The sequence below is a fragment of the Nymphaea colorata genome, chromosome 6 (assembly GCF_008831285.2).
Source record: "Nymphaea colorata isolate Beijing-Zhang1983 chromosome 6, ASM883128v2, whole genome shotgun sequence".
Classification (NCBI taxonomy): domain Eukaryota; kingdom Viridiplantae; phylum Streptophyta; class Magnoliopsida; order Nymphaeales; family Nymphaeaceae; genus Nymphaea; species Nymphaea colorata.
In genome coordinates, this window is record NC_045143.1 from 9,968,168 (window position 1) to 10,112,346 (window position 144,179).

Consider the following 144,179-nt stretch of genomic DNA (forward strand, 5'->3'; position numbering starts at 1 on the left):
ACGAGGTTAGACAAGCAATTACTAATATGGTGTGTAGCTCTGATATCGATTATCCATACTTGAGAGGAAGCTAAACAGGCAATAGGTGATTCTAACATACCCGAATGTATTTTCGATTGTACACTATGAATGATTTACAACGTATTTATAGAGTCAATGGATAAGGAACAACAACGTATGTATCCCTGATTTCTTGCTATATCATTATCATTCCTGATTTGTTGCGATCTTCCAATCTGCAACGTCTACCACAGAATCCCCTTGATTTGGTGATTGTTGCGATGATTTGGTGATTGTTGCGATCTTCCACCGTTACATATCATAACGTTCAACAGAGCAGCTAAGTACTGATAATTAGGGAAGCAGCAAGTAGCTGCGGCTCGAACATGGCGAGCAGATTGGGCTCGGTAGAGAGCAGCAAAGAAGATTGCTGCTGAGTTTACTCGTCAACAGCAGAAGTTAGTCTTTGCTGGGATAGAAGAGGATCAGCAGGGGTGACCTGCCGTTGCTAATTGGAAGCAGCAAGAAAACTTGCTGTTGAGCTTGGCCGAGCTGTCTGGTGAACAACCGGCAACTAGGAGAAGCGAGGCTACGGTTAGAGAATAACACGCAGCATAAGCTCCAAGTTCGAAGACCTTATGTATCTGCAAAGATCTCCATTCCCAATCAAGGGAATGAAAGCAACTTTTACTGTCAATAAATCTCCAAAAACAGATTTTTCAATCGTAGATCAACGACAAATTTAAGTTACGGCACTCGTAAAGGCATTGAAGGGACTCAGAGACTCTTGACATTGTCCATCATTGCTTGTATTTTGAGCCAAACATTTTCTGTCCGAGTAAATCCTGAAACAATTCCATTTATCTCCAAGCTTGGCCTCCAGGCAGTTGGACATAGTATTCCTTTCCTCACCGTTGTTGAACCACTTTTTGCAATGTCATATAATCTAAAAGAATGCCAAATTTTTTACTATCTCATCAAGAATCTTGTGCTGGGTGCACTTTCACTCATATTTGGCTTCACCAAAAGGTACAGGGTAATCGTATTCTGCGCTCATGCATGCACCTCTTGAAAAAAGAACGTTTTCCAAATGATAAGCTGGTATTGCAGATATGCTTAGCAGCTTATGCATATAAACAGTTGCGTTTCTGGTGGTCCTGATCATCCACAATCTGTGAGAGGATCCCAGTCAGGCTCATCTAGATTTAAAAAGTTCCACAAGGAACACGAATGGTAAAAAGAGAAAAAAAGAATATGCAAGTCTCTTTCAGGACTCTTTTCTTCTTCCTCAGATTGTTAGTAACTTCGTTTAGCAGATCAATGGCAAGCCAAAGAAAACTTCACCACTTCGTGAGTTATGACCGTGAGACTTTTACCCATATGTCCAAAGAGTTGCTCCTGTATCACACCATTATTTCTCTGAACTCTGAAGAATATGAATTTGCTTAACCAAACTACGGACTTCTACATCAATAATAGTTGTGGCGATTCTTGCAATCTTTGTTCACATAAAACGAGACGGAGTCATGTATAATTCAGGCGGAAATTTTAAATCAGGAAAGAAGGCACTTCTGTCTTTAGGTTCACGTGCATATTAGGGGCTGTCATCTATCTACATCACTCTTCAACTGAACTTGTTTCTGGTGTTAATGAAGACTTTGTAGATGACGCCAACAACGAAATTGGTAAATGAAAAGTACATTTCACTTCTAAAATGATTGTTCCCCCTATTCTCAAGGATTTCCGTGTCTGAAATGAAAGAAAAAATGCTATTCAGTATGTTCTTGCTGCTGTGTCACATGGATACTTCATCTTGACCCTCATGTTCTATCATTTCACATCGAAAAAGATACTGGAAACTTCGCAAAAATGGCCATATCCCGCTAATTAGTACCTATACGAAGTATCAACACGCACTTGCGGAATCTGTAGACATAATGATGGCTTCGAGTTTCTAGCCACGCAGCCATATATGTCTGCAGAGTAACCCCCATGATCGGATGTAGAACAGCTCACTGTAGCGAAGATCCTTTAGTAAGTTCGTCTAAAATGAATTTGAATTGGGAAGGACACCCGATCCAAATCTTAAGCATGAAACAAGCCTCGGATTCAGATTACACCCAAGCTTTGTATTTTCTATGGATCTGTTCATGCTGCGTTACAAGCATGCTTCCCCTTCCATTTTACTTGCCAATGGATCGGGCATAATTCACATTTAGATACACATCCCGTGGAAGTACTGATCCGCGAATCCCGAGTTGGAAATGTGTTTAAATTACCTACATTAAGAATAATGTTTGTTCAATCTATCCCAATGTACTTCAAAAGCTAAGAACTAATCATATATTTTTCGAATATAAAAACAAACTTTCGGGACATATCATAAGTCTTAGGCACACGTGACGATCCCCTAATTCTCCACTTTAAATTCAAATATATAACTATGAGCAAGCATCCTGCGAGATCAGATCGGCAAGAAAAACTTACACCTCTTTTCCATGCAAACCAGCTCAAAAGCAGAGAAACTCAACAAGAGAAGAATGCAATTACGAAGCAAATTGAGAATCAATTTACAAAGTGTTGAAGCCAAAAGGATTACACCTCAATTTCACTAGACAACAGCCCAGATACATTATTTGGAAGGGGCTGCAGCCGAAACAAGATTGCGAGCAACTAAACAGCTTTCAGCGACCGCTGGGTGGCTTGAATGCAACATACCCATTAAGCCCATTGCCATGACCCAAGTTGGCATAGTCTGAAATGGGCAACTGAAACATCTCAGAGTTTCTTAACAATGAATTATCGGCAGAATCTGCAGACCACTGACGCTGCCCCTGTTGGTTAATGCTCAAGAAGCTATCTGGTTGTTCGGTCTGCTGCAACACGTATGGAGACGTTACCATGTCATACACCTCTCTTCGTGCATCATAAGGAGCAACTCTTGAACCATATGTATGCTGGAGACTGTCCTCAGGATACCCCACTGAGCTCTCAAATCGGCAGCCACTTGAAGAACTAACCGTGCCCATCATTCCCATTTCACTTCCACGACCGACACTCTGCATTCCAGGAAATGTAAATTGCCTACTGAAAACGTGACCTGGGTTGTGCAGCATGGCACTAGCTGTTGTCGTTTTACCAATGACATGTTCCTCATCAAGCAGGTAATTTATAATATCAAGATGGGGAAATTCATCTTGAGAGTCAAGCAGAGGAACATGTCTTCTGTTACGAGAGGCATAAACATCCAAGCTCGGCCTGTCCTTCTGGAAATATGGCTCACAGAAGAGACTGTTTCCACCTTCGTGTAGTGCACGTCCATCTACCCATGCAAATGAATTAGGCTCCTCTTCAAGTAACCCTGATTGATAAGGCTTCTGTAATATCTCTGGCGTCACGGTACCAAATGTAAAACCTGGACATCCACTAGTTTCCACAGAGTTTCCAGACTCCCTTGCAAAAGCACTATGAGATAGCAATGAAGCAGTAGCAGTGGATGGTGATGATGTTGCTGCTGTTGATGAAGATGGTGATGTTAATGGTAAGGCTGAAGAGAGTAATGGTGAATAAGGAGCTGCATTTGCAATGGAATAAGAGGAGGAGGTATAACTGGGAATGCCTGAACTTTTCCCTTTATTGATGTTCATCATAGCATTTCTATATGATTGATAAGCAACGCCAGATGAAGTGGATGGCAGTTGATCGGAACTGGTGGTTAACCTTCCTGCTGCACTGGCTGAGCGAGCAAGTGATGGTGAAGATTGAGCGATGGCTAATCCCGGAGTAGTTGGTCTTGGACCAGCAACTATATGGGTACTAGATGGCCTTGACAATGTGTTTTGTGCATCAGTTGTGGTTGATTCTGTTGGGGTGTCATGGTGACTTGGGAACTTTATGGTGCGAATGGATTTTTGAGCATCAGGTTGGGATATTGATGGGAATGAATGAGGGGATCTGGTTAGGAGTAGCACAGATTTCTCCACCGGGCTATTTGCAGATGAACTCCTAATGGGACCTGGTTCAACCAAAGTTAGGCTACTTAATTCCCTAGCTGAAGTTGAAATACTCTTTGTAACAGGTGAACTGGCAGATGAGGAAGGGACTTCATCGGCTGGCTCACATGATTGTTTTGAAGGTCTGTCAAGAACAATATCGTCTTGGCCACTCATTCTCCCCTGTGATGAAACTACTTCCTGAAATGTTGCCAATAAGAAAAAGAGAAAAAGGTTATCATAACTGATATTCAAGATCTGCTAATAAAAAAGATAAATGCTTGCAAGTCCCAAGATAGTGAGGCATCAAAGCATGCTTGCAGTAACCGGTTGCATTAAGCACCGAAGATTCATATGCAGAACGCAAAGCTATCCACAAGAGAAGTTGATCTAGACAGCACAAGGAGTCACCTCAAGGAAAACACATTTCGGGCTAGAAACAAAAAAACTTGATTCTCCTACTAAGAGATTTGCAAAACCTGAATATCTTTGACATCCACAATGCATGTATGAGTTCATGAATAGATACAAACAAGACTGAGCTTAACCTTCTCAACTACGTGATTCTCTGGCCACTGAATCCGATCCTTCAGGGACAGGATGGAATCTGGTTCAGGTCCAGTGCTATCACAAGTGCTACCAGAATCGCACACCAGCACAGAATCTGGGGCAGAGTCCAAAGACTGACTATCAGTGTCATGGGTCCAAGCACTCTGATCATTGTTTCCTCTGTTCTGCTGGTTCTTTCCTCTGTAAAAGGAAATAAAAGTGAAAGGAAATAAGCTTGACGAAGAATATATGTCATATATGGCTGAATAACAATCAGTACATTCTGCATTTATTCAGAACCTGATTGATGTTGTTTGACTGCAGTTCCCAGGCAAGGCATGTCCTTTGTGCGGGCCATTCACAAGAGGGGGAACAGAATCAGTAGAACAGGTTGAAGAGCTGTCATCCATTGATGTCCTCTTGGCTTTTCCATTTTCTACAGGGTGAGTGCTCGTTGCTGAGCTACTAGCTTCTGTTGGTGGATGTATTTCTGATGCATCCGTGTCCCAATTAACAGGACTAGAATCTCTGTCTTCCAGATCTGGTTGGCAAGCTTCAATAGTATCTTCCCCTGTGTCTGACACACCAGACACCTCCCCTTCCTGTAGATCACATTTATCAAGGAGAGACTGCTCCTTCAGAGAGAAATCCTCAAGGGCCCTTTCCTCTAAGAGTCCATCTCTCTGGTGCTTATCATGAAGCGAGGTACTAGACTTCTCATCCTTGGCTTTATCCTTTTTGCGATTTCCCCGCTTTTGTTTAGCCTAAAGCAAGAAAACGAGTTAAGACTTGAGAAAAAGCTAAATATGATGACCTAATTACTACAGAATATATAGGCATATTTTGTTTAGATCTACTTTATCCTTTTCCCAATAAAAATATTTCTACTCACCAGGAATTTTGCCATCCAATTACTATATAGAACAGTTGCAATAAGGAGCAATATCCACAGAGCTATTAATTTTATTATTTTGAGATGTCAAAAGCTAACAAGCTTTCTCAACATGAGTTTAACACAAGTCATTTCAAAGGCCCCCAAATCTCCTTCCTACAATTCTTGGTTCTGTGAATGTTCACCGCAAAGAATAGTACCACAATTGCAGTGACATCAGAAATCTGCCTCAATGTTTTGCGACATAATAAAAACAAATCACTTATTCAAAAAAAACCTGTCCTGTGTCCATCAATGGACATGAACTATTCCAGGAGTTCTAACACATTCTCATGAATTTTGCTGTTCCACTTCCAGGAGTTCCATCACATTCTGCTTGTGGCATCACATTCCGATGAACTCTACTGTTAGCTACACCTGTAAGCAAGGACTTCTTAACGTGTGTTTCTGTGTTATGGGACACTAAATTTCAACTATGTTCAAAGGATTTCAATGTTAAAAAGAAACTGCATGATTCCTCATAATAACAGCGACTCTTGCAATCCACCAGAACAATTCTTACGAGTAGAAAAGTAAGGATGTTAGTTTTCTCCCAATCTTTGAAGATTCAATCATGGAATGAACCGGAATGTTTTCATTGCAGTCCTTACAATGATACAAACTAAACTGCAGAGGCTAAATTTCAACGAAGAATCAAACTTTCCTAGGTGTCAAATGAATACTTGTATGTTAAACAACTTAGAATCCACTACCAATCATGCAACCTGCTTTTTCTTAGCTCGTTTTTCTTTGTCAGCAGCTCCACGCTTTGACTTGAGATTGTTTCCAGCTTGCCATGCTGCCTCCTCCTCACGGATAAGTTCCTCTTGCCTCTTCAAAGCAACAGCCTCCTGATAAGCAACTTCAATCTTATTGCTGCAAAATAAGATGAATAGTACGCAAGAAAAACAATCAAAACAAGAAAGGATAAATAAAAAGTCTTTGGGTACCTAAAGTTTGAAACAAAAATCATTTAAAAGATGTACCAACCACCACATATAATCGTGGTACTTTAATATTGTAGAATTAAATGTCCAACGCAAAACATACATATGAAAAACGAGAAGTGCATGATACCATGGAACTCGAGGCACAAGAGATACAATATCCAGATCACAAAAGCTTAACTCTCACAACCTTCAGTGTTTTCTTTTGATCGACATGTTAGAGATCTCTCTGCCAAGTCTGGCAACATCAAGAGAAATGCAATAGAAAAGTTGCCTTTTTTTATTTCCTATCTCTCACCCTCAAACTAGGAATTAACATTTAGATCGTCCAAATATGGATTAAGCATGTTTCTGAGTAGAAGTTGTGGATAAAGATGGATCCAGATCCATGTCTTGTTTCATTTCTGTTGAGATTATAAACTTATATGTAATATCTATTATTTTAGGGGTAAAATTATCCCCTAGTTTTTTTATATTAAACAGAGTATATATTGCTGAAAATTAGGTCACCTACTTCTTGTTGGACGGTGATTGATTGCTGCTGCCCCTCCATCTCCATCAACTTCTTTCTTTCTTGAAGCATCTAACTCTGGTTTGATAGATTTAGCATGGTATCAAATAATCAGTTAAATGAAGACTTGTGATTGTCATCAAACAGAATGTCCAAAGAGTCCACCGGAGCACTTGATTTGTCGTTGAGAAAGGCACGGGTTCCACCGAAAAGATGAACACATTGCATATCACTTTTTAATAGAACGAAACGCTCGAAATCCAGTAAAGAAGGGCAGGAATCGCTCACTTATGGAATGTTTGGTTCCAGCCAGGTGCTCAGGTGCCGATCCAACGCCAAACGACGTCAGAAAGTCCTTAAACCATGCCGGCATTCATTGGGTTCGCCTGAAAAGATGGGCGACACTTCTTTGGATTGAAGCGGGCTCATCTGAGATCGGACAGAGTTGGGTAATGGCTCGTTCGATTTAGGAAGACCTCGGGAATCTTTGCGCACCGCTTGACCGTCGATCCAACAGCCGATGTCGCTGGAAATCGGCCAGGAATAGAGCTCGATCAGCGGAAAAGGAATAGAAACATCAACAGGGATTTTAGAAGATAAACGACAATAGAAATCACCTTCAAACGACTAAATCCACATCGTGAATCATTGGGAATCCTTCCTTCAATGGCAGAACCACAGACAGTGAAGAACTGACCACTAACGGCTGATCGAAATCGGCTAGAACAATTGCATATGGATCTCTCCAAGCACAACTTCGTGTTGACAGAAAACAACGCCTTCAACACGTCTGAATCTCCTTGTAAAGCTGGAGAACCACGCCAACAACACTAGATGTTTCAGCTCTACACTACTCTACGCTAAAAGTGATGTCATTCAACGAAAAACTTTTCATTGATCAACATAAAAAATAACAAGAGAGTTTAGCAACTATATATAGCTGCTCATAGTGGCAAAACAATAAATTAACTAAAACATAAATAAATAAAAGGCCAAAAGAAGGGTGCCTAGTGCACCGGGTCCTCCAAAAGGGCACGCTCGGGTACTGTCTGGTCTCTCAGGTATACCTGATCTCTTCTTGCATCACTAGATTAGGTGACAAAGCTCGACTAAAGCATAGCGTCCAAAGGGCACAGGTGATGCACATGGCCAAAGTCAGCCTCGGCCACGCACTGATGCGCAGCCGAGAGCTGTAGTTGCTGAGAATGCTCTCGACCAAGACGGCTCTAGTGCAGGTGTAGGCTCGCCGGCTGTGTTACCTCTCTTTAAGCAGTCTGTAGTATAGCTTGGTCATTCACGATCAAGAAGTTGAGTACCCAACATGCAGAGTAAGCCGAATTGCCTAGCCGGGGTGCTCCAACCAAGGAAATGCGGTGGTCTGCGGCTCTCGACAGGCTGGTCCATGTCACCCGTTCGATGGGGAGGTCGTGGTAAGCCAAGTTCGGCACCTTGGCCTGACAAGTGGGAGGCTACAAAGGTCGGGCCTAGGAGGTACATATCAAATCCTCCCCCCTTAAGTCAGACTGGCCCCCAAGTCTGTACGCTACGAGCTCGAAGGATGAGGCTTTATTGTCGCGCTGCTAGCACTAGCACAGTCTGATCATCCAAAAGACCTCCACTGTCTTTGAGCTGACCATGAGTAATATCAAACAGTGATGTTCCATAGGTGCTAAAAACATCAAGTGTTTGTGTCGGGACAAGCAATACATCATCTAGTGGTTTGCCAAGTTAGTTGATCACCTAATCAAACCCGATATAGTCCTGGAATTTGTGAGTTGCCTCAATTCAATCGAGCCATCCCCCGTCGAAGGGCACCTATGGGGTGGCTCGAGCCGATCATCATACGAGTCAAGGCGCAACAGGGGTATTCGCTTCAGCCAACTCTATGGCTTCTATCGCCATCAACCAAGGAGGTCCATGAAAAGCAGGGTATCCCATCAAAAATAGCTCATCACCTCCACTCCTCTGAAAAGAGCAACCCCGTCCCGAAAGGAACCAATATGAGCTCTCGAAGGGCCCTCATCACCAAGTTAGGGTTCTCATGGCATGAGCGCCACTTGATGGGCTCTACGAGTGAGATGACCAAGTCATGAGGCCATGCTGGAGTATCGGCAATCTCCTCAAGGGGTTGGCCAAGGAGTCAATCATCCATACAATACTCTATGTAGGCACCCATGCAAACGGCCAATAAGCTATGGCAACTGTTGAAGAAAGGGGCTCACTAACCTCTCCATGCTTAGGCATCTCATGTAGCACCGTCACATGTTGGGCACACACCGGAAGGGCTAATGGCCAAGAATGGATGTCATGTGGATATGCAGCACCATATCTACCCCTTTGGAAGTCAAAACATCCATGTCACTCGTGGAGGTACATATCGGATTGTCATCTCAGCACCAAGGCTCGAAGAAGGGAATACGAGCATTGGTCCCTCACACCACATCACTCCAAGGGAAAGATACTCCTGGACCTTGCACTCAACCTCGAGTGTCACAGAAGCACCAATAAATCATGTAATGACTCGGCCATGTCATTCAACTTACTTTGCATGTTGGTACCCAACTACTCGATCGAGAATGGTCAGGCCAAACCACAACCACAAGCTGCTAAAAAAGAGATGTAGCGTGTGCGACAAACCTGGACCTGCATTAGAGCCATCCTAGTCAGGAGCCCTCGGCTAGCCTTCTTAACAACTACAGCCATCAGTCGTGGCCAAGGCTCACTTCGGCCATGGGCATCACCTATGCCCCTTGCACACCATGTGTCAATCGAGCTTTGTCATTGAGCCCAGTGATGCAAAGAAGAAATCAGGCACACGCAAGAGATCAGACCACACTCCGAGCATGATCCTTTGGATGACCCAACGCACTAGGCTCTTTATTTTGCTCTTTTACTTGTTTATGTTTTGTTATTTATTGTTTTCCAAATATGACCAGTTATATATAGTTGCTAACTTTTGTTATTTTTCATGTCGATCAATGAAGAGATTTCCGTTGAATGGCATCACCCTATAGCATAGACTAGTGTAGATTTGAAGATTCTAACATTGCTGGCGTGGTTCTCCAGCTTCACAAGGATATTCAAATGTGTTGTAGCCGTAGGTTGTGTTCTCCAACAACACGAAGCTGCATTTGGAGATTCATACACAAGCATTCCAGCCGATTTTGATCATTCGTTGGAAGTCTATTCTTCATTGTCCATGGTTTTGTCAATAAGAGAATGATTCCCAATGATTCACAGCGTAGATTCAATCGTTTCGTAGTGATTTCAATCACTTTTTATCCTCTAAAATCTCTGTCGCAGTTCTTATTCCTTTCCACCGACCGCGCTATATTCCCAACTGACTTTTGGCATCACCGGCGATCGGATCGACGATCAGACGGTGGGAAAGATTCCTACGGTCTTTATGAATCTAAGAGTTATTACGCAACTCCATCCGACCTTAGACGAGTCACTTCGATCCAGCAAATCTCGGTGTGGTTTAAGGACTTTCCGATGTTGTCCAGCATTGGGTCTAAGCACCCATTGGGACCAATCATCCCACAGGTATGCAATTCCTAACCATCTTTAATGGATTTCGTGTGCGTTGATCGGTTAATAAATTATCTGGGTTGTGTTCATCTTTTTCGGCGTAACCCATGCTTTTTTCGGCAACAAATCATGTGCTTTGGTAGACAAAATGTGTGGATGAGTGGGGCATCAGATTGCTAACGTACAAAACTTTTCATCTAGTATAAATATGCGTCAAATGGGCATGTAAATTGCCAGATTCAAGCACCCAAAGACAATTGCTCTGTTTCAACGAGTTTCCGACAAAATCCAGCCAATTTTCGACGATATTGCGACGCATTCGACCGTCGGATACTCCATCAAACGTGCCAACAGGTTCTTGGTTGGATTCCGTGCAAATCAAGAGTTTACACGCCGATATCCAACAAAAATCGAAGGAGATATGGCATTTGAAGTTTCGGCAGAAATTTACTGCATTTTCCAACAAAATTCTCTTTTTCTAGTGAAACGTGATTTTCCGACAGGCATATTCCGACAATTCATCTTGTTTGATGGCAGCTCGATGTGTCCTGCCCTTGTCACCTCTGACATTGTCATGTCCTGCACGAGTGTGTCCTCTAAAGTCGTGTTCCATGCCGAATCCCGTTGCACCCCCCCCCCCACCCAGTGTGTCCCACCTCATGTCGGTGTGTCTCGTTGCCTTTTTCAGCATGTCTCACCCTCTTGCCCAGTCTTCTAAAGCCGCTCGGCCACACGGCCACACCTTGCCAGCCTTCCATGCATCTGCACGACCACCACCAACAGCAGCTCGGCCAAACCTTCGGCCACGCGGCCAAGCTCTAATCACTCTGGTCAGGGAATTCCATTATTTGTCTACGCATCAATCTATTGCCTACTCCAGCTAATTCCATGTCAATCCCTCCTTTCTTAAATTCCTTTGTCTCTTCTACATTATTTGCCTTTTTCTCTTAAATTCATTGTGCATCAATCTTCCTCCACAGTTCTCTACATGAATCTTCAGTCACTTAAATCCTATTTCCCGGAATCAGATCATAAAACCCTGAATCTGATTTTTTTTCAATCAAAATCTAAATCAACCCTTCCTTGACTATTTGTGTGAATCTGATTACCCAAGTCAAAGGTTGTGAAATCAGATTTCTTCTTTGCCCTTGTCGAGCTTACTGGCAAAACAGCAACTGATATTTTCCATTGTTTTTCTTCACATGTGATTTGTCGTTCTTGTCATGCCATCTTGCCTCCATTCTTTTGGTCTACAACCAAATGACCAGCATATATCATCAGAAAAAGGGACCAGAACAGCTGGTACTTAATGGTGATAATAAAAAATGGATCAATCTGCTATTTTGAACTGGTTTTTGCAGCTCCTCAAAAAAAAAAAAAATCTGCAATAGGAAGGATCTGAGCATTCTTTGCACTAGGGTTACGCATTCTTTTATGTTGGACTGCTTTGGTTGATAGTCCTCTTCTGTTCTGTGCCCTTCAAATTCATCATATCACTCATCACAATGGATCTACGTCACATGGGTGCGGGGTGCCGGAGAGGGTGCCAGCATGGCACATCCCAAAAGACTTGGGTGCAGGGGTACGGCGAGGGTACATATATTTTACTTTTCTTCATGTAAATAAAGAAAGAGAGGGAGAGAGAGAAGAAAAAGAAAGGGGAAAACAAATTGAAAGTAAATAAGAGAGGGTGTGGTTGGGGTGGGTGCTGCCTCTTTTTTGAATACTGACATAGAAATCGGGTTATTTCTTATCTCAGTGGCCTTTCGTTAATTTTTTTTCAATCAACTTGCTTGAAAAACTTGATAATTCTAACTTTTTGACCAAGAAGAGGCAGATAATCCATTATGGACCAAAACCTTTCTAGACATCTGGATGGAACAATCGAGTTCCATCAAATGTTGTCTCCTGAGCAAAGGAGGATGACAAAGGGGTTGCTACCATCAAAAACTGTCTGGGATCCTGATTTCATACTTTGGATAAAAAGATATCAAGCTATTGTTGCTTTTTCCTTCTACACTTTCTCAAGAGGTGTTAGAAAAAAATTCAAATGATTGTATGGGAGCGGAGATGTGGACCAATCTAGTCTGGATTCCGAACCTATGCTCAGATATCTGAAGCAAGGATTTTGTACCCTACATGTGAGTTTTAGTTATTGAAGAAGAGTTCACATCAACTATGGAATATCTAAAAGGATGAAAAATATCACTAATAAGTAATCAGCTAGCTAGCTATTAAGGGATGTTTAGTGCATGAAACAAAGTGCAGTAAGCTCTCATTTGGGTCCAGGATATCATGTTTTTGCTACATCCTTGCCTTGTCTATATTGCCTACATTTGAGGACCTATGTGTAAAGTTGTTGCAACATGGGACGACAATTAAAGGATTTTCTAAGGATATGCATACCGACAAGCACAAAACATGTCATTTTTACTGTGACAGCTTATGAGTATGGAAGAGGAGTAACTAGTTTTCAGGGAGGCCGTGACCAAACAAGAGGTGGCTTAGGTGGTTGAGGGAATATTCCTATACCTAACATGCCACCTAACTTTAATGCAAAAAAATCAAAAATCTGAAGTTCATCTCCACTTGTTTCTTTTGTAACAGGAGAGGTTGCATCAAAGCAAACTATAAATAAAGCAAAATTATAAAAACTAACTATGAGGAATTAAACACATCAAAAACAGTCTGATGTGAAGCAACTTCTGTTACAAAAATATAACACCTTTGCGTGACTGAATGCAAAACAAAATATTCTCTGGGACAGCAATCCATATGGGACATGATGTTGGTAAGTTGTCTAACTTTGTTCCTTACTTAGGTAAAAGTAATACAATTGTCGGAGATAGATTTTCTCATTCAATTTTTCATATTGGAAATGCAACTATTCCTCTGTCCAACTCATCAATTACTTTAACGAATACCCTTCATGCACCTAATATCAAAAGAACGTAGTTTTTTTATCTGAACATGCTGATGGGTGTGAATTCCTCTGCTCATTGCTGTATTTATTCCCTCTTTTGTGCATGTCAAGGACCTAACAGGGGAGATGTTCACTGAAGGAAAACAACATAAAAACATGCACATCTTCAAGGAAGATCCTTCTGCACATGCGCTGTTCATGCCCATCTTCACTTGAGGCTCTCATCATTGTCATCATATTTATATGACCAAATGTCTAAGGACGTCCCCTTATTCCCTCTCATTATGGAACTTATTATTAACTTATCTTCAACAATAGTTACTTCCATTATACTTGGATTATGGTACTTTATGAAACATAAAGCTGAAGTTTTTGAGTTGTTTCATAATTTTCAAGCTTTTGACAAGAAACATGTATCTGAGAGTGCATTGTGTTGTATTTCAATGTGATGGAGTGGGAATTTTTTTCTCCAAAGACTCCATTACTTTTCCCCAAAATTATGGAATATATCATTACATATTTTTGCCCACGTTCAACTTAAGAGAATGGAATTGCTGAATATCGCCATGCTGTTGAAAGTGCAATAAGTATGATCTATGATAGCAATATACCTACCAATTTGTGGACATAAATTTTTCATTCAGCAGTGGCCATAAGTTTTTCATTCAGCAGTTTATATTGACAGATCAGCTGCCTACAGCAATTCTGAGAAATAGGTCATCTTATTTCGCTCTTTTTGATGTTTGTTCTGAATCTTCTGATTATAGCTATTTTTGTACCTTTAAACATGTTCGTTATGTACATATGACCGGCTTTTGAGAAATTACCCAAGACAAAGTTGTAAGTGAAGGCCTGTTAGATATATAACAAAAAATACTATTGCTATGAACCTTTCAGTGAGAAAATCAAGACCTCAAGAATCGTTGCTTATGATGAGTTGAATTTTGATTATCAGAATGTTCTCAAATTACTGACCTCCACCATTGAAGTTCATTTATAAATGGTTGGTACAGAATTTTTTGCAAGCACAGGAAAAATTTGTTCCCCAGCTTGTAGTTAGAGGGAAACAGCTCCTTAGCTAGGCAAGAACAATCATGAAAAAGTGCCTAACCATCCATCCTTAGAAGGCGATAGATTCAAGGGCACTACTTACAGCAAACCAAGGATCCTTTCCTTATTCCAGATGCAGAAACAAATACTCCCTCTAACAATCCATCAGATGTCAGGAACCTAATCAGACACTACTTACAGCAAACCAGGGATCCTTTCATTATTCCAGATGCAGAAACAAATACTCCCTCTAACAATCCATCAGATGTCATGAACCTAATCAGATTTGACATCCAGTGGAGAGGTGGGTCAGTTATGAGAGTTTCACAATGAAATTGTACTTGTTTTTCCAAATCTACACAAAGAAGCATGGGCGTGGCACCCAGAAAGCTGTCCTGGAAATTCATGGGGTCAAAAATGTGTACACAAAATCAAATATAGACCACATGAGATTATCAAAAGATACAAAGTCAAACTTCTTGCAATGGGGTTCAAACAACATGGACAGGACTGAGATAGAGATTCAGTCCCATAATCAAAACAGAGAGAATTCAAATCATACCATCCTTGGCTGCAGAGCATCGATGAACATTAAGTCAAGTTGATAATATAAAGTATCTTTTCAGTCACAAATTCATGGACTATTCGCTGCCTACTGCCAACTGCACATCTTCCTACGAATAAACTAGATTCTAACAGCTTCACTCTGCTGTAAGTTGAGACAGTTGAAATTTTAGTATTCCCATTAAAATAATATATTGTACTTCAAAGTTACCTGTATATTTGGGTCACCACAAATATTTCTATGGTCCTTCGTCCAAGTTCTGTAAGGCGTCTTTCATCACGTTCAATTGAGTCTTTGTTGAAGTCCTCTCCAGAATTTCCTTCCTAAGAAGCATAGACAACCATAAAATCTATGTCAAGCAGGAGGGAAAAGCACCCCCCAGAAAATGAACCAACAAACCGCAAAGAGAAAGACAACCACCAATCAGAAAGCAAAGGACAATAAGCAAATTTTGACAAGCATATGCCAAGGTTAGTTAGGATCAAGACTCGTTGATACAGTGGCCAGTCCCTGATACTTAACAAATTGAGCTTAAAATTAGAGTTAAAAAGGTCCAAGTTAAGTATCCAAATGTAGGACAAGATTGTTTATTTGATAAGAAAGCTTCCCCAAGAATTGCCTTGTTCAACAAACTGAACAACTGAACACATTTCCTCCTCACCTTAAAAAGGCCCAGTTCCATCAGGCCATTATGTTAATAAATCCCTTTTGGCATAACAGAGACTTTTTTAAAGTTTCATGTTTTCCCTTTCAAAAATCATTGGATGGTAAAGCACTTCCTTTAATTCCCTTCCAGGAATCCAGAGTCTTTTGCCAAGGAAAAGGTGTTAACTTAATGTGAAAGCAAACAGGAACACCAGCACAAACTCTTGTTGGCAATGTATCTGACATTTCTAAAATTGTGTAATAACAGATTGACAATCCAAGTTCACCTTTGTTCGATTTTGAGGACCTTTGTCATCCTTCAGTGGAGGTAAAGATTCTGCTGCAGCCCTCTCAAGCAACTCCAACACATCATCAGCCAACACAAACATATCCTTTTCAACACGAACAATTGGAGGAGATGATTCCTCCAGTTCTATCAATTTTACTCTCAACTTTTGGTTTGAACTTTGGCTTTCAAGAGCCTTCAGACCACTGTAGAGAGAATCCATGACCAGTGTTGAGGTGACTTCCTTCTCTATGAAGAATTGTTTAACAACATGCTTCAAGATGGTATCATTTTTCTCTCTGGACATTCGACGTCTAGCATTATGGTCCATTCCTAACCAAAACGCACAGAAGCTGCGAAAAGTTCAATAACATTCAGTTCATAAAAACATGTGACAGACCCATGAAGAAAATCTAATAAACTAACATTACACATGTCTTGCAGCTATAACCTCTAAAGCTATAAGCTTCAAAATTCAAATCTAAAGAATTAAGAAATACCTTGACCATCTAGGTTGGTCTTCAATCAGTTTCCCAAGTTTAGTCCTCCTCTCTTCAACAAACCGACGGCAAATTCCCTCAACATTTGTCAGATATACTCGCACAAGTTCCCGTCTATATTGACAGTCAAGACAGCGGAAAGGACGATCTGACTTCTCTCTGATAAAAAAATAAGCTTGAAAGATTAGATGCCAATAAACGAAAAAATTTATAAGATTCAGTAATGACAACAATATATGGCACTTGAATGCTAGTAAATCCAAAGAAAGCCACTCAATCTACAATTTCCAGGATTGTAATCACTGCTTGCTTGGCGAAGTAAAAAAAAAAAAGAAAAAAAAAAAGGAAACCAAATCAGGAAAAGGACAATAAGCAACTATACAGTATGCAGAAGAGAAAGACTTAGGAAAATGCATATTGACCTACAATATGCTCCTGTTTCTGCTTGATGTATTTTGAGGCCACAACATTTCAAAAATCATTAGACACAAGATAGTGAGTATAAATTAGCTCAAAGGCAATGAAAAGCATTAAGAAAAGTGTCTTGGGGAAACAACAAGGATAACTCAGGAATTCCAGGATGAAGACAAAGGACAAAGCAACTTAATTTAGCTAAATCCTGCTGTTCGCCAGGCTTATCAAAGACAACACATCTTGGCAGGTTCAATACTGTAAAGCAACCATAGCCTTGATGCATCATCAACGCACATCCAAATAGGTAGCTTAGCAGTATAAAGGAAAGCAAAGAAGAGGAAGATATACAGAACAATAAAAGCTGGTGATAGTCAATGGTCAAGCATTGTCACAAGTAAAATATTCTCAGGTTTTTGATGGTGAGATTATTTTTGGCAAAGTTGTTTTCCAGGGAAATTCTCAGAAAAATGAAAAAAATAATCCAAAAATTAGGTAAAAAAAAAACTGGGAAATTAATAAGAAATTAAAAATTAAGATAAAATGAAAAAGTAAATGTTTTAAAGATGGTAAACAACCTCATTTAAGTTTAAAATTTGGATCCATGATGATTTTGATTTTAAAAATGAGAAAAACAGAAAACAGGAAAAAGCTTGATAAAAATGCAATAATTTTTTTTCACATGTTTTTTCAAAAAAAAAAAGTTTTTTCGTGCTCTCATATTTTTTAAAATATTGTGATACCTGTGATGATGTAGTCAAGTCATACAAATTACGTTCTGATTCTCCGAAGCCTGGACAAGGTTACTAGACAAAAAGAAGTATGTACAAATCATCAATGTCATAAGAAAGATAATTCAGTTCAGCACAGACATGTTCTGAAAAAAAGGTTCACCAAATGTAGAAGATAACACCAGATCATTTGGTAAAATGTTTGTATTCTAAAGAAAGATGGAACTGTCATTCTGAGTGGCCCTACGAAGATCATAAAGGTCACTGTGCACCTCCCAATCAATCTTACAACTCATAATGTTCGGCACGTAATCACTCAGGATATAAAACAATACCCTCGGGTATAATCCATCATGTCTTCCCATCTACATGGGAACATCCTCTACCTCATCATGGACCAAACAACACTCACTAAACTCTCACTGAAGCATTGGAAACCTAAACCATGATGGTTTACATACCCTCTAAAAACAAGATCTTTAGTCAGGTCACCTCATATATCAAATCCATAAAATAGTAATCATGTTAAGAGCGACTTCATTTGGTAGGTCCAAAAAAGAAAGAGTTGAAGAAAGATGCTGAACTACCAAAATGAACCATGGGCAGGAAGCTCCATGCTGTCAATCATAAAATGATCTCAAGACAAATTTTGCTCATTTTCTTTGCCAGTTCAAACAAAAATGAGCAGGATTGGCACCCTAGCGTAGTTGTCAAAATGAGAAGTCAGCCAAAGGATGTTCACGACCCTATAAGGACTAGTCGGTCAAAGACTTCAAAGTTGATTGGCTAAAACTAAATAAACAAATATATACATGCCCCAGAAAATATGAAGACAACAAAGACTAATTATGAGTCACCATATCAATTTAATTGGATGATTTACAATTGCGTGTAAAACAACTAGCCGAAGTACAAGATGATCTCCACCTTTTTTAGAAGTTACTTTACATGGGGCATTAGCTACCTTATCATCTAGATAAGATGGCTTGCTCAAAGTCTTGTAATTGCTAAAGCACATATCTATGAGCCCTATGCACATGCACGCATCTAAAGATTCTCCACAGACACATGCACATGTGCACGCACACACATAGATGTGTACATCCGGAAAACTACCTTCATCAAAGTTAAGTCTATAGGATTAGCAGGTATGAGAGAAAAACTACCTTAATCTAACATATCTGCTCTACTACATGTAGCAGACCATGAATCCATGATATTTACCCAGACTGTGCAGGACACACTATATTATTTTATGGGGGTCTATATATATATATATATATATATACACACACACGACTAAGTACATAATAGACTAAAAAACACATCTAAACATACATGTTTGTATGTGCACAGTTTAGCTGCCCAAGAATGCAGTCCAGCATAATAACATTCTATCCTGTGCAAATGGGTCAGGCATTTGGACCAACCTTTCAAGGATAGAATGAAATTGTGCAAGACCTTCTCCTTATTCAAGTTCATCATTCTTGATAACTTTTTGTCACTTTGCATCTTCCGGCTTTTACAAGAAGTTTATGGTTATTTAAGTCGAAAAAACGATAAAATATTATTACAAAAACAACCTGAGAAGTGGTTGTAACAAATATGAAAAAGTACTTGATCCTTGACATGCATATCATGTCCCAAAGGAGGTCTGAGAATGCCAAATAGTTTTAAACCCCACATCAGGTATAGTTCATGATGAAGATGGGGCACAAGCAGCAATTGGAATTGCTTTTACCATAGGAAGCAATACATTTCTGAGAAAAATTGATGCTACAGACACGTAGTTACACAGGTTTTGTTGCTATTTAGCATAGAAAAAAAGATCGTCAGATACAAGCCTGAGAATACCTAATAACTTGAACCTGTGCCTTTATTACAAGTGTATCACCCACAATGAACCCATCAAACACTTTTGATAACTCCATGAACTTTTTCCAGCCCCAGTCATGTTCTTTCTTCCAAAACCGGTGCAGAGTATCTGCATGTGTTTCCCTTTTGGAAATCAGAAAAAGACATGGAAAAATGCATAGTGCATGAGAATGAACTATGGACTTCAAATCGATAAACAAATGTTTATTACACACCGGAATACTTAGACTTCTTTGGATCTTTATTCACAACAGCTATTGTAAACTGTGCAAAGTGACTCCATCCTGTGAAATACAAGAAGAATAAGGTCACCAACCCAAAGGGAAAGAATTAAGAACGTATCATAATAAACTATGTCAGTCATATAACACATCACCTGGAAGAAGTTTGTCATGATTAGCAACACAAAGGAATAAAGAGAGATGGTTACACACATCACAACCCTGAGGGTAAACTAAGATATACCTGCAAAATATGTGTACAAACAATAATGACAGGATATTAAAACCCAAACTATATGTAAATAGAACAGCAACATGAAACAAGAGAAAAAGCATGAATTAGATGTAGGGGTCCTTACCATTTATATCCACCAACCTCAAACGCATTACTTCGGAGCTCTCTTTTGTTTATTTGTGAAAAATTTTCAATCTTCCAGGTAAATTTCCCATATAACTCAGATGGTTTTGGCCCTAAACCACAAAAGATCAACCTCCAATAACACATGGAATGATTTATGTTGTATGATCAACATGAGGAAAAATAAACAGAATCAAAATCTAACAGACTATTATAAGTTCTTTTTTTTAAGTTCCATTGCTCAAGCAGCCTGTGAGGTGCACGCAAATCTTCCAGATTCCAGTTAGACGATCAGTGTTGAAAAAGCAAGCTAAAATAAAAGAAAAAAAATTCAACATAGTTAAGTGTGGAAAAACATATGGATTAAATGGCACATTCAATACAGAGGAAACAATCTATAAAGCTAATCTCGAGTGATTTCTCATACCTCGATTATCCAAGATACCACCCATGGAGTTAATGTAAACTAGATATTCAACAATACAAAACCAGTTTCCTAAATTCGTTCTGCACCTTTGTAAAATACTGTTTAGCTAGTCTCGCTTTCTTTTTCTCTTAGTTTCATAACCTGGTCCCAACTTGTGATAATGTTTTACTATTTTTTGACACTAAAGCTCGAAAGGAACTAAAATTTGAATAATTCTTGACCCAATGAGGTACAATATTAGCATCACACCCGCTACCAATCCAAATGGTGTAACTGTGTAAGTAAAAAAGGATTAAGCTAGTGAAATACAGACCTTACACCAAGAAGCAGCTGACAGATAAAAAACCAAATGTGGCATAAAGTGATAGAAATAATTAATAGTCACAAAATTTGCAATGCCAATCAGAGGAAAAATAATGTTTGCAACCCCCCCACGAGCATGTGAATAACAGCAGGAAAGGAAGAAGTATTGTGACCGTTCACCATAAACAAGCTACAGAAAAATGGACATATGGTGCATCACAAAAAGTCATAAAGATGAGCAATTGGCTATAACGCTATAGTAATAAGTGTGTTCACATCCCAAAAATAATAATAATAAAATACGGTTCCACAAAAAAGTAAGAGTCAAACCAGAGGGCCACTTCCCTTCAAACAAGGCAACTACAACATGCAAAAATTAAGGGCACAAATCACATGCCGAAAGATCCAAGAAGTAGCACATTGATGAAACGAGTATTAGTCTTGGAAATTTGAATAGGAAAAGGAAAGTATAGGAGAGAGGGGTCAGAGAATACAAAGCAAAATGGTACTAAATATTGCGAGAAAATTTTCTTTGTTTCTTTCTACACTTCAAAGAGTTCACGATAGAAAAGTGGCTGGTTTAAGAAAATTTTAATAGCAGAATTTTTCTCCCAATGATGACACTTTTTTTTTTCCAACCCAACCTTTTCCTCTCATTCTCCCACTTAAAAACATGTCAGGAGCATGAGCTTCAAATAAAACAAGAGGAAAGGCATCAAACAAAATGGACATTAATCACGTTGTTGTCGTTCACATTGTTAATTGTTTAACAAGCAGATTTATCATTTATCCAGAATTCCTTAACATACACTTGATTGACAGAAAAATTTTCTCCGCCTACAGATGAACGGCAGCAAGCTCATGATCAAAACAAAAGCAACATCGAACAAAGTGATGAAACCTATCCGCTGATGTAGTTCATATGCTTTACGAAACAAAAATGCTACCTATCCCGAATGCAACATAGACAACACCCCTTGGCAAAATAACCATAAAAAATGTGATGTCCTTAAAAGAGTATCTATGCAACAAATATAGAGATGCTCAATTACGGTAAGTAAGAAAGAGATTACGTTGAGAAGAAAAATAAAACGGTTCACAAAGATGTGGGAAAAATTAAAATACCGCAATCATCGTCGTCATCTGTGTCCCAATACGGCGGAGAGGTAGACGGGGTCCCGTTCTCCACCTGCTCACACGATCTCCATTCCGAGAGGGAGTCACCAGACGGGCATCTCTGGCCGCCTGAGATCATATCCGAAGATCTCCCTCCTCCATTCTCCTCGCTAACAGACCCAGCCATTGCTCTCCACCTCAAAAACCCCTCTACCTTCACCTCCAAAACGCAAAACATCCAGAACACTAACATCAGAATCCTCATTTCTCGACGACCCAATTCCAGAAATCCCAAAAATCATACACCCAGCCAAGAAACCAATTTTCCCATCAAGAATTCAAGCGACCCAATAAATTAGACCACAGAAAAAACCAGAAAACCTGAAATTTGACCCCGAAGAAACAGATTAATGAAGAAGAGAAGGATGAATTGGATGAGCCACATACCTAGTAGAAGATACAACAGCCGCCTCGCCGTTATATTTTTTGTCTTCTCTCGTTGGCAGCGAGAGAGAAATGGAAGGACGGGAGAGCAAAGCAAATACAGATGTGGAGAACGAGGCTTCGCCCTCTCCTCCCCCTCTCTCTCTGTTTTCCTTGTCTCTTCCCTTTTTCTTCCTCTCTCTCTCTAAAAAATTGGAAAGAAAAAAAAAAAAAAACTGCATCAAATTTAAGGCTAATGTACATATGGCACGGTGCCAAGAGTCCCCATGATCGATTTTTTCAAAAAAATAAACTATTCCAATAATAATAACAGAAAAAAGGTTTACCAACTTATAAATATATACACATGTAAGATATATATATATATATATATATATATATATATATATATAATTTTTATAATTTTCTATAGTATAATAATGTGTCATTTAGGAAGAGCTGACGTCAAAAGACGTTTGACTTGTCATATCAGGCATATGTAAAAGGTTTTTTACGGTTGGGTCCCACTCTGAAGTTATCGACGAACTTAAATTTCAGACTAGTGTTTTTGTTGTAACGAGGGCATCGGACCTGGATCAGATCCAATATGGCGATCGAATGCCTTGAATAAACTTATTGAGATATTTTGCAGAGGGACTTGATGAGCCAATTCAACTAGATCTCATTAACTTAGACTCCTATAGTATAATAGTATGGATCCTGTCTGGCCCGGTTACTGATCCAAAATGTAGGCAGTTGCTCAACATGTAAAGAAAGGACCTGATTTTGTAAGGAAATAGAGAATGTGATGCACAATAGAATACGAATTCAATGTACATTGGATCTCGGGGTGACTGTTCAGTTTATTTGGAATTCAGACTGATGTTTTGGATCTTGTATTGTTGTTTTCTTCTGTTGGACCCTAATATTGTATCCAAAATATTAAATTAAGATCTATATTGGTGCAACTAGATCCAAGTAGGTTCAGAGTACCACTCTTGCTATGCTTCAACTTATGCATTTGACACTCGCAGCCTCTACCCCAAACCATTAGGCCAACCCCCTTTAAAAAAATATACCATTTTCTCTAGTTAAAGAAACATATATAGCTCATTTATGAAAGGGTTATGAAATTTCGACATAGAGCAATCAAATGTTACACTGTGACGAAGAAGAGAAAGGATGCTAAATGACATTTAGCCAATTATATGCAATCCTTTTCTTTTCTTTAATCGCTTTCCTTACTAAAAACTTGTCTAACGACTTTTCACTTAAGGTATCACAATTTCCATATAATTAATTTAAAAGTGCCTTAAATTTTCATTTTCTTTGTAACCTCAGCTTCATCGGACATCGGAGCTAGTTGTATGTCATGAGGCAGGCAGGGGTCCCTCTACTTTTATTATTATCTTTTAATTATAATTAATACACAATCAACTAAGAGAAAGAAATTTCAATGAAATGAAAGAGGGCTTCGCTTTTGCTCCAGCGATGGAATTAATCCTCCTATTCACTCGAAAAAAAAAACATTTTTTTTCACTTAATAATTTTATTATGTAATGATCCGTAGGTTAACCTATTGGCGAGCAAAAATGGAGAGCAGTTTATATGTTAAATCGTAAAAGGAGTGGGTGTTTTATGTCGCCCCTTATATACATGTGCCCTAATAACACACAAATCGGGCTCGCAAAAAATGAGGCCCAGCTCAGAAAATTAAAGAAGGTGCACCTTTATTTGAAATTACAAAAAAGGCAGCCCCTTAAATAAAATTTCATCTCTTTTTGTATAAAGCAGTTTTGCAGCGCTTAATACGTGTGAGCTCCCACTCAAGGGGCAATATTTGAACCATTTCTTTTTGTTCACACTTAAAAAGTTGGATCCGTAATCAGTCGGGTTTCTTAGCTTAATATGGCAAAATTCTCCCACATAATCTAAGAAAAATGGATAATCAAGTTAATTATAACAAAATTCTCCCCTCAATTTAATTTTAAATTTACATGTAAATTTTACAAAATTTTATTTATTTTAAATATGTTCTAGTTAAAATTTTGAAACTACAATTCAACCCTCTTCATAAAAAGAATTATAGCTTCGCCCTGGTCGTATCTAATATCTATTCTATTGCAACTCCTTTATAAGTCTTATTAGTTTACTTTGAAAAATACGTCCGCATGTGACAACATTCATGCAGATCCCGAAGATGGATCCGCCTACTCTGGATGTATTAAGAAAAGTTATGAACTGACCAATCTTCATAATGAAATTTCATGGCATAAATTCAAGTGTCCATTCCAGAAAAGTTGGTGCACTTGTAATATGAGAAAATAGAGATCATCTTTTACGATTTTTGTTTTGATGCATGTGCAGATCTTTTGCCTACACTAAAACAAAAGCGGCTTCTGATTTGGTCGCCCCTTTTTCTTGCCCATTTCTTGGATCCAGTCGGGGAAAATGACCTTAGAAAATGACTCATGATTCATTGCTAAGATGTCAATCTCATCCTTCTTGTCTTCATAGAAATATGAGACATTGAGTCTTATACTGCACCACCATGTCTGATAACCAGATCTGGGTTTGTTGTACTGGATCTGGGTCCATCTAGAACCGGTCTATTGAGATCCATATCAGACTGAATAGAAAGGTAACCAGATCTGCAGAAAAGAAAAAAAAAATCTTTCTAACAAAGATTAATTATGCCCATATATATATATATATATATATATATATATATATATATAGATGCCAGTGTATCATTTATGAAGATAGCATAGTGTTATCTTAAATATAAAAGCGACATGATAAACCTAAGAGAAAGAAATCTCCAAATTTTAGGTTTGTTATTGCTTGATAGATACAAAGAAAAGATAAATCGATTGTCTCTTAATGTATCAGTCAGAAAATTATCGGAGGAACATGTATAATATTAAAGAAATCATATATCCACCACCTTTATAGATCAGGTAATAAACATCAATGTAATGAGTTGAATTTTCCTGCATCTAATATCTAGACGATCAACATATCATAATGCGGTTTGGATTTAGATATGATTTTATGAGTTTGCTTATTAACTTAAATGTCATATTTGGGTTCGATTCAGATTTCAAATTTATAAGTCAATTTAGACATTGTATAGACCTTTCTTCATGCACATTTGAATCCAAATATGTGAGGAATATTTCTGACTTGAATCCAATGCTTGACATATCTTTCTCAAACAGATACAAACGCATGCATACACACAAATTCAAGTTGTTTAATTTATTGGCCACTATTTTTTATCCAAACGACAAGACATTAAGAAAGTTATGCCTTTAGTAAATTTAAATGCCCTTAATAGGACAATACGAATTGAAACTATAAAATGACTTGAAGAAATCTTTTAAAGAAAAAAAAATAGAGGCTTGAAAAAAGAATTTCATTTAACATCATAAACCGTATACCAAATTAATTATACAATTCAATAATGTTTTGATCATCCAAGAAAAATTAATTGGCTAAAAATATCAAATTATAACATGGCTATTTTATTATCTTACAAACATTTTTCATTAGGCACAGAGAAAAAGAGAGTGAGAGAACCATTGACCTCACCAAACAAATATTATTTCCACATTGGCATCTTCATGGAATCATGAAGATAATCTAAAGAAAGTAGAATTCAAAAGTTTCTGTTGCTCTATTGTTATGGACAAAAAAATAAAAATTCTCCACATCACATGGAAGATTTGCCTGAGCTGTCTTGATGGTGAAGTATAAGGAATCTCGATGATGGGCGCCCCTGAATAAACAAGCTGATCCATTTAAAGTCCTCACAATGTTCAAGACATCCATGTGAACATGAAGGAATTTGCAAAAGCATAAAAAATTGGCATATTTTTTTTATTACAAATCATGTTTTGGTTTCTGAAATATAATTATGACTTTTTGTCGAAGCATTCTGATCTATTATGATATGATGATTTTCCATGATTTTGATTTTATTTATTACCTACATTTTCAAAGCAAAAAATTCTAAATACGCTGTGTAAATTACATCCGATCGGTTATTTTTGATAGCTTGATCACTATATATGTATATTGGATGATTTAACTGTTGCTAAAAAACAGTCGCTACTCACTACATTGGTATTAAAGGCGGTTTATGGTGTGGTGACAATTTATAATGCCTTTAGCAATAAATTGTGGTCTTCTTAACTACAAGTTCCTAAATTTTATCCATTAGGTAAATATTGACTATACACACATATATATATCTATATCTATATCTATATCTCTCTCTCTCTCTCTATATATATATATATATATATATATATATATATATATATATATATATATATATATATATATATATATATATATATATTTATCATGTTGTAAGTATTGGATTCTATCTCGCGTCAGAGTCCTTAAAAAAGTTGTATCTCGTACCAATCAAATCATGCTGGCTAAAAAAGATTATCCTATTATTGTATGGTGAAATGCAAGATGTATCAAGATCAAGATATATCTAGATCGTATGGTCAGATGCAAAAGATTATCCTTTTCGCATCATTTTGTTGCCGTTGTGCAAAACTTATATGAATGACATGCAGATATATCAAAAAAGGCTACATATATTCATCGTGGTCTTTAATCTAATTTGTTGGAAACAAACTCGCGAATCAACTTTTAACAAAACAAAAAAGAAAGTGGATTTCTAAGACTTAAGGATACATAAAATTGTAAAGCATTGTTTTTTAAAGTTCTTTAAATGTCAACTTATCTGTCATAATTAGACGACCAATATTTTATTTTAATAGACAAATTATTTACATCATGTCTATATACATGTCCAGATATAAAAAAGAAGCCCAAAAAAGGAAAACACTGCAAAACTAAACTCTCTTTATTAGTTCTCCGTGTAGGTTTTCATGAAAAAATCTTCCGGCCTCTCATAGCACACTCTTGTTACAATGGGCGGTATGTTTAATTACATCCGGCAAACGCTACATTTGGCAGCCGTGATTTTACCAAGCTCAAAATAGTCGGAGGAATATATATATATATATATATATATATATATATATATATATATTATACCCATGAAAAGCCTTGGTTGCCTCAATGTTAAGCTGGCATTTAAATGCGTGCATTACAATAACTGGCATTAAATGCCTGCCCAGGTATCCAAATTACACCTATTTTAGAACAACTATTTCAATAAAAGAAGAATTAAAATATATGAGAAATAACGATAAAAGATCTGACGGGATGCTTCCTTTGTCTAATGTTTCACATTTCACTTAGCTAAAGCATCACATCTTGCCAAAAACACTTTTTGTGGACGGCAAATAAAAATCACGGTCGGCAGACAGCGGCAGAGCCAAAAACATTCTCCCTAAGCGGCACTAGTTACGTAATTTTAAATTTTAAATAGCATTTGCATGTAAATGAGAAAAATTGGCATGAAGTTTCAATATGAAAATAAACACTTTTTGTGGACCCATAAAGGCAATTGCTCACAATGCTCACAGCTACTTGTAAAAAAACAAATCTTCAAGACCTTGAATGAAATTCTTAACAATGTAATCTAGATATAATTAAAAAAAAAAGTATGACATCATAAAGAACGTTCACATCCATTGTTCTACTGCCTATGGTTGTATGAAAGATGACTTCATGAAAGAAGAAAAGTTCCACATGTTGTTCTCCATCAGATGACAAGAGAACAAGAGAATGACACACGTAAAGCTAAATCTACTTTGCGGGGGGCGGAGCCACATGTCGGCATGTGTGGGCAAATGCTTACACAGTCCAATAAAATCCCCTTATATACATATTGATTGATCCTATTTTTTTGCATATTTATACATAAAAAGGTGCCTCTCAAAAACATGGTGAGTGCCCCTCAGTTGAGTAGGAAGAAAGGTCAAGTTACATGCAGAAATAGGTTGATTGTTGATCGTACAACCACAATATTTAATAAGCATTAGGGAAGTACATCAGAAAAAAGGAAAGTTCAAAATTCTCCAGTCAACACATCTTGACAATAAACAAGTGGTCACCAAAAGCAGGTTTGTCATTTTCTCTTTTTACTGGTAAACTAGCTATAATGTCTTATGAAGACAAAAATGAATTAGTTCTCTAAGAATTGACGTAGATAACTAGATAAACAACATAAAAAGTTAAGAAAGTAACCGCAAAAATCTTTCAGTCGAGGCCATAGAAGTGTTCGATTTTCTTGAGACCAATAATCTATACTCCCCATCCAAGAAGAACTCACAATACTTGCATGATTTAAATTGCTTCCATAATTTGAAGACCAATCAAACACTTACTAAACTTACAACATTTCATAATTTGAGTTAGGAAAATTTAAACTCAAAGTTAATTAAAGAATAAAGGAAAAAATTTATTAAAGGATCCTTGTCTAAAAGATCACCAATATCCAGGGAAAACCAACAAACAAAAGTCCAATAATTGTAGAACCTTTTCATAGATTCTTGGACTCCCCTGAATTACATCAATTCTCAATCAATCAAAGGTAGTTATAATGCATTATCCTCTCTTTTTTTTTTCTTTTTTAGCTAAAGGACACAAAGTATAGACTAATTAAACTACAAAATTTTATGAACTTTTGAGAATCACCTGTAAAGAAGGAAGGAGCACTAGAAACCTTGAAGAAAATGAATAGGTGAGAGATCAAAATAAAAATAAATGAACAAGGTCAAAACATTGTATATGCATGTCTTCTGTAAAGAGAAGATGACATAGAATGAAAATGAATACTCTTGCTTCTTCAATAAATTGCAATAGAGGAAGAAACTGTGTAACAATCAATATAGCTGTATATGGAAATATACAACAAACTTAAAGATAAGTTATAACAGATTTTGCTGACATTTATCTTCACAAAATTACTCAATGTTATCTTTGTTGTAACTAGTCCTTTATCTCCTTGTGGCTTGATGCTATTTCTTTAACACACTACCTCAAGTTGAGCATGGCTGGAAGCATGCTAAGTTTGTCCATGAACTCTTCAAATAGAGCTGTTCTATAGCCCTAGTGATTCCATCAGCTAATTGTTCAGATGACTTAATGAACTTTATAGAAATATGACCTTTAGAAACATTTTATAGAATTATGTGAGCATGAAATACTAGATTTGTGGCAAGATATAAGGCTCATATATTATTGTACCATAACATAGGTGCTTCATCACGTGATCGACCCAATTCCAATAACAAAGCCTTGGCTATAACAATTTGGTTGTTGCACATGCTAGCAACTTGTATTCCGCTTAGGTATTTGAGTGTAGTATTGTTCGTTGTTTTTTTGAAGCCCATGATACAATATTGTCACCAAGAAATGTAGCAAAGCCTTCAGTAGGCTTCTGGTCTTCAACATTATAGGCCTAGTCTACATCAATATATGCACTTAGGAGTAAATGATCGGGGCAGAGAATGCATAATCCATAATTGCATGTACCCTTTAAGTAATGAAAAATACATTTTACTAGAACCCAGTGTTGCTTTGTCAGTTGTCACATGAACTAACACACTCACTTGATGGTGAAAGTGACTTTTGGTCTAGTTACAATGATATATTGAAGTGTGCCCAACCGACCCTGATAGAGAGTAGGATTCAACAATAAAGTGTCAGAAGGTGTAGACTGGTTGCTGGACATAGGCATAGTGATTGATTTTGCATTTATCATTTTGGCTTCGACCAAAATATGATGTACATATGTTTGTTGTTTTACACTTATGGAATGAAATCAACGATCTATTTTTTTTTTCAAGAAAAAATGTAAGTGATGGCAAATGAATTGCAGAGTTGATTAAGGATCTAGTCAATAATTCAAACAGATATGCCGGTGACAATCACATCATTGACATATACCAACATATAGAGCTGCTCTTTTCCTTTATCAAGAAACAAAGAAGTATCAAACTGGGATACATGAAAACTAATATAATGTAGGAAATACTTAGTTGATGGTACCACGCCCACAGAGCCATTTGAGACCACATAGAGCTTTATTCAATTTGCATACATATGTTGGAAAGCAAGTGTCTACAAATCCATTGGGTGGAGCAAAATATATCATTGAGGTAGCCATTGAGAAACGTGTTATCAAAATCAAGTAAAGCGGCACGTTGTGTGGCAAGAGTGAAAATCACCTGCTTGATCGGTTTGAATATGATACTAAATGTCTTAAGTTATTGATGTAGTCAATTATGTTGCATTGGCAAGAGCGAGAATCACTCGAATAATAGTCGGCTTGATGGTGAGACTAAATGTCTCACCATAATCTATACTTGCCTCTTGGGGAAAGCCTCAGGCAACCAATCTTGCGTTGTTTCAAGCTATGGACCCATCAACATAACGTTTTATTTTGAAAATCCATCTTGTGCCAGTGACATTAAACTATAGATCTGGAGGAACCAAACATCATTCTTGGTTTTGGTGCAGAGCATCCACTTCTTATTTCATGACTATGAGCCAAGGAGGAGACAAATTTCTTTCTTTGAATGACATAGGTTCATTGTTGGGATGAATGAAACATTCTCTCATTGACCTGAAAACACCTTCAATTTAAGAGATCCTATCATTAAACTAGTTAGCATGTGATGTGTACAAGATGTTTGTGTTTGAATCTCAACGGAAGTTGATAGAGAAGTTAGAGTAGGCTCTTATAAAATGATTGTGGGTGAAATAAAACCAACCTCTGGTAAACCAAGAGTAACATCAGGTTATTGAGAAGACAAAATTCCATGATGATGGTAGTTCAAGAGGTTATGTTTCTCAACCTCTCTTTCATGAGCAAAAAAGGTACAAAGTCATCATTATTTTCTTATCTATCATGATGGGGGTCAAAGAGCCATGATTATGAGCCGATATATAATATTGAGAAATCCACTTATTAAAACCAGTAGGTTGAAATGGCATATCTAATGATAACCATTGATAATACTCATCAAATATGATGTGCCTTGAGATGATGGCTCGGTTAGATTTTGGCTCCAGGCATAGATAGCCTTTGTAGCGTCTAGTACCCAAATTAACATGTATGCAGCTGTCATGGGTTAAACTTGTTAGTATTATGGTCAAGAAGGGTAACACCTAAAATACCAAAAACACATGAAAGAATAATCACGAACCATATTAAATAACATTTGAAATGGTAATTTCTTTGTTGAGTTTGAGTTTGCGGAACCAATTATAATATATATTGTAGTCCTAGCCTCCACCCAAAAGTCATGGTGCTATTGTGCATTGTTAATCATGCTTAATCGAGTTTCAACAATGTGCTAATTATTTCTTTCAATAATGCCATTTTGTTCAGAAGTGTATGGGCGTGAGAACCAACACATTATGCCATGAGATTCCAGTTCCATCTCAAAAATTTTGTTACAAATTCCATTCCATTGTCAGATTGAACCATTTTGATATGTGTTCACAATTGCTTGTCAACTGCAGTTTTGAAATTCGCAAGGCATTGATAGACTTCAAACTTGCACTTTAGAAGAAATAGCCATGTGAATTGAGAGAAGTTGTTAAGGATCAACAAAAAGTACATATACCTATCTCGAGATGAAGTAGTGTCAGACCCCATACATTCATATGAATCTACTCAAGAGCCTTGGTCGCATGAAAATTTGATGAAATAAATGAAAGTTTATGTGATTTTCCAATCAAGCAATGTCTATACTCTTTTTTTTTTTTAATAGAGGAGTTTACTGAAATGACCAAGTGACTTCAATAGAGTAACTAACTATCTTCCTAGTAGCATGCCTAAGCCTTCTATGCATTCTTCGTATGACCCACAAACATCATTTGAACGTTGAGCAAAAGTCTCTATCTTCTTTTCTTGATTTCTAGCTGGCTTTACTCGAACGTGGTAGAATTTGTCTCTAGTTTTTGGCCCATGAAGAAGCTCCCTACCTGTCAAATTATCCTTAATTACAAAATTAAATTTAGTAAATTCACTAAAACACCCATTATCCAAAGTAAATTTCCCCATCAAAATCAAATTATTTTTCATTTGAGAGACATGAAGACTATTTTTTAAAATCAATGAAGTGCCTTAGATCTTAACCAGCACTTTCTCTAGAAGCTTTATAGGTAAAAATTTACCATTGCCAACTGTTATAGTGTCCAAGCCTTTCTTGTTTTGCATGGTTTCATCATTGTTAGTGGCCTCAATGTCAAGGTACATATGTTCATCTCTAGCATCTTGAAGTGTCATTATAAAGTAGGCATGTGGGATGTCTCAGATTGTCTTTGCAGTGTCATCCCTTTTGGCCACATGACAGACAACACTTTCCTTATGCTTCATTATTAGAGGATTGAGACTGATTATTTCCATATTGATTCTGGCTTCGACCTCCTTGTCCTTGATAAGAGCCACATCAATGACCGCGGCCTCGCCTATGCAGGCCTGTTGAAGATAGCATTTTTAAACAGATAGCATTTTCTAACTTGTTTGGCTGCACAAGCACATTGGGCTTTAATATTTGCAATATTTTCTCTTGATTAAAAAGAATATCATAGAGATAAGAAAATGTCAACACCTTTGACACAAACGTGACAAGCGAGGTCATGAGACTTTCATATTCACTTGAAAGTTCATTTGTAAATATTTGAATGCTGCAAGAAAGTCCACCAATATCTTACTCTTCTCCAAATACTCTACAATCCTCATGTTTCCTTTCTTCATAAATATGAGAGCTTTCTTCATCTACATGACATGAAAGGGAGACTAGGATCCATATACCTTTTTCAATGTGGTCCAATCTTCATGAGCTCAGCGAGATCTAATGATTTGCCTATATCTACCTCTGATACAATGGCCTTTATCCAACTTAATGCCCACTGATCATATTTTCTCCATGATACAAAGTATTGGTTGCTTTCTTCTTTTTCATTTGACATAATTTTTTAAATTACGGGTTTAAAAATGGAAGCATTGACATATTTTAATATCTATTGAGATATCATGACTAACTCAAGTTGGCTCTTCCACAACTTGTAGTTGTCCATGTTCAACTTTACATAGACTAGCCTAGCAATGGCAATCCATTGGGCAGTAGACAAGAAAGTCATTGGGCTGTGAAGCGCTAGCTTTGATACCATAAAGAGAAGACAACATACATAAAATGAAAATGAATACTCTTGGTTTTTCAATAAATTGCAAAAGCTCACATGACTTTTATATAATAATCTTATACAACTAAGAAAGATCATGCTTAACGGTCTATACCATAGTATACAATAAACTTAAAGATAAGATTGTGACATGGAGGAGATAAAGGACTGGTTACAGCGATGATAACATCGAGTATTTTTGTAAAGAGAATTGTTTCTTTAACATTTGTATATCATACAAAGTTGTATTTTGCTAAACACAACTAAACCTTCATGCACAAGCATGCGTTAAATTAGAACTTGATCACAAGAACATGAACAAGAGCAGTAACTAATGTGCACATAACCACAAGCCCCAATCCAGCAAATCGATTTTCAAAGTCAGCAAAGCATGAACTTGGAGTGAGAGAAATGATGACAAACAACAACAACAAGCAAGAACCGACCCCTAGCCTACTTCAACATAACATAAAAGGGGTTGGGTAATGCAAAATGCAAATGAACTAGTATAACAGGTTTAACGAGCAAGATGTGGGAAATAAACAAGATAGAAATTAACATGATGCATTGTTGGATCAAGAGCAGATCTGTGAGGAAACCTAATGTCACCTAACATTCTCTACAACAATATATATATATATATATATATATATATATATATATATATATAGAGAGAGAGAGAGAGAGAGGATGAGCTATTCTTGTTGCAAAGAGCATGAGACCACATTGCCATGAGTAGCAAACAAAAGACAACGATGCAATGGAGCAATGAAAATGCTCATGCTACTGATGGTCCACCATAGTGCAACAGCGGTTGCGGTGGCGAATGTAAGGGATTATAAAAGAATGTGATTCCGTGATAGAGAGAAGAGAATTCCTAATAGGCAGAAAAAAGCATGAGACTTTAGTCACATCTATCAGATTGGGAGAAAAGGCACAAGGCTTTAATTCCATATTAGCACTAGAAACCAACTCCTTCCTCTGCATTTGTTACAATGTAATTTTTTGTTAAGTTTGAATTTTAGTTCTACATTTGCAATGAAATTCTATGTTTTAAACATTACCTAAATGAAATTCAAATTTTGATTGTGATGGAAGTAAATGATAGAAAATCAACTATTGCATTCGTCACGTAAAAGAACAAGAAGTAAAATGTAATTACTTTATCTAGTGCAGATGTAGAACACACGATGTTGACATCAACTACTAGTAACCTAAAGTGAGTTAGATCAATTATGAATGAGATGAACATCCATACTACTACATCTGTGACAATAAAATTGTTGCGAACCGGTTGTGTCTGACCTCGGCCAAGCAAATGGTATGAGTCACTCATGTGGCCAGCCTAGGCATTGCTGGGTAAAGAAGTGAGATCAATGAGTCAAATAGAAAGCAATGCACTTAGGGTATACAATATAGTAGTGTGAAAATGAAGTGCATCAATGCAACATGATCAGCAATTCCTTCAAAGATGCAATCCCATCAGTAAGTTCGCATGCATAGCATTAGGCTGCATACATGGGTACACAAGGGTTTAGGACTAATTCTCTAAGTGGATGCATAGGCAGTGTCCTTAAAGAGTGAATGAATGCTCGGCCCTGAGTAAAACAATGGTCTGCAGCGTTGCTTAGTCACATTAATTAGTTGGCAATTGGCTTTAGCTGACTTCCTTCCAAGGAAGTCTTCCTCCTACCTAGATTTCATATAGAAATAGATAGAGGCGCTTGGAGGAATGACGTGTTATAATAAGGCCTCATGCCTATGGTTTGTTGATAGTTTATTGTGAGATAAATCTATGATGATGCCCATGATTTGCCAAGTGCCTAAAACTCATTATCTGGTCTATGGTATGAAAAAATGAAAAATTCTTCCACTGCCTTAAAGGAAAGGTAGGCTGGCCGAAGGCTTCTAAAAACCTTCAACACTGCATGGGCTGAAGTAGCTCAAAACTTTGGCCTATAACAAGTTAAGTAGGCGACAAAGATAGATGACATGCCGAGTTTAGGATTGTAAACTAAGTCCTCATGAAGTTGTATTTTGACTACACATTCATCTTTTTTAGGTAACAGTATTGTGCTTTGGGTTATTCAACTTGATTAGGAAGATCGATAAGTTAATGTACAAGTTAGATCTGGCACCAAAATTCAAGATGCGTCCAATGTTTCATGTATGCAACATGAAGCACGAGTATTACCTCATCTCTTTAAAAAATAACATAGTCTATTTCGACTTAATTACCATTATGTGATCTCTTTAAAAGCATAACATAGTCTATTTCGACTAAATATGGTACATGAGCGCCTGGCAGCTTCTGGTTTGTTTACATATACGTATATATATTTATTTATTGCATCCTATTAAAAGGTTTCTTTTTCTACACTTAAAATAAGAGAATGAGAAGGCGTATAGAAGATAGAGTCAATACCTGTCGCCTATTAAAAAGGAAAAAGGGAAAAAGTGAATGAGAAAACTAGTTTTGTCGGTTGTATACATAAATAAATGAAAAATATCTTTAATTGGAGACCTACCCTCTAACTGTAATTCTAATTGGTCCTCAAAGCTTCAATTTTTACACACAGGCCATACTTTTCTGACGACTGCCAAAAGAAGGCCTCCATTCACTGTTGTCCTACAATTCTAGTTACAGAATCAACCAATTTAAATCAATTGACAGTTATGCCTTCTGTATTACATAAGAGCAAAAGAACATTTGCCAACTTAAAAGGCAAAACGTTCAAAAGCATAAAGTTTCATGCCCTTCAACGTGCCAAACGTGCCAAGGTTTAAAGTCTTGGAGGCTGCCAACAAAAACGAGGCCGTGCCCAAATGAATCAGAAAGATAGAAACTGTTTTGGAAAAACAAGCACTAGTCTCCTGAATGAGAATTTCTCAAAATATGAACGGCTAAATTTTCATCAAACGCCCGGACAAACTTTAAAGTTATCATCAGCATGTGGGAGGACTTTTGGCATAGGACAGATCACATATCAAAGCTGGTATGCCTCTTATGGAGCCTCTTGTTTTCTGAAAACCAAGGGCGAATACAGTATGCGGGCCATGGCAGGAAACCCAAAAAAGCGCAGAATATGCCAATTTTGAGGGGTCGTCCAGAGAGTCCCATCATCCATTACGAAGCCATCCAGCTATGGTTTCTGTAGTTTTAATTGACAATTGGGTAGGAGGGCTAAAGGGCTAAGAAGGAGAGATAGACTCTTTGGATGAAGAACAGAGGGTTTAGTTAAGATAAGGATCAAAACCCACGAGCAGGAACTCAATCCCATTCCACATGATGATGAGTGCAGCCCTCAACGACGCTTTGTGGCTCAAAGAAATAAGTCCGTCCACATCTCTTCCCACCAAAAAAGTATGTGACGTGTAGCTCTATCCAGAGCCACTGTATTCTCGACCGTTACTCCACCCGGTTTAAAACTCCATTCGACCACATCCTCTCCTTCTAAAATTCCATATAGCGAGAAGAACTCTTTCTCTTTCTCTCATGGCTAATGAGCATTCCGTTTTTGCCAATGAAGATAGCTTTTCTGATCGTGATGATGATTATGATGATGAACCAGAGACATTCGATATGAGCTCCCTGAGGAACCACCTTCCTGGAAAGTAAGAAGCTGGCTGCCCATTAATTGTTTGTTTTCCTTTCTTCGTTTCTTGGTGGTCTTGAAACTGCTGATCATGATTTTGTTGTTGGTGTTCATGAATTTGGACGCCTGATGTGAGGCTGATTGTGGGTGTTTGTGGTTTTGTGCAGAAGAGGGTTGTCGAGGTTTTTCTCAGGGAAATCGCAGTCTTTTAAGCGGATTTCGGACGTGAAGAGCGTTGAGGATCTGGAGAAGCCTGAGCAACCTTGCGTGAAGAAGAGGAAGAAGTGCAGCAAAAAGCATGGGCCATTCATGCCTCCTGCTTCTTGTAGGCCTGTGTTGAGAACTCCTTGCAGGCCCTGTGTCGGGGTGTAGTTTGATCTGAGCTGAGGTCCTGTTTGTTGCACTCGTAAGATTGCTTTGGCTCGATCACCGGGTGGTGGATGTCTGGCTGCCTATGATATTTTAGAGATTCCGAGTTTATGGAAGCCAGAGTGATGGGAAATCAGACGGGGATAGAACATGTGTATAAACAATGGAGTACAAGGAAAAGTTCTCGGTAATTAGGATTGTTCATAGCTGACCACTTGTTTTTTTTCTTCTTCTTCTTCTTATCCGATGTTGACATATGGCCATTGAAGTTGCTGCTCTTCATGATAAACACGGTTTCAGTTATTTCATTGTTTGATCCATGAAATGCAGCCATTTCGCCCAAATATGTGCATGGACTTACATCTTCGAGCAGCCACAGTAGGTACCACAAATTATGCATGCATGAACTACTGGTTGTGGATGCAAGAGCTGCAGAAAATCTTCACCCGTTAAGGGAAACCATCATCCCTTTCATGGATTGTTAAAGGGAAATTTGCAAGCCTATGATTGGTCAATTCTTGGGGTCCCTTTATCTGCTAGCTCTGCGCAGCCGTGTCGTCGCAGCAAGGATGCCCACTTGCAATGTTCTGCCACAGGCAAATGGGCTTATATTCATGTGTCTGGGGGATTGCGAACTTCTATTTTGATAAGTTACATGTTAACACAGTTCGTACTAGTGATTGTGATCGGATGCAAGACCATAATGAAACCTTCTTTTTCATTGCAGACCATAATGAAACCTTCAACAACTGGTTGTTGTCTTCTCTCACGGCTTTCGAAGCATGACAAATCCTGAAATCAATGGTTTTCTTGTGCACTTTTCAAAAGCAGAATGAAGAAAGGCTGCCCGGAAATGATCCCAGGCCCAAGGCATAAAGATCTTATGTAGAATGTTACCAAAGTAAAGTTTGGAAAAAATTGGTACCAAGTCCAAAAGAACATACTGATGGCACAAAATTGTACAGCAGGCAGCAGGCTGCAAGCAACACAAGCCACAGGACCCAATTTCTACAGGCATCTTAAACTGCATCGACTTCAGAAAAGTCCCCCACCTATTCTAGAGAACCATTTGTTCTGCCTTTCAACTTGGGAGGTGTCAGAAGTTACATGCAGATGCTCACAAAAAAAGAAACAAAGTTACGGTGACCATTCAAAATTACATTAGATTCTTAAAAAGGAAAAGCAAAGAAAAAACTCATTCTAGATTGTGAGTCCTTCAAATGGCATTTAGTACGATCATATGTGCCAAAGTCCCTACTTGTTCAACATGGCTGAGGCTCCCTAGAGATGTTTTTCATAATACGCGGAAGCCAAAATGGATTGAGCAAAATAAGAATAACAATCTTAAAGCAAATTCGGCAACTAACTTCAGCATCTGATACTAACTGATCACATGCATGTTTATATATATATATATATATATATATATATATATATATATATATATAGAGAGAGAGAGAGAGAGACGGAGAAAGACAGAGAGAGAGAAAGACAGAGACAGAGGCAAAGAGAGAGGAGTTAAAATCCTATGGCCATCCGGATCTCCATTTAGTCACAACCACTCGATACATTGAAACAGGCGGTGTTGTATAAGAGGTCGAAGGATTTCTCCATCCAAACCTAAAACCTAAACCCATATGAAAAAATCCACACATTCTCTCTCCCTCTCACTCTCTCTCTACCAATATATATATATATATATATAAATATATATATATAAATATATATATATATATATATATATATATATATATATATATATATATATATATATATAGTGTGTGTGTGAGTGAAAGAGAGAGAGAAAGAGCCGATAAAATGGAAATATATAACAAAATTTGGGGACAAGAGGTCCCCTAGGTACAAAAACAATCCGTGAATGAAACGGATTAGTGAAAGAGAGAGAGAGAGAACAGTTGTCATTGTACAGATTAGTGATCTATCTTGTTCTTCGCTATGCAAATAGGTAGATTTGCGGTTAATTAGTTCATACATCGGTCTTCGGCTGCATTTACGCACTACGATGTATAGTCGGCCGAAACTGAATGAAACTTTTGTGTTCCCTAAAACCAGTTCTATATATGTATTATGTAATTGGGTTCAGATTTGGCTTAAGTGATATCTGGATTCAAGTGAAACAAATAGTGCAAGTTGATGCTTATACTAGGCCCGGACTGGGGTTGACAATTAAAGTTATAAGCAAGGATGGTATATTACAATTTGAACAAGTGACTGCAATCAGGCTTCTCTGACGTTCACATTATACTTGTAAAATAAGGGAAAAGGGAAATGTTGTCGAGTATGCGTAGAAAAGGGTTCGTCATTTACAATAAGCGGAGATGCCAATCATGGTTCGTAATCTTGTTGAAAAACCTTTTTATAATGAACTAGAAAATATTTTGACTTGAGTTGACCTGACTGAAGCAAACCGCGCACCTTTTTTGTGTACAAATTATTTTCTTTTCAATAAGAAATTAGAATGTACTATGCAGCAGTATTGTGAAAAGAAGAAACTGTGTTATATCGGCAGGCCGCTAATTCAGTGAAACGGCTAATTCTGGAACAAGTAATTAATTATAAGTAAACAGACATTATTATTATTATTTAAATTTAAATGAGAAAAAACATACAAAAGAAGTGAAAAAAATAAAATTTTTCTATATAAAAACAATACAATAGTTAATTGGTATACGAAACAACTGGTACCTGTGTACTGGTTATGAATCAAATTGATTTGCCCCTAGTTGACTTTGAATCAGCTCATTGAAGCCAACTTTTCCAATACTGCACACTTCATGTTACTCTTTGAGTTGCATCACAGGCCATAGAATTTTGTTTAGTCCATCCTTTGAAAGATTAAACCTGAAAAAAAATGTTCATTATTTTATGGTTGAAACTACGATCGAAACTTAATCTATGAAAGTTGCTTCAATTTTCAATTTTACATCAAAACCAAATCTTAAATATGATTTTTAGTATATCTAGGATGCTGCCCAAAATGGAAAAGTTCATTAGTTAGTAGCCAGACTGGTCAATATGACCCGAACCCAAATTCTCTCAGTTTCAATCGGACCCAAAATCCAAAATATGGGTCCTCTAGATCTCTATGCGAGAAAAGTTTCCGTTGGCCTTGGATAAGAACCGCCTGTTTGATGTGGCAGTTTATCAAATCATATGCGTCTTTACTCTCTCACAGACGAGGAGACCAAGCATCACTCGCTCTGCTGGTAAAGGCAGCAGATTCTCTGCCACCATGAGCCTTCTTCGCCTCTGGTGTGCCTCCCCGACTGCCTCATTGCCGCTTTCGGCGGGTACCCATCAACGGAAGCTCGACAGCCACCGCTTTGATCTTGTTTTCTTTCCTCCTGGAAAAACCTCCTTCCGCATCAGAACCTCCAGAAGCTTGGATTTTCCTCAGACGGTAGAGAACGAAGATAGGCAGGACGCTGGTGAGAGTCCTAAGGATGGGTTGGATGTGGAACATCGGGAAACTAATGGCGGAGTTCGTGCAGACGGTGTTGTTGGTGGGGAAGAGGCCGATTTGGCTCGTAGCAATTTGGGGACGCCTGAGAGAGCTCGGAAGAAGGTAGTGGAAGTCGACGAATCCGATAGATTCACGCTTCGAAACGGACGGGAGGTGGGATTTTGGTTCGTTATTTTCTTCGTTTGCACCATCTGTTGTTCTCTTTGGCCTTTGTATCGTTTATTGATGGCTTGTCTTGAGCTTTCATGTGGTAATTGCCAAGAGAAGTTCGGAGAAGTTACGATTTTTTGATTGGACCGAATGCGATGAAGGTAGAGGTTGATCACTAGTGGTCCCTCTGATTTTTCTTTGTAGCGTTAAAGTTCAATTGTGAATTAAACTTTTTGGTGTCTCACTCAGTGATGTTATTTCCTTAAAAGTATGACCCGTGGTGACTGATGTACACTATTTTCTCCTGGTGATTGACATATGAGGATATGCCTTAATTTCTAAGAGAATAGGCTAAGCATCATCAATAGTTGATTAATGACTCAAATTGTGAAATGAATTTTCTTTTCTTTTTTCTTTATCAGTGAACCATATAATCGTCTAGTTCTTTTTTCTGTACCGAAGTCAGAAAGTCAGCAAATAGAATTGGAAGTCTATAAGTAATTTTTTTGGCAAATTAATCTCATAATTATTTATAATGGACCAAGTAAATCTACATGATTGATGCTTCATATAGTTTATCTTTGTTACTTTGTTTGTTTGCCAGGTTTTTGAGGAAAAAGCTTACTTGGTTGGCGTTGAACATAAAAGAGGAAAAGATGATTTATTTGTTATCGAAGAATCATTAGAGGAACTTGCTCAGCTGGCAGACACTGCTGGATTGAGGGTAGTTGGATCTACATATCAAAAGTACGGTTTACGATATCTTAAAGCAAGAATAGATGAAGATATATCATGTCTGTGTGTAACAGAGAAGCATTTGATCACATACTTTTGATTCTGCTGTTTAATGTCTGTAGACTGTACATAATAAATCCACTTATGGCTGTGCTATTCTAATATCAAGCTAAGAGATTGTTTCTTTGTGTACTATCACTCAGTAATGGTCATGTACATCTGCATATTATTATCATCTTTCTGTGGTGGAGTTTATGTTTTATCAGCATGCGTGAACCTAATGAAAACTTGTGCTTGTTGTACTTCTGTTGCAGGCTTGGGAATCCCAACCCAAGAACATACATAGGATCTGGCAAGGTTGCAGAAATCCGAACTGCAATTCATGCTCTGGACGTTGAGACCGTAATTTTTGATGACGAGCTATCACCAGGGTAATGATCATGTAACATGGACAGTGTACAAGATTAATCAATAGGTGGTCTTTCATCTTGTGTTTCTCAAATCATTGTTGAGTTGAGTGATATCATACTTGTCATAGAAGAATGTGAATGGCTGATTCTTCTGCTCCAATATGGATAGTACGAATTTGTTTCTCTATATCAATTTGTTTATGGAAAATAAACTCGGTTCTTACTTCTCAGTAGGCATCTACTAGAAACAAATAAGATCTCAGACTGGGAGCCGACGTATTGAAGAAGACATGAAAATGCCTAATCTAGACTCTAGAGAAGCACCATTAGATCAAAACTCATCATAGGCTTTGGGTTTCTTCGAAACCAAGTTTCAAATGGCCTTAAATGGATATCATGAAGCCAGGTGTACACTGTACCCAGTTGGAAAACTTGAGGACAGGAGATGCAGTTGGTCTAACTTAGAGTAATCCCTTGTCTATGCTGCAAAGATATTTTGATTCACTCCAATGTTGTCTGGTAGTCTTGGTAGGAAACTATGCTAGAATAGCATGTCTGACACCATTTTATTGCAGCCCATGTGACATAAAGTGTGTAATGTATGGCTTGCAAAGATTAAACTTAGGTTACTTCTTTTAGAACGCTCCTCGAGATATAGGGAAATAACTGCCTATAAAGTTAAGTTTTTTGGGATTGCCATAGGATTTATAAGATTCCTTTATGTTAATCTTATGCTATACTATGTGTGAAAGTTTCTCAGCGCAAACTCTATGCACAATTTCATTTCTGGCATTAATTTTGCTGAAACTTACAGACAACTTCGCAACCTTGAAAAGGCCTTTGGAGGAGATGTACGAGTTTGTGACCGCACAGCCCTTATTTTGGACATTTTTGATCAGCGTGCTGCAACTCGTGAAGCATCTTTGCAGGCAATTGCTTTAACTGTACCATGCCTAAAATTTGAATTATCTATCAAAAATTGGGTCTTCTAAGGTGTTTCACTGAGGAACCTATGGGGAGTTTTTGATTGTCATTTCTCACTACACCAACAAAGTAGATGTCAGTAGGTTCCCAAGTGCTTGACTGTTAAAATGCCATGGACATATGAGACCTGTTATGGAATGAAGGTTTAAAGGTTTTTTAAATTGAAATGCGAAAATGGCTATTAGAATGCTTTATGCTTGTCTATTAAAATGCCAAAATGACTAGGTTATGTAAACATGAATTTTCATTGAAACTAAGATGGTCTCATGCATCATCAAGTTGTCTTCACATTCTATGTAGAATAAAAAATTCAAAAAATGATCCTTGAGAAATAGAACAGTAGTTCATTATTGTTCTTCCTACCCTTTCATGTTTATCTAAATGGAATAACAGTCTCCTATTTATGTCTTCGATATTGATGCTTTTTTTTTTATGGGAGTCTTTTTACTTTTAATAAATGGTTTTCCATGGTGTACACTTCCATCTTTTTTCCAAGGGCTTGAAATTAAGGTTTTGTCTTTTAATGATGAAGCTGAAACATTTATTTGGGAATAGTAATGAAGTACTGATATTTAGTTCCTGCTGAGTAACCACTTGATTTCTGATGGCTGATGGGATTACTGAGATGGTCAATAGGCCTCTTGTAAAATATGTGTTTTGTGTCTTAAATGTGATGGATACTTAAACCGGAAACTTGAAATCACATGGAGCACTTTTCACCTGCTAGGTTTCATTGGCTCAAATGGAATATCAATTACCACGGCTAACAAGAATGTGGACGCACCTTGAACGACAAGCTGGAGGGCAAGTGAAGGGAATGGGAGAGAAGCAGATAGAAGTGGACAAGCGTATCTTGCGAACTCAAGTAAGTGGCTTTTTTTTGTCTATTTGAAGATGCTGGCTGCCTACATTTTGTGCTGGATTTTCCTATTTACCAAATAATTTTACTGCATTAAGTCAATCAAAATGTTGGGGATGTACTTCAAATAAACCTTGGAAAACTTAAGCCAGATTATGGAATGCAGGAATGGGGAGGGTCGGAGGCCTAGGATGTAGAGGATTGTAGTGTGAATGATTCAGCTTATTCAAATTTTCTGTTATTCTTGGACTTTGCATTACCTATTTTGTCTTGGCAATGGTTAGCAAGTACAGTGAATAAGTTTGTGACTCGCCCAAGTTGACCTGGACTGAACCCTATTAAGAAAAAAAAAAAAAGACTAATACTGCTTTCTCAGGACCAAACTTCGCCTAGCCAGCCAAGACATATAGCTTTCAAAATTTTTTTCTGTAAATTATATCATTATGTTTTATATTGTTAGCTTTTGATGTGTAGTATACTGTTATATTTTATGCATATAGGTTAAATGCACGTGGTTTGTTCTATGCATAATTGTTCTTTTTGTATGGTAAAACATGTACATGTTAATTTTCAAGTTTTCTCACTATAGAACTCTACAATTGTCATTTATTCTAGTAAACTAAATACAAAACAATGTTACGAATGTCAACAGGTCAGGTATACAGTTACCTCACCCGTCTGAGAAAATAAGGATCCAATTAATAATCAGTTCCTGGTTTCTTTTACAGTTTTCTCTCCAACTTTGAATCTGAGTAGGAGAACCCAACAACATCATGACCCATTTACTCTTTTTTACCTGTAAAACTGGTTACCTTAAGCTAATTGGAGCAGGCTTGGTTTAAAGAATTCAAATTCAACTGTGGATGTGTTTAGGTCAGACCTGATTAAGTCAGACTTGAGGAAGCCTGTGTAGAACCAAATCCAACCCCTTCACATCCCTAGACACACAGAGTTACTTGAGTTGATTGTAGCAGATCTGATATCTTGACCTGAGGTTGCAGACCAAGGCCTGCAGTGCTTCAAATGCTGAATTGATTATCGAGAACTATATTAAGATAGTTTCTTCAGTGCAATAAGTATAGTTTCTTCAGTGCAATAAGTGTACTTCTAGGATCCTATTCATATGGTGGATGGAGTAACAGGCTTTCTTAAAAAGCAAAGGAGGGAAGAGAGCCACTTTTGATATCAATTGTGAACAAAAGTTCAGAACTTCACTTGTGGATGAGTGTTCTTAAAGTTCCCAAGACCCTTTTAGGATTGAAAGATAATTTTAGCCTATGTCATAGATTTTGTTGGAATTTTGAATAGTTTCTTTGAGGAGAAACCACAAAATAATTTGAGCATTAGTATCTAATAATCATAAAGACTTTGTGAACAAGAAGCAAACTCAAATCACCTAATTCTTGATTTATATGGTTTAGGAATAATGCAGTTAGTGGTAGGCAAGTCTGATTGTTTTTTACAATGGAGAAAAGTTAAAATTGATGATGCCAAACTAGCAGAAAGATCCACAAGATTGCATATCTAATTCCTGATTCTAACTGATATTTCTTGCAACTATTGCTTGGAATGATTCAATTCTAGGCTTCTTCAAAGCTCTCTTCATCTTTTTCCATGCAGTTCAGGGTATAATCGTGAAGGATAGTATTATTTTCTGTTGCTTCCTTTTCTTCTCAATATATAAATACTGCTGATATCAACTTTATTTGATTTTGGCAACTACACCTACGTAGAAATATGTTCACCTTGTGGCATGCTCAGTTTTGTGTTTTGTCAGATAGGTGTTCTGAGGAAGGAGTTGGAATCTGTTAGACAGCATAGAAAGCAATACCGAAATCGACGTTTGTCTGTACCTGTACCTGTGGTTTCTCTTGTAAGTGCAAGCAAACTGGTCTTGTCACTCGATTTATGTACCCTTCTTCAATTTTGAACTCTTCTCCATTTATTTCTTCTGAATTGACTTCTCAGGTGGGTTATACAAATGCTGGGAAAAGTACACTTTTAAACAGACTATGTGGGTCAGATGTTCTTGCAGAAGATCGCTTGTTTGCAACATTGGATCCAACTACAAGAAGGGTGAAGGTTTGCCAGCTTCTTTTGCCTAACCTTTCTTTTGAAAGCTTCATTCGTTTCCATTTTCTTTCTCTCTTATTTTCTTCTTATTTTTTGCAAATGGATAAGCTGGGATTAGTATCTAATCTGAGGCCCCTCCTTATTAGGTCTGGCCACATTGCTTTCTATCAACAACACCATGATATTTTGGGTATTCATTATTGAAAGGTCCCGAAAATGAATTTTGTGATGTGCAGAAGCCTCTGGTTTCCATTGAACAACAGTTCACCCTCTTGCTTGCAAATAGTGGTTAGTTTATGTTTCAGGCTTCATGGATGTGCTAGGATGTCTTATCTACCAGAAACACATGAAGGAACTGGCAAGCTTGAACATAGCAAGGATGGTGATATAGGGGCCAGAATGGGTGTCCTAAGATTTTGGGATGTACTTAGTGGCATATGGCTTGGGATGGCTTTATTCTTGTTCTGCTTCATCCTTCTTTTTCTCATAACAGGATCCCTGTTGATAAACCTGATATGTGATAAAATTTTCTATTTGTCTATTTTTTGCAGATGGGAAATGGGAGAGACTTCCTTTTAACGGACACTGTTGGATTTATCCAGAAACTGCCAACTACTCTTGTAAGCTATTTCTGACTATGGTTTCCCCTATTCTCTCCTCTTTTTGATTTCCCTTATTCTATCCTTTTTGTTGACAATTTTGTTTATTATTCTCGTCAGTGTGTGTGCTTTCTCATACTCTATTGGATAATGAACGTGCTGTCTTTTCTTGTCGTCATATACAAACGAGAAATATATTGATATAAATATTTACGTGTACATGCTGATCTAGGTTGCAGCTTTCCGGGCAACACTCGAAGAAATCTCAGAATCCTCACTGCTGGTGCATGTTGTGGACATAAGGTATAGTTTCTTCTTAATCTTTTCTATGTTTGGGGTCCATACGTTTCTTCTTTTTCATTCACTATCTTAGCTGGTTAACTTATTATCTCTGCAAAATGAAGCCCAGCCACCCCCTTGCACAGCAGCAAACAGATGCAGTTAGCCAGATACTGAAAGAATTAGATGTGACCTCCATTCCCAAGCTAACGGTCTGGAACAAGGCATGTATATGTTAGTGGAATTTTTAAATTTATTTTGATTTTTGCTTGCTTCTGGATAAGGGGATTTTTTTTTTTTGCATATATAAGTTGACACCTTTGTCCACCGACCTGGCATTTTTTGTTTTTGAGAGATGTATATTATTCGTTGGTGCTACGAAAAACAGTGAAATTTAGTAGAATTACTAGAAAATTAGAAATAATGGGATTTGTGGCTCTTGTTTCAGTTTTAAGCCACATTCTCATCCAGCTGACTAATCCTCCAGACTCAGTAAGCTTAGAGAGGAAAAAAAAGGCTGTGAGACCCAAGATTCCACCCACGCTCCTGCTCTGAAGAGTCCAAATAAGTCAGTCAATATAAAGCTTTGATGGGAGCACATCCAAGCCTAGTGTTTGGACTAAAAGTTGACACCGAAGAAGTGAAAACCAGAGGAAGGAAATATGTCGGTTCCAATCAAAGCCATGCTGGTATCTGACTAATATTCTCAATGCCTCATGGAAGAGTTTATTTTTTTCCCATTTTTTCAGGTTGATATGGTGAACGATCATGAAGAAATTAAGCTACAAGCAGCTGAGAGTGGTGATGTTATATGCATATCAGCTCTGACGGGTGAGGGACTGCAGGAGTTCTGTGATGCAATTCAAACAAAATTGAAGGTAAGGTTGCAGTCTCTGAGAAGCTTCTTTTCTTTTGTGTCAATTGATATGTAGAGGCTGCTTCTCTATTTGGGTTAAGCAGATGATATGAAACTAACACGTTTGATGTTTAAGGACTCAATGGTATGGATAGAAGCACTTGTACCTTATGACAAAGGGGAGCTTCTCAATACTATACATGAAGTTGGAATGGTGGAGAAAATGGTAAGTGTGTCGCTCCAGTAAATACTGGGGATCTGTATGAATATGGCCTTTACAGAATATTAGCACTTTTGCATCTTTTTTTGTTTAACAAATTTCGGAAAGTCAGTCAACTTATCGCGTTGCTCATCACCTTTAAATGTTGTGTAACTGGAAAGGTGTATTTAAAAGATCGATTAATCTTCCTTCAGGTAAGCAGAAACCACCCGAAGAAGGGTGGCGAAGAAGGGTGGAGTTCTCCTGACCCCAGGGGTCTAGGGCTGCTTTGGGATTTGGGTAGACCAGTAGTTCATTCATTTGTCAACTAGAGTGTCGCACTGTTACCATTTCCAATTTAGAGAAGTAACACTTATGAGAATCAAACTAATGACTGGACTCTCGCAAGTCTTGCAAGCCCGACCAGCTACGCTATGCTCCTCGGGGCAATCTGAAAGAGCATTTTTCAAGCACAGAATTTCTTGGATGTGTCAGACCTGCCAAGTTGGTTGCGCATGTTTTCCAAGTCCTACTTCTATTGTCCATTGTAAAACCTAAGCCCTTAGGTGCTTCTCCTTGACCGACCAAGAAAATCTCCCTATAGCTCGAGTCTTCTAATTAGGCACACCTTAAGTATTGAACTTCTATACCTGCTTCGACTTGGAGACTTTAAGATAGCCCTCCTGTTCAGGTTTACAGAGCCTTTTTGCATGAATAGTTTTACTGATATGGTTGAAGGCCAGATCCAAAACTTTATTGCTCGTACAGTTTTCCTCAATAAGATCTACTGATGATGTATGCAGTGCCTCTATGTTCTTGACACCTTCCTGTTCTTTTTGTCAATGTTCAGGATTACAAGGAGGAAGGTACATTCGTTAGAGCATATGTTCCTCTTCCGCTTGCAAGATCATTAACTCCCATGAGGCAGTTCTGTGCTTCATAAATAAATGGTGTTACCAATGGATTCGGAAGCCCTTATTTCCAGAACTAGGTTCAGATCATAGAGCAACTGTACCTTCTGCAGGAGATGAGGTATCGGTGGCTACTGGCTGCATTGCTTGTACATAAACCGCACGGATGAGACCATAATGGAATGAAAGAAATGATTTTTTGTTGTAAATCTGCCGACTTATTTTGCTGCGTGTCAACAGGGGGAGTCCCTCCTCATGCTCTTTCACTGGCGAGCATAAAAACAAACGGTCATCCTTTCGAAGTAGCTACCATTAACCGCTTAATATTTGAGAGATTACAAATATTTGCCTGAGCTTATATGCTTCATGAATGAAAATGTTAAGATATACTTAAAAAATTTATTTTACCCTTAAAAATATAGTTTCTTTTCAAAAATTTATAAATTGTACTTTTTAAGTTGATTTTTCGGTAATTCACATCACATTTCCGCCCCCTCCTTCGTCGTTTTCTCTTTTATGAAGGGTAAAGTGACTTTCAAATGTATTCCAAAATTCATCACTTACGAATTATGTGTTTGTGGGTTTTCTTTATAAGTGGTGATTTGTAAGGTTGGTCTTTTCTGTAAGTACATTAAATAGTTGAGCCGGATTTTGTAAATTTTTCCTTTTTATGAAAAACGTACATTTATGTAGTAAGAACCTTGTGTTGACTTAAAATTTGGAACCGTTTTCCGTGTCTTCTGATTTTCAAAATTACTGCAAGTTCTTCCTCCGGAGCCCGATTGGTTGGGACATGTCAAGTGGATGGCACTAAGAAGACTTGGAATTCTACACGGTTGTTGTCCAGCTTTCCTATAAAAAAAAAATCACACATAGGGATGAAATATGTCAGTCTTGCAGACATGATGACGACAAGATTTAGATCTAGTGGCAGATTAGGTCCTAGCTATGCAGTTCAGTTAATTGGGTTAGAAATGTTAGACCAGACTTGTATCTTAGATGTATCCGACATGAATAAAAGCGTTTATTAACTACTACTTGTTTGTGTTTTTCGTTTTCATTGAAAGGATATTCTTTTTAAACTTAGAGACTATAGTACGTTTCCAAGAATTGATCTTTTTTTTTAAGATTATCAAAAAAATGTTAGTATTCATATCAGATTCCGGTAATAAACCTCATGTCAAATAGTTCAGCTCAATAGATCACTATTGTAGGGTTAGATTTAGATTGCACATATAATTGATTAAAACATGTGTAAAGATCAGGGGTTCTCAGGGTGATTTTTTTTGAAATTTTAACAAAGCCTCCACCTGCTTTCTTACTGGAATATGACCCCATGACTGCCACTTCAACAAAAAGAACAGCAGATTTAATTTGAAGAATGGCCTTCTTGGATTTTTAATATGCATATATTCCACACAAGGAGAAAAGAAAATGGCTACCCACTTAAATTTTCCAACAGAAATACCTGCACAAAAATATAGAAATAAAAAATATAATAAAATAAATAAGACCCCAAATGGTTGGCAGTCTGCAGTTCCGAATCAACCCCGCTGGACGAGCTTTCCCTGAATCTATTAACAAAAAATAAAGAGCATGGATGCTGTACAAAAATACGAACAGAAACAGTCCCTGCACTTGCACATTAACAAGGTGCAGACGACCTATTCCATTCTCTTACAGAATTCAGTAGCAAGGCTGTACATAATAATTCCATTGTAGACTTATCAGGATTACAATCAAGTAAGACAAGATTAATTTATCGTTGACACAAAAAATTACGCATGCCTTTGCTATTGCACCGACATAGAACTTTTCTCAACATCCTCCTCCATTGCCATGGACCTCCTACTGTGATCTGACCCAGTCAAAAAATGAAATTGGTACATCAAGTTTGGCAGCACTTTTCTGCCTCTACACGTTTCATTTGATTTATCCTGTCAGCAACAGCTTAAGCAGTTCCATGAGAAGCTGATCGAACCTCCACAGCAATTTTTTGAGATCTTTCTTGCACAATACGAGCAATGCCGATATAGCACTCTATATGGTTAAAAGGAGGCCATGGATCAGGCCTAATAGTAGTATAAAGTCATACGTATTTGATGCCCCAACGAGCTACAAAAATAAATTGTTTAGATCTTCCCACAGGAAATCCAGCAAGCATTAGCAGCCATCAGATCACTACTGTTATGATAAGCAGCATTTCTGTGCTTCCAGATGCTCCATATTGTCATGGGGAGGACTGATAGTCAGGATTTTTCATCCATGTCGATTTGAAAATTTGCATTTTCCAACATTGCCATTGATGTCGTAGAGAATCTTTAATTTTAATCCTCCGATCGAATTACTCTCCCATCCTCTGCCACAGTCTTTGCATTGCTGCAAGTAAGAAAAAGATGAGTGGTCGATTCTGCCTTTTGCTTGCAGATAACACACATATTAGGAATTGGAATGGCCCATTTCTGAATTTTATACAATGTCAGCAGTCTTTCCTCTATCGCCAAATTCAAACACCATTTAGCCCTAGGAATACTTCCACTTTTTTAGATAAGTTTCATTTGTAAATTGGTACTAGATTGAACTCTGATTCTGTAATACATTTCCATGTGCTTGATAGAGTCCACTTGAGTAGATCCCCACGAGTCTATCTGTTGCATTACTCGTTTGAGAAGTTCTGATTTACATGTTTGATCCATGGCGACTTGATTTTATTAAACATAATTGACTTGTGCTGATCAAGCATCTGGTGGACAGTGCAACCAAAAAATTTTCTGCAAATTGCCTCATCTTCTGCATTAACAAGAAACATCCACAGGAGGGGAAATAGAAACTACAGAAGATGATGATAATGCTGTAGAGGTGGTAGCTGAACATGCTTAGCAGCAGCAATCCTGTCAGAAGTTTTACCATTATTGGCTCACTTTTTACTGAATCGAACCGATACAGATCGATCCAGTTATTGAACTCTCTTAACTCCTTGTATCATGTTTTTATTTGACACAATCCTTAGCTCTACACAGTTTGACGGTTGGTGCAAAATCCAGAGTGAATGGGCTTTTTAGTCTAATTTGATGCTAGATCAATGGACTGCCAGGATCATTCTTTGTTGAGATCCAGAAGTTCTATTGAAGCTCTCTGCAAATTCAAGGTAAGGGTTAAATGCAAGGTAAGACAAACATAATTTTGCTTTACGCCATTTGGTGTTTATTTGCATAATAATCTTTCGTTTTAGGAAAGAATCACTTCAGCAATTGTCGAATAGCATTGTTCACCTTCAAACTTCTTGTACTCTCCTTGGTAATTTCAGTTGTCTGAGAGGACCGATGGATAAAACTAGAAGACATCCAATGGCATCTTTCTTTGCTAATTTTAACCAATTTCTTGATTTTTGCAATCTTAAAATGATTATCGATCCAGGCTATGAGATGACATGGTCGAATGATAGAATGAGAATTAACAGTGTTACGCCGAATTCACTGGGTGCTGGTCAATAGGGCTTCGCTGCAACTAAATAATGTCATTCAATCTAAAAGTTATGCCCAGGACTACGTTCAGCCATGGGTATTGTTTCGCTCCTGTATCTTCCAAAGGGGGGAAAGATCTCTCGGAGTTGTTCTATGAATCCGAAAGAGAGTGCTTGGGTCCTCCCAATAACGAAGTATTTATTAATACATATTTATTATAGTAAATATATTCTATGAGAGGGTGGTGCCCCTGCTTACCTCTGGCTTGTGGGTAAGGAACAGTCCATTTACTTTTTCCATGTTTCAGCATCAAGTTTGCCCTAGAATCATCATTTTCTCTATTATTCTAATTTTTATATAATTTAATTTTTTACCCTTGTCTTCCCGAAACATGCTATCAAGCATACTATGTTCATTAACAAAGTCGACATGTAAACATATTTACGCTTAGCATGCAATACTTCATCAAAACAGCTCGATAGTGGTTGAAATAATAGCCTGCATACCTTGATCAAGGCCAGGGTTTTGTGGTACGCCTTCCTATTCAGTTGGTACTATAGGGATTGGTTTGCTTTGAGGCAGCTGTCTCCTTTCTTCCATAGACAAATAAACTGGATTATTACGCATGACCTCCATTGCAACCTTATTATGGTCTTTGTTTGCCTCTTCTAGAACTACCTCCATCTCCTCTGTTTCTCATGCTAGGGCCTGGAATTGATTTGCCTATTGTTGGGAGACACCCCTTGCTTTGTTGCACTACCACTGTCGGCTTAGTTTCCTCCGGATGAGCAACCCCATTACATTTTGAACCCTTCTTCCACTGTCTTCTGGCCATTTTGACGTCAGACCAGCCATTCCCTCCGATTTGTTCTTCAACCTGAAATTTATTCATCCGGAATACTCTACCAGATGAGTATTTTATTTGCAATACACAATAGTTTCGATTGCTCTCATAAACTTTTTCCTGCCACAAATGCTTGCCATCGATCTCCAAGTCGGCCTCTGATTTAGGGCCAAAACGGAGAGATTTGTGCAAAGCTCAACGGGACATGTCTTGCCTGTGGAAGCCTTTTTGAATAAGTTGCCCACCTAACGCAGGAGCGGCACCCTAGAAAATTTTCCAATAACAAAGAAGTACCGGTAGACCTGGCAAACGGATCCACAAAGGGACGTATAAGTTGTCCTCAACCTTCATCGAGTCTCAAGGATACCTTTTTGTTGCAACAAGAACTCTGCCGGCTATTTTCCAAGCTCCCTTCCATAGAACCACCTGCAGGTCTGATTCGATATCTACCCTCACCAAGAAGACACCCTTTCCCAGGAAGGAAAGCCTAGGATTTCTAATCTCTATTCATTGTCTTCATAGATTGTTAGTACTTAGTAGTATATCCGTGTTCCATACTCTTGGAGTTGGAATCCCCGAGAAAGCATGTCAGGGCAGTCTATCAGAAGGGGTTTTTCATCTTCTCTAACGCCTGGTTGGTGACAGTGATGCAAGGCTTACCATCATGCAGGCGAATCTCAAGCTCCCCACCGTGGCCTATAGAATCCTTTGGAGATGCCGACACCATTTCTGCTCGCATTCTGGATGACGCCGGCTTCCCAACAGCGATTTTCCATCTCCGGTGTTAGGGCTTTGGGGGGTTCAATACTGGGCTCACGAACATCCTCGACTGGCTGGTTAGCTTGGATTTTTGGGAATACTATGAGATTGATATTCTAACTGCGTATGAAAATTGGTCTTGACATTGGCTTACGAATCAGTTAAAGTTCTTTGGCAATCTCCAGTTGCAAATGGGTCAGATCACTGTAACATGATGCATTAGAATTTGGGTCGGAACTGAATCCAGTAAATAGACATACTTTTCAAAGGAAATCAGGAACATTTGCAGCCCTTGGCACAGTGAGATGGGAGCTGGTCATGTTTTGAGTGTTGTTTACTAACTTCTACAAACCCAAGCAAAATGTGCCTTCATGGTTTTCATTAATCATATTGAAACTGAAAATGTCACCTTCGGTCTGAGGTGATCTAAGATCTTAAGATTATAAATTCTAATTTTGTGTTTGAAAGATGTAACGGTCACATCCCCTTCTCTGATGACCTGATATTTATGGATCTGAGGCATAACAGTGATTTTAAATCTATGGTTTTCAAAAGCACAGTGTGTTAGAACTATGGATATGAGGTAGATCTCTTATCAAATCATACCATGGATTGCATCTTAAGGCGTGGGGAGGTTCATCCTAAGGATTTTGCTGCTATTCCTTAGAAGGTTCATTACCAAGTCCTTCTCCAACTTCTCCCAAAACATAGTGACGTTAAAGCGCATCAGATGGAAAGGAAAAGGACACTGAAGTTTTTCTGTTGCTTACATCAAGAAACCAACAAAACACAGAGATCATCTTTTTCTAACAAAATCTTCTCGGGAACAGGGAAAAAAAACCAACATTTGTCATGGAAAGTGGCCACTAACCCAGTAGTGCTCCTCTTCAATCAAAGAACTCTTTTTGCTTTAAAAAATGTTCCCACCGTGTAAAGTAACTATTGAAAGTGAACAATACACAAGGAATCAAGCATGGGAGAAGGAGCAGCTTGTCCTTATAAGACTGAAGAAGTAACGTTTGCAGATAAAGATGGCAAAGACCACCGGTCCCAGAATTTGATATCAGATGGCAGCATGACATAAGGACAAACGAACCCTCTCTGTCTCTCATTCCATGTTCCCCTCAAAGTAATGCCAATGGCCCGCGCTGCTTCGTCAGTGTCGTGCATCAATAATCTCTCTCTGTAACCTTTTGTGAAAATAAAAGAAGAGCTTTTGTGAATGATGTTGACACCATGGGCAAGATTGATGACAGGTAGCGATGGTGCAAGAGCTCTTTTATCGTCGAAGGGAAAGGGGAATATATTTTCCCCGAATGCTGACAGGAGGCGCTCTCCTTCTAACAGGGACAGAAAGTGATGGGACAAAGAACTGCCCTTTACCCAATTCTCTCTGAGTGCAACACTGCCATCATCTCCCTGCGTGCTGTTAGATACGTTGGCTTTATGCAGGAATATCATGATTCGTGCTTTGCAGCCATGAACTGGATCGAGTGCTGAACTTCTGACCGTGGCCCACTAATATTCTCTTGAAAATTGAGCCCATGTTTCCTCAACAAAAGAGAAAGCTCAGTTTGGTCTGCAAGTTACACGAGCCCATTTACCACTTTGTGTAATTAAATGCGGTGAAGGCCGCCTGAGTGGAAGATTTTGTCAGTTGAAAGTGTGTCGCTTCTTTGCTTCTGCGCCTCGCAGGGTCCACCTATCCAAAATACAACAGCTTATACCGTCGGTTACGAGGAAAAAGCAGTTCAGGCAAGCACTTTAGAATGTGAGTATGAAATGATGGGAGAACCCAAACTCAGCACAGTTCATACAGCTAACATTATAATGGAATATTATCAATGTACGGCCAAATTAGTATGTGTGGTTACCCGTGTAATGATTGATGAATAACCCTTTTGTTGCAGTCAACGGTGCCTTTTCGTGGCTGGTAATCTTGAATTTTGAGGGTGTGCAGCAGTTCGAGCAACCGAGAGAGGCTGCTATAGGGGAAAACGTTCTGAATCTTAATTTATTGAAATTGAGTTGCCAATCTTCTTTGAGGATCACAGTTCTTCGAATATCTGAAGTTCTATCCATAAAGCACCAGGTGGAACAAGGAAAGAATGCATTATTCTCAGGTGGCAGCCATTCGAAGAAGAAAATCTAACGTTGCAGAGCGCACAGTTTGTCCACCCCATCATAAGAATATTAGCTTCGTCGTCATCTGTAGATGGTCTTTTCCACCACAGCCATGAAAGTTCTCATGAAGCGCTCAAGCTTTTAAAATTATGAAGGCTTCCTTTTTCAACGATCATTATGAGTTTTATTACAGGATGATATTTTATGAGAGATACAGAGAGCGCAAACTTCAACGAACTGCATTTGCATTCGGTATTAAACATGGAATACGTCGATCAGGCACAGAACAACAAAAATAGAATATTCACTCTACATGGTGCATATGATGCTTCTATCTCTGAGGTACATAGCAATTTTATATTTTGAGTTACACAGTTTCTCCATGCAATAAGATTTGTACTGCAATGGACAACCTTTTTTTTTTCTCCTTTTCTAGTTTGAACCCAGATGTACCCAGCATCACAATTGTAAATGAAAAATATTTAGTATACCTGTACAGTACATGCTACAATACACTCTCCTTTTCTATATTACAATATGCTTCATACTGAGGCCCCATTTACAATGGGACAAGAATGACAAAAACAATAATCATCCATATTTATCAGAATAAACTGTTGACAAGCATGAATCAAGCCACAAAGTCATGTAACATGTGCGATGAACCAAACCTTTGTGTTCTGCTCCCCATATTCATGAACTCATAATTGGAAGTGGTTGTGCTAACAGAAGTTGAATTGTACATATCCTCCCCTTGGGTTGCCACAAAGGTTTGTGGTTCACTGGACACTGCTAGCTGGCCACCATCACAATGTTGCAACCCCAGAGTGAGTGAAACACCACCATTGGCACGTCCCTTTGCAGTGTAAGAATCATTCTCTAATCTCCCTAAACCTGCCATTTGGTATGAAATGAACCTCTCACCAGTATCAGAATGCAAAAGAGCATCTTGGAGAGGATTGCACTGGTCCGTACGAGATCTCTGGTCCCTGAATTTTGTGTTCCCATAGTTGCTGCTATCTTCAACAACATGAGGGCTATTATTGAGTTCATCAGCACTCGCTAGTTCGGTATCCAAGATAAAGTTCGTCTTTAATCCTCTGTTTTCACTAGCAAGATTTTTGTCTGCAGTAGTCTGTCTGTTACCCTGTAGCTCTGTTTCTTTAGGATCTCTTTTCGAATCATCATCTTTAGCTGCATTTTCAGATGATGAATTTGAATCTGCCTCAGCCTCACCAATTTCCTCTTTATACATCTCCTCAACCATTGGCTTCCAAAGTCGAACTCGGGCATTTATGAACCAATTTGACACCTGAATAAAAATGAGATTTTGCCATAAAAAAATGTTACTAGATGCGTGCATGAATGAGAGAGAGAGTGTGTGTCAATGCATCATTTCTCTACCTGGCTTCTACTCAAGCCCGTTTGCCTTGCAAGCATTAGTTTATCAGAGTCACTGGGATAACTGGTGAAGAAAAAAATTACAAGAGGAAAGGTGGTCAAACATTTTCAAACAAATACGAATGGAAAAGAAACAATGACTGATGAAAAATCTTACGGATGAAGGAAGTGCTCAAAAAGCCAAGCACGGAGAATGGAGACGGAACTTTCTGGTAAGCCCCTCTGTGGCCTCCAAGCATGCTGTTGCAACATTCCAAGCTGTTGCAGAGCCCTCTGTTGCCTAAGCTGTTGATCTACAAACCGAAGCCGAGTTATGCCACCACCCTTGCCATTTGACGGATCCTGCTCACCAAGATTCTTTCTAGCAGCCTGAACTTGGCCACTTATTGCATCTCGCAAACAGCGGAAGTGCCTTGAAATAGTTTGAAGGGCAAGTGTGGTGTATGTTTTAGCAGCACCACATCCAGCAATTACATCAAAGGATGAAACGACAATCTGCATTTGATGATAATATTGCTTGTATCTTCTGTCAACCTGAAGGACAACAATCATCATGGCTTCAGAAAAGTTATTCCTAGGAAGCACGGACGGTTATGCAAGATTGGGTTCTACAGTCTGAAATTCAAACTCTATTCCATTTCATGTTGGACAGGTCCCAGATCAACTAAGAAACCAGAGACGCAAGAGGTCAAAAGGGAATATGTCAAACAACCAAGGATGATTCCAGACAACAAGCATGATGGCACCCTTGTCCAATCATTGATCTTAGAAACAGCCAAGTAGACGATCCACCAAAAATATTATCTCATTTATTTTTTTTTCACAGTTAATAACTTAATAAACAAAAGTCTACATGTAGGACTTTCAAACTTTTCATTTTAAACATCAGATTAGTTTTTCCCTATCAATTGCTACCTTACAAGGTTAAATTTGCTGCTTGCAAAAGTCATGTTTCCACTGAAAATGACTTAAAAGAGAATGGTGTAAAAGTAATCCCACTGAACTGTTAATCATGGTTAAAATAATAAAGAATGGAACTGTCCTAAGAAGCAAATGATGGATAGTTTTGGAAATAAAAAACATGAACTCTTCAAGAGACACTTGTGGAACTTATTACTATGAAGAAAACAGCTGACACAAGAATCATCCATCTAATGAAGTCTAGTGTGGGGTGGAGGCCCAAAAACAAAAAAATAAATAACTCTTTTATCTACCTATGCCAAGATGTTTCAAACACTATTTATGAGGGGGAGAATGGCCTGGCATTCAGTAGCTGTTTCCCACAATATACCATTCATTTGGCCAAACTCCAACTTTCACATGGCTCGTATCTCCAACCTTATGAACAAAATCTACTTCCTTCATCTATATACTGTGAAGGTGCCAATAGGGATACCCCATTCCAAAAGGTGGAACTATTTTGAAAAAACAACAAAATAAAAGAGAAGGTGAGCTTAAGGTACTGAAGGAATAGAAAATGTTCCACTAGCTCTATAGGGGATTATTACATTTTTCCACATGGTGAGAAGTCAAAAGTGTTAAACTACACCACTGATACACAGGAAAAAAAGTTAAGTGAGATACATTTTTTAAGTACTTGCAATGGTTGCATGCTCTTTGGAAGGAAAATGTACCGATAATCACCCATGAAACTATCATGGACGGACCAACAGGATAATCCTGAACTCAGTCAAACACAAAATGCACTAGAAAATGTCTAGTAATGCTTGGCAAATTTCAATTTGGGAGAAATGTAATAAGAGAATTTTGGATATGGATAATGCAAATTCTCTAGTTGCTGCATGCACATGCACAGACACAGAAGGGTCACATGTTGTACACACATGAAAAAAGATTTTCAGGCAACTCCGTAACATGAAAGAATGTTCATATATCAAATGCAGACAAAAAGAGTGAAACCAGTGCCCGTCTTCCTAATGAAGTCAAAAGCAGCCAGTGCAACTCTCAAGCACGACAGTAAACACTCCAAGAAAAGAAAATGATGGATGCTTCCATTGGTGCATAAGCCAATTAAGCAGTCCTCTGCACTGAATCTTTTCTGTCAAGCTAGTCCAAGGAAGGATCGAGCATTTATGCACCACCTAAAAGACCAATAATGGTCATATCTCACACATATAAACAAGATGAATGCAATTTAAATAGAGGCAGATACCAACAGAAAACTTACCCACTACAGTCCTGTCCAAAATCCTCACTGCAACAGGTCGTAAAATCAGTCATGGACAAAACAATGTTTTTTATGGGAAAATCCCCAATTTGAGCAGAGTTGTCAATTTTATGGTTTTGAACCTATCTCCTATCTAAATAGGTAAAGAGGTGATAAGCACCAGATTTCCTAAATGCTTATCCGGTACCTACGTGGGGCAGTTGGCCTAGTCATGACCAAAAACATTTAAAGAAAGATATCAGTATCAATTTAAAAACAAAAAACAATTATCAAAAACCACACAAAGAAGAGCAAAATCCTACATATTTTACAACAAACATGGTGGTATTATTTTTAATCATAAGAAATGTTCAAAGACCATGTAAGCCAAAAAAAAATTCTTTTTTTAAAAAAATTAACACATTTCGATGTTCCAGGCACTATAAAAAAAAACCTCTCATTTAGGAGACTTTAGGCTCATAAGGGTCCCTTCCAGGCATGTTTGAACTTTGAACTGAACATGAGGAATGAAGAACCATGTAAACAACAAATACCCGTGATGTAAAACTAATGAATGACTCATCACAATTGTGTTACCAGTTTTCTGCAGCTTGAGCAGGCACAATTATTTTCAGTTTGAATAGATGAAGCTATGATCCTAAACCCCGAGGACAGGCTTTTTTATTTTTTTTTTCTCTTGTCTAAAAGGATGCAATTATCCAAAATACACAGATAAATGATGATAAGGAATGTATCTAAGGAGCTTTCTACCATTTATTTAGTTCAAATTTTTATTTCAGTTGAACTTGTCAAAGCCAGGCCTAAGAGATGGAAGAATAGTTGACTCCACACTTCAAAACCAGCGTAGGTGACAACCTCACAATTATATAAACCATTGCCTCTAATAGATGGGAACATGTACCAGAATGATATAAGTTTCTCTAGGTTTGTTAAATTTATGAAATGGGACCGATAATTAAGAGGTCATATAAGGGCATAATAGCATGCAAAACATGCCAAGCCCTATTCACCAAAGTGAGTTTTTCCTCCTTTTTTTCCTTTGGTAACTTGAGGAAACTGCACCAAGCCCAAGAGACTTCAGTGCTTTCACAGTGGTATATAATCTTGAGGCCTAGTACCTCTACCTTAGGGGCCTATGCCTGCTAGCACTTACACAGGGAGTTGACGTCGGAAATTGAACCACCAACAGCCCTTTTACCTGCTGGTGGTATACAACATGAAAGGGAGGGAGATAAATATGCTTACAAGCAAGAACCACATAGCATAAAAATTAAGAATCTGATCTGAGGGTCCATCAACTCTATCAGGCAATGCTGAGATGCTATATTTTCTAAAACAGGAACAAGTTTGATGAAATATCAGGTAAAAAAATGTAAATGTACCGCGGCCCAAAACTCACTCAAATGCCTGGTCTGGCAGATCTCAATCCGTCTGTACCATGGTTCATACATAAAAAGGTAGATACCAAGACAACTGGTGGGAGGGCAGTTGGGTTTCTAAACCCCACATTTGTTCTCACTTCTCAATATGATCTCTATAGTCTGCTTCACACACAAAGGATGTTATATTACACACATGTGTGTGTGTATGTGTGTTTCACAAAGGAAATGAGAGAGAGTGAGCTAGAGAAAAAGAGAGAGAGAGAGAGAGTTCTACCTCATCCTGCATAGACAAAAGCTGTGTCAATTTTGCTTGCATCTCCTGCCTTTCAGCTGGTGACAACTCATTGGAGACACTTTGCATCGATTCTTGAGCCAACCCAGTGGAGGATGGGTTACCAGAAGCATTTTTTCTTGTATCCATCTCACCAGTGGATGTCTGAAAGCTTTGGCCCTTGTTCGTCTCAGATCTCAAAGCATTTCGAACATTTACAACCTCATCGAGTAACTGCTGCGCTGCCTTGAGATACTTGGAATTAGTAATAGTACTTGCAAGATTTGTCAATCCATATGAAGACCCACCCATATGCATCTGTTTTACCACTAGGGGCGGTTGAAAATTGTTTACAGTATCCCCTTTTGCTATCTGATCAGTCCCTGAAAAGGCAGGTGGAAATTTAATGCCACTTGGTTGCTTACAACTGAATCCATCATTTTTGTGAGCTTCATTCTCCAAACTCTGGGAACCTACAAATGGAACATCAGGATTTTCATGATGAAATTGGAAAGGAGAAGCTGTAATTGCAGATGGTATGTGAGTGCCAAGGCTCAAAGATAGCCCTTGCCCTTGCACAGCTGCTACATCGGCCCGTTGCACTTGCAAACCTTGTCCACCTTGCAAGATGCTCAACGGTGTCCCCATACCCACCTCGGGGTTCAGATTCAAAGTGTTACGTGCCAAATCATTACCACCATTTATTTGTTCTCTAATGCCCAACATATTGGTAAGTGTAACTCTTGGTTGCATAAACATTTCATTCCTACCATCCCTCCAGGTATTCAAAATGCTTTCCTCAAGGCGAGGTGCAACCAAATTGGAGATGATGCCTGGGTATGATGCAGTTGGACGTGAGACCTCCACGTGTGAATCCTGTGATACCATACTGCCAGCTGCAGGAAGTTCAACACAATTTTGTGGAGATCGAGGGTGGCCTGGCAAGTTGTTTGTATATGTACTGGCACTTGAATAGTTCATATACATCACGTGCCCTGGAAGTGCCGAATCTGGGAAGGGGTTCTGACTACCATCCTTCAGGTATAAGGTAGGCATAACATCATTTTGACTACTGGAACCAGGGAAATATGTAGCCATGACTATCTTCTCTAAAGATTGAACTGCTTGGAAGATTCAATATCATCCAAGTGTGAATGCCATACAACAACACACCTACACAGAAGAAGTACTCAAATATGAACTGATATCATTATCCCAACCAGATTCCGGACAAATCAAAAAAATTATGGGGTGAACTGATAATGTTACCCCAACCAGATTCCTGTTAAGTCAATGAATACAGGTTGGTTCCCAGGAGCAATATTGTCTGCAAAAGCCTTGCATAAAAGGTAGGAAATGTCAGAACCTGAGATGATAGATAAGGAACATTTAAGAAACAAACGTTCCAGGTAAGAAGCCTCTTCGATTTTCAAAAGAAAGGACTATATAATGCATCAAGAAGGGAAACACATACACCAGAAGTTTTATATTTCCATAACAACCAGCACAAAAATGATAAAGGAAGAAAAAGCTTTTTCTTCCTTTTCTAGGCCATGCAGGAAATTGAGGCCCAAAAGCAGACAAATGAACCATCATTACCTATTACCAGTGTGTGAACCCAAAAGTGAAGGATAGAATGGAAAGGCAACCAATTCACATGATCAACATTTTCTTTTCAGATTGGCAACAAACTCAGGCAGTATAATTCCCTACCTTCAAAGAAAAAAAAGTATCAGAAATGTTCACATTTCCTATATACTGATCTTACCAAGAACTAGTCCACAAAAGCAGACAGATATTTGTATCTGAAATACAGATAAGAAGATACAGAAACTGTGCAGGAAAAAAAACCAAGTAATCCACTAAAAGCAGCAAACAATTTTATGGACCATGATGCCAAAAATGTTAACCACAAGGGCCAATATACAAAGACCAAATGAAAAACAGAAAACAATTTGCCATGAACAGAAGAAAGAAAGATGTGCCTCACAAGCAAATTGCTTCCAATCAAACAAAACGCTAGAACATAACATACTCCATGCAGCCATGAAGAAATTAAAACCTCGCATGATGAAACATATGTATCAAACATCACAATGGCAAAAATTTGCAGGAAACAATAATTTTCCTACCTATTGGACAATTTTCCTTCCTATTTGACAAGACCATGTAGGTTAATTTTATTGCATGGTTAAGGATGAACTGATGAAGAGACAAATGTGAAAGATAGAGAACAAGCAGGTGGATCATAAGATCAATGTGGATGTGATTACACAGGCACTTATGGACACATCACATCGTGCCATAAAATATATGTAACTTTCAAAGAATGCAAAACGAAAGGAACAAGTATCAATTCTTAGTTAGAGGTACACAGAAGCAAACCTGATGAACAATATTGCTAGGCTTGACACCATCTTCCTTGTTCACAACTTAAAAGTCGTCTGAAGCATTTGGTTACTCAGTGAGACTTAAGATTCAACTGTCCACATTTAGAACATCAACTGCATATTCAATGCAAATAGCTCAACCAATGACTGTCCCCAATCATCTTCAGTGCTATGCAGGCTGAACTAGACGCACCTAAAAGTATACATGTGAAATGAGTACAAGCCATCGAACTGATAGCACAATGAAAGATAAGAAATTTGAAGACTGAACCATAAAAACAGTAGAGATACACCAAAAAAAGCACTGGAACATTAATGAAGGTGTTCTTACACAGTGTCCTGCACCCAGGATCGAATAAAAATGTAAATTTTGACAGGACTTGTATCCCTTTGTTTCAACTTCTCAACAGTACAGAGCGGTCCTGTTACTACTATTGAAAACATTCGGCCCCTTCCACCTAGCAACCCGAAAATTCATTTAGACTAACTAACATGATAATACAAAACCCTAAAAGCAAGCAAAAAAACTTTACTTGAGCTTTTAAGACCAGGCTTTAGTTTCCTTGTTCACTAATCTAATAGATGGTGATTTCAACAGGGACAATGACAACTTTGAAAACATGCAATATGTAACAAATTTAAGCGTCCACCTAAACAGATGTTGGCCTCTCTGTGTGTGTGTGCAGAGAGAGAGATGCAAAAGGATCACTCTTTTTTTTTTTTTTAAGCTCTTAGTTTTCTATCGTTGCGTCACATTAAACTAGAAGCAGAAAGAAAATATAACAGCGCGATAAACTTAAACCATAGTATGTCATTTTTGTTAAAAAACATTCTTTTGAGCTAAAATCGAAGAATATGCATTTATTTACTTTCATTGCTATTGAACAGCCCATGCTACAAGATGAATCATTGCTCAGCATACTTTCCTCATCTTTGAGAATTATAAAATACAAGGCAGCTCAAATAACTAAAGGACTTCAAAAACATCAAAAGGAGAAAATATTTCACAAAAGGAAGCCGACGAGAACTGCTACAGTAATTACAATGTCAACACTGGTTCACAGTATATTCTAGAAAGATAGCTTCAACTGGAACGACACCTCTAAACACATGACAAAAGAAAATACTGGGGAAGAAAAAAAAAACCCTAAAACGAGAGAAGAGAGAGACAAAGAGAGAGGTAACTTACTCGATTAAGACCAGACTTTGATACACCAGTTTGAGGAGAAAATGAAATTGCTCAGCCCGTTCTTCTGCAGGTGGCTAGACGGAAAAAATTCTCGGGGTAGGGTAGAGATAAGCAGGTAAGGCAGGCAGCAACGGCTTCTCGACAGACTGACGTTGATCCAGAGAGAGAAGCTCAAGAGAAAAACAATCAGACAGAAAGAGAACAAGCAATGGAGAGAGAGAACTTGGCAGAGACCAAAAGAGATGCAGAGGGAGAGAAAGAGGCAGAGGTACGAAAATGGCGTGCCGAGAAAACGAAAGGGTAGCAGGTAAATGAAGAAAGGAGCGAGAGGTAGCCCCCTCTCTCGCTCGCTCGCTCGCTATCACCCTCTGCCTTTGTGCCTTTTGTGAGTCTAATGGGAGGCAAAAAAGAGGGGAAGTTGCAGAGGTTCCGCAAGAGAGAAGGTCCCTTAGAAGGAGACAACCCGATCCCGAGACCAACCAGAATAAAAAAGGATCCTGATTAAAGAACTGGCAGAAGAAACAACGCTATCATCAGGCAGCAAAAGCAAAGAAACCAACATCGTTTAAATAATAATTTTTCCTGTTCTTCCTCCCACTCTTTTTTTAATTTTAGTTTTTTCTGGTTTTCCCTTTTTTTTTTCTGGTGGGGTGGAAAGAAAGTCATACTTCACCTTTGCACGTGAGATTTCACCATGAGGGAAAAACATTTGAATTATTAATAGATGAAAAGATTCACTAATTTAGGGGTGAGGGCTCCCCACTCTAGGTGATTCAGAAAGGACACGCTATTCTCTTGCAAAGTACCAAATGAATTCTAAATTGCGAGAAAGGCAGCCTTCCAATGCCCTTTGAGATTTGGTCAATCATGGCTCTCATTTTTTTTTTCCCCAGTGAACCTTGTGGGTCTTGATTACTTCTTCCGTGTTACTTAAAATAAATAGGTTTAAATCTTTTAGTTTTTTTAAAATGTTGAACATTTCAAGACAAATATATATATATATATATCGAGATCGAGAGAGAGAGAGAGAGTGATAAATGCTAAACACTTACATACTAGCAGTTACAAAACAATTTGGACTCTTAATATTTTGAAATCAATGGTTGACAAAAAATAAAGAGAAAAACAAATATAAACTAAAAAATATCCATAATTTTTTCTTACTTTTTTCCTCACAACCATCAAACTAAAAAAGGTTTAAGCATTGAGATTGTTTATCATCTATGTATCATTTAAGCGTCCAACAAACTATTAATTTTTTATATAAATTTGAACAGTGATTCTCAGAGTCATCCGACCATCTAACTAAAACCGTCCAGTTTATCATAATGATTTAAAAAAAAATTAAAACCATCTAATTAAAACCATCCAATTTATCATAATGGTTTAAAAAAAAAAATATGATGAACATTTTCATCTATATTTATTCTTACTTTTTTCTTTTTGTTTTAACTTTCAACTATGTATCTGATTTAAAGGGACAACTCATGTAACCAAAGTCATCATTCACTCACTCACTCTTCATCTTATATATATATATATATATATATATCCTTTTTTTTTGTGGGTGGTGAATTGAAATATCCAAGAATATCTTAGATTTCTACTTGTATCAAACTATGTATAAGATAATCTAAGATATTCCAGGACATTTGAATTCACCACCCACAAAAAAAAAAAGGGTGAAATGGCATTAGAAAGAAGAAAAAAAATTAAGAAATCCAATGCCATTATCCTACCCCTCGGTCAACCGAAAGCAAATTGGACATAAGCCAGTCATACACAAAACACAGATTCACAAAACCAGAAAGTTCTTGGAACTTCCAACTATCGTACTTCTCAACTGCACATTTGAATCGGCATAAACAAGCTAGAGAGGCATGGCGGGCTCCATGAGTTGTCGTCTTCGAAAGGCAGGCCCTGCTTCTGACCCATGCATGAGTTTCCAATTCCAGAAAGAGGAATCCGATTCCATGGTTGTTGGGGGAGGGCCTCTTGCCTCTTGGTCGGTTCAGTCCAGGGCCAATGGAGTCATTTCCTTTCCCCGTGTTTGGTTCAGGGGTTTAGGTTGGACAGGTTTTCCCTGCCACCCCCACAGATGGGGAAGTACAGTTAAGGTGTTAAAATCTCGTAGCGACCAGTTGGTAGACCTAAACCCTCCCTTAAACCATTAAAAAAAATGACAGCAGAAAGCCTCATGGTTTAGAAAGGAAGGAAATTGGGAAGTTGGTAGCTCTGCTGATTGATTCATCACACCTCCTGGCAACAGTCATGTGCTTGTATTGTCGATTTCTTGGCGTGGTTGTGGAGATAATAAAATAGAAGAAGATGTCACCAGAAAAGAAAACCTTAGGCTGCACGTTAGCAATGTAATGACCATTAAGTTCTGACATCTAATCACAAGCTTGAATTTGTTGTTTCTCATGAGTGCCTGCCAACACGATCTTAGCTACGATTTTTCAAATCCCACGATCGCCGGCAGAGAGAGAGAGAGAAAGATATGGGAGAAGAACCAGAATTCTTATTTAAATCAATCACCAATTGCCTTGGGCCTTGAGCTTTTTCTCCAATATTTTAAGCTCCCTGGGTACTAGATCTGCAACCAAAAGAAACTCTCTAATGGCTTTCTTTAATATGAAAGAGAAAGAGAATCTATGGCTGCTCTCTCTCTCTCTCTCTCTCTTTTATATATATATATATATATATATATATATATATACAATTAGATGGTGACTGATTTTTTTAAAAAAATTTAAAGTCATCAAATGTGGGCCAGATCGGATAATAAGAATGTCGACATATCATATTCGAATCAGATATACCCTTAATTATATATGTTTTTTTGGATATTCATTTGAATCCAATTTTATAATCTGAATCTGATTTTATATTCATATATAAATCTGAATTCGAATTCTACCAAATTTGGCTTATTTTCAAAATGTAAGAGCATATTACATAAAACATAAAGGATGTTTATGATCTGAATCCATATCCGAATGATCAGATGTATATTTGAATCCAAACCCAAATCTGATTGGATGTCATTTCTGAAATTTGAATTCAATCTGGTTTCTTCGTCAGATATTAATTTTTTTTTTCATATTCAATTTTTCAAAACGGTTTGGTTGGATATCTTATCCAAATCAGATATATTGGCATCCCTTTGGATAGGTTAGATCTCCTCCCTCTCACTCCATTCCTCCTTCTCCCCATGAACTTCTCTCTCTCTCTCTCTCTCTCTCTATATATATATATATATATATATATATATATATATATATATATATATATATATATATATATATATATATATATATATATAAGAGAGAGAGAGAGAGAGAGAAGTATCTTTAATGTCTAAGGGTGCCGTCTGTTTTTAGGGCCATGTAGAACCATTTTTCATGAATTCAAAACGTCAACGACATTCAAACGTTCGAATCTATATAACAAGGAAACGGTGAAAATGTATATGATCTGTTCGTTCATTGGATTTCAGAAAAGTGCCAAATGAAATGGTTTTATAAAATTTGATTCATGCATCAAAATTTTCATTCTTCTTTTAATCCTTTTAATGTTTATATTTTTTAGTTCATGGGTATAGTTGAGTAAGTTAGAAATAAGTGGCATAAAAGCATGCAACCTCTAGACGAATTTAGTAACGTAAAGTATGACACGCATATATATGCATAGAGTGGTGGCACGTGATGTTGTTGTGTTTTAATTAGATAGTTTTCCTAATATAATGGAACAGGTGATAGAAGAATTCCCCAAAGAACAGTTGGTGCGCCTCGTGGACCGATCCCAATGAACATGAACGAGCAATATATATATATATATATATATATATATATATATATAGAGAGAGAGAGAGAGAGAGAAAAAGAAAGAGAGAGAGATGGCATCTTATCATTGACGCGAGGCCATAGTGAGACAATAATAAGATCTAATGTCTTCTTATATTAATTTTTTTTTATCATTGTCATTATTTATTACGATTGTTCTTATAGTACTTAAAAAACCTCATGAAGCAGGAAATAAATATGTTTTGTCGCGAAACAATTATATGTTGAACGGGGACATTTTCATGGCCAGTCCATCCATATCCCTGTCCCTCTCTCTTACATGAAATTTATTTTTTTTGAGGTCCTTCTACCTATACCAATTGAACTTGAAGAATAAGAAAATACTATATGGAACCGATTGGCACAAGAGCTTGTAAACGAAGTTGATAGGTTGTCAGTTTTCATTTTGAGTGTCAACTTTTTGTACTACAAAAGAAGAGTTCTTAATACACAAGTTGAAACACAACAGAGGCAAAACTCTAAGACATCGAAAATACTAAAAGCTTTGGTTGTCTCTTGTTAAACTGTTAATCTCTCCCTCACTCACCCGAAAACGATCACACTACCTTAGCCAATTTGCACTAAAAAAGCATGTGGTTAGCAGTTTTGGCTGCTTGTGGCAAATGAAACATCTGTTTGTTAGCTGGACTTGAGAGGAGAACTATAGTATGAGCTGGTGTGGGTCACTACCTACACTAGCCTTTCAAAACCTACATTGCATTAGAACTGGATTCGAGTTTAGCTAAATGCGGTGTCCACATGAGATCCCAGTCAGTGATCTGAATGCCCTTTAACCAAAAAATCCTGGCTCTGCCGCTAGCTGGACTCCTATCTTTTGTCTACGAATGAGTCGAAGAAGTTTACCCTTGCATACAATGTAAAGAAACCATTGGCCACGTTGTTTCATTGAGTTGTGCCAAGCCAAACCCACTTGGGTCATTTTTCATGGCGACCTTTTTTCCAAATGTGTGAGGCATGCGGGTTGACAAGTATACTACTCGTCAGAGGTAGGGTGAAGGGTGAGAAGCTTTGACCTCTTGAAGATCTTTTCTTCCGAAAGTTGTTTCATAGATATGACGAGGACTTATCATTTTATTATTATTATTTTTTTCGGTTTTCTCTCTCAAAGAAAACCGGTGCATTGCATGCAAATGCAATTATATAAAAGGAACAAATGTGACTTTTCTTTGGATGATTAAAAAATTGACATTTTGGCATGTCCGTCTCTTTCTTAAAGTTTTCCGGTGCTTTTAATTTTCGAAAGCTGCCAACTTGTTTTCCCATTTTGTTAATTATTTTTCTCTATTTATAAACGTATATGTTTATTAATTTATTTTATGTAGTCGGTAGATCCATTAAATTTTTATTGGTGTGAAGTAATATTATCCTATAAAACTAGTCGCTGACTTGACTCAGACAACCACCAAACTTTCTGTTAAAGACAGCTTCAACTTGCTATCTCTTGTCCGATAACTACCTCTTTTATCACCTCCTTCACTCGATCGGTCCACTCGTAGTCATAAATATATTGCCATTATTTCAAAATAAAGATAGATATATTGTGGCCATTATCATAAATATCACAAACCTAATTTTTGACAAATAATAAATTTATTCTAAAAGTTCGCAAATATGCGCTCAACTTTTGCAAGAAATTGTCAAAGAAAATGTCAGCTTTTAAAGAGTACATGAGCGGTGATTTTTTTATTTTTTTCAAACCTTAAGCGTTTTTTATAATTTATTGTTACTAATATTATTGTCATTGCTGTTGTTATTATTACGAAGAGCATTACGAAAGATATAACCGGCTGGAGATGAGGCTTGAGACTTGCTCCAAAGCCTTTAATGAAAATCCATCAACCTTTTATGAACATTTCAACGCCCTCTCTTTCCTTTGTTAATTGGTATTATTTCATCACTCACATATTTTTGGTTCCAAGGTGCATAGCATAGTTGATCAACCTAAGTATCATATGTTTTTAGTTCGATTTTCATAGACATTATTCATTTAGACTACAAATGGTAGCATGTAAGACACTTGAATTGAAAAGTATACCGTAAAACCAGCGAGGTCCCAAAGCAACCTTTTATCTTGGAGCGGACCGCCATCACTCATTATAATTTTGAGTCCTTTATTTGTACAATACAATGGAGAGCCCTTGGCTTATAAACAATATTATGCATGTAAATAAACAACAAGGTCCTCTAATAATAAACAAAAGTTGGTTACATCTTCCTTAAAAAGTAGTAATAATATATAGAATTAGATCATGCTGTTGGTTGTGGTCTGGATCTTATGACAATGAATAGAATGGAGAATCTCACCTTTCAAGCACATGCACACGCTTTTAGCATGGTTTTACTAGAGCCCGTGTTTCCTATCAAACTATGTTCTTTAGATATGGTTTTTGATATTATAATATAGTATGTATGATTCCTTTTACCCTTTCTTGGTGTCCATGCACGTGTTCAGACAGGAATATACCACGTTATATATATATATATATATATATATATATATATATATATATATATATATATATATATATATATGTGTGTGTGTTCTTTCATATATATGTGTTCTTTCATAGTCAACAATTTTGTTCATTTGATCTTTAAAGTAACTTGACACTTAGTAGCCAAAATTAACATCCACACGCTGCAATAGATTACAAAAGAAACAAACAGAAAAATGAAAAAGATAATATTCATTCTCAAATTCCAAAAGTTTGTGCCGTTTCCGGTATTAATCAAAAGAGATGGGGATGAATTGTGAACTGTTGGCGTTCCACTTTTACCCCTGCAGGTGTCAGAAAAAGACGAACGTCACCGCCCGTCGAAATAACACAACCCAAAACGGGATGACGTGGTTACGTGACGTCATCATCTAGACCTACTTTTCCTACGAATCGTGGCGACCTTTGATTGGTTAAGGGCAGTTAGGTTCTTCGAGCGCGCATTAAACCAGTGGGACCCAGCTGTGTGCGTCGTGCCGCTCGGGTACTGGAGCCGGAAGCTGGAGGACCTACTGTCTGACCCAAATCCGACCCAAAAACTTGGTCTACTAATTAATTCATGTCCACAGCTCAAATTAAAATGATCTAGGGGTGATTTTAGACTTAAAGATATTAACACACTGGGTTTTTATAAACATGTTTGATGCAATCGATAGATGTCTCTCTCTCATCTAGTCGTTGCTATTTTCTCTAGATATCTCGGATCCATGCCAGAAATTAGATACTCCATATCATCCGAAAACCATGGATTCAGTTTCTTTTGAAGATTTGAAATTCATGTATTCAAAGCTTGAGGGTTTCAGTGGGCGGGTGTCTAGGACTGTTTTATGATGCTTCAAAATGATACTTTCGTCATGTTTTAACTTGCATATCAGTTTTCGATGAGCAAGCATGTCCTCCTCCCCAAAGGTCTAGGGCTGTTTTATGGTGTTTCGAAGTGACAACTCCATTATACTTCAACTTGCATATCAGTTTGGGTGAGCGAACATACCTTCATCCTTAAAAGTTTAGGGCTGTTTTATGGTGCTTTCAAGTGACACCCATGTTATGCTTCAACCTGCATATCGGGGCTCTCTTTTTGTAGCATAAAAGATTGAAGTTACGAGGATTTGAAAATTGGCCGCTTACTAGCCCCCACCCCAATCCCTTTGAAAAGGGTTTAATTAAACCCTGTATTTGTGGGCATATCCAACCTTTGGGGTCTTTAAATCCACCTCTCGATCGTAGCCTTAATATTCACTTTTGACATCTACAATTTGCACAAGCAAAAGACAAGTGCTTTGTTCCGGCCCATTAGGAGCGCACAATAATTCGGCGACTCAAATAAAAAGTATAAACGGTTTCAATCTAATCTGCAAGGCAAGCATGGAAGAGATTCGGTTTATTAAACTATACAAACTAGAAGATACCATTGATCTTTTCTTTTTGTTTCTTTCCTGCAATGGCAGTAGTACATGACTGATAAAGAGAAAAACAAATAGGGAGATCAGACTTTTTGAGTACTTGCAAACATGTCCTGATAAGGCCCCATGAAACTTTTATGGATGGACCAACAAGGTAATCCTCAACTCAGTTAGCCCAAAATGTACTTGAAAATGTCTAGTAACGCTTGGGTGTTTCAGTTTGGGAGAAATGTAATAAGAGAGTTTTGAATGTGAATAATGCAAATTCTCTTGCGGCAGGGTGACGTACATGCATGCAAACACACATACGAAAACATTTTCAGGCAACTGCCTGATGTGAAAGAACATTCATATGCCAAATGTAGACATAAAGAAGAACCACAGAAAATCCTACATATGTTACAAACAATATTGTGGTATTATTTTTGAAAATAAAATAAAAATGTTCAAAGACCATGTAAACATTTTTTTTTTAATTCAACATATTTAGTTCAATTGTATTTCAGTTGAACATTTCGAGACAAAATCTTCATACCATATAAACCATGGGCTTCAGTAGATGGGGACCATGTACCAGAATGAGATAAGTTTGTCTAGGTTAGAGATTTTTATAAATGAAACCGTTAATTGAGAGACCATATAAGGATATAACTGCATGCGAAGAATATGCCAAGACCCATTCAACAAAGATAAGTTCTCATGACATCAAGATGTCTGATTTAAATTATATCAAGATATCATATTCAATCTCATAAACTAATTAAAGGGAAGGGAAACATGTGAGTCTAGATCAAGTGATCAACCACCATTAATGGTTACACATTACATGTGCACACAAAATTGAATGTATTATCTAAACAGAAACTTGATTTGGAATACCATCTCAATATGCGCAGAATCACATAAACATTCTATTCTCCCTTAATCTAAAAACTAGTGCTCTAAAAGAACATCACTCGACTAAAAATGGCTCAAAAGGTAAACCAAAAACCTTGTGCATGTACATCTGGAGCATAAACACAAATGACAAGAAGAAAACAAAAAGTTAGAAGGACAAGATAAAAAGTCATGAACTCGGATTAAGTAAATCAGGTCTTAGAATCCATAAGAAGGGAAAACCTCTTTAGCACCAAGCTTCCCTGCGACACATTTTAAAATTAATAGAAACAAATAGCTAGCAACAATGCAACAACTTTGACTACTTCTTTGAAGATTTAACTGCTTGGAAGTTTCAGTTGAGTCAAACATTAATGCCATACAACAGGATACCTACACAGAGCAAGTACTTGAATATGAACTCAAAATGTTATCCCAACCAGATTCCAGCCAAATCAATTAAATGAATGAGGCGTGAACTGATAATGTTACACCAACCAGATTCCTGTTTAGTGAATGAATACGGGCTGGTTCGCAGGAAAGAACAATATTATCTGCAAAAGTAAAGTAGGATACGTGAGGCATTCAGATGATAGATAAGGAACATACAAGAAACAAATATGCCCAGTAAGAAGCTTGTTCATCTTCAACAAGAAAGGAATATTTAATGCATCGCAAATGGCAGCATATGCACCAGAAATTTTATACTTTCCATCACAACCAGCATGGAAGATGACAAAGGAACGCATCAAAAGGTTGCTCTTTCTTGTCTAGGCATTCAGGAAATCAAGGTTCGAAAGTGGACGCAGGACCCAAAGATAGGATAGAAAGGGAAGAGGTCATTACCTAAAGCACCACTACTCCTAAAAGAAACAAAAACAAAACCCGAAACAAAAAGTAGTCAGAAGTCTCAGTTCAAATCAATGAAACTCAAAAAATCTCAAAATAGAGAGGTAAGTCATTTTTTCTAAGGCTCTAGCACAACACCTAAAACCCACAAAACCCGCTTCCATTATCAGCCTTCCATTGAACAGAGAGAGGCAAACATGGATACCAAGAAAAAAAAAAAAAGGAAAACAAGTTGGTATTCCAAAAATTGACAGAGGACTCAGAAAGAGAGCAACAAAATTTTCAAAGTCTCATTTGCAGAACCCCACAAAAGACAGAGCTGTCTCAAACCTCCCAAAGAACAACTGAAAATCGCACATGGGCAATCATCACCAGAAAACACCAAAAAACGATTATTGGAACAATCAATAGATAAGCCCAGAACAAGGCCAAAAAAACGTTTGAAAAGGAAATCCAGTATTTCTCCAGCATGGACAAAAATGTATGAGGTTGGTGTTCATAAAATTGGCAGAAAAGAATTTTCCAGAAAGAAAGGCACATACACACTATCACCCTCTGTCTTTAATGCGTCTCGTGGGTGCAATGGGAGGCAAAGAAGGTGGGGAATTTGCAGAGGTTCCTCAGGAGAGAAGAACCCCTTAAAGGAGACAACCCGATCCCAAGAACACCGAGAATAAAGAAAAGGTCGTGATTAAAAAACTTACCTAAGAAACAAGGCCATCATCACGCAGCAAAAGCAAGGAAACCAACATCATTTAAATAATAATTTTCCCCGTTTTTCCTCCCTTTTTTTCTCCACTCTGCTTTCCTCATCTTTTTCTTTTTCCTGGCGGGGAGGGAAGAAGGTCATACTTCATCTTTGCACGTGACATTTCACCGTGAAGGAAAAGCACTCAGCGTTATTAATAGATGAAAAGGTCTCACCAATTTTGGGATGAGGGTTCTCCATCCAAGGAGATTACAGAAGTACACACTATTCTCTTGACAAGTAGCAAATGAACACTAAATTTCCTGAAAAGCAACCTTCCAGTCACCTTTGGTCAATTATGGGTGTCATTGTTCCCTAGCCACTCTTACCGGTCTTGGCTAGTTGCTTCAGATTATGTGAACACTTCAAATCTTTTAGCCTTTAGAAAATATTGAACATTTTACATACATATATATACAGATAGAACAATGTTGTTGAATGGTTAAAATTTAACAGTTCATCCTTAAAAATACTTTAAATCATTGTTAAAGTCAACATAAACTGTTGGCCCATCCTAAACCGTAACTAATGATAATTTAGTGACACTTTTTTAAAGACAAATTTTTAAATCTTAATCACAACATTCGGCACACCATAACATAGTGATGTGCATGAGTGTCAACCAGTGAATTCCCACTGGTTGAAGAGATAAGCTTCCATCTGTATATTATGTTTTTCATCAGGTGGCTGTAGCTAGAGTGAATTCCCCACTATATCAGGAACAAGCTTAAATGCAACTAAGATCTTGGATATTCCCGGATATTTGAATTTCCCACAGACAATGAGAAGGTTGAAAAAGTATTTGGACATCGTGCAGTCATATACAAAACATTGGTTCACAAAACCAGGAAGTTCTTGAGCTTCCAATTGTACATTTGAATGGACAGAAACAAGATCACGTATGGCCGGGGCCATGACCTGTCATCTCCGAGAGCAGGTCCTGGTTCATGAGTTTCCAAATGCAGAAAGAGGAATCGGATTCCATGGTTGATGGGGAGGGCCTTTTCAGTCAGTTCAGTTCAGTTCACAAATGCAAGGGCCAGTAGTCATTTCCTTTCTCGTGTTTGCTTTAGGGTTTAGGTTGTCCCAGTTTTTCCTGCTACCTTCGTAGTTGGGGATGTACAGTTAAGGTGTTAAAATCTCCAAACAACCAGTTGGTAGACCTAAACCTTTCATGAAACCATAAAAAATTTAGCAGCAGAAATCCTAAGGTTGCATTTGATAGCTTCAAAGATTCGAGGTTGCATAAAAAATGTGTTTTATGAGATCCTCAGTTTAAACATATCGAGGATATCAGGATCTCAGTGGCATGAATTTGAAATCCATTTTCTCATGAATTCGCCCATGTTGATAAATTTGAAATGTTCAAATTTATGCAATATTAATAAGATCGTGGAAATGCGATTGGTTCATTCGATGTTAGAAACGTAGTGTCAAATAAAATTATTTTGCAAGGTTTGATGCATGGATCGAATATTAATTTTCTTTGGCCTTTCAGATGTAGGCACGCTGAGTTCATCCAATATTACTATAATAATAATAATAAATAAAAGTTAATGCTATCAGATGTTGGATGGTTAGCATCTAAAGATTCATCGCTAAAAGACCAAATTGTCGAAAAAGTTATCATGATCTATCATCACTTTATAAACCATTGGTAATGCTAATATAATTATGATTAGTTTTTAGTAACAAATTCTTAAAATTTAGCCATCCCACAAGATTATGTGTCCAGTAAAATTGAATCGACATGTCATTACATTGGGCAGCTGTGATTTCATGATGGCTGAAGGATTTTAACTCTCACACACACGCATACACACACACATATATATATATATATATATATATATATATATATATATATATATATATATATATATATATATATATATATATATATATATATATATATATATATATATATATATATATATTAAACCGATCCTTATGGTTATGAATGAGCAATCAAAGGCACGATATAATCACATGATGTCTTTTTCATCGACGGCATTACTAAGACAATAATAAGAACTACTATATTATTTTTGTCATCATTGTTATTATTTATTACCTTACGTCTTATACTTGGAAACCTTATGTGTCACGAAATAAATATACTTTGTCACGTCAGTAGCAATTACATGTTTGATGGGGACAATCACGACACAAGTGTGAGGCAGATAATGTACCGTCAAGATCCATCCTGGTTTGTGGGGTCTCCACCAGTCCATATTGGAAAAGTTGTCGATGGATCGAATGTACTAAAAGTTGTCTAAGCAAAGGCACATTAGTTCCAAGATATCACATCATAAACTTAGCATCATCTCTATCTATCTCCCTCTCATATTTCCTTTGCAATATATATATATATATATATATATATATATATATATATATATATATAAAAGCGACAAGGGTCATAAATTGTATTAAAGCAAGCGTTATTGCTCCATAAACTGTCGCTAATGTCAATATAGTGACGGTTTTTTAGTATGATTGTTTTTTCCAAATTTTAGCTACTCGACATTTAGGAAATTGAATTGTCCTAATAAAAAAAAGCCCCTAAGACATTAATTTCGAGTTTGAGGCTTGCTTGTTCTATGTTAAGAACAAAGCTACCTGCCTTGAAGCAAAAAAGAAATACCTCTCTCTCTCTCTCTTTGCCAATTTGTTTTATAATTTCGGTGATATCTTATCACTCTTTTGGTCTATATAATTAACTTTTAAAATTTTGTCGGCTCTTTTTCAAAAGAAAACAAATTACAGGATGGCATACTGTTGACGCCAGTGCATTCCATGCTAAATAAAGTGGGACTTTTTCTTGGATTATTAGAAAATTGGCATTTTGTCGAACTTGTTGCTTTTTAAAAGTTTTCCGGTTCTTTTAATTTTTTGAAAGCTACCAACTTGTTTTCCCATTTTGTTAATTATTTTTCTCTATTTATAACCGTATATATTTATTAATTTATTTTAGGTAGTCGGTAGATCCATTAAATTTGTATTGGTGGGAAGCAATATTGTCTTATAAAACTAGTCGCTGACTCAGACAACGACCAAACTTTCTCTTAAAGACAGCTCCAACTTGCGATCTGTTGTCCGAGAACCACCTCTTCTATCATCTCCTTTACTCGATCGGTCCACTCGCACTCATAAATATGTTTCTTTTAAAAAGCATAGTTGGCAATCTTCAGAATTGCCCGAGTCTACTTGGATCGCTTATAAATCTGGTCAAAAGACAAGGTTTAGGCGCAGTAGAACCTGACTCTGCCCAACTCGTTCTGACTCACCTGGAATCGTACAATTCAGCTGTAATAAAAATACATTATGATTATTTGAATACTCGACCGAGTCAACAAGTCAACTCCCTGACCCAGTGACTTGGTCATCTACCTATCCCTGACCCAGTGACTTGATCATCTACCTATCCCAGTCACGGCTTTATCAATTATGTTCAAAAAAATAAATATGTTATTGCTATTATTATAAATATTATAAAAAGACACCTAGTTTTTGGGTAAATAACAAATTTCCGTTCTAACTTCTAAGACTTGGCAATTGTGTTCTTAACTTGCGATAGAAATGATAGAAGAACGACCTGTTGAACAAAAAAATCGTCAATTTGTACTATAAATGGCAAAAGCGCCTCTTGTAATACGTATAATTCCCTTTTATCCTTCTTGCCCATGGTGCACAAGCACATGCACATGCACATGTGCAGATACATATATATACAGGAATATATGCACCTTACACTTTTGGACTGCCATAATGAACCCTCTCTGTACTTCAGATGGACCAAAATTTTGTAGTAGAGAGTACTTAACTTATTGGTGGTACACAAATCCCAACTAATTGATTCAGAGTGATGGGCATCCAAATATAATTTATTAATAGTGTTATGTGTCACAGGCTAACTTTCTTCGGTCCGTGCAGTCCGGTGATAGCACCTTCGCTGTAAACCAAAAGGGGCTCAATCATGTGTGAAAGACTTGAGAATAGCGAGGTTGCAAGGAAATCAAAATTGCAAGGAAATGGAGGGATGTTCTTGCATGGGCATAGACTATATTGGTCACGAGAGAGATGTAAGCAAAAAAGTTTAGAAAAAAATATCAACCTTACTTACATGTGATGGCCGAGTCCTCTTACAGGATTCAAATGCCGACCACTCTAAACACAGAATCCCTTACATGCACTTGGAACCAGTGGGAGGGTATTTCGTTACTGGTAAACAAAAACATAAACCAAAGACATTGTAGGCAAAATGGAAAGTAAATAAAAATAGATTCAAACACAGGGGAACATAATGTCTTGTATCCATTAGTTAGATTATACGATGGCATGTTTAGATGGTGCATTCATAGTAAAAATGAAGATTAATGACTTCGATCATGCCATATCTTTATCGTAGAAATCAAATTTTCTCACCAAATTGACAATATCTATATTGATGTAACCTTCAATTTAATAGACGGTGCACCATTAAAAAAGTTGTTAAAACTTAAGGAGTTGTTTGACAGCAGGAACATTATGTGAGTGTACGATGAATCTACCTAAAAAATTGGGAGAGATTCATGAAATAGTAGAGCTAATGTTCCATTAATTTATTATAAAACGTTCAAGAGTAGTCATGCTGCCATATGACCCTTAAAAATAGAAAACTGTCCATTTCAAATATTTTAACTCAATCTGAGTATAGCAGTATAGCATCAAGAAGCTTTGTTTTGAGAATAAGGTCTCAAATATTGCTACGCTATAAATCATCACTGATGCTCATGTGGTAACTGCTCTTTTAGCTGTAATTTTTTAGTTTTTAGCGGTGCAGTAGATGGAGTTCTCCTTGACAGTAAATCCAAAGGACTCAAACTAAATGTAGCTTACTTGCAAAGAACTAGACATTGGATTCCCTTATTTGGTTGTAAACAAAAAATTATAAACCTTTCTCAACAAATGACTGAGTAACATATCCTCGCTCAACTGTTGTCACATATCAAGGTTACCCAACTTTTTGGTGTATCTCAGTGTCTTTTCAATAGAAACAAAACCATTAAATTAATCGATTGTCATAACAAATCAAAATTTAAAAAGTATAAATAAATAAATAAATAAGGGCCCTTGCAGTCCGTGGTTACGTGCACATTTCTGTGCATGAAAATTATCCACAGGAGTGTGCAATGATTAAAATTTCCTTATTAAAATACAAAAAAGAATAAGGTAAAGAAGGATTGTGAAAAAATGAAAATAAATCTAAAATATTCATTAGTTTATTATAAAAATAAAATTCAAAATACCCTTATTCCGCTTTGGTGCATACTTGTGTGTACAGAGATGTGCATGCAACTCTCTCGATTTTCGTTGCCTTTTGCCTTTTGGCAAAAAAGGACGAATGTCGCTCTTCAACATGTAGCAAGAAAGAATGGCCGTCGTCATCACCTGCTGCTGTTGCTGGATAGTGAGGGGTGATGTCAAGCAGATCAGCCCAGCTGCCTCACTGAACAGCAAGGTTCTTCTTGCCATTTCCCCTTGTCGTGGAGCGATCTACAACAACGAAGGCAGATGTCGTATACATGCGCATGACCAGTAGCGGAGCTACTGGAGTGGGTCACTGCCCATGCCAGCCCTTGAAATCTTGCATTGTGATTAAATTGTACGTAGGTTCAGCTAAGTCCAGCCGCATGTGGTGCTCACACTAGACCCGAGTCAGTGCCCTACAATCACTCATTCTCCTAAGCGAACTCTCAGCGACCATTCCTCATGAACTCACTTGTCATTGGTGACGATAGCACTGGCCTGAGGAGGCACCTTGAGTTCCTTAGCGGCAAACTTCAGGTCCTAAAGTGAAGAACTTAACTAGGAAATTGCATTTTGGGTTCTAAAAGTCATCATTGCTGTTGCTTGTCTGCTAATTATTTTGATTAAGGCAAAGGTGTCCAAATAAGAGCCAAAAGACAACATGAATTTCTTTCCACTGACAACTATTGGGACCCATTTATGTAGAGGAAATGTGATGTTTGCATGAGCTCTTAAGAAAATGTATCGATAGTCATTTGCAAAAGAAACTTAGCACTGAAATAATAATTGGATCCATTAAAAGCTCATGTAGAATTAAGTACCCTTAAAATTTTAATCGTGAACTTCGATAATAATTGGAAGTTCAATTCTTGTGAATTGATTATATGGATGAAGAGAGAGAGAGAGAGAGAGAGCCATAAAAGTGCAAGATAGATCCTTGATGTGCAGAAAGGAAAAAAGAAACATCAAGAAGTGATAATATAGGCTACCTTGGGACGACCTTTATTAAAGTGGAATAAGACCATCTCATGGCTTCAGCCATTGTCTGTCATGAGTTGCACATCAGACCCAACTCTTAAAACAAATTATAAGGCGATCGCACACCTCTAGGCCCTTAGGTTTTAGAATTGAAAAGAAGATCAATTAAAATCTATATGTCAAGATTAGGGATGTAAACAGATATGGTTTGAGATATACTTTTCCCTTTCGTGGCTCTAGAGTTTGTGCTCAACATATATAATTTGACTTTCATTTTAGTTGGATTATCTGAATCCAAAACTGCTTAGATCCCTAACTAAGAAAGATTTCCACCACAGAATCTTTGCAATTCCAGGTAGATATTGATTAGAGCCTGGAAGTGCATAGCGCGAGAGTGGACTTAATTGTTTGACTGGTTTCAGGGCAAATCAATAAGGTTGGTTTTATGGATGATTCAACAAGTCCCATTATAGAATGTGACTTTTCACCACTTGCCCACTTAGGTTTTGGCAACTGAATGTTGATCTATTAGGTGCAGTTTTCCTTGGTTTTACAGTTTACTTCTTCTCCTCAGGATAACTTAATTTATTATATTAATCATTTCAATCATTAATTCTCATGTAATGGTCCCTTAAATCAATTCAATGAATTCCACTCTCTCTATATGCAATTTCCAGCCAATGGCTTTTCTGGTTTCACCGAGAAAGTTTTACCCATGAATAGTGATTCATCATGGATCAGAGAGAGAGGAGGATTTCTTAGGAGTCGTGGTTAAGAGTAAGCATGGATCTGATACTGCAGTAAAAACCCTCGTGCTGTTTGGAATCTCTATACTGTTTACGCTGGCAGGCACCTTACTCAGCGCCGTCTGCAGCACCTGCACGCAGTCCTTTGTCTTACAAGCAAAGATGAATCATGCAGAGCATCTCAGAAAGTAAACCCTCACCAGTTCTTCGGCTGCACGTACGTGAATAATATTTGGCAGGAAGTCGTTCACTGTTTTGGAGTTTGTCTGGCTTTCGGCGGGGATGCTAATGACATATTGAAAAGTGTCTGCGCCTGATCACGGAGGTTATGCCACATGCATTTACATACTCATATCATAACAGCAGGCTCTAGAAATGGTCAACCAACAATGCCCGTAGATGGAGGCTTCACTATGCTGGGGCCCTGATCCACTCTAACCCTAAAAATATCCTCAGTTAAAATTGGAATACAGCCTAAACATAATGTAGTCATTTTCTCCTGCGGTACTGCCAAAGAACTCATGGACTTGGAGGCCTCTACCTGGACATGTTTCTAACTGTTGATGGGACAGTCTTCTTCCTGTTGGTATTGTAATGTCTGCACAGTTCCAACTTTGTTCAGTAAAAGGTTCGGGAGGCACTGCCCAGCATCTTCGCATTCACCACACACACACACACACAGTGGGAGACAGACAGAGAGACATCATATGGAATTATCATGGGAGGAAATGTAGGGAAAAAATTATAAATAGAGCATTCAATTCAAGTTACGTCAGAAATAAGAAAAAGAGCTTAAAATGAACGCTTAAAAGAGATGGGTCCTGACTGTCCATTTAAAGAACTAAGCCTTTTATTTTCCTCACCAAATAACCATCCTTCAAAACTTTAGTTGATATCCTGTGTTGATCTTAATAAACTATATACTTTCTCATATACAACAAATGTAATTGAAGCAGCAGGAATATTCTTGGCCAGGCTCGGAGTAATTCCTCTATAAAACCCACGAATCCCCTCAAATCTGGAAAAGGATCTACAGGTAAGTGCACGAAACATGGAAACAAAAAAAATACATAAAACACTCTCAATAAAAGATCATATAACAACTGACTATAGTTTTTTTTCCATCTTAAACGCAAGGTTTTTAAATTTTGTTTCAAACACCCTGCTTTGTTCATCCCCATTAAGTGAACTATTGTTTCCTTTGATCTAGACATTGGGGAAAATGTAGACATTGGGAAAAATGTCCTTCCTGCCTGGCTGCCAATTAGCATGCTGCAAAATGTTCCTCCAGAAAAATGTGCCACATCCTTTCATCTTGCTGGAGTGCTAAAAACATGAGAATTGCACCAATGTTTGCAGCATCGCTATCAAGAGGAAGAGCACATGGGTGACATAACCAACCATTGGACAGAAATTAAAACAAGGCTGAACAGTCTCTTCCACGACAGAACAGCAAGTTTGCAGCAACCTTGTATATGGACATCTTATAGGAATTTGTTTGGTCTCTTGAATTTTTGGTATCAAATGCTTCAAGCACGTGGGTCTTCTTAAAGTATGATGAGAGTCAACTACTTCAGCGTTCTCCTATGGTGCACCCGTTGGAGTTCCATCACTTCATGAGTGCTATGTAAATCCATTTGTCATTAAAAGGAATTTAAATGCAAGTGGCACCCACAAAGATTGGTGACAACCAGTGCTTATAAACGAACCAAACAAGAGTTCTAGAACATAAGACAGCCACGGAAAGGAGATCAAACTGAGCTTCTCAAATCTCCTAAACACTTCAACAAAGAATCACAAAAGCTCTAAAGCATGAACTCTTAAATCCATAAAATTGAGGAAGATTTGGAGGATATTTCTCCAATGAAAAGAAAAATCCTAGCAACTCCAAATATTTAAAATTTCGTGAACAGGTTAAGAAAGGAAAAGGAAATTTCGAAGATTTACAATCATAAGCAGGATTTTTCAGCCATTCTGGAGAACTTTCTGTTCACCAAGAAGTAGACGAGAGTGAACCTAACTTGGGATCTGATTGATTGTTACCTGTTCTAACTTTTAAGTGAATGAACAAATGATATGGCGCACTAACAAACTATGAGAAAGAAGGAAGAAAGCCCACGTGGGCGATCAACAAAAGGCAATAACTGTTCCATCATCGATTCTGCTATAACTCCTTATGGGACATGAGTGCTGGGTGCAGGTGCGGATGCAGCACATCCCAAAAAACGGGTGCGGGGGTGTGGCGAGGGTACATATATATAAATTTATTATATATATATATATATATATATATATATATTTAGTCATAACTCATAATATATAATATATATACATAATTATATGGTTGTTTCTTAGCTTAATCTGTCATTTTTTTTACTTTTATTACTGTAAATAAAGAAAGAGAGGGAAGAGAGAGAGAGAGAGAAAAATGGACAAAATTTTGAACATGAATAGGAGAGGATGCATTGGCGTGTGTGTCAGAGCCGCATCCTCGTCGTGCTGACGCAGGTGCTGCCCCTTTTTTGAATAGTCCGTGTGACACAGATAACTCCATTGTTTTGACAGGCATTGACAAGGTGGCCCGCAGGAGAGCAAAAAGGTCATTTTACATTATTAAGGTGTGTAGAAACATGCAACACACGAAAGAAGAAGAGAGGAACACACGATATACGTGGAAAAACCTCAGAAAGAGGAAAAAACCACGGGAAGCTCTGACCTAGGTGCACACCGCAACCCTAGGAGAGAGAAAATTATATTCACTTAATCACACAATTACACTTAAGTGAAGATTATATAGGAGGGAGAGAAGAATGCCGCCTAGGGTACCGAGCCGGCATCGGTACCCGTGCCCCATGGGACCGGGTCCAGAAATGGACCCGGTTCCCCATTACACCTATTTTAACACTCCCCCTCAAGCTTGGCATACATGTCAAACATGCCAAGCTTGCTAACATTTTTCTCAAATTGAGATGTACATAAAGACTTAGTTAAAACATCAGCAACTTGATCTTCAGACTTCATGTAGGGCAGGATCAACTCCTTAGAATCTATGCGTTCCCGTATGAAATGGCGATCGATCTCCACATGTTTGGTTCTGTCGTGCAAGACTGGATTGTTTGCCAAGTTAATAGCCGACTTGTTGTCACAATACATCCTCATCTTCTCTTCCATTTTCACCCCAATATCTGCTAACAGAATTTTGAGCCATAACATTTCTGTAACCCCCATGGCAACCGCCCTGTATTCAGCCTCAGCACTGGACCTGGAACAAACTTCTTGTCTTTTACTTCTCCATACCACCAGGTTACCTCCAAGAAAGATGCAGTATCCTGTGGTAGACCTTCTAGTATCTGTGCAACCTGCCCAGTCGGCGTCAGAGTATCCTTCAATACTGAGTTGACTTTGTCGAGTATAGAGCAGTCCTTTCCCTGGGTCATTCTTTAAGTATCCCAATACTCTTTCAGCACTTTTCCAATGACAATCAGTAGGGGCATGCATAAACTGACTTAACACACCCACAGCATACGTAATATCCGGGCGAGTAAGGGTGAGATAAATGAGTTTACCAACCAGCCGCTGATACCTCCCTTTTCCTTCCTCATCCAAGATCGTCCCAGTTTTGATACTTATCCTTGTGCCAGACTCCATTGGAGTAAGAAAGGGCCTGCATCCCAGTTTACCTGTCTCTTTTAGAAGGTCCAAAGTGTATTTCCTTTGGCTCATAACAAGACCAGTCTCAGATCTAGCAATCTCAATTCCCAAAAAATACCTCAGTTTACCCAAATCTTTGAGGTCAAATTCAGCAGCTAACGTTTCTTTCATCTTCCTTTTTTCTTCTTCGTCATCACCTGTGACAATCATATCATCAACATATACTAGTAGGAGGCTCACCAGACCATTTCTCTGCTTGATGAAGAGGGTGTGATCACCATTTCCCTGTTTATATCCATTAGTCTTCATCACAACCCTTAGTCTTTCAAACCACGCTCTAGGGGACTGCTTGAGGCCATACAATGCTTTCTTGAGATAACAACACTTTCCTTTCTGCGCATATCCAGGCGGCATGCTCATATAGACTTCTTCCTCAAGGTGCCCATTCAAGAAGGCGTTCTTGACATCAAGTTGGTCCATGCTCCACTTCTTTTGTACTGCCAGAGCTAAGATGACCCTTACTGTCTTCAGTTTAGCAACGGGAGCGAACGTCTCAAGATAGTCAATCTCATATTTCTGGCTAAACCCCTTTGCAACAAGACGAGCTTTATAGCGTTCTACAGTGCCATCAGGTTTGTACTTCACAGTAAACACCCACTTGGAACCAACTAAGTGAGTTCCATTAGGAATATCAACAACCTCCCACGTATTGTTCTTTGCCAGGGCGTCCATCTCCTCTGTCATGGCCTGTAGCCATTTGGGATCCTCCCTGGCATCCTCCACTGACCTGGGAATAACAGCCCTAGATAAAGAGGTAATAAAGCACTTGTAGTCTTTACTGAGTTTAGCATACGAGACAAATCTCTGAATAGGGTGAGAAGTACATGACCTGGTGCCTTTGCGTAGGGCTATGGGAAGATCTTCATTCATTGGACTTGGATCATCCGGGGAGCTCACAAGATCGGGATTGGTAACATCAACAACCTCCATCACATCATTCTTCTTCCTGGTGTATACCTGACCAAACAAATGATCACGGGACTGTTCTTCCACAGGGCCCCCTTCCATCTGACTGTCTCTGTCCTCACTGACTGTGTCATCCACACTCACACTCGGAGAACTAGCCGTGTAATCCAAGAAATCTGTGAACTGAATCAACTGATGCGAAGAATACTCGTCCACTCTCTCACCTAAACACTCCCCCTGAAGAGGATTCGCAGGAAAGTAGGCCTCGTGTTCATGAAAGGTAACATCCCTGGAGACATAGACTCTAGAAGTGCTAGGGTCAACACACTTGTATCCCTTCTGAGTGGAGGAATAACCCAAAAAGACCGCTTTGATGGACCGAGGATCAAGTTTCTTGAGAGTGGGACTATGATCATGGACAAAGCAAACACACCCAAACACCCGAGGGGTCAAAGGCCAGGGATTCTGATTAGGCCACAAAACAGAATAAGGGGAATGACCATTCAACACACGAGTAGGCATACGGTTAATGAGATGAGCACTAGTGAGAAGTGCATCACCCCAATACCGCTTAGGGACATGACGTTGAAACATAAGGGCCCGGGTGACATTTAACAAATGACGGTTCTTCCTTTCAGCCACGCCATTCTGAGGAGGTGTGTGGCTACAGGATGTTTCATGTATAATACCTTTGCTTCGCAAGAAGTCATCAAGGGATAAGGAGACATACTCTCGAGCATTGTCAGTACGAAGGGTCTGAACAGGGGTTTGGAATTGAGTTTCAACAAATGCAACGAAGTTTTTGACAATGCCGGGAACCTCACTACGTTCTTTCAACAAGTACACGAACGTACAACGAGAGTAGTCATCGATAAGAGTCATGAAATAACGAAAACCACGACCGGTGGGCACTCCCGAAGGACCCCAAACATCAGAGTGAACCAAAGCAAAAGGACGGCTGGTTTTATTGAACGAAATAGGGTACGAGGCCCTAACATGCTTAGACAACTGACACACTTCACAGGCGAAGGTGTCCAAAGAAACAGACCGAAACATCTTAGGAAACAATTGTTTAATCAACTGAAAAGGAAGATGACCAAGTCTCTCGTGCCAGCGCATAATAGCGGATCTGTCCTCCACGTCAGATAACTGTCCACTGGTGGCTGAAATCAAAGCAGAGGCAACCTGTACTGGCATTCTGTAGAGACCATCAATAGCCGAACCAATCCCAATCTTCTGCCCCGTCCCCAAGTCCTGCAGTAAACAACGATCAGCAGAGAATATTAGATTACAGTTTAGCTCTTTGGTAATACTGCTGACAGATAACAAATTCACGGGAATATTAGGAACATGCAGGGCATTATGAAGACAATATTTGTTCAGTAATGAGAAACTCCCTTTTCCAGCCACAGAAATAGAAGAACCATCAGCCATAGAAACACGCTGCTGCCCAGAAGTCAACTTGTATTCTTGAAACATCTTAGGGTCCCCGGTCATATGATGAGTAGCCCCACTGTCAACAATCCAATCACCAGGAGAGGAATTACCTTGATCACTTGTAGCAACAAGAGCCTGAGCTAATTTAGCTCCATCAGACGTAGATGTGTCCTCTGACGTAGTAGAAAGGCGACTGATGTAAGCTTGTAGTTCCTTGATTTGATCAGGGGAAAGCCTCGATTTTTCACCACTTGAAGAACCACTCTGAGTTGAGTCCTGCACAAGAGGACCTCGCCGACTAGACGGAGGGCGACCACGAACAAGTCTCTTCTCAGGGTGAAGATCCCAACAAAAGTCAACAGAATGTCCTGATTTGTGACAATGTGTACATCGCCTAACAGGGCGTGGTCCAGACACAGAAGAACGGCTAACAAAGGCCGAGGGACCAGTCCCGTGACTGGGGTCAATTTGCATCACTTGACGCCTTTGTTCCTCTGATTCCACTCTGGCATAAACATCTTCTATTCCAGGAATCTCATCACAGTTGAGAATTTGACTCCGAATGGATTCAAACTCATCACGCAAGCCTCCAAGGAAGAGGAACGTCCGGTCCATCCATTCCTTTTCCCAGTACCGAGCATGATCAGAACCACAGTCCCAGTTATCATTCACATGATAATCAAGTTCCTCCCACTTAGTTTTCAGGGCTGCATAGAAGGAGGCAACAGACAGGTCACCCTGTTTCAGAGAATAAATACTGCGTTTAATCTGATACGTACGCAGAACCCTTTTCTTGCGACCATACATCCTTGCAAGCACAGTCCACATATCAAACGAAGTCGGCTTTCGCAGAATAAGAGGCTGAATATCAGCAGACACAGAGCTGATGATCCATACCTTAACCTGACTGTCTTCCAACACCCACGTCGCCCATTGAGGATCAGTTTTGCTGGGCGCCAGTTTGTCGCCTGTGATATAGGAAAGACGACCACGGCTCGTTATCCCAATCTCGAGAGCAGCAGACCAAGAAAGATAATTGTCTTTAGTCAGACGAATGGGCGTGACCTGAACCGGCAAGATCTCGCTCTTGGGAGCGCTGCCCGCGTCAAAGGCCATATCACTTTTAGGTGCAAGCTCTTCCGCCATCACAAGCAGTCAAGTCAAACACAACCCCAGGCAGCAACAAGACAGCACGGCGGCGGCTGAAACACCAGCACCACACGGAACCTTAGGTGTCGGCGACGGTGCTGGATCGCCCGACGGCGGCGACGCAGAGGCGTGACGGCGCTGGACACCCACGGCAGCGGAAAGATGGGATGGCGCTGGATCGACCGACGGCGGAAAAGGAGACACCCACGGCAGCGGAAGTCACAAGCGGCAACAGGCGGCGGCGCTGGATCGTCTGACGGCGGCGGCGCAGAAGATCCCAATGGTGGCGGCACGGGAAACCCTAACAGCGCAGGCGGCTGCGGTGCAAGGGCGACTACGAAAATACGAGACGAAGCCGAACGATCTCACGGCTCTGATACCATGTAGAAACATGCAACACACGAAAGAAGAAGAGAGGAACACACGATATACGTGGAAAAACCTCAGAAAGAGGAAAAAACCACGGGAAGCTCTGACCTAGGTGCACACCGCAACCCTAGGAGAGAAAATTATATTCACTTAATCACACAATTACACTTAAGTGAAGATTATATAGGAGGGAGAGAAGAATGCCGCCTAGGGTACCGAGCCGGCATCGGTACCCGTGCCCCATGGGACCGGGTCCAGAAATGGACCCGGTTCCCCATTACACCTATTTTAACAAGGTGTAAAAGAGTAACTTCTTTAAATATTAATAATATCTGCCCTTTACGGTCAAGAAGTGTGTTTTCCTAAATGGTTTGTTAGCGCAGGCAGTCATAACTCATAAGAAGATTATTCAACATAAGCAGGCTTGTGTTATATACTCATCTTTTGGGCATTTTTTTGTAATTTTTTCAAAATGAAAGTATCAGCATGATCTCACCTCAAGGTTTCTTTGACTAAATGCAAGACATTGGAATATTTGTGAGAGCCATCACAGCTTGGTCTTTGCTGAAGCCGGAAAACAATCATCATCAGTTACAGATTAAAAGAAAATCAGAAGAATATGGATGAAATAGAGGGAAGATCATTACCTGCAATCGTGATCGCATGACCTGAAACAAACAAAAAATTAGAAGGACATCCCATGAAAATAAAGCAGAAAGTGAATATGCTAAAGCATGCATGCCTGATAAGGATATGTGAGCATCATAGCAGCGAATTTTGAAAATGCTCCAAGGATTGCATAATCACCAGATCTCTGAATAAAACATCAGTATGGCTGTGTCAGCTTCCACGTAGAAAATTACCTGATTAATTGTTTATACCCACGATGACACAATCTGAATAAAATTATAACAGATGTTGAAACTTGAAAGCCTTCGTTCAAGAGGTATGATCATCAACATTCCTAGAAAGTGCCAAACACAGACATGAATAATCTCTGAGAGGTTTTCTGGTTGACTATCACATTTTCCTTTTATCTTTCTGTGTCTCCATGTGCACCCATCTTGTGTACGTTTTCATGCAAGCACAGTTGCCTACGATCTTTGGTTTACCATATGAAGCCACATTCTAGTTTCCCAAAAACAACCGAGATGAGATGTGTATCAAATGAACCTACACATTTCACCATACTAGCTACCTCAGCCAAGAGAGTCAAATGTTCTATTTCACATTCAGAGAGATTATGCAGTCAATAACAGAGATTGGTCACCATGCAGTCACATTCACAATGCATAGTAAAAGTTTTTCAGTTTCACACATATATTGGAAGTTCCCATGGGATTTTTTTCCTGTAAAAGTGCCTACTGTCTTGAGAAAAGCGATCTTCAAGTTAGAAGCAACAAGTTTGAAAGAATACACTAGAAAGAAAATATATACAAAGAAAACATTACAAATTCATGCCTTGCAATGTGGAATTTGAAATTCTTTTAGATATCAATATACAGTTGCAATTGTGAACCCAGTCAAATGGTTCTCAAGAATGCATATTGACAGTGCCTGGGGAAGTGACTTACTATAAGATGGTTGAACAAATAATATGGAGTCATTCTAGACAATGACCTTTTTTTACTAAAGCACTTTTGAGAATTTAACTGAGAACATGCTTCACACAAATGTTTTAAATAAAATCAAGAGAAGGAGCATTTACCAAAACATTATCACGATTCCGAGCTTCTTTCTCATTACTTTTAACACGAATGAGAGCCTTACGGGATTCTTCATAAAACATGAACTGTAGAGCACCATGGGACACCTAAGGAACCAAGCAATGCATCAGCAGACCCAAAAAAAAAAAAGAAATTTTCCTATAGCACGTTGAAGACTGGTCATATGTCAGTGATGAGTAATAACTAATAACCATAAATTTTCTCTACAAGAAAATGCTAATTGCATTTTGGTTCTTTTGTAACCCAAACGCAACTTAACAAGGGAACCTGCTTAGCAACTAGAATGGATAATATGTAAGAACTTTTGCATACATAGGTGAAAATGGCATAAAAAGCCAAAAACATTGATACCAGACTCTAGTATCAGAAAACAGCCAAACAGGCAAATACATCATCATTCTGCTCAAATATTCAGATCTAGTTAATATTCGTGAGAGATGAATAGCACATATATATGCTAAAGAACACCCAATTGTGATCACTTACAAGCAAGAGGCTAGGGCCGATCCCTCTATAAAGTGCATGCCAACCTTCTTCCTTTAAAATGGTTCTCACAGCATCTGATTTTAGGAAATAAAAACCACATGAATCTCAAAACACTATCAAGAGCCACTACCGTAAGTAAAAATAAACAAATAAAAGTACAAAAGCAAGTGATCATAAGTACATATCAAGATTCCTTATGCATGAAAAGTTGATATGATGCTTTATGTGATATTACATAGACCAGCCAGAGATACGATGCATGGTGTTCAAATACTATTAGGGTAAAGACATGGCTCAGGACAAAGACACTTAAGGTATAAGACTATTCCTAATACAAACGTTCATCTAATCAATAGCTTCATATATGCCAATAAGATAGCATAATATACACTGTATAGCTAAATAGTTTTTTGTTTTCTGGAATTAAATCCAACAGGAAAGCAAGCCAACGAATGCAGTCACATTTTCTTACAGCAAAATTGGAAAATTCCATACTGAATCTGATCCATTTGCTTCTGTAATTATGGTCCTATTGCTAATAGAAGAGATTCACTAGGGCTTTCTGAAAAAGTTAAATTCACTAATCAAACTATTCCTCTTTCCTTTAATGAGAGAAAATGTATACCAAAAAGGCAAAAAGGTATTCGTTTAATTGTTCTATTTAGCAACAAAAAGTATCTCAATTTGCATGAAAAAGTAAACATGAAAACCGTATCTGAAGTTTAGAAGTATCAGACCAGAAAAGCCAGAATATTGCCGAGTTTGCTGTAGAGGTGTCTGAAGCTGCAATCTTGTTTTAATTAGCCAGACAGGATTTGTAAACAGACACACCTGAGAATGGCACTGACAAACAGTCATTTCATCTGCAATGTATTATCCCTAACCTGGAATAGATTTTAATCAAGTTTAAACCTATATATTTATGCCCCAGAAATGACTTTAGTCGAACCAACAAATATGCATGTTCAGACTTCAAAATGAAATGTGAAAATGTAAATGAAAGGGCAAATGGACAATCAAATAAATATAAGTACTATTTGATGTAATAGCAAACAAACATAGTACATCACAAAGGCTTGTTGACTGGATGTGAAAAACTGCATCTTTACACTATGAACTTGAAACACCAACATGAAATGCCACCTGTTGTCACACACATGGTCTCATAATTGGGGGTCGAATTGTGACATAAATTTGGAACTCATTCTTATCAATCATATGAACTTTAGGCATTAGTGTTAAGCCAGCAGACAATGTTTCATTTGAATTAATTGCTATACATGCAAAAGTGACTCCAGACAAGTCAGCAGCATACTAACTAGGAGCCCAATAAACCATGTGAAACTGCAAAACTTAGCAATACCAGACTAAGTGACTTGCCAAGTAAGCTCTATAATTTAGAAAGATCTTGGTTATGTTCCATATGATGAGTAATCCCAAAGTAACTTGAACAATTTGGTCCACTCCTTGGGGAGAAACCTCACTTCATATATTGTATCTAGCACCATCTTCTTTCCCCAGAACTATGAATCCTGCTAAGAGCTCTTCTTGAATATTATAACTTTTTAAACACTCAAATGATTAGTATCTTCCCATGAGAACTCAACGTCAAGATGGAATCGGGAATGAATATCTTGAAATGTGGCCACCAGCTAACAATCTGACTCCCATCTATATCACATCATATAAAGATGTAGTGGAAACTTCATAAAGGATGTTGCACCTCATATCTGCATATATAACTGCACATCTGGAGTTTCAGATACCATCAGACATGAAGCTATCCTACCTTTATTACAGTTAAACAAGAAGATCTGTATAGCTTCACCACATGAAAACAATAATAATAAACAACACAAATGGCAACAACACCAACAAGGACAACAAAAATGTTAACATTGCTATTAAAAAAAAGGTAAGAAGTACAAAAAATCATCTGGAAACATTCATTGAAGTAAATAATCAATTGTCAGCATTATACCCCATGAAAATCATGCTTCGAAGTTCCACAGATAAAACATAATCACTGACCAAAGCACCTGCTTCTGCAGATGAAACAAGATGAAGTCCAGGGCCCAACTGGTCTTCTGTTTTCTTTAAGTATCTTTGCTTGGCTCTAGAATAGCTACAAAGTAAAGGCATGCACAAATTAATCAGCTGAAATGTTTAAAAACCTAAAAGCCTTTTATTATCACAAAAATGAGATTGCTACTTCTGTCCATCAGATAAGGATTCTAAGAATATAACAATAAATCACAGAACTTGAATCATGAAGTTGACTAGCTTTTTGACTGTCACACAGGTACTACTCTTAAAAGCAGTACCCATACCATACCGGTATGGGTACGGGTACGCACCTGGGTGCGGCTCGGGCATGTGTTTGACCGTACTGGGTACGGTCAATGTACCCGGGTACGTATCTGGTATTTTTTGGAGTCGGTCAAAGTTGATCGAGTCCAAAACCGTCTTTAAATTAGGGCTTTTGGTTTTTTTTTTTTTTTTTTTTTTTTTTTGACTTTTGAACAAAACACAAACCCTCTACTTTTGTCAAGGGCTCTACATATTACCCACAGCAACAGCGCATGCGGAGTTCTCCGGTGATGTTGGCTGCTCCATCAACTGCCTTCCGGCAGTTTCCCGCAAGAGGCAATGTCTCTGGCAAAGGGTCACAGAGCTGTTGTTGTTCAGCGACTTCTCCATCGACTGATTTGGGCATTTTTTGTTGAAGCTTCATATTTAAGCTTCTTTTTTTTCCGGCAGTCTCCCATCATCCAGCAGTCATATCCATTTGCTTCCGGCCCAGGTTTAGAATCGTCTGCCCTTCTTTTATGACCTGCATCAACTATTCTTCTTTTCTTCTTCAAAAATCATATTGTCTGCCTTTTCTCTTTTTTTTTTTTAGATAATTTTCTTCTGACCCATTCCATTTCAGCATTTAGCACTTAGATTCCAGTTCCACAATGCTGAGTCGTGGTTCGTATTTGACTGTCTAAAGGGCTGCTCAGTTGTTTGGTAGATGATTTTCCACATTCCATTGCAAATTTGCAATATATAGATGACTTTGAGATTGAAATGTATTTGTCCATATGCTCAAAGTTTTTTATAGGTTTCTTAAATACACTGCTGCAAGAGCCGTTGGTATGTATCTTCCTTGTTGTTTACTTCTTTATGTTGATATATGTTTTCTATGTTGTTTACTTGTTTATCATTTCTTAGTAAGTTTATATATATATATATATATATACTATGAGATATATATATATATATATATATATCCTTGTTGTTTACTTCTTTATGTTGATATATGTTTTCTATGTTGTTTACTTGTTTATCATTTCTTAGTAAGTTTATATATATATATATATATATATATATATATCATAGTCACAAATATGAAATAATGTTTCAGAGTCTTAAAAGGCGAGGTTTTCCTCGAGTATAATACAGCGAGCTAGAAAAAAATGGAAAAAATATGATAAATTTTAAAAATAAAAAATAAAAAATGGAGGAAAAATAAAATAAGTGAGAAACTAATAACACAAACATCAAAAGATAAGTAGATTTACAACAAATAAAAAATAGAAAATTAAAAAAAAAACTGTTTGGCATTAAAAAAATGAAAAAAATGAAAAAAAAAATCAAAAACCATGTTTTTTAAAGTTTTAAATGGCATTTAATTTTCTTCCATTTTTTTTGGGTTTTTGTGACTATGATATATATATATATATATATATATATATATATCCCCCGCACCCAAGTTTTTGAAAATGGTCCGTAACCATACCCGCACTGATACCCGTACGGGCACCCACACCCGTACCTATGTGACATAGCTTTTTGAGTGATTAGGCTTTGTTCTGTTGATAACTTGATTGATTAAGCTCATCAAGATAGTTTTTGCTCTACAAAGAAATTTTTTTCATATTATGCATTTTTCTCCACAATTTATTGTTGTTGTTGCAGTTTAACAGGCTGTGACTATGGGCTTATTTGTCAAGTTGCAAATATATTTATCATATTCCACATAAGTACACTAATATGCACAATGATCAAAGATCAGGAAAAACTAATTCTATCTTCTGTCCAATAATTTTGTCATTTGTCAAGTGTTCTATTTAGGTTCACAGTTGCTCAGACGCCAATCTGACTCCTGCTTAGGCAATTTCTGTGAACTATTATCCTCCTTCAAAAGGTTAGTTAGTGTACCTTGCCGCTTCATTGATTTATCATTTATCAAAATTGACTAACAGTCAAATAAATAACAATTAGAAGCAATACTTGAAGGATGATCTAAGCATGCACCAAGACAGCAGCAATCAAGCAAAAAAGGGAAAATAAAGGGAAACCAAAGAAGGGAAAATAATCATGATATTTTTGAAAAAAGAAATCAAAACGAAAATAATGAGTTTGTTTCACATTTTTTCAGAAAAAATGTTTTTAATATAATTAAAATTCTTTGAGGGTTTTTTAACAATTCAATAACTGCTCCGATCTTTTGGCAAGGTTTTTGTATGAAAATAGGGAAAACTCAATTTTTTCTATTATTTTTAATTGTTCAATTTTTTGAACTCCTAAGATTTTCTCTAGAAAAACAAACTTTGCCACTAATACCCAAAAACACAAATCGATAAAAACCTGAAAGCAATAATCCTGAGAAGTGACAATGAATAAAAGTTATGTTTGGTTGGATAATATTATGTTTCTTTTATATTTCCTTAATGGGCAAACCACCTTCACAAGCAAGTCCAAGAGAGATACATGAACATGCACATGCATATGAACACAACATATTATTGCCATCACAATAATGAAAAAAAAAGCTTTAATTTCAGAGAAAAAGAAAACAGTGAAAAGCAGTCAATCTCAAACAATTTGGAAACTGGAAATAAGTAAATTACAAGAAGAAGTATAATCCCCAAGATAGAGTTGAGCCAAGAATTGCAGGTCCCAAGCCAGCATATAGCCCTCTTAATCCCTGAAAAACATATACGCCGGTGAAGAAGCTAATACATGATTGCTGCGGCATATTACACAAATGGAATGCTAATTATTTGGATCAACTTATTGAAGCAGCTAATGTGTAACATTTACATGTGAAGTTTGTACACTAACATGAAAGGCCGGAGTATGCATTCAGCAAATATGCAAAAGATAATACGTAGAAATCTGTGACCAACCCTAGATAAAGCCCAGGGGCTTCACTCTTCAAGAAAATAAAATTAGCAATCACTGACGACAACACAAGATTTTGTGTCAGAAAATAAGGGAACTATTTGCAAATCAGTACAAAGCCATGAAATCCTCTTTTGGAACATATGCTAAGGGAAGCCAGAAGTCTTTGTCAGGTCTCCCCTTTCAGCCACCAAGAGTTCCCAGGAAAATGATACACAAAATTTGTAGTAAAACATGGAAAACAAATACCAATGTAATGCAAAAAATTTGACATGTTAGCCTTGTGGACATGTTCAAGAGGAGATAAGAAGGTTAGACTTTTCTCATGATTGGACTTTACTGGTATTTGACACCTAATAACGCAAGACCAGAAAATGCACGATTTTTGTTGCCAAAAAGTGAAGCAGGCAACAGACTCGCTCATGGCAAAAAGATGAAGACGCTAGGTGGCTGGAAAATTGCTTCTTCCTAGTACATAGTAAAAATGGTCTTTCTGTTTCCTCATTCAATAAAAGAACCAGGATTGTTGGCAAACCTGGCTAGAAACATGATATGAGACAAAAAAAGTTACATTCTCCAATCTTCAAGGTTTCGCCTATATTTTCCAAAATCCAGACGTGTTTGAATCAAAAGCCACTTGAGGTCGCATTTGCTTTTGATTAGTCTTTACGATTGCTGAACCAGCTTTCATGGAACCACGCCCTCTTGATCTTATGCCCTTCCTCCTTGGTATATTGCCCATTGAAGTACAATTAGTTAAACCTATTTCTTCTTATGATGCAAAAGTTACCGTAATGGTATTGGGATTTCACAAGGATCAAACAATTTCCATGGAAATTTAAAACATGTCAACCATGAATAGCTGGTGGAAGCTTGTAACTGTTCATTCGTAAATCCTGGTGTGCAACCAGAGCCTCTGGGGAAGTAGGAGTAGGAGAGCACTCATGTTGTGTTACATGGTTTTGATCAGACAAGGCAGATACAAAAGCATTTTCCTCAGGTATTATTTCAAAGAAAAAAAGCTTCAGCCAAGCAATTACCAATTTTTCTTTTAATCTTTTTATTTTCAGACAAAGAAAAAAGGAGCTTAGAAAGCTAATGAAATCAATCGACCTATTCACATCCATGAATTTGTTACTGCAACAGAAATTCCTAACCTTGTGAGTGTGAGTCAAAGTATCTTCAAAGATTCAATGTATTACAAATGCTCTTATTCAAAGAGAAAACACTTTAGCTCATACTCAAATAAAAACATTTCAGTAACTCAATGATCAAACTAAAACTTCACATTTTGCTTTGATCTACTAGGCCGAGAACCGGAAAATTCTTGAAGAAGTAATTTTTCTACGGGTTCGGTAGCGATGCAAAAACAAAATTTTCCATCCACCTAGAGCAAAGAGAAACAAACCTCAATGCGAGCAATGGTGTACATCGCGTGTGCTGTGTTCTTATACAAAGGAAGCACCGACTGACGCCCATCATTCACTTACAAAGAGAAAAACAGATGCCATCGATCAGCCAATTAAAAAGGCATAGAGAGAGAAGGAGAGAGAGAGAGAGAGAGAGAGCACCTTGGAATCTGGTGCGGACAACATCAAGGGGGTGCAAAGAAACCACGGTAGCGAAACCGGCAATGGCTCCGGCGGTGGCGTTCTGCCACCATCCAACTCCTCCTTTTCCAACCTCTTCGCCGCCGCCACCACTGCCACTCTTTACAGACGACATACACCGGACGGAGGGAGAGAGAGAGGAGAGGAGAGAGAGAGATTCGTCTTTTGATCTTTCGTCCGGCCGCTTCTTTCCATGATACTTTGGAGTTTTGTCTGGTCATGGCCTCTTTTTAATTTGGATCTCAAAGCACCCACATGGATCCAGATAAATCGTTTGACTGCTCGAAGTCCGGATCCGATTAGATGGATCCCCTGTAGCTGACCAGTACTTGGCCATGTTTTTCCACAACCAGGAATGGTGACTTCTCTTCTTACATGTCCAGATACTATAGCCATTCAAATACTTATCACGGATTATACATAATAAAGTTGAAGAATATCTGGATTATCACATGCAATGTATCACCTATATTACAATATTAAAATGCATATTATAACATATGTATGTTATAATATGCATTTTAATATTGTGATATAGGTGATTCATTGCATGTGATAATCCATATATATATATATATATATATATATATACATATATGAAATCAGCATCTTAAACGCTAGTTCTGCAAAGCATCATAGGGAAGCAAAATTAACTCGTGGAGAAAGACATGTCTCCACATACACTTGGCAGTGTGCTTCTACCCTATGTGTTTGTCTTATACTTCCTAAAATGTCAATTGTCTTCTTCAGAATTAAAAAAAAAAGGACTTACATAATGTTTCCCAAGAATCATAAATGTTATTAGCCATTTCTTTAAACGCTGCATAGTAATTTGTACCAAACTACCACCTTCATGTTACCTACATTATATTTTATCAATATTAGTTGTCAAGAATTAAAAAAAATATATTAAAAAGCAGTCTTTCGACTGCACAAGTGCTAACAGGTGAAAGGAGAAAAGAACTTTTAGTAAAACGTTGTCACATCATTTGATCTCTTTAAAATTGACAACCTAGATGTTTCTCATTATATATATATATATATATATAAATCATACAACAATATGTCAAGAACACAATAAAGAAATCATACAACAAAATATCAAGTTCACTAAACAGACAACCTGTGAGACCTTATTTATGTTTCTTAAGATATTGCAGCCACCTCTTATGAAGATGCTTGATGTATATCGAAAATGTTTGTACAGCAAACTCAATAATAAATGCATTAATGGCAAACACGACAACTTACGATATTCAATCTTTCACAAGTTTATTTCTATACACAGTTGCAGAATATGTTACACGCTGTGCGAGTCTTGCTTCATATAATGTTAGTTGAGCTTCTTTCAGTGCATAATGTTCAACCATCTCTTGAGTACTTGCTCGAGAAGAAGAGACAAATTTTCAGATACATCAAATATCTTAAGACTTTGTTTATCTTCTCTAAATTGTCATTGAATTGGTATTTGAGAGTAAGATCCTAAGATATTTTCATTCATGCTTTCATTCGTGGTCCACATTTCCACTTGACTAAAAAAAAAATTACTACTTAAATCAATAACCGACTTCTTTTCTTTATTTTCTTCCCGAGGAGATGATGATGTGAAAATTTAATTAGTTTAAGTCATTCAAGAATTTGCCCCCTCTCTCATGTATATATGGTACATATGGGCTGTTTTTCTACACATATGAATGAGATGTTCATTTTTCTTCTAACAATATAAATATGATCTATGTAGAAATTTGAGTAGAAAATAAATTTTATACTGTGTAATACGAGCACCACATATGAGAAAAATTTTTGAAAAATCAATCGGCTACAATATATTAATTTCTAATTGAACTTAAGAAGTCATGTTTTTGTGTTCTTACAGTATAATCTAAAACATCACTTCTATAAAAAAAAATATGTTGAATTTATTCATAAAATTCGATTGATAAAATCAGCCAAACTATATCTCAGCCACCAAGCTAAGATCTTCCATTTCCTCACAGCCTCTTTAAAGCCTTTGAAAACCTAATCTTCTTCCTAAAATTGGTTTTCCACAAATTTCCAAATTCTCTTGGCATTTTTGTGATATATACATAAACGATCAACTGACTTGTATTCGGTGACGAAGCTAGAAATTTTTAGCTGAGGGGCAGCCTCTTTTAAGTAATTAACAGCTCGAGGTACCAACATGTAATAAGAAAATTTTTAGCAATCTAAATTTTTTATGAGGCGGGCCGAATTGCCGTTTCTAAATTTTGATTAGGGATGAAATATTCTTTTTCATAATTTTAATATAGAACAAGTGAAACTTTTTAAAAATTTTACATGTAATTTTTTTTTTAAAATGAGGTGGGGCCAGACCCATGCGGCCCTACCTTGGCTCTACCCTTGAGTGAATCTATCAAACATTAATATGTAAATGAGTAATTTATATAGACAATTGTCCACTCAAGCCCACGTGTACCTCCGCCACTAACCTGTCCAAGCTTTCATTAGGATAAATAAAAAGAATTACTCGCCGAGGCCGGTGTGGGCACATCAAATGTTTCAATAAAAGAATTTAAAATTACATTATGATTACTTAAAAATTACACGGACCACCCAGATCAAACTTGAGATGGTGACTCTATTGTCTGTCTCTCAGCAAAAATTTCTAGCTCGGCCTAAAAAGAAAAAACCAAAGTTTGGATCAGACTTTTATGTGTTGCAAATAGGGGCAGGGGCAGAGCCAGAAATTTTTTATGAAAGAGACTGAATTAAAGTTTCTAAATTTTGATTAGGACCCAAATAGTCATTTTTCAAAAATTTTTATATAAAAAAAGTTTTTTTTAATTTAAATGTAATTTTTTAAAAAGAATTGAGCAGACCCCATGCCGGCCCTATCTTGGCTGCGCCCTTGGTTGCAAAAATGCTAACTTTACATCTAAAGGAAGCTTGGGCAGCTCCAACATCAGTTTCTGGGAGGAAGAAGATTATGTTTTTAGTTATTGTAATCCAGATATTAAATGACAGTGTCTTTACTTAAGCTAAGACTAATAGTGCAAACAAGCCAAAGAACTACTTGTTTTCATATACATAAGGAACATGTAGGGCCAGCAGATATTTCTTAACAGTCTGGTATGTCACATCTATCGTTAGCATGTGAAACATTTTCGTTACAAAATATCGTATATACGGATGTGACCTCCATATGCAAAACATTACAGATCTAAGAAAAAAACTATAATTTTTCATTGTGCAAATAAGATTTTATAAAAGTTTAACAATCAATAGTTTGAATATTTTGAATTATAAAAATACTTATTTTGCGTCCAAAACAAACTGGATCTATCCCGATTCGATGGTTTTAGGCGTGAATAACATATGGATAGTTTTCTAAATAAAGGTTAAGCGTAGTGACTGATCGAACTGGTAACTAGGGGTAAACAACGAGTCGAGCTACTCGAGCTCGTTAAAGCTAAGCTTGTGAACTTGTCATTTGCTTAACGAGTTGAGCTCAAGTTCATGAGTCGACTCGTTCAAATAAGTGAGTTGAGTTCAAGCTTAACACGTAATTGCCGAGTTGAGTTCGATCCTTAATCGAGTTTGTCGAGTCTTAATCAAATCGATATATTCAAACGAATTTATAAGTTTGTCAAACTTTAAGTGAATGGAGTTTGATCTCACCACATAACGATGAATATCAATTCTAGCTGATTGAACTTGGGTTCAACTCAGTGTGTATGCACGTGCTTTGGCGTGCATGTGTGTGTAGAGAGAGAGAGAGGGTCGATAAAATGGGAATTCATAGCAAAATTTGAGGACAAGAAGTCCCTTAAGTACAAGAACAAACCGCAAAAATAAAATACGAATATACAAAACAATCACACATTAAAACGAAAATAAAAAGAGGTGGAGAGAGAGTGGATAGATAGCGCAACACAGTCACCCAGCTGCAGACGGAGGACGGTGCCGTAACCGAAAAACAAAATGGACATTCCCATGCACCAGATGAGCTACAACATTCGGCGATGAGAAGGTGCCCCTGAAAACAATGTTGTTGCGCTCTTTCCAAATACACCACCAAAAGGAAATATGAATGCGCTCTTTTCAAATGCACCACCAAAAGAAAAGGAAATGAAAGAGAAAGAGACTCTAAAGCTACCGAGCAACTTCAAATGAAACTGTTGAAATAAATCCCGTAAATCTTTCCGTATCTTGTTTCAATAAATGATAGTGAGCATTTATTCAAAAGAGACGTAAAACGACTTACTTTATGGATTGTCGTATTTGGTGAGCAGCAACAGACATCAAACATAAATCGGATGGCTCAAATCTCCCCTCCCTGCTCCTATTTCTGCCTTCCTCTCCCCTTCTGACTCCGACAGCCGGTGGCCGTAAGGCCGTGGGGACTCCACCGGACGGCACCTATCGAGGCTCCCCTTCCCTCTACCCACAGTCAGGTGGAGGCCCCATCACTCTTCGGTGTCCTTCACCCATGATTGTCCGGCGACCGCAAGGTTTGAGAGGGGGGCAGGGTTGGGGCCCTTCTTTTCAACAGAGCCCCGACAAGCTGCTAGCAACAGTAAGGGAGGTAGCGGAAGAATAAAAAAAAATCACAAAGGTCGTCCGTTTGCCTTCAAATGAATGGCTCTCGTTTGATGTTTAGTGACTTGTTTGATGTTTAGTGACTCTAGCGTCACCATTCAGTTTGATGTAAATGAATGGTTGAGAGAGAGCTAGCGGAGGCTAGAGAAATTGACAGTGGGCTATAACAGAGCCAAGGAGTAGCAGCGCTAGCCAGAGTTCAAGAGAGTAGGCTTGAGGAGAGATGCAGCAGTCTTCCCATCATGTTTGGTTCATTTTATAATTGTTCGTCTCCGATCCATTACCATCTCTCCCCAAGTATGAGCAATCTGGCTCAATTTGACGGCCAAGCTTAAGAAAACAACGTAATTTGTCTTGTAGACTTCATAACCGATAACATTCTCACGGGAGGAAAATTAGATCAGGAACTGATGCACTTTGTTTTTGAAGTTTCATACTCTAAGCAGCATAATTGAGAGAGGCCTGATGGCATCTCACAGATAATCAGCTGAACTTAGTGCATGGAGTTAAGAGAGACTCGAGAAACATTTAAGACCAGAAATTACGGGAACACGTCAGGGAGAATTACCAAGATAAAGTTTATCTATTACTCGACAGACATCTAAATACAGACCTACTGTTCTCCCCCCCTTACATGCACCAGCAGTTAGCACATCCTGAATGAAGGAGCTTGCTTGCCCCTAAAACAGCTGAGGCTGGCACCGCAGAAGAACAAAGCAGTATGCTGTTTGAAGGAACGCCCATCTATTTTTAAGACCGGTACATTGCTTTTTGTAGTCACAATTGGGATTTGTTTGCACCTTATCTACACCTTGTCGTCATGGAACCACCATCTGGTCTCCTTTGGTGACCGACCATTGCGGCAGTTCTTCACATAGCGCTCATCATCCGCAGGACGTTTCTATGATCGAAAAAGTAAACATTAGCAGGAGCATCACTTGATCACTGTAGGACGAAAAAGCACATACAGCACACCAAGGAGTTCCAGAAATAGGGCATTGAAAATAGAACCTTTGCGGGGGAGCTTGAGAGCATGGAAAGAATACTGATACATATGGAACTCACGGTCATGGCTGGAGACCACGAATCATACAGAATATCTGAGCAAAAATATGAAGGGTCATTCCAGTGATCCATTCTGAATCACCAACGTTAATTTTGTCAAATTATAGCACATGGAACACACGGCAAGTTTGTGGTCGAGAAAATCATATATGTTCAAGCACAGAAAAAGCTTTTTCACTGTATCCACTAATAATCTAGCAGTGAGCATGAAACTAGTTCCAAAAAAAGCATGCAACTCAAGAGGTTCTAATAAAACTAAAAATGACGTTGCACAGAGGGACACACAATTTACAAGAAGGCCGTCCAACCAACTTATCTTTAAATAAAAGAAATATTACCCACCAGAATTTAGAAATTTTCATATTTTGTGATATAATCTTTTTATATCTTATATGTATTAATCACATGAGGCACAATGACGAAGATAAAAATTGTTTTCCAAGTCTACTATAAACCTATAGGCTATAGCCAGTAAGCAGCACACAGAAATGAACTTTAGGATAAATTGTCATAGGCAAATGGAGGGTGTGGGAAAAGCAGCGCCCCAGATCTCGAAATGCTTACACTGCAATTTGTTCTTTCACCTTAAAATGTCATTTGAATTTCATAAGAAAGAACATATCTAACATGTTTCAGAAAAATTATGAGAAGAGGAATTGCTAAACAAAACTAGATTAGGCAACTGTTATGTCATACGTTTCCCAACACATTTGACCAATTCGTGCATATGCACTACCACAAACCAGACGGGCAATTATCAATATTGAAAGTTCCATGTAGGCATGACTCCTGTTACATAGAATACCTTCCAACATGTGAAACAGCTTCCAATGAAGCATGTCCTCGTTAACTGTTCTCTCTCTCTCTCTCTCTCTTTCTCTCTCTCTCTCTCTCCACACACACACACACACACCTAGATACACATATACAAGAGGGAAAGAGACCATGCTCTGGACAGTATGAAGTATAAACTTTCTGAATTCATACTCATTCCTAAAATTTTTGTGGTTTCTTCTATTTCATTAAGTTGGTTTTTCATACTTTAAACAGGATGTGCTTAGGCAACACTTAGCAATTCAAAAGAGGCAAACACATAAGCATCATTTAACACATCTGATTACATGGCTCCAACTACAGTGACACTAAGAACTAGGGCACCTAGTGTAAGTGAAGCACACATTATTCACAGTTTACAGATGTCAATATTACAATGAACACCATAGAAGTCACACATAAACTATATTCACGGATTTGTAAGTAAGATTACTGGTGTAATATGCTGCTTCACAATATTGTGATAGCTTTAGATATTTTTTATCGTCTACTCACCGAGTTACATTATGTAGTATTGGCAATGAAATGCCTCTAAGGAATTCTGTATTTGTAACTAGTTGCTTTAGTTTCATATTGGCACCCCTAAAGCAGTAGGTTTCCAACAAATACATTATAAATGAGGTTGGCCCCTCGCCTCCTACAGGACATTAGGATACTGGTTGTGCTTTCCTCTATACTTTAATCAATCCCTTGAACCTCGATGAACTTCAAGAACATTGAAATATGTATTTGAAGCAAATGCAAAGTCGACCAAAACCATGGGATTACTGTTTATTCCATTGATTTCCCACACCTATACAAACCATTTTTTCTTTTCCCTCTCAAATCCACACACCATTTACAAAATCTCAGAAACTGGGAACCCTCTTTAATAGTACCAAGGATCAATTCCTTGAACTTCATGTACTTCCATGAACCTCTAACAACAGAGAAAAGCAGAAGCGTTATGAAGTCATTGCAAATACAAACAAAACTATGGGATTAGTATTATGATCCCATTTGCCTCCCACCTCTCCAAAAACCAAATTTTCCCTCTCAAATCCACATACCACATAAAAAATCCTCAGAGAACAGGCACTCAGTATTGCAGGAAAACAAAAAATGGGCCAAACTTGTAGGATATGTGTTGCAAATTAAGTTGTAAAGGACATATGGGAAAACTTGAACTTCATGAAAAACTACATGCAACAGGATTATGATACATATACTACATCCGAAGGATGATCATAAATCTAATTATCTGTAGTGGAAAGTATAAGCTAGAATATACAATTGAAACAGGCATCAACACATATCACTAACTACAATTCTTACCAGCAAAATAAGTGAATGAAATACTAACCAGAAAAATAAATTGGCATGAACACAGTCGAATTGGAAAAAATGCTATATAAATTGAAGCAACCACATTCACCAGTGGTTATGACCTATGTGGTAGCTTGGCTTATTTATCAGTAATACAAAGTGATCATTATAATGTTACTAACATAGCCAGAGAAACCACATAATAATGTTTGGGGTAACGAACACCCGTTTTGAACATACGGACTCGCAGACTTGCATCCATTAAATGCTTCACAAGAAGGGTATATATATGGTATGTGTTTAAAGTGTCAGAATTGCAGCTCCACCTTTTCATTATGTCAGTGACTTGTCAGAATTTAGATACCCACCTCAAGTTCAAATAACAAAGACCACTATTAATTGCCAGAGGCTCATTTATTTTAGTACAGTAACCACCAGCTCATCAAAAAGGTTTCACAGAAGTTTACTACTAAACAATCGCTAACTGAGCCTGCCATCCACGAGATAGGTAGCACCTTTCCATACTATACCTCTCACGGTGCCGACAATGAACGAACGCAGCCAAGGGAAATAAGAGAAGTTAAATTTCAAGTAATGGTCAAAATCTCGACTAAAGAACGCTGGAATTTTCCTGAGAACTAAGAAAAAGCTAAAGTTGTGAAAAAAAGAAAAGTTTAGTCTATCCAGTGCGGAAATTATACATCCACATCACGTTTCACAAGGAATGGAAAACATAAAAACTAACCAAAGAAAAGGAGAGCACAAAGGAGAAAAAAAGAAAGGCAGTATCAGAAAAAACACCAAAATTACCTAAACAAATATGGCCATTACTGTAAATGTGAGGATGCATAGGCGCAGGATGGAGAAAAATCACCTGCCAAATGTGACCAAGGAAACAAAATCACCCTAATTCTAGCGCAAATGACCCAGGACGACAAAACCCAGAAAGAGCAAAAACAGAATAACAGAGAAACGTCAGAAAAGACCCACAAAACAGCGTAAATTGGACAAACCTGCGGCGCTTCCATGGGATAATGTTCGGGGAAATCGACCTGAAGCTGGTACGTCTCGTTCGCGTAGAGCGTCCCAGCCGCCCCAACCACATCAATAATCCACCTGATCAAGAGTTTCAATAAGCAACCACCATAGAAAAACACAAACCCACCTCAAAAAGGCCCCAAGAAAGTCGCCTCAAGGATAATCAAGCGCGTACCTCTGGAGATTATCGGTAACCCTGTGCTTGAATCCGGCGGGGGGGTTGACCTGCCATTCGAGGAGCTCTTTCTGCAGACGGTTGCACGCGATCTTACTGAGAGCCTACAGAAACAGAGCCAACAACCAAGCGTCTCATTCAACGGGACCAAACGGAAGATGTGAACCAGAATTAGCAAAGAAATTGGGGGAAAAAACTGGGGCCAGGGCTCGGAGAAGAACCTTCCGAGAGGCAGAGGCACTCATGCTGTGATACAGAGAGAGCGGGAGAGGGAGAAGAGGGAGAGATGGAGAGAAGAGGGAGAGAGGAAGGCGACGTTGCCGTGAAGATGAAGCACGAAGACTCGCTCCGCTGCCTGGAATTTATAGCGGATTTGTAATTACCAAGTTGCCCTGATCGACCGCACGGAAAAGGTTCCTCTCCCCCCTCCCTAGCAAAACCTTTTTTTCTGTTTTCCCCTTTCTTATTTCTTTTAAAATATTCCTTGATTGCTTTTTCGGGCTCCGGTTCGCTATGTATTACGAATCGGCCACGAGAGCCCAACCGTCTCCGAGTAATTTCATGAAAATAACGCGTCCGATATAATTAAAAAAGTGAATATAAAGGTCATCTCTTTTTATAGTTCGTGGCAAAATTTGGCGAGAAAAACGACTTTACAACTGGGTTCCATGTTCATAAGTTCACTACATTTTCCTGCATATTGATTTTTTATATTATTCAAGAAACTTCCAACTAGCAAATTAAAAGATGCAATGAGGTCAAAAGCTGGATAAAATTTTACCATGTTTGAGAAATGGGTCGAGAACAATTTCTTCTTGTTTTGAAAGATATTGATGTCCATATGAACAAGAGTTTCATACGATCCTTTGTCTTAGTTCGTGATTTTTTGCGTTTGTATACGGCTTTGAAAGATATTGGTGTCCATATGAACATGAGTCGCATATTTTTTCTGCGTCTTGTCTTTACATGATGTCAATTCACGAAATCATAAATCAATATCATATCTTCCAGAACTCTGTCCATTCATTAAACTACAAAAGTCCAAATTACTACATGTAGAATTTTAGGAGTAATTCACTTCAGTGTTGTTTAGCTCATTAGCATTAGCAGAAAATTTTTATTTAAGGGACACTAATTCAATAACTTTAATATCTTACATACAAATAATCAAATATTTCAAAATAATAATATAAAAATGAACATATTTTTTGAGGCGAGTATGGGCAACTGCCTACACAAAACCCATGTGGCTCCACCACTAGTTTAGCTTGGAGGTATTCGAACGCCCAACTAACAGAGCCTATAAAAGGATCCCTAGGTACATAAGTAAGCCTCTTTTTCTTGGTTCAGTGGGTTCATAAATGTAGCCTAACCTAAACATAGGTTTATTCCCGTTCTCACTAAGCTTGCAAATGGGTTGGGTACAAATCAACTACACGTAGTAAGCGGTCGCTTGGCAATAAAAATAGTAACATATTGTTTCATATATCTGCCCAATAAAACTTCTAAAAGCGCACAAGAATGTTGCACCTATGAATATATTTCAAATTTTGGTCACGAAGGGGAAGTTTGGTAATTAAAACGATTTATTATTGTTCCATGAATTTACACTCAACTTTAAGGTAGGTCCGTACAACAATACAACATAATATTCTATGAATTTGCTCTAATTTTTTTGAGCGAACAAGAATGTATTGTTATTATAGCCAGACGACTTCCCCAAGAATCAAACTGCCCAGATGATGCATCTAAAAATGGCAGAAACCCATCACCATAAACCCTAATCTATGGCTGTTTTTTCACTTCAAATGAGGGGATTCAGAGAAATAGGTGTGTTGGAACGTGCAACTTAAACAATCAATTTTTTTTTAAAATATACATGTACACATGCTTAGCAGTTCTTATGTATGTGGGTTCATGAATAGGGATGGGAGCGCAGTCAGGTATTTCTAGGTGTTTAGAGTTGAGTCAAATTCAGGCACAAAAATCGAATAGATATTATTCAGTAAGTTGTTTTTTTTTTATACGAAGGCGCAAAGAAGACCAAGTCTCCAACCATCGTGAGAGTAGCGAACTCCAACAACAATTAAGTCAGGCCCTAAAGTCCACTCTGTGTTTTAAGTGTGGGGCACGCAGAAACATGATGTATTGTCTTGCACCTTATAAAATAAAGATATAATTTATTTCTTTTAATGTTTACTTAGAGGAATCCGTCTTTGTCGTAAAACCTACAAGGTCGTACTCTTATGTTTCTAAGAATAAGATGTATTTTTTTTTAATGTTCACTTAGAAGAATTCGCCTTTGGTGTAAAACAAACTCACAATGTTATGTTTCTAAGATTCTGGCTTGCTTTCGAGTTTAGGTGCTCCAACTTGAGTGTCGTACTTGCCACTAAAATAACATACCAATATATCAGATGTTTACATATTTAAGTTCAAATAGATATAAATTTCAAATCATGAGGAAAAGTACCAAATTTTAAATTCATAATCAGAATATGATCCCTATCTGACTTTCAGATTCACAACTGAACCCGAATTTAGCTTTTAAACACACTGCTACTAAGTTCGAACCGAATTACGAAGTATTAAGAACCGCCTTTCAAAATGATATTGGATATAATACATTTATTTAAAATGGAATTTGAATCCGAATATGATTGAATGGCATCTCCTAAATCCAAAGAGGAACCTATTTCCTAATCAAAAGTTTTTTTTTTCTTTTCATATGTGACTTTTCTAAAGCAGTTCGATTAGATATCTGATCCATTGCATCTCTTTATTTGGTCCAACATGGGTTGCACATCATTTTAGATTTTGGATCAGAAGAGGTTCAAAAATGGCAAAAAAAAAAAAAAGAAGAAATGTTTTCATGAGCAACAATAAAAGGAGTTCCAAGAGCAAAGAAGAAAGAGCTGTAAATTTTGCCCATGCAAGTCAAATTCCTGCCTGGCATAAAATGGCTTTTCAACCTCTTACCATAGAAGGACTTGCTTGACATACTGATTACAAGCAAGAAAGTTATAAATCAAACTGCAAGTTTCTAAATGCAATTCAATTAAGTTCTTGAGTGCCATAAATGGCATTTTCATCTTTTGCATTCCTCTAAGCAACTCATCTCATGTTCTTCTTGTTGAAGAAATCAACAAAGAGCATTTTAGTAACTTTACTTGTAGAGAGCGTTTTCCAATCATATCTTAGAAAATTGGGGATTTATATCTGGTAGGTTGAACATCATGCAGCTTCTAAAGTATGGGGAAAAAGTACACGGTTTGAACACGGTCTGTACGTAGCTGAAAAGCGAAAGCGGTGACAGAAAGAGACATGCAAAATTCAGTTTTTAGAATTCTAGCGTGAAAAGGATAGATTGTGTTAAAAATATGTTCTTTAGCGACAGATTTTTAATTTTTAGCAATACCGTAACATCCAATCTAATATATGCGAACTGTCAAGAAGATTCATATATATTAGATGACCAAAAATTAGTAATCCATTATTGAGGACCATTGCAAAGCAGTATGAACTATTGCTACACTACAGACCGCCACTATAGGATAATATAATTCTAAGTAGTTCATATTAAGTGTTAGGATCATTTTGATGTGTCTAAATGTATTTGATGAATCTGCTCCAAATATACATAACACTTTGTTATTGTCCCCATTATCAAATGATCCTATATAGAGATGACATATGGTCGACAAGAACTTTGAAATATAACTTATAGTTTTGATTATTATATGGAACAATTATGTAATATATTGCACTAGATCCTCTTTTTTTTTCAGCTACTTATTAAAATTGTTTACTTGGTGAAAATTCCTTCGGATCCTCAAAGGATGATGCTTTATAAAGAGCAATATCGCGTCAAGTTTCAGTAATATGCATTCATTCCTTATTTGAATGCATATGTACATCACTTGGGGTGGACTCGATTTTCAGGTTTGGATCTGGACTGGATTTGCGGGTTTGGATTTCAACTTGAATTTTAAAATAATCCAACCAAATCTGAGGAAAAACGGATTGACTTTATATATATATATATATTTTGATAGTCAAAGTAGGGACAGACCCTAGATGGATTCGAATCTGGAACGCATGACTAAAATTTGGATAGATCCATCCACACATCACATCCAGACCCACCTCAGATGCGACCTTAACTTAGTCTTGCCACTTTCCAAGGACGAATTCCAAAGATCCAACCGGACATTTGTCACACTTTAATAAAGAAATAAAATGATAATTAACACAAAACTTCATCACTTATTTTTGAAATGATTAATCTTGTTTTACATCGCTTATAAAACTCCCTTAACAATGTTCGAGAGAAGTATTTAGGCTATTGGATTTCATGAAATGAAATTCAAGGAAACGCGCAAATAATATCTCAGTTATTTAGACATTAACAAACAACTGTGTGACATTTAACAGATAAAAAAAAGCCATCTAATTCATAAAATTATTCGCAAACACATGCTTCATGCATGAATGAGAAATTATCGGAATATGATTAAAAGATGGTCTTACCCTTAATATCTTAAACAAATACATTTAACCGATCACATTTTCGGTCTCTCAACGCTTTCACATCTCACATCCTCTCTCTCTCTTTTGGCCTTTGTATTCACACATTGAAAGAGAGACGACGTCGTGGAATGACCATCACCAACCAAAAGAAAAAGGGGATTGTGAAAACTTTCTTGTTTAAAGGCATTTCTTTATAAAAGTGATCATTTGATAGCCTCTGATTTGATATTATAAAAATTTGAGACCATGCTCTGATCTTTGTGAATTATTCTAAAAACTTAATGGTCGCTTATGATGTCTAAAATGTTAGCTAGTTCTTTTAAATACGTAAAATTTTTTTGGGGTAAATTTCCCACGATTCAAAAGATCACTAAAATTAGAAACGAAGATTACTATTATTTCTTTTTCTACTTTGAGAAATAAATATACATCACATATAATGGTACGTCCACCTATGATGCCGAAATTGTAGACCAACCTACCAACATTATTTCAGAATATTCACTGCAACTGCCATATATCCTCTTCCCTTTTTTGGCTGTGCATCATCCGTTGTTCTCTCTTATCCATGCAACGGATATGCATGGGGGTTTGCTAATTTTATTTGACTTGCATGTGACGTTGTCTTTTTAATTTATATAGACGTATATATCAATTATAAATGCAACAATGATATAATGCAATAAAAATACAAATTATTGGTTGACGCAAAAGTAGAGTGAATGCTGCAGTTAGTCTTTATAGTATGTTTGTGGACTACTAACGCTGTGTTCCTGTTACCAAACAACCCCTTAAAGAAAAAGTAGTAAGCCGGTCAAATCCGGAACAACCGAGGCAATACGATTGGGTTGGAATAAAAGAAAAAGACTAAACTCGCGGAATGGAATCCAGCTTATGCACCACTCTACTTGGATAGGAATATTGGTGAATTGGCCGAGATTTCAAAGAGATCCCAGGTTCAAATCTCAGTAGGAACTTCCTTCACAAGGGCACAAAGTTGGGAAAGTACTTAATATAATACACCTATTGCACTCTGAAATGAAAACTGGTTTGTGTATATATGAGCATAGTTGGCAAACTCGTGACTCAGACGCAGATAGACATATGACCGGGCTACTGGGTTAGCGAGTTGACTCGTTGACTTAGTCGAGAATTCAAATAACCATAATGTAAATTACTGCAACTAAGTCAGGCGAGTCAAAGGTGAGTTCGGCAGAGTCAGGGGTGAGTCGGGTCAAACCTTTGACTTGATCTGAGCTGATTCAAGCGATTCCTGAGTCAGCCCAGTGAGTTTGCCAACTATGTATACGAGCTCTATTGCATCCTCAAAAGTAAGAAAATATAACCTTATATCCCTATGTTAATGAAAACATGGTGCTTAGAGATCAGCATTTTTTCGTTCCAAAAAATAATGAAAACTAAAACGAAAATTGGTTATGCTCCAAAAGCAGTCAACTTTCTTTTTATTTAAAAAGAAAGGAAGGGGCAAGGGGTGGGAGTCAGAGGCCAACTACGAGATTCTTGGAATTTTGTTAAACTTTTGGTGATTAGTCTAAGATTTGGCATATAAACCATCAAGAATAGTCCAGATGGCAAGTATAATATGGTTTCCTCAAGAAATGTTATGGTGAAGGCTGGGGCCTCATGAGAATTATTGGTGCCAATTTATGAAGGCATTGCTATAGGAATATATGACTCATTTCTGATGAGGAATAATGTTCATGGAATCAAAGTATATGGTACCTTTTCTATTGCTTAAGCCAGCCTTATGTTTGATGCGAAAAGCATTCATCGGCTAAAAATGTATGTAGTATTCATCAATTTTTTGGGGACTTGCTTAGCTTTTAGAGATTCTCATTTTTCAACTAGATGAAAGCAGGCTCCAATGACAAAAGTATCTCTCCTTTATTATCTCCTACTTTCTTTCCACCGTCTAAGAACCTCACCCAAATCAAGCCTTAGTGAATATTGTATATATGGCTGGCATATATCAGATCATGTGATGCAGCAAAGAGCTGTAGATGTTGCACATCTGCTTTCGGTATATGCCTCGATATATCTTCGTATTAAATGTGATTTAGGAACTAATAGTCTTCTTAACATTCTAAAAGGCCTTATGAACACAAAGAAGCTTGAGAGTCTAACACGCTTTTTAGATATGGGTCACACAAAATTTTTTGGGAGAGAAGGAGATTAACAACCACACCACTCTGAAAATACCCAAAGACCTTCTCATTTCCCCTGCTTCCGGGGTCCTAGGCTGCATCAGGACCTGGGTGGAGTACAGTATACCCTTCAACTTGAATGTTGTGATCTCACCTTTTAATGGTCCAAAAGGGTAGCGCCCACAGGAATCAAACAAGTGACATGTTTTCTAAAAGCCTCTCTACTCAACCAGTTATACTATGCCTCTTCAGGCGTGTGGCACTAAAATTTCATGATTCTTTTTCTTACAGATTCAGATACTTTACTTTCATCTAAATAGCTGGATACGTGTGGTTACAATTGAGGAGAAAAAACACCTCAAAATGGATATATATATATATATATATATATATATATATATATATATATATATATATATATAAAGTTTGCTTACTGTACCTACACCTATACACCACACCAAGTATGTACTTTAAGATAGAGCAAACCAAACAAAGCTGAAGAATCTAATGCTACGTATCCCACAGTGTAAAGTTTAAACCTTTGTGGATTCGATTTCGCATGCAGTTATGGTTAGAATTCTCAAATCATCGGTTCAAAATTCTTAATCCTGAGTAAATGAAGTGGGGAGGATCTTATCCCTGTCTCGAAAATGGAAGAGGCCGAAAAGCATGTAATCTTCTGGCGAGTGGGTCTCACAGCCTACCCCTTTTGAATGAAGGAAATGTAGAAAAGGACTCATACATTTCATATAGTGGATAAACGGAATCTATATCCGAAAGGAAACGTTTTGATTCTGTTGACTGGGAAACAATGCGGTATGTATTGTATCCATGGCAGGGAATAAAGGAAAAGTACCAAATTTTGCTGCAAGTGAGGTCTGACTAGACGAATCCTGAGAATTTCAAATGAAAAGGCCCATTCATCAGTTTGTCCAGAAAAAGGATTTTGATATAGCTAGTTAGGACCCACCATATATATGATGGTTGACAGCAGTATTATTATATTAGTAGGGATGTACAACGAGCGAACCGGCGAGCTCGAACTCAACTCGAATCACATATAGCTCGGTGCTCGAGCTCGATTAGTTTAAGCTTGTGTTTCTTAATATATATTTTATGCTTAAAGTTTTCACTTTTTTATTTAAGCCACTTTAAGGTTTCAAAATTACAAAAATAAGTATTTAGTATTAAATGAGTCTAATCAAGTTGAGTTCATCCAATTCAAACTTGACTCATTTACAAACTCAAGTTATCAGTTAAGCTCGAACTCGACTTGTTTAACTTACGAGTCAAGCTTGAGTCGAGTTTAACCAAACGAGTTGAGCCTGAGTTGGCTTGACTCGTTGAACATCCCTAACTATTAGAAGTGGCCGAAATTGACCGATTCAGATTAAATCTGTCGCAAACTGATTCAATTCCATGGCCAATTCAGGAATGCGACATGTTAACTTCCAGTATTTTCAAAAGTATTTTGAAATATGTTTTAAGATTATTTATTGAAATGTCTTTTGTTGATTCACAAACCGATCCAGTTGACTCGGTGAATCGACTGCTTCACCAAATTGCGAGCCTCCACTGTTCTACTCACAAGCCGATTTTCACACCATTGGTTGGAAATATCCTTACCCTTATCCTACAAGATTACAGTAATGAAATGCAAAAGCCCCACACTTTAGGTTAAGGGTCAACAAGATCTCGGTCTGCTTTGTTTGATTGATTTCTTAATAAAAAAGCATGGAGCTCAATCTCCCAGAAGGGTTGCATTGGAAGAGATTCATCCATCTAGCTAGATGACTAATCTTTGGTGTGAATATATATATATATATATGAAATGTTTACTGTGGCCATGTTTGTTGGCTGGTCAAGTCTCACTGGTACAGTACATCCTGAAACATTTTTCTACTAATTAAACACCTTAAACTAGTTCACCAGTTCAACTGGACAATTAATGTAACATAGATCCGATTCCACTTTGTGAGTATGCAAATAGTTTGGGATGCAGAAGCAAAACTAGACACAAATGTTAATGTTGGTTGGCCTTTTTTCTTAAACAATATCCAGGAAGAACTCTTGAGCATTATTAATTTTGTTATTGTATGCCTCACACTAAATGAGTTTAGCATAATACATTTATTGCTTTCTTGACAATAACAATTTTGCAGAACAAGGTAAGCGCCTATATCGAAAAGGGTAACTTCCTTGAAAGAGAAAAACCAGCTTAATTGAGGCATTGAGATAACCAGATTGGCGAGTTTTTTTGGTTGACAAAAAATATTTTGATGATAGCCTCAATTTTGAAACCCATATTGAAAAAGCAGTCATATAGGGGTTGTTCTATTAGTTTGAATTTCAGCTCAATCTATATTGGAATATCCAAACACTTAAAGTGTGGTTGTTCCTTGTCAACAGAATTCCATGACCAGACAGGCCTTTGATGTATCTAAAAAATCCACAACAATTTTATGTTCATGGGTAGGAGAAAGCATGAATTGTCATACGTTATTGATATCATAAGATAGATAAAGTCTAGTAATAGTAAAACAAAATAAGTTTTCATACGATACATGGTTGTGCTTAAATATCCACTTTGTGTTGACAGTTGAGATTCCCCAAAATTGTGCCATGCTCCAATGGGAGTTTCAAAAAGCTTGCTCATTAATTCTCCAGTCTCTTTGAGTATATCTAAAACATACATTCTTAGAGATAGGAATATAATATTTCAATAGACTATCTTAATTCCAAGCAAATATCTTAAAACTGCAAAGCTTTTGATGCCAAAGTCCTATCACTAACACTCAGTATTTTCAAGTGATTCCTATTAAGTACAATGTTATCTATAGAATCATAGTGACATCTCACTTTTTATGAATAGAGAGTTGTATGTACTATAGATTTAACCCCTTCGGTTGAAGAGATAGACTTCAGTTAGAGTACAAGGAGATTCTTTTGGCCATAAATATGTTTCCTTAATTTGCTGACCTCATTATATTTTCCTTCTTCATCATGACTGGGTGGTAAGTGCATGGACACTCATTAATGCAAGCCATCCTACACAAAAGTTTTTTGAGCATCCAATGAATATAATTTTCAACTAAAATTGCAAACAACTGATATTAAAATTTGAAGTGTATTTATTTTTGTAATAGATGCAAAAGCTTCGGAACTGCCTACTCCTTGAGCTTGTGCAAATACCTTCTATACCAATCAAACTTCAATTTTTGATTGATTCCTTAACTTTTGTATTTGATTTGATGTATCCACTTGCATCAAACTGCATTTTTCTTTTCTATAGTTGAGTTACCTCCCAACTTCTACTTTTGTTTAAAGCATCTATTTTTTCCCCCATAGCTGCTACCCGTTAGGTACATTTTCCATCTTAAGATGCTTTTGGCGCACTTGAATGAACAAAAAATTGATGAAGGTTGTGTGACGTTTTGGCACATCAATGTAACTAAGGTAGTTCTCAATTGGGTGAATTACAATATTACTTGTGATGTAGCCTTCTAGATGATGGGGAGATTGAGTGGCTTTTCCTAATCTTCAAAGGGTAGGGTACTCAATGGATTGTTCTTAAGAGTCAAAATAGAGTTTTTAATTGAATCCATTGGTGGTTGACTTTGTAGTAGAATTTTTAAAAGATGGATATAAGAACTTATCATTTCATCAAGACAAAGTACACTCTCATGAGGCTTATAGACCTTGGCTTCATAAATAGTTGCAAAATATTGAATTCTTCATCAGCCTTTGTGTATTTGAGCTATTGATAGTGTCATTCTCAATTGATTTTGACACTACTACGGCTTTGAATATATGCATGTTTCATCTAGCATGACTGTAGTTGTTTATTGTTTTGCACAATATGATGTCATTTACAGGATTTTATATAACCAAAACTTAATCCACCTGTATAGATTTGTATTTTTTTAATTATGAATATTATAAGAGAGATAAAAAAACACTGATGTAAATTATGTAACTTAAATCACGTATTCACCACAGAATGTATACAATGGCAGTTGTATTAGTGGCAATCTCAAGAGTAGAAAAGTTGGATGGTGTAAAGCCATAGCAATGATACTGCCAATGAAATTGTTACTGGTATAGGCATGTTTTTTAATATTGTTATCATTTAAATGATTTGAAAATAGGAATACCTCATTTTTAGACTTCATTTGACATAACCACATGCTTTTCAAAAAAAATCATAAATAAAAATTAGATAACATTGTATCATGAGTAACACACTTCAGGAGTAGGGCCCTAAACATCAAAATGAATAGAATACATTGGCTTTTTAGTAGTAAAGGAAATAGTGTTTTAGAAAGTTTAGCATAACTATAAAAATCGTGGTCATGAATATTGAAATTTAAATGTGGCAAAAGACCTTTTAAAACATTATTTGAAGCATGGTCAAATGTGACATCCATAAGTAAGCTTCATCAAGATTTGAAACAACAAAATCTACTTAATGATGGTAGAAAATGTAGAGCTCATTGAATCTAAAAAGATTATATAACCAGGCGGAAGCTACGTTGCATTGATCTTTGCAATTGACATTAGTTTGAGGTTAAAGGTAGAATATAAAGTGCATTGATGTCATTTTGGTGTTCATAAAATTGAGTTTTCCTAATGCCTTTCACTGAAGTAACTCATTCACATAAATGAAAGACTTAGTTTAGATTCATTAAAATTGTGCAAGAATGTGACATTGTTAACCATGTGGTTGGCGGCCCCAAAATCAATCACCCAACATTGGAATAAACACCCAAAACAAGGTAGCTATTACATGAAGATGTTAATGGTTCTGGACATGTCATGGCTGCTATACATGTTTGACCAAGGTTCAAAGTAGTTTTTAAAGCTTTTAAAGGATAACAACATTGCTCTCACAAGCTAATTGGCTGCAATTGAGGCAAACATGCAGTAGGTTGGAGTTGGGATATGCATGCATTCATGGAACTTGATCCCCCTCTCACTTTCTCAAATCCCAATTATTAGACTTCATACATTCTAATTTTTATGAATAAACTAGTTAGTAACTCTGCTATACTGGCCAAAACTTTTTGCAATGAGTACACTTCAATGACTTAACTCTTTTTCTATGTTTGTGATTTAGTTGTCTTTACACAATTTTTGTAAACTATTTTTTCAAGGTGGCAAAAACTATTAAGGTTGCGCATTTCAGTTTTTATAGGAATCTTTCTTTTTAAGCTCTTGTAGTTGTGTCTCTATCTGGCTAGGAGTTGAAAATTTTTTTATTGTTGCTTTACTTTATGTGTAAAAATAGGGTCACATAAAGGCATCTATGAATCTAGCTCATCCTACATGACTTTCATTTTGCCCACGCAACCATTAATGGGTAAATTCAATTTCCTATGATTATGTATTTCTTGATGCAATTAGTATATATGAGCCATGTTGTATTGGTCACTATACAGATTTTGAGTCATTTCTCAAATAGCTTCAATTATGGGGAGAAAAATAAAATCTTTTGGCAAATTTGAGTTCCATAAAACTATGTAACAATGACATGATGAGTTGGTTGTTTGTTTTGCTTTTCATTTCCTGCATGAAAAATTCATCAAATTGTGTTGGCTTTTCCCCATTGATATAGCCAAGTTTTCTTTTTTCTTTAGTAAATAATCTATCATCTTTCAACCATGCCAAATAATTGAATTCATTTAAGGGAATGCTCATAATTTTGAGCTTTGGATTGACATGCTTTTGAAATAAGATGAAGGATGCACAATTTATTCATGCAACTATCTCAATGTTAATGTTTATCATATCCTCCATAATAACAACTGGCATGACTCAATTCTGGCTTTGATATCATGCAAGTTTAAAAAGATTTTTAGGATAGATAAACATGGCCAAACACAAATATTAATGTTCTTTGGACTTTCCTTAGTAGATGTCTGTGAAGCACCATTGAGCTTTATTAATTTTATTATTTTCCATTTTATGCAGAATAAGTTCAACAAGATGCATTTATTGCTTACAGTTTTTAGAATAGGAAATTTTGAGAATAAGGGAAGTAGTTGCAAACAAAACAAAATTTCCTTAAGAGAGAAGAAATTGCTAGGAATAGCAAGGTGGTTGTTGGCTAAAAGGCAATGAGATAACCAGCTTAGGAAGTTTCTTTATGTTCAAGAAATTCATTGCAACTTTTCTTTGCATCTGGCATTGGAATATTAAATGTTATGTCATACATCTAGTATCTGATTCAAGTAAGGAAACTTCTCTATATAGACAAGCCCTGATAAATAGATATATTTGTTTTTTGTTCCTTCATATGCAATCTTATGACAAAAATAATAAGAATAGTAATGCTTGGAGACGTGGGTTTTTTATCAAGCCTTTTTCAAATGATATATTCAGTAAAATTAAGAGAAAAATGGAAGCCAAATTTTTTTAATTTAAATCCACTAAATGGCAAATTCAAGTCAAACTTAGGGAATGACAAATTTATGAATAATATAAATAAAGACAACTTTTATTACTTCAAATAAACTCAAAGGGCTTCGCAATATGTTCAAAAAAATAATCATAGTAAAGAAAAATCCTCAATAGAAGTTGCTTCATGAATTTGAAATTTTCAATGAGTTGTTTATAGGCTTACTCCTCAAAATCTATCATGGATGCTCCTATGTGCCCTTACCATGTAAAACAAATGAGACAAGTCCTAGATCCCGATTAGACACAATTACAATGCAAAACTTAATTCTACGGCATATAGCCCTGAAATTCCACTTTCCTAATTTGATAAAGTCCTAAACACAATGTAAACATAACTAAAGCACAAAGAAAATATAAAATAAATGACTAAAACTACCCAAGACAAAGAAAAAGACATTATAAAAGGTAAAGTATACTTGACAACCTAATTAATTCTATACCCTTAGCGTACCAATTCTAAACTTTTTAAAATCTAAATCACACAAAATAATATAAGGTTTAGATCCCATAACCAGATGTGAAAAATTTCTAAAATGAGTTTTAAAAGCCAAACCTTTCCCATCTAAACTAGACTCTGAACTCAATATTAGGCCCCCTAATTGAATAACTCAAACAAGCTTGAAGCAACCCAAAGTATTTCTAAAAGTCTACTAAAATAAACAATACTAATAGCAATGCAAAAAAAAAAAAAAGCATACTCTAAGAGAGTCATTTTGGAAAGAACCCCTAGGAAAAATTTGTAAAATAAAACAGACAACTACATGCTAAAGCACAAAACCAAGATCTTGCTTTTCTTAGCTCATTCAAAAACATAATCTACTCTTAAATAAAAAATTAACATAGCAATCAAAATATTTAAACAAATAATCTAGTTCCTATTGAAATCAACTAGAAAACCTGCTAGTTATATAGTAAATATGTTGAATAAGCATAAAACATGCAATAATAAAAATAAGCAAAATCTTAAGTCAAATGCAATATCTATATGTATAGATCATGTAAAACACAATTTCTATACTAAGTTAGAGTTTTCCATTGTATTAGTGTTTTGAAATTCAGTTGCACAACACGTTTTTGTTTCTTTTCAATTTGACTTAAAAAGCAACTACATAGTTGAAAAGAGCCAAAAAAATGGAGAACCAACATTTGTTAACACTGTCATTAGTATTACATTGACAATGTAATTGAAGAGCTTGAAAATAAGAAAAAGTGATGAAATCAAATCCAAGGCCAGATTGTACACTTATCTTCCTAGCAACGTGTTGATTATGTAAGTTCAAAGTCATGAAAATGGATCATATTCATAATGAGTTGAAGAGTTTAATGTTTTGATACACAATTGTATTTGGTGTTGTAAGAATCAGAATGTATCTCTACAAACATTTGTAAGCTCTATAGCAACATGCTTCTTTTGTCTTTCTATGAGTTCAATGCATGACAGGCAATATTAGAGCTACTTATTGGTTGGGGTCAGTTCCACGCCAGCCCATCAAAACATATTACAATGTCTCAACATCACATTTTTATGACTTTAAAATTATATAAAGTGCTCACACCAAATTCATGTCACCAATGCAAGTGCGCCATGGATAAAAAAAAGTCTAGCTCTACCACTGATCATCGAAAGGCCTATTTGGTGTTTTGTCATCATCTAAGAACCACCCTTGAAATTCTTCTTTTATTCCAACACCTTTCAAGATTTTGCTATGAAGATTATGCTAGTTCTCTACTTGAAGTATCATCTTACGAATATCAGTTGGATCTATTCAACACCTGTAATCATCCCAGTTTTTTCCCAAAAGGCTACGCTCTTTTACCAAAAAACAAAACTCAATTTTAGATGTAAGATTTAAATCCAAAATCCAATTTTTTGATCTAAATTAGATACAAAACCAAAGCTTAGATCCAAATCAAGCATTTCAAACCCAAAATTCAAATCGAGCTCCAAACAACAAAATTAGAATATATGAGCGCCGGGCATGCACGGACATTCTCTTTGTTTTAAGGCCTCATTCTCACGTCAAAACATGTTTTAAGCCCAAGTCGCACACTAGAACGAGTTGACAACCCATTGAACCCAAATCGGATTTGGAACGAGCCCGGAGCAGCTCAAAATGGACTTGACCACCCATTTTTAACAAAAACTTTTTCTTTACATTTTAAAAATAAAAAGAAAAGGTTGGGGCGGGGGGGGGGGGTTTGGGTGTCAAGCAACGCGTAGTCGTGCAACCGCGCATCGCACCATGCACGTGACCACGTGCAATGCACGATCGCATACACGATTGCGGCGACGCATGTGCGTTTTGGTGCTGGTACACGTTGTCGAGTGCAAGCCTCATTTTTTCTTCAAAAATCAACTATTAGAGGTCGATTTTGAACGTTTTAGGTGGGCATTAGTCCTGCCTACACCTCAAAAGGAGATTTACAGCACTAATGGCCAATCATACTCAATCAAAACCTTTTTTTTTAAATGAAAATAATTTAAAATTATTTGAAATTCGTATGAAAATGTTGAGAAATTTAAAAAAATATTCAAATTTTGAGTTTTGGCTCCAAAACTCTCTATAAAAACTCTCATTATCCTTTCTCTTGGGCATGAGCTAGCCCTTGGAGAAACTCTTGTGCATTTGAAGACCTAGAGTTCTCCCTAAGCTCTTTTCCTCCATTTTCCTCTTCTTCTTTCATTCTCATTTTTGTTCTTCTTCTCCAACTTTGGGAGCAAGCTTCATCAAGCTACAACTCTTCAAGAGAGCACAAAAGATCTCTTAGAGACATCTTCATCATCTTGGAGCTTCATTCAAGGTGAATCTAGGATCACTTGAAGTAAGAGTAATTATTTTTCCTTAAAATCATTCTCATTAAAGGTATGTAATCAACATCTCACTCTATTCTTTTCTTTGTTTCTTCCCTTCTTCATCTTCCCATGGCCACGTAAGATAACTCTCCAGTCTCTTCTTTAGAGTCAAGAAGCTATTCTTGAGTGCAGCGGGAGCATGAGAATGTGAAGTAATATTTCATTTTATGATTGAATAATGTTCTCTCTCTTTTCTTAAATGTAGCCTTGTTTTGGTTTCCTTATTTTCTCTCATTTTCATCTCCCCATGATCATATGAGATAACTCTCAAATCTCTATTTTAAAGTAAAAAAGCTATGCTTGAGTGCACTAGGAGCATGAGAAGATGAGATGATATTGCATTCTATGAATGAATAAGTTCTCTCTATTACTTGAATGTTGCTTTATTTTGGAGATATTGTTCATGCATAGTTGCTTAATTTTTCTATTCATATATGTAAATACATGGCAAGAATGAGAGTGTGGTTTGGAATTTTCTCTTTATTCTCATGTTAATTTTTAAAGTTGGGGCTTGTCTAACCCGAAAAAAAGCCTCATGAATATGTACATGTTAATATGTATTTTCATGTCTCTTTGCGTTAGTTTCCTTTCTAATTATCTGATTAGGAACCATAATGAGCACCTTATCATATAGTTTGATTTTCTTCCATTCCAAATAGTGGAAGAAACATATTTCCATTTAACAAACGAAGTAACTATGTTTTATGTTCATATACAAAAATATTTGAAATAATGTTTTACAAAATATTTTCGAAAGAACCCTTTCTAATGTGGTTTTGGAGACTTAGCTTAGACTCTTGTATGAGTCCAAGCTCCCCTCCGGCCTACATCAAACTTGAAGTTGGTTATTTTAAGCAATTTTTTGATTTATAATCTCATGAAGATACATATGTATATACATGTTATATACATATATGAGTAAATGATGATTATCTTCATATTTCTCTCTCTATGTTTCCACATTCTATTTTATAAATTTTCATGTACACATGAATGCATATATACATGTGATCTATTTTTTCTCTCTTGAATCTTTTATTTCTCTCTTCAAGTTAAATGTCTTCTCCAACAAATTTCTTATATATATACATATATTGATATATATGTGTATGCATATAAATTTTCCTATTTCTTTTCCTATAAAATTTCTCTTTCTATTCAAATCAATATCAATTTTACAAACTTTCATATATGTACATATGTGATGGTATATAGACGTATATGTATATCTTTTTCTATTTTTTTCTCTCATTCTTTCTTTTTATGAGAGTATTTTATCTCTTCTATTCTTTTTAACATTTTCCTCTCATGATCTTTTTATTTACCAACTTCACTAAGATCAAAAATCAAGTAATAACCCAATATTGGATTCATGCCTGATGGTTTACAACCCCAATCTCATTTCAAAAACCTTTCTTTTTTGTAAAAATATTTATGATAGTTATGAAAACAAAAATCTTATATGTATGTTATGGTAAGAGTGCTTTTAGATGAATGTTATAGTAGGAATGCTTTGTTTTCTTCTAGTCATATAGGATCAATGCATTCATGTATTTACATTCACTTAATATCACTGGTTTCATCCCCCAAAATGTCTTTTGGTTTTGGTTTTTGGAGTGCACCAAAAAAATGAAGTTTTGTTTTGAAAATGAGAGAGAAAGAGACTCGCCCGTCGGTACGATGATCGACCATTCCTAGCTTCTTTAGGGGTAATCAATCCAAAGGCTATGTTTATCCTTGATGCATTTCATTTTGGTTTAAACATTCTTTGATTCTATATTTGGTGTAGTGTTTGAGGAAAATGTTAAAAGTTTGATGTTTCAAACTTTTGAAAAGATTCTTGAAGAATTACTTGAGAATGTGAAACATTTTGAAGAACACTAGAATTGGAAAATATCATTTGGAAAGCTTATGAAATCATTTTTGAAGTTACTTTAGTGTTCTCTCAAGACTTTAAGTAGGTTTGAGATTTTACTCTAATTCGGTTACTACCTAATTAAAACTCTTAAGTTCTTTTAAATATGTGATTATGCTCATTTGTGATGTTAAGTGAATGTGGATGCATGAATACATTTATCCTACATGATTCATTCCTACCACAACATTCATCTAAAGACATTCCTACCATCGCATACATCTAAGATTTTTGTTTTGAGTATTTTTTGATAAAAAGAGAAATGTTTTTGAAAATGGATTGGGGTTGTAAACCATCAAATTCTAATATTGGGTCATTACTTGATTTTTTGTCTTGGTGAAGCCGGAAAATGAAAAAGATCTTGAAAGAAAAATGTTCAAAAGAATGAAAAAAATGAAAGATTTGATCACAAAAGAAATATAGAGAAAGAGAGAGAGAAAGATATGTTGAAGGTTGTCAGTCGGTTCCCAAGTGAAAAATCTAAGCTAGGTTATATTGATAGTAACATTAGTAAACCAGCTTTGAGTGATCCTACACATAGAGATTGGAGATCTATGAATATACCATCGGTTCATGGGTGATAAATTACATGGAGCCCAAAATCTCCACTAGTTTCCAATTTGTAGATACAACCGAGGAGATATGGAATGCAGCCAAGGATCTTTAAGGTGAGCAATTCAATATCACTTGTATGTATCAATTGGCCCAAAAGTAAGGAACGAGTACCTTGGAACCTTTAAAGCAATATGGGATGACATGGACATTCATGCTCCGCTTACCACGGATTTAAGCAAAAAAAAAAAAAAGAGGGAAGAGTCTATGAAGAAGTCTATGGGAACTACCAATGAAGGCTGCTCTAAGTCTATCAATGATGACAAAGTTGTGTTTGCTAGTAATAACCTCCCTCAAAGAACCATTGGTGAATGAAATTCAAAGCCAAGATAGGATGATAACAAGAGAACTAGGTGCTCTCATTGCAAGTGAATGGGCATACTAGAGAAACTTGTTGGTTTCTTATGGGCAAGTCGGAAAAGGGATCTACCTATCAACAAAAAGGCTTTAACCAGGGACTAAATAGAAAGGAGAAAGAAGGCAATGAGGTCAACCAGATCACATCTTATGATCAAACAGTCACTCTTGAAAAGCTCAACAAGATGATAAAAGAACTTAGACTCAAAAAAACACATGAATTTCTATCAATAGCACTGATAAGAAAGACCTCTATCACTCTAATAATAATAATTCAGAAGCTCATTGGGTAGTAGACTCGAGTGCCACTGATCACATGGCTAACGAGTCTACTCATCAGGTCGTCTCTCCCAAAATGAATCTCAGTCCCATTGTAGCAGCAATTGGGAGTTTGATTCCTATTAAGGGAACAAGAACCATTGATTTCTTTGAGAAAAATTACAATAGTAATGTTCTTTTCATGTCTGATTAGACTACCAATTTATTGTATGTTGCTAAGATAACTAAGGAATTGGACTGTGTAGTTCTTTTTTCTGCTACTAATGTGTTATTTCAAGATAAAAATATTTGAGAGATGATTAGTAAAGGCTTATTGATCAATGGTCTTTATCACACATCATTACAAAGAAGTCCCTTTACTGCTTGCACTAGAGATAATGATCACTTGCTTCACCATAGGATGGGTCATCCTTTTATGAGAACATTAAATTATTTATTTCCCTAATATTGTTTTAAAGACGATGAATTTGGTAAGATGTCTAGACCTAAATTTCCATTATCTGAGAATTCTAGCAAGAAAGCCTTTGATCTTATTCATTCTGATGTTTGAGGCCCCGCTTCTATGGACTCTATGGATGGGTTTTGCTACTATATTAGATTTATTGATGATTATTTTAGAAATATTTGAATCTATTTCATGAAAAATAAATTTGAAGTATTTTCATATATTTTTTACTAAATGATTGAAGTTCAATATGACTTAAAAAAAAATGTCTTCGATCTGATAATGAAACTGAGTATAACTTTATGTTTCAATCTTTTCTTAGTGACTGTGGGAATAGACCATCAAAATTCTTGTGTTGACACACTACAACAAAATGGTGTGTCGGAAGACATCTTTTAAAAGTGGCTAGAAGTTGTCTTTTCCAAATGAATGTGCCTAAGCAATATTGAAAGTTTTATGTTTCTACTGCATGCTATGTAATTAACAGAATGTCAAGTAAGCAACTGAAGTATAAGAGTCTGATCAAGGTACTCACGGGATCTTAGTGTAAGCTTGATTACCTTCACATATTTGGACCTATAGTCCATGTTTGGCTTCATCAACCAAAAACTGATAAATTAAGTCCTCGTTCTAGTAAGTGTAAGGTATCATTCAAGGAGCAAAGGGTATGCATGCTACAATCTTAATACTAGAAAACCTTTTTTCTATTGAGACATTCAATTCAATGAAAAACAACTTAAGAGGTTAGGGAGAGTCTATCTCTCCCGCACTACATGATCATGATGACTTATTTATCACTTTTGTTGACGAACAAGACATAAGCCAGCATGAAACACTAAATGAGGATGAACCATCTTTTGAAACTCAAGAACCTACTAATTTTCCTCTTCAAAGATTTGAAAGATCATGACAAGCTCCCAAGCATTTAGTTGATTATGAAACACTTTATCCAATCAGCAATTACATGAACTCTGACCATATATCTCATAAACATGCAGCTTTCATTAGTACTGTTGACAAGATCAAAGAACGAAAACCTATCACGATGCTTAAAATGACTGCAAATAGAGAGGTGCAATGAATGAAGAGCTCAAAGCTGTCAATAAAAATAACACTTGGACTGTGATTGTTGCTCCCAAACATGTCAATATTGTTGGATCTAAATGGAATTACAAAGTCAAATACAAGAGTGATGCAACACTTAAAAGGTACAAAGCAAGGCTTGTAGCAAAGGGTTTCTAAGGGACTCGACTATGACGAGACATTTGCCCCTATCACAAAAATGAACATTGTAAGAATCTTACTCCCTTTGGCATGCAACCTTAACTAGAGTCTGTGCCAATTACACGTCAAGAATGCATTCCTTCAAAGTAAATCAAATGAAGAGACATACATGGCTCTTCCTCCAGGGCACCAGATGTGAATAAGGGGGTTGTGTGCAAGCTTAACAAGGTCACTTATGATTTAAAACAATCTCTTAGAGTTTAGTACAAAAAGCTCAGTTCTAACCTAGAAAGGATTGGTTACCAAAAGTGTCATTCTAACAATACTGTGTTCATGAGGAAAGCCAAAGAAAATCTACGTCAATGACATAGTAGTCACCGGAAAAGACTTAGAATCCATTCTATGCCTCAAAAGATATTTGAAGAAGACATTTGATATTAAAGATATAAGCCGACTAAAATATTTTCTTGGTATTGAAATTGCTTAGTCTCATAAAGGTATTTTTATGTGTTAGAGGAAATATGCTCTAGAAATTCTTAAAGAGACAGGAAAACTAGATGCTTGTCCAGCCGACAATTTTGTGGATCCAAATCACAAACTAGGATCATCAATCATGTGAAGAAGAACCCAAGGTGGATATAGAAAGATTTCAATGGCTAGTAGGAAAGCTCATATATCTTACTGTCAAACATCTAGATATTGCTTATGCAGTGAATGTTAACATTAGACATATGCAAAGCCTGAGAATGTCTCACATGAATGTTGTCGATTGGATTGTAAGATATATTAAAGGCACACTAGGACAAGGAATTTGGTATAAAAGAAATGGAAATATTGACATTGTAAATTCAAAGATGCAGATTGGGTAGTAGATAGCAGCAATAGAAAATCCACCACCAGCTACTGCGCATTTGTTGGGGAAATATTGTTGCATGGAAGTGCAAAAAACAAAATTTTGCAGCCATATCTAGTACAAAAGTGGAATATTGTGCAATGGTTTCTGGTGAAAGTGAGCTCATATGGACTAAAAGCTTAGTTGAAGAAGTCGGTTTCAAAAATTCAACACCTATAGACATGTTTAGTGATAACCAGGCAGTCATATATATTTCTGCAAATCTTGTTTTCATGAAAGAACTAAACATATTGAGATTGATTATCATTATGTTAGGGAGAAAGTTTGTCAGGCAAGAACAAAACTCCTCACATAAAATGCACTGAACAAGTTGTTGATGCATTAACCAGGGAATATCTAAATCTAAGCTCCAATAAACTACCACCAAGTGGGGATGTATCAATTTCTGCACCCCACTTGAAGGGGCGTGATAGAACATCAACATCTATGCCCCAACTTCCTTACTTGTTCAAGTTACCTTATCAAGAGCCAATCGTTGAACTTTGAGAAAAACAGAATGTCAGAGTTATTTTTGTATACTCTCTTGTATTGCCTGTCGTGTTTTTCATGCCTGTAATGTATAAAGGCAACAGACTATGTAATAAAATGTCAACTTGAACCATAAGGAAGAAGGAACTACCTTACTGTGGATGTAGGCCAAAGAAGAGCCGAACCACGTTACTGCTTGTCCTTATCTCACTCTCTCTTCCTCCCATTGTCTCATCATCCTTCACCAAAACAACGCTGGCTTGCAATTGAAACCATCATGTTTTGGGACATTTTAGTTGAATTCCAACTACTTTGGTGGATCCTTAACTAAAATCACAACCTAACAAACATAAAAGCAAAACAAAACTATGTGAAACACTAAAATTTGTAAAAGTAAACACACAACTACATGCTAAAACACAAAGCCAAGAGCCTGTTTTTTTATGCCCCACTCAAAAACATAATCTACTCCTAAAAAAGAAATTAAGATAGCAATCATAATATTACATCAACTAATGTGACAACTAATCTAGTTCAAAAGCATAATCTAGTCCTAAAACAAAAGTTAAGATAAAAATCAAAATATTAACTCTACTAGTGTAGCAGGTAATCTAGTTCCTAATGTAATAAACTAGAAGGCAACCTAGTTATGTAGTAAACATGCTTAAATAAGCAAAACAACAGTAGAAATGAAAATATGCAAAAATCCTAAACAATCTATATTTATAGGGCATGTAAAACACAATTTATATACTAAGTCGAAATTTCGAAAGAGTGAATTTTACCTTGTTATGCATAACATTTATCCTGGAAAAGCCTTCCTTGATCTAGGAAGAAGATGCAAAACTGATCGGCCACTGGGAGAGAAAAAAATGCACATGGACTAATTACAATGAAAGGGTGAATAATTCGAAGAAGGCAAGTAAAATTTTCCCTATTTGGCAGTTTGAAGGTAGAGAAAATGGAACAAGAGGAGGGAGGGCTGGAGACTTTCAAGAAGATGAAATTAGGGGAAACCTCTACTGCCCACCTTCATAAGAAAAAACAAAAAACAAAAAACAAAATGTGACCAATTTATACCCTAAAACCTTAATTCTCATTTTTGGAAAAATCAAATTTCTAGTTAACTAAAATGACATTTCAAATGAACTCTCGCATACTAAACTATTCAAAATTAGGGTTGATACATATGAGAGGACAGTTTGGGTATTTGGAAACTATATTCCAACTAACCCTAGGGCTTGGTTTGAGATTTGATTAAGAACTCAAGATGAGAGAATGAATCTCGACCAAGACTTTGCTGTTCCTGCAAAAAACAGGAATCAAAGAGAAAGAAAAACACACAAAAGTAAAACGAACAGAGAAGAAACGATGTTGAAAGGGAGAGCTGGGCACTTGATGAATTCAAAGTGTGAATGGGGGAGAAGAAGTGATATCGGAGATTCAATGTAAATTATAGAAAAAACTGCTCCGAAGAAATTCAAATGTTTCATCATTTTGATAAGGCTCTTGGTTCTTGGTTGAAATTTGGATATGTTCCAAGGTCTCGTTTAACCATTTGGAGAGGGTCCAGATCCAAATTTATTGCAGAAATTGATCCATCACACTAAAACTAGCTTATTGACACTTAAAGCGATGTAATTCATGGGTTTTTAGCTTAAAAATCATGGATGAGCGCATGTGAAATAAGTTTAAAATACGAGCATTATTATGAGGCTGTCTATCTCTACATTAGTAACAAATAAATATTAACCATTACAAAAGGAGAGCAAACAATGTTAAGAGAAGTAGGAAAGCATATAAATATGGCTTCATGGTTTTTTAACACTACATAAACCGAGATAGTGGGAAGAATTTTTCTCCAGACTAAGGTACATTGTTTTCTTAAAATGCAACATGTTTTGGTACTCTACTTAGGCAAAAGAAGGTGGTGAACATCTACTACTATGTCCAAGTCTTGTGCCTGTAATTCTGGCTTGCACTAGCCTAGTTTAGGTAGTTGTCTTGATAAACAAGTGAAATAAAATAAAGAACATTGTGGAGAACCATGTACTTTCCTGCTAGAAAAGTTTTTAACAGAGTAGACCTATTGCGCCACTTGGCAATGAATGAAACAGATTATATTATAAACATTGTTTGCATGCATTTATCCATATTCTTAAGAGCCTTAAAATTCACGTTTATATTCTTATAGGCATTGGGGAGAAGGTCAAGATTTAATTCAATATTTAAGCTAAAATGAAGATTTTATGGGTGTTTTCATCGTGTTGAGCAATGTTCAGGGAAGATCCAAGTCCATATATTTGTATCAAACACATTTCGGGCTGCAAATTATATCTATATATACCCTTTTCAAACTCAAAGTATAAAAGACCCAAGTTTAGCTTTTCTTGAAATTTTCAGGAGAAACCCTCTTGTGGCCTAGAAGAAATTTTGAGAATATTTGAGAATTTTAGAGTTTGGTAAGTAAGTTAGCATGTTTATTAAGCTAAATATTAAGTAGAATGAGGGGACTTCATATGCATTATTTTATAGACTCACTATGAAGGTGCTTAGGAGGGTGAGGTTTGCTTTTAGAGGCACATTCATTTACTTTAGGCATTCATTTCATTAAGTTAGTAAGTTATTCAATTTAGTTTGTACATAAAATATTTTAGGAGCATCCAATTAGGGTCAGTAATGGAAACATTAAAACTTTTGCTTAAAATTTAAAATTTATGCAAAAAGTAAAAAAAAAAAATAGTATAGACAAAAGGAGTATAGAACTAATAGTGATTAGAAAACTTTTGAAGTCAAATACTAAATGCTAATAAATTTCTAGCATAATTTATATACCAAAGACAACTTACAGGAGAGAAATTCTGAAACGAGCGAATTCATGTATCTTTTCACGTAACCAAACTTAGCAGATGTGATCTTTCAATTGATTCAGTAGATGTTGCTTTTGATACAATAAAAACAATCAATTTCTCTTATAACACTAAAATTTTGATATTGAAATGTTATTTCTTTTTAAGATCAATTAAACCCAAGACGTGAAGAAAACTAACTGATAAACACATTAATGCGTTCAAATAAGCTGAAAAACATGTTCAAGAGTGTTATTTTAGACATCTACTATCTCCACCGAAAGTTGTCTGGGAGCTACCAACTAACTGTCAAATCAAACGAGTCAATAACTGTGGAGCACTTTCGTTCTGTGTCAGTAGGATCAAACGAGTCCACCATGGAACACTTCGAACCGATACATATTACTCGAATCAAATGAGTCCGCCATGAAACACTTTAAACCCATTTTATAAAGACAAATTGTGTGTGTGGGTGTGATAGACTCAGTTTCATGCCTGCATTTGCAAACGGTGTAAGAACACAACCCAATTCACACTGCACGTCCGTTCCTTACTATCTCCATTTGGGTGGAATGGTACTGGATTCAAAATGCAATCTATTGTTTGTATTGAGCATCAGCATAAGCCCTGCTCATTCCATGAAAGACGAGTCAGACGAACGGTAGGAAATCCCACCATTGAAGTGAAGGCCAAAATTTCTTCTTTTTGTCTCCACCTCCTCAAGATCCAAGGTTATTATTGGCACCTTTACCATTCTTCAACTTGTATATTTGTACTCTCTTTTGCAGTGCATAGAGTTGATGTTACAGGAGTTTAAAATAGAGATTGATGGTCTACCAAACCTCCAGCCAAACCCCGTCGAAGATATTCCATGAAACGCTAGACATCTAATCAAACAACCACTACAAGATTGTTTAATGTGTGTGATGAGCAGGTAAAAGGAGAGAGAGTCGCGCTTCCATTCTGCATGCAGTAAGCCCAAACAAACATGAGATGATGCTTGCCCATGCAAGCTATATGTACAAGTGTCCATCTGAAATATTGTTGTATCAAATCTAACTAAGATGTAGATTCTTATACTTGCATTTAACTAATCAAACCCATGCACCCTTATCGGCCAGCCAACACAGAAGAGCTAATTTTTGTTGCTATCTATCCTATATTATTTGCTCTTCAAGCATTTTTGTGATACGACTCCAGAATACCTAAACTTTTTAGTTGATTCAGATACCTTGCCTACCACAGTGCTGGGGGTTCCTCGGATGTATGTTTCCTCAATCCATACCAAGAAAGAGGAAGTTATTTATATCTGATATAGTTCTTGAGACAAAACTACACTTTTTTATCTTACATCTTTTCCTTTTTGTTTTCTTTTATTTATTGATTCTTAACTCTCTTTTTTTTCTACTAGATTTTGGAGATAAACGCTTCATATCAAATTCCTCTTCAACAACTTTGATGCCATCAAATTTGTAATCTAATTGCTCTTCCAAATGAAAGTTTCACGTTTTCACTTAATTTTTCTCAAGAGGCCCAGATCTGTTGTTTTTTGGCTTTCCTATTTTGTTGGTGGCCCTTAAAACATCAGAAGAGAGTGCGACCACAGAACTTCTCCATCTATCGATGGCTTCCCCCTCCTCCTTGGCCTCTCTCAGGGCCCAAGCGCACTCCTCCTTCCTCCTTAGACTACAAAGGACCGCTCCTCTCCTCAGAAGAAGATGGTGTTCCCTCTCTCCCCTTCCCGGCCCCGGTGCCCGATCCCTGCACCTTTTCTTCCCCAGAATTTCCCGCAATTTCTCCCATTTTCGCGCTTCCCTCTCAACAAGCAACGCCGAAATGTCAAGGCCTCCAGCTCTGCACGACGCTGCCGAGAGTTTGGACTCTCTTTTTGTCGGTACCCAACAAGAGTAAGTTATCGTGGTTGCACTCTTTGGCGTTTACTTCCTTCCCATACTGGGTTTGGTTTCATAGGGAAAAATCTTGGTTAATGATCGTCTGAGACGATTCTGTTTAGGTTTAATAAAGTAGGTAGTGCAGGTTTTGGTTGAACAGTGTGGGGTCTGGTTCTTTATTGTTTGTTCGATTAGTAAAATTGGCGCAGTCATTGGCACACTGATGTTACGCCTCTTTGCGCTGGCTTCTGATATTAAATACGATTCTTATCAGCTGGCAAAAGACGTTGAGCTTTATTCTTTCTTTCCTCTCTGGTTGGAATTACTTTCTTGCAGAAATGTGGTGTTTATGGTGATTTTTGTGCACTTTGGCAATCTTGAATTTTTGAAGTAAGGATTCTGAGTTTTGGAGGTGGGTTATAGGTGTACTTGGAAGGGTTACTGTGGGTGGATTCGGTGCTCTTTTATTTTCTCACTTTGATTTGATATATGTATTCAACTTCTGTTTTGATGGGTAGCTATGTTGCCGTAGATTTTTCCTTTGAAACTTTGATGCGGATACTGAAGAAAACTTCAAAGTTGCATATATTAACTGTTTTGCATGCTTTTCAGTGCCAACCACGAGTGTGATTTCCACTAAGTTCACATGCATTTCCATGAGATTGTTATCTTTTAGCGATACTGTTAGTTTGACAAGTTTTTTGGTACGGAATCGTGTGCAAAATGGATTGTCTAAGGTTTTAGTAGTTATTTTCAGGTTGAATTCATCAGCAACATCTTCTAGAGGGCGCATTTATCATGAGGCCTATGGATGTCAAATGAATATCAATGACATGGAAATTGTTCTTTCTATAATGAGGAATGCTGGATACAAAGATATAGTAGAAACTCCAGAGAGTGCAGAAATTATTTTCATAAATACCTGTGCAATCCGTGACAATGCTGAGCAACGAGTTTGGCAGAGGCTCAACTACTTTTGGTTTCTGAAGAGACACTGGAAGAGCAATGTTGCTATTGGGCGGTCACAATCTTGGCATCCCCCAAAAGTGGTTGTCTTGGGTTGCATGGCTGAAAGGTTGAAAGAAAAGATACTTGATGCCGATAAGATGGTTGATGTAGTCTGTGGACCTGATGCATATAGAGACTTGCCACGTCTATTAGATGCAGTTGATTATGGTCAAAAGGGAATTAACACACTTCTGTCACTTGAGGAGACATATGCCGATATTACTCCAGTGAGGATCTCCTCTAATTCAGTAACTGCATTTGTCTCTATAATGAGGGGATGCAACAATATGTGCTCATTTTGTATTGTACCATTCACTAGAGGCAGAGAGAGATCTCGTCCTGTGGCATCAATTGTTAGAGAGGTAGGTGAACTTTTGAAGGAAGGCGTGAAAGAGGTTACACTTCTCGGTCAAAATGTGAATAGCTACAATGATTCATCATCTGGAACTGGTGAAGATATTAAATCTGGAACTGACTGGAAATTTAGTGAAGGATTTTCCAGCATGTGTAAAATTAAGAACATGGGAAAGAGATTCTCTGACCTGTTGGACATCTTGTCTTCTGAATTCCCAGAGATGCGATTTAGATTTACATCACCACATCCTAAAGATTTCCCTGATGAATTGTTATATCTAATGCGTGATAGATATAACATTTGTAAAATTATCCATTTGCCAGCACAGACAGGAAGCACAGCAGTACTTGAAAGAATGCGCCGTGGATATACTCGAGAAGCATATCTGGACCTTGTGCAAAAGATTCGGAAAATCATTCCTGATGTTGCCCTGAGCAGTGACTTCATAACTGGTAAAATATTGCACTTGATTCCTCTTATCATGATATAGTAGAATACTGTTCATTTCTCAAAAGGTTGTGACTATGAGATTTCAGTAGTAGTTTACAACTTTTTCTTCTTGTTTTTCTATCGACTGTAGATCTGCAAAAGATAAAGGGCTGAGATTGTATATTACATGTGTTTTTGTATCATATGGGCACAAAAAGAGAGAGAGATTATGATAGTATTGGCAGCATTCAGATGCATCTTCTGAAACATGGACTCAGTCTTCTTATTTGGGTAGGAATTCTTATCTAAATAACTTGCCACTTCTTCGCTAATAAAAGTTAAAAAAAAAGAAAATTCAAAAAGAAAAACAAGTTGTTAATTTTAGCCTGAAAATAAATGTAAATCTTTTGTCTTTAGAAGCTAATCATAATCTTTAGGAAAGCCATTGCCTTTTACATGTTTGGAAACTATCATTCTGCAAATGTTAATGTAAGATGTTTGGTTTTTGAAGAAATGATACATGAAGAATGCAGGCATGCACATTGGATGGTAGAGTTTTTTCTTTTCATGTTGGAAGGTAAAATCTATTAATCAATGTATAATAATATTAAGTCTATTAACTATTAACTTAACTAATATAGAGACTTTTAAACAATTTCTTGATATTTGTGTTTGTGTGATGACATTCATCATTGGGATCGTGTTATGTGCTTGATTTGAGTCCATAGACATGATGACTAATGGAAACTTTGGATGCATGGGTTTTAGTTTGAGCTCATTGTTATAAACACAGAAAGGTCAAATCTCATGGCTGATTCATTTTTCATGTGAAATGAAGCACATTATCAAGAGTTTAGGTACTGCGAAATACAGTGTAACATCACGTATGCAAACCCACCTTAATGATATTACAATTTGATTCAGGGGGACCCATATATTCTTGCTGTGCTGGGTAGAGTTTTTGACTTGAAAAAATTCACTATAAATTTGTATAATGTGTACGAGTTCGAAAGTGATTTTATTTTATTTTTTTTCCGATTGTGAAATTTAAATTGGTGATCTCTTCGTACACTTACTGGAATTAGGAGGGCATCAATACTAATCCTTTTAGTTTTAGTTAATATCTCTAGGTAAGTCACTTACTGAGACTTCGCCTGTCAATGCTTGAGGGTAATGTCATGCAGAGCATCTCTTCCACCTCTGTCTTAGGTTATAAAGAGGTGTAAATTTTTCATTTATTTCTTACTTTCTGCATGAATAATGATTTCAACGTTCTTTTTTTAGGATTCTGTGGAGAAACAGAAGAGGAACATCTGGAAACTTTGAGCCTTCTGAAGGCTGTAGGATATGACATGGCATACATGTTTGCATATAGCATGAGAGAAAAAACTCATGCACACAGAACTTATGAAGATGATGTGCCAGAGGATGTCAAACAGAGGAGACTGACAGAGCTTATTGATACATTCCGTGAAACGACAGGTCACTGCTATGATTCGCAGATTGGAACCCTCCAACTTGTGTTAGTAGAAGGACCTAACAAGAGAGCTCCTGATACGGAGCTTATAGGTAAGAGTGATAAAGGCCACAGGGTGACATTTCAGAAGGTTCCTCTGCCATGTTTGGACTCCAACCTCTTGGGTGCAAATCCTGATGCGGATTTTCCCACAAAGCGTAATCCAGTCGTTGGTGATTTTGTTGAAGTCCGTATTTTGAGATCAACCCGTGCCTCACTGTTTGGTGAGGCCGTAGCAATAACCAGTTTGAGCAAATTCCACAGTAAAGAATGCACGACTGATTCAACAATGTATTCATATGTTGCATTGTGATATGGTAAAAATGGTTTCTTTTTTTTTTTTACTGAAGTCTGAAGAGCTTTACATGATTACCCAAATTAATTCTGCTTATAGTTAAAGGGAGTATCAAGCTCATCCCTTCTAGAGCAACCCTCAGCATCCCGTCATCTACTCGCAGTGGAAACTCTGCATAGCATGGAAATGTTACAGGGTTTTGTAACAGTCTGCTGTTGTCTCTTGTCTTTAATCTCTCGTGGTTTAAGTTGAAGTACCCATTGAACCATTTTCAAGTGCATTAATCCATTCCTGTGGAATTTAGCACGGTTGCTGATTATCTTTTCTTTTGTATACTGACGAGCTTTCCCTTGCCTTCTGTGGTGGTGTTGTGGTATGTACCATGGGTGTGTCCACCATGCTAAGTCTATTTAAGTGCTTCCAGATTCCAGAAAATTGTATGAGAGAACGGGACGTTTACTAACTGGTGAAGGCATCTAGTTGAGTGCCCATATAGCATAATGAAACATTTACATGCACCTAGTTAGAAGATCTGTTTAAGGTAGAACAGGATCTTCTGACCGGGAATATCTGGCTAGATGTTGGATTCAGTTCCATGATTGTGGAAGCAAAATGATCTCTCTCTCTCTCTCTCTCTCTCTCTCTCTCTCTCTCTCTGTACGTCCAAAATTACGGCCATTTATTAAGGAATGGTACATCTCTGAGCTTCTGATAAAAGAATGCTTGAACTGATTGCTATAATAACAAAGTTCCACTCAAATCAGACATTATCAACCTATTTGATTGAGATTTAAACCTTGTTTAGAGTCAAAACAAGATGTATTGATTTAGTTTTGATTTCAAAACCAGGTTGGTAATACATGATATTTATGTCGTTGAAATGGGCAGTTATCCATCTGTTTGATCTAGGTCTGTCTTGGGTGCCTCAGACAGGAATCAATCCAAACTTTTTGATGCAATTTGAACATGGATAGTACTCATAGGCCAACGCTCATATATGGCACGGGGGTCTTCTTTCTCCCCAGGCGAGTTGGATCTCTGCGAACGCCAGTTTATGCAAAGATAGACTTACTTCAGGTACTAAATTGGGAGCTCTTTCAAATTAAAGGTCTGAAGTCCAACAACAGAGCATAAGTCAGGCAAATGGGTGCTCTGTTAGCAATATAGCTACAACTAGTCATTTCTTTGTCAATATATTGTCATTGGTATTGACAATTTTAGGTGCATATATGAGGTCCTCGTTGCAGTGTGACTTTCATCGAAGTTCATGGCATATATTAGAATATTGTCCAGCTCTTGATCTGATTAGGTTGGATATACTTCTCTAAACCCAAGCCAATCTAAACCTTTTGCACTCCTAATTGGCAGATCTAGAACCATTTTCTGCCCATCAAAATAGATAACGTTGACTTGGAGACTTCCAAATAAAAAACAACTCAAAGATTTGATCTTTCAAGCCCAAATAAAGCTATGGTACTTACACATAAAGTGATTGACACATAATATGGCTGCCAAACTGCCAGTTGTGCTACAATTTCCATGTGCTTTTACTGTTTTCACAAGCCAAATCTTACTGAAGTTCAGTGTAGTTTGGTACTCCAGTTCAGTGGAATTCTGCCTAAATGATAGGCACAAAGTAGAAAAAGAGAAGGACCCATGACTTAAAGAATCCCCACTTGAATGATCTTAGAAAGATGAGCATGATTGGTCAAAGTTACTGTGATGTGGAACAAGTCCTTAGTGTTGGGAGACAGAAAATGTTCTTCCCAACAACTGAATTGTAATGGCAAGACTCTAAAGGCATCTACTTAAGTCGTTGTCTATGATTAAAATACATTATCAGGGAGCAAAGGGATTTCAGAATTTGGAGTGCCACAAAGCATATTATTCAAAGTCACTGTCATGAAGCAAAAGAAAAAAGAGTCTTGAATTTGGAGATTGGAGTGATTGCCAGGAAAAATGTAATATAACTTAGTTTGGGAGTTCACATTTTTATGATAGTATCACAAGTAAATCTTACATTTCAGATTTTCTTGATATGAGTAATTTTTTCTTCAACAACTGCCCAAAATGAAAAAAAAGGTTCACCTGCTAGGGTTGCCTCATAACTCTATTCAAAATATTATGAAATGATATTGATGCCCTTCTTTATATGAAAGGAGAAACCACTTTAATTGAATACTAATAGCAAACATTAGTTTTTAACATAAATGATAAACATCTCCTTGTTGAATACAAATGTATCTTTCATTGGCCAAGGAAGGAGCAATTCTCTACAAAGAGAATTTTAAAGTGTAGCACTATAACAAGAGACAAAAATTGTTCTAATGTTTTGGAAGACAATGCTGAAAAACATAATGTTTCTCTTACATGACATGATTTAGCTTAAGACCCAATGTGGCAATTGTTCTAAAAAATTATGCCACCAAAACCAGAAAGTTAAACCTATTTTCGCGATTATGGCTCAAAATTGGTTTCATGAATAGAAAGTTCGAGTGCTAAAACCCCATATTATTGAAGATATGTGTGTGTGTTTTGTGTGTGCATGTTCATATGTGTGGCTCTGAGCTGTTCTTCATAAAGTGAACTTTTTAGGTAAACCTAAAGTATGTCAAGAGAATAAGAACTAAAAATCATGAACATTTGATGCTTAAATCGAATTTTACGGCCCAAGAAACATAGGACCATTTAATTTTAAAACCGTATAAAAATTGAATTTGCACATTCAATTTGCTTGGTTTTCAAATTTTAAGATTTGCCTGTACTTATATAATCGAAATTATGAACTCCTCAAAGGCAAGAGACTCAAAGAGGCAAAGTAGCTGGCACAATTTAATTGTGCATTATTTTCATGGTCACTAGACATAAGTGCTTGCAGAGACAATGGGCTCTTAATAATCAAATTTGAATCATTGTTTGGTTTGAATGGTTCTCTTCCAATGAATGTCTCTGCCATTCTTTGGATGTCACGGAACTTTTTTATCTTCAAACTGCAAACAGTGACATGCGTGACATCTAAGTTGAAGTGTGTAGCTTTGGACTACACCTTTGGACCGTGGAAATGAGAGAAAAAAAATGGCGGCTTTGACGGCTTTTTCGTCTCTTCGGTACCACCTACTAAACTTTTTCTTTTCCCTTTTGTTACTTTTTTTCTTTCTCACTTTTCTGGCTGAGACTGAGAGTCCAATGATTAGATTCTTGAGATGCACTAATGAATAGTTTTTAGAAAGTTATTATCAATGAAAATTTTGATTAACCATTAGATGTAAAAGTATTTCGATTTGCCTTAACAATATCACATTTTTTCACATGTAAACTTGCTTTTTTTACATTCTTTTACAAGTGGATCCGTTGTTACAAAGATGTTTTCTTTCACAATTCAGTCCTAATTCAGTTTTGTAACTAATTACTCATTGGGATCTGAAAATTCAAGTAGTAAGGAAACCCTTTCAGCTATTTGCTTCGTAGAAGAACAATCTATTTTTGGAGCACAAGAACATAGTTGTTTAAAAATCAGTATATTTATGTCTAGTATTTGATTATCGAATACGCAAAGTTTTCTCTATAAGTACATTATGTTCCTTAGAATAAAAACATGGTATCTTTGTTCATGTATTCAATAAGCACCTGTTCTAAGAACATAGCGTTCTTCCAATCAAACACCCTTCTAAGAAGGGCAAAACTTAAGGTAAAGGCTTTATAAAGCTGCGTAGTTTGAATACACACAAAACTATTCATATACAAGTGCCGCAACTGACTTTGATTCTTTGTGTCCGCCGTTTGATTGTTCATGTACGAAGGAGGCGTCCCGTTCCGGGAACACTGGCCAAGCAACTTGCCATTGCTTGAGTATTATATAATATTTTAAACAGTTGAGAAGAGGCGGAGGCAGAGGTTCGGCAGCGGCCATGGCCATCCGATCTTAATATGAAAATTTTCTAGCTCCGCCCCTACAATTGGGGATCAACTTTGGTCCATGCCATGACATGGGGCGGCCACCGCAAATGAAAGATCAGTCGGTCGAGCCAAGTTCCGGCGAAAGATTTGACCGGACACAACCACGAGATCTACTAAACCTAACTCATTTCTGGGCCAATTAGGACCACACCGGCCACCGCTGCTGGTGCCTAATAAGTCGTCACCGTCATCATCATCACCGTCAGCCATTGTCTGGTCAGCATATCTAGTCGTAGTCTGGCTCAAAAAAGAGACGGGTCTGGTTTGACCAGGGACCCAGTTGGCCTCCTATACTGGGCTGCCGTATTATTGTAGGCCAAGAAGGACCACAGTTAGGTGCAGACAGACTAGGGTGGTCCAGCTCGTAGTGCAAATGCCGCCGGTCAAAGTACAAAAACATTTGCTTCACCTTTCAGATTGTCAATTACCAAATTGCCCTTTGACCGACCTAGCCGTCTCTCCACACGTATGGTTCGAGCCCAGGTATCAAAGGGACTCGCCTCGCCTGCCACGCGCAACCACACTGACACATTTGTTACGTTTTCATTTTTGCTGGCATTTATATGGAACTGGGCTTGGTGGACTGACTTCGCCCTTGGGAGACCCGTCAACTGATCCGTATCTGATTTGTGGCAATTTTTCTTTTTTTCTGGTTGCATTTACATAAACTAATCTAATTGGAAGATTCATCTCTTTCTCTCTTCCTCTCCGTGACTCATTTCAGCTTGGTGGCGCATTTGGGTGGAGCGCAACAACAGGGTCTTCAGGGGCACCTTCTCTTCACCAGATTCTGTGGCTCATCTTGTACAAGGGGATATCCAGTTCGCCATTCGGTTAAAACGCCGCTGCCCGATTGCGGTTGGGTGATTGTGCCGTTTCGTCTTTCCTCTTCTCTCCTATTTTTCTGTGCATTGTATATTTGTTCTTCATTTTGCGTAATTTTGTTTTTTGCAGATTGTTTTTGTATTTATGAGACATCTTGTCCCTAAATTTTGTTATATATTTCCTCTTCCTTTTTTTTTCTCTATATATATATATATATATATATAATATGCAGCCATTAATGATTGATGTGTTTGACCATGCGGGCACGCTTGAATTTGCATGAAGAACGTGAATCGTAAGCCAGCTTACTCCAAGCATGGTCAGAATACATATATTTATGAACGTGCAATGGACATAATGTTAGTTTATCGGATTGCGAGGCAGCAGGATCAGGCAACCACAAATGTGTATATTTTTAAATTATCTTCACGGTAGTATGTATATATTAATATAATTGAGAAGTTGAATTTTTTCTAGCGTCTCACAGCATGTGTCCAAATGGATGCACGCGTGAAAAAGAGAGTGAGTTGTGTGCGTCTGTCGGTGCAGGTAACACGTATACATATCGGCCAAAAAAGGTGACAGGGTAGGGGTTGACATATTTTGGAAACTATTTAAAAAATGAATGTCTTTTTTAGTCTTTTAACTTTTTTATTTTGTTTTTTTCGGTCTCCACACATAGTTTTCCTTTGTTTTTTTTTTTTATTAATTAGGAGCATTTTCATCATATGAATTGACGCACGAAAATTTCATTTCAAGCACTGGGGCTGCCAAACTGGGTCGATAAGGGTCGGTTCAATTTTTATTGAGTAGGTGCTACTCATATGAACTACAAGTGATGAACACGAACAATACTCTAATCTAAGAGTTAGATTAGAAACTTCTGTTTTTCTGTATGTTTGTGGAATTAGATTCACCTCCTTCATGTTGAGTTCAATTGCTTGATGAACCAAATATACATAAGCTCGTAACCATGCAATTATCATATACAAACCACTAGGAGAATTATTTTTTGGCACGCCCTTATACGTTCATATATTACTTTTATATGTTAACGCTCAGACCCAGTT

General features: G+C 37.2%; 7 protein-coding genes and 2 long non-coding RNA genes across 23 annotated transcripts; 3 read left to right on the plus strand and 6 right to left on the minus strand.

The window, feature by feature from the left end:
• Window positions 1–2,516: 2,516 nt before the first annotated feature.
• LOC116256772 (TNF receptor-associated factor homolog 1b-like) lies at window positions 2,517–22,509 on the minus strand. Of its 2 annotated transcripts, none has more exons than XM_031633251.2 (13): window positions 22,320–22,509; window positions 21,882–22,086; window positions 20,028–20,139; window positions 19,824–19,912; window positions 19,663–19,731; window positions 19,427–19,556; window positions 16,431–16,589; window positions 15,932–16,283; window positions 15,210–15,322; window positions 6,198–6,348; window positions 4,842–5,305; window positions 4,541–4,742; window positions 2,517–4,193 (listed from the first exon to the last, which is right to left on the minus strand). In XM_031633251.2, the coding sequence occupies exons 2-13, from the start codon at window positions 22,057–22,059 to the stop codon at window positions 2,685–2,687; spliced, it is 3,528 nt and encodes a 1,175-aa protein (XP_031489111.1). In that variant the 5' UTR covers window positions 22,060–22,086; window positions 22,320–22,509; the 3' UTR covers window positions 2,517–2,684. The 2 variants fall into 2 exon arrangements, with proteins under 2 accessions (XP_031489111.1, XP_049934151.1); XM_050078194.1 differs by having other exon boundaries at window positions 21,882–22,092.
• A 14,164-nt stretch (window positions 22,510–36,673) lies between these two features.
• LOC116255668 (protein OXIDATIVE STRESS 3-like) lies at window positions 36,674–38,114 on the plus strand. The gene is made up of 2 exons (XM_031631566.2): window positions 36,674–37,043; window positions 37,192–38,114. Exons 1-2 carry the CDS (start codon window positions 36,925–36,927, stop codon window positions 37,394–37,396), a joined length of 324 nt encoding a protein of 107 aa, XP_031487426.1. The 5' UTR covers window positions 36,674–36,924; the 3' UTR covers window positions 37,397–38,114.
• Window positions 38,115–40,546: 2,432 nt separating this feature from the next.
• Window positions 40,547–49,141, plus strand: LOC116256555 (uncharacterized). The gene is made up of 13 exons (XM_031632953.2): window positions 40,547–41,030; window positions 41,632–41,774; window positions 42,077–42,193; window positions 42,987–43,101; window positions 43,884–44,021; window positions 45,793–45,888; window positions 45,984–46,097; window positions 46,640–46,708; window positions 46,920–46,990; window positions 47,097–47,190; window positions 47,716–47,844; window positions 47,959–48,048; window positions 48,872–49,141. Exons 1-13 carry the CDS (start codon window positions 40,647–40,649, stop codon window positions 48,962–48,964), a joined length of 1,653 nt encoding a protein of 550 aa, XP_031488813.1. The 5' UTR covers window positions 40,547–40,646; the 3' UTR covers window positions 48,965–49,141.
• A 1,274-nt stretch (window positions 49,142–50,415) lies between these two features.
• On the minus strand, window positions 50,416–54,336 carry LOC126410121 (uncharacterized). The gene is made up of 2 exons (XR_007573522.1): window positions 52,903–54,336; window positions 50,416–51,311 (listed from the first exon to the last, which is right to left on the minus strand). It is a non-coding gene; the product is annotated as an uncharacterized LOC126410121 (long non-coding RNA).
• Window positions 54,337–54,815: 479 nt separating this feature from the next.
• LOC116255743 (BEL1-like homeodomain protein 6) lies at window positions 54,816–65,495 on the minus strand. 10 transcript variants are annotated; one of them, XR_004172940.2, is made up of 10 exons: window positions 64,945–65,495; window positions 63,751–63,948; window positions 62,965–63,078; window positions 62,635–62,702; window positions 61,369–62,538; window positions 57,682–58,058; window positions 57,528–57,588; window positions 56,795–57,435; window positions 55,874–56,065; window positions 54,816–55,701 (listed from the first exon to the last, which is right to left on the minus strand). XR_004172940.2 is itself a non-coding variant. In XM_031631694.2 (7 exons), exons 3-7 carry the CDS (start codon window positions 62,461–62,463, stop codon window positions 55,653–55,655), a joined length of 2,223 nt encoding a protein of 740 aa, XP_031487554.1. In that variant the 5' UTR covers window positions 62,464–62,702; window positions 63,751–63,948; window positions 64,945–65,495; the 3' UTR covers window positions 54,818–55,652. The 10 variants fall into 10 exon arrangements, 2 of the variants coding, with proteins under 2 accessions (XP_031487554.1, XP_049934241.1); XR_004172944.2 differs by lacking the exon at window positions 62,965–63,078 and having other exon boundaries at window positions 62,635–62,692; XR_004172937.2 differs by lacking the exon at window positions 62,965–63,078.
• An 8,258-nt stretch (window positions 65,496–73,753) lies between these two features.
• LOC116256754 (uncharacterized) lies at window positions 73,754–75,305 on the minus strand. Its single transcript, XR_004173193.2, has 2 exons — window positions 75,138–75,305; window positions 73,754–74,138 (listed from the first exon to the last, which is right to left on the minus strand). It is a non-coding gene; the product is annotated as an uncharacterized LOC116256754 (long non-coding RNA).
• Window positions 75,306–83,023: 7,718 nt separating this feature from the next.
• Window positions 83,024–98,954, minus strand: LOC116256881 (folate transporter 1, chloroplastic). 5 transcript variants are annotated; one of them, XM_031633415.2, is made up of 11 exons: window positions 98,726–98,954; window positions 98,563–98,639; window positions 96,881–96,957; window positions 94,014–94,107; window positions 92,720–92,813; window positions 91,983–92,056; window positions 91,478–91,582; window positions 90,512–90,583; window positions 90,417–90,437; window positions 90,266–90,333; window positions 83,024–83,215 (listed from the first exon to the last, which is right to left on the minus strand). In XM_031633415.2, the coding sequence occupies exons 1-11, from the start codon at window positions 98,877–98,879 to the stop codon at window positions 83,083–83,085; spliced, it is 969 nt and encodes a 322-aa protein (XP_031489275.1). In that variant the 5' UTR covers window positions 98,880–98,954; the 3' UTR covers window positions 83,024–83,082. The 5 variants fall into 5 exon arrangements, with proteins under 5 accessions (XP_031489275.1, XP_031489276.1, XP_031489277.1 ...); XM_031633416.2 differs by lacking the exon at window positions 83,024–83,215 and adding an exon at window positions 83,228–83,561; XM_031633417.2 differs by lacking the exon at window positions 83,024–83,215 and adding an exon at window positions 83,569–83,820.
• Window positions 98,955–103,909: 4,955 nt separating this feature from the next.
• On the minus strand, window positions 103,910–108,135 carry LOC116256377 (probable ubiquitin-conjugating enzyme E2 18). The gene is made up of 6 exons (XM_031632732.2): window positions 107,984–108,135; window positions 107,763–107,866; window positions 107,563–107,665; window positions 107,360–107,423; window positions 104,357–104,445; window positions 103,910–104,246 (listed from the first exon to the last, which is right to left on the minus strand). The coding sequence occupies exons 1-6, from the start codon at window positions 108,005–108,007 to the stop codon at window positions 104,151–104,153; spliced, it is 480 nt and encodes a 159-aa protein (XP_031488592.1). The 5' UTR covers window positions 108,008–108,135; the 3' UTR covers window positions 103,910–104,150.
• Window positions 108,136–134,280: 26,145 nt separating this feature from the next.
• LOC116256893 (CDK5RAP1-like protein) lies at window positions 134,281–138,644 on the plus strand. Its single transcript, XM_031633432.2, has 3 exons — window positions 134,281–134,739; window positions 135,482–136,539; window positions 137,801–138,644. Exons 1-3 carry the CDS (start codon window positions 134,456–134,458, stop codon window positions 138,343–138,345), a joined length of 1,887 nt encoding a protein of 628 aa, XP_031489292.1. The 5' UTR covers window positions 134,281–134,455; the 3' UTR covers window positions 138,346–138,644.
• The last annotated feature ends 5,535 nt before the right edge of the window (window positions 138,645–144,179 follow it).

Coding starts and splice junctions, on each gene's coding strand:
- LOC116256772 (XM_031633251.2), bottom strand. CDS start 22,059: ATGGCTGGGTCTGTTAGCGAGGAGAATGGAGGAGGGAGATCTTCGGAT. Junction 20,140..21,881: donor AGATGACGACGATGATTGCG/GTATTTTAATTT, acceptor TTTGTGGTTTAG/GGCCAAAACCATCTGAGTTA. Junction 4,743..4,841: donor AGTCAAACAACATCAATCAG/GTTCTGAATAAA, acceptor TTCCTTTTACAG/AGGAAAGAACCAGCAGAACA.
- LOC116256893 (XM_031633432.2), top strand. CDS start 134,456: ATGGCTTCCCCCTCCTCCTTGGCCTCTCTCAGGGCCCAAGCGCACTCC. Junction 134,740..135,481: donor TTTGTCGGTACCCAACAAGA/GTAAGTTATCGT, acceptor AGTTATTTTCAG/GTTGAATTCATCAGCAACAT. Junction 136,540..137,800: donor GAGCAGTGACTTCATAACTG/GTAAAATATTGC, acceptor TTCTTTTTTTAG/GATTCTGTGGAGAAACAGAA.
- LOC116255743 (XM_031631694.2), bottom strand. CDS start 62,463: ATGGCTACATATTTCCCTGGTTCCAGTAGTCAAAATGATGTTATGCCT. Junction 57,589..57,681: donor TTTGAGCACTTCCTTCATCC/GTAAGATTTTTC, acceptor TTTCTTCACCAG/TTATCCCAGTGACTCTGATA. Junction 57,436..57,527: donor CGGGCTTGAGTAGAAGCCAG/GTAGAGAAATGA, acceptor ATTTTTATTCAG/GTGTCAAATTGGTTCATAAA.
- LOC116256881 (XM_050078363.1), bottom strand. CDS start 88,011: ATGCCAGTACAGGTTGCCTCTGCTTTGATTTCAGCCACCAGTGGACAG.
- LOC116256377 (XM_031632732.2), bottom strand. CDS start 108,007: ATGAGTGCCTCTGCCTCTCGGAAG. Junction 107,666..107,762: donor GTTACCGATAATCTCCAGAG/GTACGCGCTTGA, acceptor ACTCTTGATCAG/GTGGATTATTGATGTGGTTG. Junction 104,446..107,359: donor TAATGGCCATATTTGTTTAG/GTAATTTTGGTG, acceptor ATTTTTGCTCAG/ATATTCTGTATGATTCGTGG.
- LOC116256555 (XM_031632953.2), top strand. CDS start 40,647: ATGAGCCTTCTTCGCCTCTGGTGTGCCTCCCCGACTGCCTCATTGCCG. Junction 41,031..41,631: donor CGCTTCGAAACGGACGGGAG/GTGGGATTTTGG, acceptor TTTGTTTGCCAG/GTTTTTGAGGAAAAAGCTTA. Junction 45,889..45,983: donor CTGTACCTGTGGTTTCTCTT/GTAAGTGCAAGC, acceptor TTGACTTCTCAG/GTGGGTTATACAAATGCTGG.
- LOC116255668 (XM_031631566.2), top strand. CDS start 36,925: ATGGCTAATGAGCATTCCGTTTTTGCCAATGAAGATAGCTTTTCTGAT. Junction 37,044..37,191: donor AGGAACCACCTTCCTGGAAA/GTAAGAAGCTGG, acceptor GGTTTTGTGCAG/AAGAGGGTTGTCGAGGTTTT.